Below are 144,179 nucleotides of genomic sequence, written 5' to 3'. Positions count from 1 at the left end.
TGGTCAAGACGTTTGATCATATGGTTATGTTTGTTCACATTGATTATATTTTACCTACAGATGTGGAAGGAGTTGAAAGTTGGAATGATTTGATTATTTCTGATGAGTCAGATAGTCTTGTTACAAGTAGAGTACCAGTAGCAAATCCTACATCAGATGTACTAGAAACAAATTCAAGAGAAAGTCAGAATTGAAGTCTGGGTCCGAGTCAGGCAGACAAACAGTCTGATGTTGTAGAGAATCCAAATGCAGATCAAGGGCATCACTTGGAGAAAAACTCTCCTCAGGCTTGGCCTAGAATGAGTCTAAGTTCGACACCAAGTTTGGAAAGTTCTGTTCAAGAGCGAAGGTATCCTCTTCGAAATAGAAAACCAGTGGTTAAGTTTGATTGTAAATATGACAAAATAAGTCCAAGGGCTAGAGTTTCCTCTCAAATCGCCATTTACTGCCCAGTTACCGCCCAGTTACCGCCCGTTTTCATTGAACATGGAAATTACCACCCATTACCACCGGTGGCGGCAATTTGGGTCGACCATTACTGCCGGCGTTGCTGCAAATCACCCGCCCACTTTGGGGATCCAAAAAAGTTGGAAAATTCCCTCCCAGTGCTAAATTCCACTAAAATCTATTTTTTTAAGGCCGCTACAGCCCATTAACGCTGTGCTGGATCCCGCCCATTTCTGGAGTACTCACCTGACTTGGGCCCAACCTTATCACTCCCTCCATTTTGCTTGTAGCTTCACAGTGGCACAGAAGATGGTGGATAATGAAGAAAAGCCATTTTTCATGCAACTGTAATGATATGTGCTGTACATATTAACAGATTTGTGAGGTTTCAACAACACGGCCACCACTATTGTACTGAAGTGATTCTATTCAGAAAATTTACTTTTGTATCATTTGAATGTGATTGGGATAATTGGGAGAACCTTTTCTTCAGTAGGCTTTGGGCTGACTTATATGCTGAGTTTCTGCTATAAATTGGTTCTGTGATAGCTGATTGACACTTAATGTGCAAACATTGTATTAGGAAGTCTATCAAGGATTGTGACCTGTAAAATAAGAACATAAGAACATAAGAACATAAGAATTAGGAACAGGAGTAGGCCATCTAGCCCCTCGAGCCTGCTCCGCCATTCAACAAGATCATGGCTGATCTGGCCGTGGACTCAGCTCCACTTACCCGCCCGCTCCCCGTAACCCTTAATTCCCTTATTGGTTAAAAATCTTATCTATCTGTGATTTGAATACATTCAATGAGCTAGCCTCAACTGCTTCCTTGGGCAGAGAATTCCACAGATTCACAACCCTCTGGGAGAAGAAATTCCTTCTCAACTCGGTTTTAAATTGGCTCCCCCGTATTTTGAGGCTGAACCCCCTAGTTCTAGTCTCCCCGACCAGTGGAAACAACCTCTCTGCCTCTATCTTGTCTATCCCTTTCATTATTTTAAATGTTTTTTTAAGATCACCCCTCATCCTTCTGAACTCCAATGAGTAAAGACCAAGTCTACTCAATCTATCATCATAAGGTAACCCCCTCATCTCCGGAATCAGCCTAGTGAATTGTCTCTGTACCCCCTCCAAAGCTAGTACATCCTTCCTTAAGTAAGGTGACTAAAACTGCACGCAGTACTCCAGGTGCGGCCTCACCAATACCCTATACAGTTGCAGCAGGACCTCCCTGCTTTTGTACTCCATCCCTCTCGCAATGAAGGCCAACATTCCATTCGCCTTCCTGATTACCTGCTGCACCTGCAAACTAACTTTTTGGGATTCATGCACAAGGACCCCCAGGTCCCTCTGCACCACAGCATGTTGTAATTTCTCCCCATTCAAATAATATTCCCTTTTACTGTTTCTTTTTCCAAGGTGGATGTCCTCACATTTTCCGACAATGTATTCCATCTGCCAAACCTTAGCCCATTCGCTTAACCTATCTAAATCGCTTTGCAGCCTCTCTGTGTCCTCTACACAACCCGCTTTCCCACTAATCTTAGTGTCATCTGCAAATTTTGTTACACTACACTTTGTCCTCTCTTCCAGGTCATCTATGTATATTGTAAACAGTTGTGGTCCCAGCACCGATCCCTGTGGCACACCACTAACCACCGATTTCCAACCCGTTTTTAATTTGATACTCACCTTTATTTCCTTGGTTACCCACGGCTGGTTATCCCTTCTCTTACCGCCCTTCTTTTTCACTGGAATATATTTTTGTTGAGCACTACGAAAGAGCTCCTTAAAAGTCTTCCACTGTTCCTCAATTGTGCCACCGTTTAGTCTGTGTTTCCAGTCTACTTCAGCCAACTCTGCCCTCATCCCACTGTAGTCCCCTTTGTTTAAGCATAGTACGCTCATTTGAGACACTACTTCCTCACCCTCAATCTGTATTACAAATTCAACCATACTGTGATCACTCATTCCGAGAGGATCTTTTACTAGGAGATCGTTTATTATTCCTGTCTCATTACACAGGACCAGATCTAAGATAGCTTGCTCCCTTGTAGGTTCTGTAACATACTGTTCTAAGAAACAATCCCGTATGCATTCTATGAATTCCTCCTCAAGGCTACCCCGTGCGATTTGATTTGACCAATCGATATGTAGGTTAAAATCCCCCATGATAACTGCCGTTCCTTTTTCACATGCCTCCATTATTCCCTTGATTATTGCCCGCCCCACCGTGAAGTTATTATTTGGGGGCCTATAAACTACGTCGACCAGTGACTTTTTCCCCTTACTATCTCTAATCTCCACCCACAATGATTCAACATTTTGTTCATTAGAGCCAATATCGTCTCTCACAACTGCCCTGATATCATCCTTTATTAACTGAGCTACCCCACCTCCTTTCCCTTCTTGTCTATCTTTCCGTATGTTTAATTCCCAGTCTTGGCCACCCTGCAACCACGTTTCTGTAATGGCCACCAAATCATATCCATTTGTAATGATTTGTGCCGTCAACTCATTTACTTTATTTTGAATGCTGCGAGTGTTGAGGTAGAGTGTTTTAATACTAGTTTTTAAACCATGATTTTTAGTTTTGATCCCTCCTGCAGCCCCTTTATATTCATACATATTGTCCCTTTCTATTACCTTGTGGTTTACACTTACCCCAGTGCTACTCTGCTCTGTTGCCTCCTGCCTTTTGCATTCTTTCTTGGGGTCCTGTTCATAAGCACTCCCACCCACTCTAACTAGCTCAGAGCCCTCTTCTGGGTTCCGAATACTCCTTGCATTGAGGCACCGAGCTTTCATACTTGTCTTTTTATTTCACTTTGACCCTTTAGAATTTTTCTGTACAGTGGCCCTTTTTGTTTTTTGCCTTGGGTTTCTCTGCCCTCCACTTTTACTCATCTCCTTTCTGTCTTTTGCTTTTGTCTCCATTTTGTTTCCTTCTGTCTCCCTGCATTGGTTCCCATCCCCCTGCCGTTGGAAATAATTGGATTGGGCATAAAAAAATTATCCTATTTTAACGGGTATTCAAAGAGGCTCATTGTCTCAGACACATACCAGGCCCTGAATTAACTCGGAGTACAGGATTACAGAGAGAAAGTGGCTCACTGTCTTACATGGAGGGGGGAGGGGTTGTGTCCACACAATGGGGCCTTATCCAAGTCATTGTGTGTACATAACGACCTGAGGGGGGTGGGAGGGAGAAGGGAATCAGTCAGTGAGTGTTCAAGGAGACCTGAGGGGGAGAAGGGAGTCAGTCAGTTGGTGTACAAGGAGACCTCAGAGGGGTGGGGAGAAGGGAGTCAGTCTGTGGGTGTGCAAGGAGACCTGAAGGGGAGAAGGGAGTCAGTCAGTGGGTGTACAAGGAGACCTGAGAGGGGTGGGGAGAAGGGAGTCAGTCTGTGGGTGTACGAGGAGACCTGAGGGGGAGTGGGGGGTGAGAAGGGAGTCACTCACTAGGTGTGCATGCAAGTAAACATTGTTCATGTGGCTTGACAGTGTGGTCATGGGGCTATGCAACTGTAGCAGACGTCACAACTGTAATGTATGCGCCTGTGAGAACGCTCACAGGTTGGTAGAGCTGTTGCACTGTGAGTGGCTTACCCAGTTACGTGATGTTCACAAGACTCAAGAAAACCCCAGTCAGTTGTGTCTAGGTCATCTAAGATAAGGTATGAATTTACAAGGGACACCCTCAATCACACATTTAAAGTTGTCTTTCCTAAAAGTTGTCTAATGGGAAGTGAGTAAGACATAGTACAATAAAGGTTTAGTTGAATAAAATTTTATATAAAAGCAGTAATTTTTTAAAATGTTAAAAATGTAATAAAATAACATATTTTTGATGAATAAAAATTTTCACAACAAACATTATAAAGAACAAACAACAACAACAACAACATCAAAACAGTATTAACAGCACTGAAAAGTACCCTGCTCCCTTAATTATTATTACTTATATGATTAATTATATTGTTTTATAATATTATATAATTCTCAAAGTACTGAACAATACTCAAAAAAGCTAACCAAACCCTCACAGTTCCTCTCCCACTAACCTCTGCAACTTTCAACTGATAAGTGCAGTCCTTCTGTTGTCTGTGCATGTGCGGGGTCACCCTTGACCCTGCAAACATGGGAGAATGGCTGCGCATGCGCAGACAACCGTTTCAAGTCCGCGCAGACAACGGTTCAGCTTTCCTTTATACAGGAAAGCTGATCGCCGACTTTGGGCCCGCTTTGGCCGCCCGCTCCACTTCACTCCCGGACTGCTTTGCTGCCGACGACATGGAGTACCCGAAAACCGAGGGAGCGCGCACCAGTGATATTCCGGTGGTTGAAAAAGATGCTAAGGATCAGGCGGGAGTGATTTAAAAGGAAAATCCAGCTGCATAACTTTTGTTGTGTATAACCATGTAAGTTATGTATAATGATTATTTTGTTATGATTACTTCTTCATTAAGGAAGGAGCAGTGTAATGTCGCTCCTGTGGTAATGCAACTCCTGATGTATAACAATAAAAGGGTCATGTGCCAAGTCACATGATGTATTGGAGTCATCTTGCAAAATCTGTGTGTTAGTGATGAATATAATACAATATCTTTGAAGCTCTCCTATGGCTTGCAGAATTGTTTATCCCCCTATTGTGATACTCTCTTTAATTGTCCCTGTCCCTTTAAATTTCACTTGGATGTAATTTCCTGTTCTCACCACTGCTGTGCTCAACTCTTTTAGGGAGTACAAAACAAACATTAGATCGAGTGCCCCCCGATCTGGGGGACACTCCAGACACTTATAACTGCCCTCTTTTTTTTTTTGTGTTTTTGTTTCCTTTTGTGATTTTTTTGGGCATTAAAATCATATAATTTACAAGTGCCCCCCCCCTGCTGTGCTCAATAAGCTCATCCTAACCTGCACCTGAAGCTTAGCTAATAAGCTATCTTAGAGGCAAGCAGCAGTATAAAACCCACCAATAGGCATTTGGGTTTAAGCTATGCCAATAGCACTTATATGTCCATAAATAAGTACATAGAACAATACTCATAGGCTTCACCACTGCCAATGTATTATTTATCATCAGACAAAGCTTGGTCACTTTCATGATAACTATGCAGCTGTAACAGGACAGCAACTCATTAAAACACAGGCTGTTCCCTGAGGCTTGTGTAATAGAGAAGATGTTCTGTTTTTAATTCTCTTCATATTTTGGTTGCAAGATGATATTTCAGGTATGTGATTCAAAGTCTCATACCTAGCATTTACCTCTATTGAAGGCTGTTTCTAGTGTTTAAAAACCGAATTCTAAACTATGGTTTTGTCCTACCTGATTGATCAGGACTTTGAATGGGATGACCTGAAATTTCTATGATGTAAACCTGACACTAAAAGACTGTTTCTTGTTTAATTTAAAAGTTCACTTTTTCAATTTGCATCTGTGTCTCACGGTGTAGGGCATTAGTTGTTGAGACTATTGAGGTTTTCAATGGATTTTCAGCAACAAAACAAACATCACAACTCAAGTCATGATCCTGCCACCCCACTCAGCGCGCCCCCTCTCTTCCCAGTCCCTATCCCCCCTATCCTGTCCCCGTGCATGTTGAATTTAACAAAAGGTGACAAACTTCCTTTAAAGTAATTGTTGAAAAATTCTTCCTTTTTATGATTTTAGTTGATTAGCCCTGTTCTCCGGAGTTAGGGGACCCAGTGCAGCAATGGCCAGTTCCTGCTCCTCCCAGCCACACTCCAACGTACTTTCTGGACTTCTCATCGGCTGGACCGTCAGCTGAAACTGCATGTTTCCGGGAGATCTCAAAACCTCCCCTCCATATTTGGGAAGGGTAGAAAACATCAGCAAAGGTCCGAGTCCTGATTGTTATCTGGCTTGCTGGAAAAATGTGTGTGTGTGCGTGTGTGTGTACACTCATTGCCAAATCTCATCCATGAAGAATGGTGGCTTGGCTGACTTGCCAAAAGGCTGCTGGAACTGCACCTCAGCATATATCAGTACAGGTGCAGCATATATCAGTACAGATTTTGGAACGTCTTTCTGATGTCATGAATTCAGAAACACCCGAGCTCAGAAAGGGGCGGGGGGTGCTTGTCGATGAGGTGTTCGGGTGGGGCCCCGCCACCGTGGAGTTGTTCGCGCGGGCCCCGCCGAAGAGGACCTGATCAGGCAGGTTCTGCCGCCATGGAGGAATTCCTTGTCTGGTCCGAGGTAGGTGGGGTCGGACAGCCAAGGGAGATGGGGAGGGGAGATGGAGGACGGGCAAAGTCGGGCCGCCGAGGTGGTGTTGGTGGGGGGAGTCCGGATATCGGAACATTTTCCGGTTTCCGGACGACCCCGCCATGGATCGGCCCGGGTTCTGGAATATTTTGGATTCCTGAACTCCGGATTTTGTAGGTCGAACCTGAACCTTCATAAAAGGAGACAAGAAAATTGTGGTGGTGGATGGAGAAGAACCAGTTTAAATTGGTTGGTTTTATAATGTTGCAGATCTCTATCTGTTCTGTAAATGTATGTTATTTTCATACTTAACTTATCTCTCTATGCACACACCCTGTAAGTATACATATCAGACACTAGTCCATCTATGCTTTTGTTACCTCCAGACTTGATTATTCCAATACTCTACTGGCTGGTCTCATCTTCCACCCTTCATGTACTTAACTCTGCTACCTGTATCCTGACTCGCACCAAGTCCTGTTCACCCATCTGCTGTGCTTGCTGACTTACATTTACTCCTGGTCCACCAAGGCCTCAAATTTAAAATTCTCATCTTTGTGTTCATGCCCATCCCAATTTCTAACCACCTCCAATCCTGCAACTAAGAACTCTATGTTGCTCCGATTCTGTGAACCTTGCTGTCTTTCCACCTCTCTCTGCTCCTTAAGTTATATCTTTGACCAAGCTTTTGGCCACCTGTCCTAATATCTCCTTTTCTAATGTGATTTAGTGTCTTTTTATTTGATAATGCTCCTGTGAAGCGTCTTCGGGTATTTTACTACATTAAATGTGCTATATAAATGCAAGTTGTTGTAGTATGAGCAAATAACTAAATTTTTTTTCCAGTAAGATAGACAGAATGACAGGTGACAAAGGTACTGTTTCCAAATTGGTCTCAGCATGAAACCCAGCTTAGAGGCAAGGTTTACACGAAGATAGGATCAATTCACGGCTCAGAACTAACAGTTTCTACTTTGTTTTCTCTCCTACGCATGCACACGCACGTGCGCACACACACGTTGTTCTTCTTCTCTCATGAAGGTCCTGATTCTTGGGTGTAATTCCACATGTGTCAGCAGTTTTACAATACCTCCTATAAGTAGCATGCTTCATGCGTATGCTTTGATTGTGAATTTTGGCAGATTATTCAACTGTAAGAGACATCACAGGTGAGCCTGATTGTTTTCCCAGCTGTTGTTCAAACATAAGTGTACTTTCCAGGAGGTGTCATTGGATAATGATCAGGTACGGGAACCCTAAATTATTTTTCCTTTTGCCAACACAGGACCACTGAGGCCAGCATTGACATTCTAACTGCTGACCCAGCTAAGGTTGGCTAACTAACTCAGCAGAAACTGCGGATCAAACCTGGGACCTTCCTAATGTGTGCGATTTGGTGCATTTACTACAAGTTTACTTACCTGCTGAATCAATTGGAGGCACACTGAGATTCTACATTAAAAGGTTGGGAAACTAATTTAGTTTTTTTAATTTATTCATTCACAGGATATGGGCATCGCCGGCAAGGCCAACATTTATTGCCCATCCCTAATTGCACTCGAAGGTGGTGGTGGCCTTGTGCAACTGAGTGGCTTTCTAGGCTATTTCAGAGGGAAGTTAAGAGTCGACCACATTGCTGTAGGTCTGAAGTAACACAGAGGCCAGACTGGGTAAGGATGGCAGATTTCCTTCTCTAAAGGACATTAGTGAACCAGATGTTTTTTTTACAACAATCTGGCAATGTCATGGTCTCCACTACTGACATTGCTTTTTATTCCAAAATTCTTTAATTAATTGAAATTAAATTCCCCAACTGCTGTGGTGGGATTTGAACTCATGTTTCCAAATCATTAGTCCAGGCCTACTGGATTACTCGTCCAGTGACACCAGACATCAGAATAAATAAGGTTGGAGAGAAACTGTGAAAGTAACGCAGTTATATAAATTCTAATATCCCATTCTGAACCTTCAAGCAAGAAAAAAAAAAGTAAAATGGTAAGAATTTATACAAAGATATGCAAACTCTAAAATCACCATATTTTCTGCTACATAAAGGAAGAACTTGCAACTGTAGAGCACCACATCTTCAGGATGTCCCAATGGAGATTTGAAACCAATAGATTACTCAAGTGCAGTCACATTAGTTACAATGGTATATGTAGCAGCCAATTTGCACACAACAAGGTCTCAGAAACAAATGAATGATCACATTATCTATGATCAAGATAAATGTTGGCCAGGCCAATTCCCTGTTCTCCTCCTGAGTAGTGCTATAGGACCTTCAACATCCAATTTATGACTCTCTCTAAACCTTGGGGAATCCTGTCACTCAGCAAAATTGCAGAACTCATTCCTGCCAGTGCCAGTTGTCCATGGGGAATCTGATGAAATTGCAAACTCCAGAGAACAATGTTTATGATTTGCTTAATTTTTCTATATGCTGGTGTTTAGCTTGCATTGCAGATGTCATCACTGATGGCCTGGATTACTTTTTGGTATACAAGTTAAGGGCAATTGTGACTTTAACAGCCTGCAGTGGAAATGAACTTCAGGTCAACTTGATAGATGTCGTATAACTCCGCGACAACTTCCTTTTTTTTTAAGATAGCAAAACGGCCACAGGTGGAAGTGCTTCTTCCAGTATACTTGAGTGCAGGAGTACCTGCAGGTGGGTGCCATGTGATACACCCTGACTAGCCTGGTCTTCCTCTGTTGCTTCTCCTATTCTTCCAAGCACTGAAAGAGAGGAATTCCAAAAGACGATGCTACAGTAACAGCCAAAAAAGCAAAAATACACAATATGCAAAAAAAAAATGGCATGAGGTTTTACGGAACCTGCTCATGTATAAGTTTGTCTTTTTTTTAAATGACTTCTACTTTTCAGGGTAGCACTTAGCAATCATAGAGGCCATGTTTATACTACATGTGAATGAGGCAATAATGATGGAAAATGTGATACCGTGTCATTACCCCTACAGTGAAGCATACAGTAGTAGAAAATGGGGTGGGGGGGGAATGAATGAATGAATGAATCTACACCCTATATTTCTTTACCAACCAAATTTGGTGACTTTGGCAGAAAATCTAGCTGCTGCAGACAGTTCCCCTTCAACAGAACTTTTTCTACTCATGAGTTTGAACTGAACTGGTTGCTTTTACAGTGATAAAGACATCACTGGCTGTACAATAAATGCAGGTTCGTTTCACCATCCTTTTAATTAAATATACTCTACATAATAACTTTCCCATTGTCCTTATTCTCTGCAAGGTCTTCCTAATATCACAACAGTGTGCATGAATGGCTCAACGGTTCATTGAATTTACAATATGCACAACTGTGATCTCAGCAACCCCCCATCATGGCCCGAATACAAGCTTCATCAAAATAGTAAATAAATTGCATATTTCAGTTATTTAAAAAGTTCAGACAAATCAGTACAATTTACAATTAGTCTGATTCATATGGAGAGGGGGTGGATTTCTTCGGATCACCTGCTCGTCCATCCTAACTTAGCCAGTTAAGGTGTCTTTCTAGGGTTTCTTCAGCTCTTCCGTCGAAAATACGCCGAATGATTGGGAGAACCTGCATAGGAAATTCACTCCACAACCTATAACTTAAAAAAAAATCTCTATTAAAAATATATTTGGCTCATTTTTTTTTCCCCTCCAATTTTGTCCCTATTTTTGAGGGAAATAACTTGGTTCTGTGGGCCACTGCCCCATGCCTTGCCCCAGTGGCCTTTCTTCATGTGAACCAGGAGTGTCCACAGAATATTTCCTTTCATTATTTGTCATAGGCAGTCCCTCGAAATCGAGGAAGACTTGCTTCCACTCTAAGTGAGTTTTTAGTTGACTAAATAGTCCAATACGGGAATTACAGTCTCTCTCAAGTGGGACAGTTGTTGAAGGAAAGGGTGGGTGAGGAGTCTGGTTTGCTGCACGCTCCTTCCGTTGCCTGCACTTGATTTCTGCATGCTCTCAGCGACGAGACTCGAGATGCTCAGCGCCCTCTCGGATGCTCTTTCTCCAGCAGTCTTTAGCCAGGCACTACCAGATGTCGGTGGGGATGTCGCATTTTATCAAGGAGGCTTTGAGGGCATCCTTGAAACGTTTCCTCTGCCCACCTGGGGCTCGCTTGCTGTGTAGGAGCTCCGAGTAGCGCGCTTGCTTTGGGGCATCACAGCTGAGCAACCAATGAATACACATACACGTACAGCCGAGTTGCCAAATTGTACTAAAAGTAGGAATGTTGGCTGATTTTTTTTTTTGCTTTTCCCCTCCCTAGACCAGGGACACTAAGGCAATTGCTATCAATCTTATTCCTGGCTCGGCTAACTTTCCTGGACTATAACGCTCTCACGCTCTTTATCTATCTCTCTGGCAATTTCCAAAATGAACTGAACCTCATAACTGGCCTGGGAAAGCTGGTCATATTTCATAATTTTTTTCACCTCTGGCAGCTCCTTTCTTGCAAAAATATTCAGCTTTCCACATGACCACCCCTTGGACAGATTTTCATGAATGTTTTTAAGTCTATAGAATTCTGGGAATGAATAGGGCATCAACATCTGCAGTTCTTGTAAAGAATCTTTGGAGCAAAAAAGCAGTCTGGTACAAAAGAAAAACAAACTTCAAACAAAACTTCCCAGCAGTCAGCGCTTCGTGGCGTCGCATAAGCTTTTCAATGAAAACAATGGGTTGCTGAAGCGGTTTTTAAAGTAAATAGAACGTGACAAGCCAATACAGCTCCCCAACTAAAGCCACAGCACTCATTCCTGTGAACTCAGTCTCTCAGCTTCAGTGCTGTCAGATAAATACAATCATTACAGCAAAATCCTTTCATTATAGTTCTAATGGCCTTGTTTCTTTTTCCACTGGGTGCTAATGTTACTGCCTTATTTCTCAATGAATTTACTTGGCATCTCCCAGATCAGTCTATTTGCACTGAGGCCAAACTGCCAGTAATATCTTCCTGGCCAAGCAGCTGAACTATGTCAATTGAAGATAAGGTGATGGAATTGCTACACACTCCCAATTTTAGTTGTTTAAAAACATATGCACCAATAAGCTTTATTGAAATACTATATTTATTTCTATGACTTTCCTTGTCCATTTTCTCGCGTTTCCTTGTTTTCTGAAGATATTTACTCCTTGGAACTATAAAAGCTTACAGCACAGAAAAAGACCATTCAGCCCATCATATCTGTGCTGACTCTTTGCTCGAGCAATCCAACATGAATCTCTCTTCTTGTAGCCCTGTATCTTCCTTTTGTTTCAAACACTTATCTACCTTGCAATGGTCTCTGCCTCAATTATTCCTTGCAGGGACAGGAAGCTAAATTTTGCAATCCCATCACAGTGAAAGCAGGTCTACTGGTAAATGGTCATTGTTTAGATCAACGTTGCAAACCAAGGACTAGACTTTCAGCATATCATCGCCCATATAAGTGCTGAGGTTCAGGCTATCGCCCATATTTGATGAAAAATAGAAACTAGTGCCCAATTATCACCGAACGCTACTTTCAGTATTTCGCCCATAATTCGCCCAAATGATCGCTCGCCCAAAAAGACGCTCAAGAAAAGCTGCACTCACCTGACCTTAACTCGGCAGCATGGACGCCATTTTGTAACTCATAGGATCTTTAATAAAAGGTTGCTTGAAGTGGTTGAGAGGGGAAGTAATTTGTGAGTGATTTTAAGGGCATTTTTGAATCTTGCCAATCATCTAATCACATTGTGGTTAATTTCCAGTTTATATTGTATTTGTTCAGGACAATTTAAGACCGATTAGGGCATTTATAGTGACAGAGCCTCTAATTTCTCAACCAGTATTGATGACTACTTGCATGCTGCAGATTAGAGATGGGAAAAGGTTCATTGATTGAAGAGCATTATGTGCCCAAAGAGGTGGCAGACTGCTGAGGAGGCGATGTTGCAGCATTACATTTACAGGGATAAGCGATCATACCTGGACTTATTTGATAACACGTGCGTTAGGAGGCTGCGCTTCTGAAAGGAGGTTATCAGTGAGATATGCCAGCTAATTGAGATCTGCAGCTTACCAGCACCATCAGGACCGCACTGCCCGTTGAGGTTAAGATTATTGTGGCACTTTCCTTCTACGCATCAGGCTCCATTCAGACCTCGGCTGGCGATAGTTGCGGTATCTCTCAGCATGCCACACATTGCTGCATTCGACAGGTGACTAAAGTCCTTTACGTACGCAGGATGGACTTTATAAACTTCTCTATGACCAAGGAGGCACAAAGTGAGAGCTTTGGCATTCTTGAATAGCAAACTTCCCCAAGGTGCAGGGAGCAATAGACTGTGTACGCACATCACCCTGCGAGCACCTTTACAGGATGCAGAGGTGTTTCGGAACGAAAAGGGATTCACTCCCTGAATGTGCAGCTCATTGTCGACCACAAGCAAATAATCATGGCAGTAAATGTAAATTTTCCAGGGAGCATCCATTATCACACATCTTGGGTCAGAGCACTGTCTCTGACCCAAGAGTCAGCCACAAGGTCACAATTGGACGCTGGGGGATAATGGATGTGGCCTTGCCAGCTGGCTTATGACGCCCCTGCTTAAGCCCCTGACAGAAGCCGAGAAGCACTACAATGAAAGCCATATAGCCCCACACAATATCGAAAAGACAATTGGAGTTCTGAAGCAGTGCTTCAGATACCTGGACCACTCGGGAGGCAACCTACAATACCACCCTTAGAGGTTGCTGAGTTCGTTGTGGTGTGCTGCATGTTGCACAACCTAGCTATCAGGAGAGGACAAAAATTGCCAGATAGGACTACCGGTCCACCTCCGGAGAGAGGGGAGGTGGAACAGGATGACGAGGACCTTGGGAAGAACAATCAACCTGCCGATGAACCCATGCCCCCACACCACTGGAAAAGCCCCATGATAGTTACGCAGCTGCAAAACTGTTGGGTCAGCAGCTAATAAATGAACGCTTTGTGTGAAGTTGCGTTGGTGACAGTTACAGTTGCGTTACGTTTCATTCTTGCCTGGCCATGGCCATTGTTTGCAAACCTTGGATTGATGTTTTACATAACATAAGAAATAGGAGCAGGAATAGGCCATTTGGCCCCTCGAGCCTACTCTGCCATTCAATAACATCATGGCTGATCTGATCATGGACTCAGCTCCCTGCCCGCTCCTCATAACCCTTCACTCTCTGATCGCTCAAAAATCTCTATCACCGCCTTAAATATATTCAATGACCCAGCCTCCACAGCTCTCTGGGGCAGAGAATTCCATAGATTTACAACCCTCAGAAGAAATTTCTCATCTCAGTTTTAAATGGGTAGCCCCTTATTCTGAGAATATGTCCCCTAGTTTTAGTTTCCCCTATAAGTGGAAATATCCTCTCTGCATCCATCTTGTCGAGCCCCCTCATTATCTTACACATCTCAATAAGATCACCTCTCGTTCTTCTGAACTCCAATGTGCATAGGCTCAACCTATCCTCATAAGTCAACCCCCTTATCTCTGGAATCAACCTAGTGAACCTTCTCTGAACAGCCTCCAATGCAAGTAAATCCTTCCTTTAATACAGAGACCAAAACTGTATGCAGTATTCCAGGTGTGGCCTCACCAATACCCTGTACAGTTGTAGCAGGACTTCTCTGCTTTTATACTCTATCCCCCTTGCAATAAAGGCCAACATTCCATTTGCCTTCCTGATTACTTGCTGTACCGGCATACTAACTTTTTGTGTTTCATACACAAGGACCCCCAGGTCTCTCTGTACTGCAGCACTTTACAATTTTTCTCCATTTAAATTATAATTTGCTTTTCTATTTTTTCTGCCTCATATTTTCCCACATTATACGCCATCTGCCAAATTTTTGCCCACTCACTTAGCCTGTCTATCACTTTGCAGATTTGTTGTGTCCTCCTCACAATTTGCTTTCCCACCCATCTTTGTATCATCAGCAAACCTGACTACATTACACTCGGTCTCTTCATCCAAGTTATTAATATAGATTGTAAATAGTTGAGGACCCAGCACCTATCCCTGCAGCACCCCGCTAGTCATGGTTAGCCAACCAGAAAATGACCCATTTATTCTAACTCTCCGCTTTCTGTTAGTTCGCCAATCCTCTCTCCATGCTAATATATTACCCGCAACCCTGTGAGCTTTTATCTTGTGCAGTAACCTCTTATGTGGCACCTTATCAAATGCCTTCTGGAAATCCAAATACAAGGGGTACCCCGTTATCCACCTTGCTCATTGCATCCTCAAAGAACTCCAGCAAATTGGTCAAACATGATTTCCCTTTCATAAAACCATGCTGATTCTGCTTGATTAATCATGCTTTTCCAAATGTCCCGCTAATGCTTCCTTAATAATGGACTCCAGCATTTTCCCAAAGAAAGATGTTAGGCTAACTGGTCTATAATTTCCTGCTTTATGTCTGCCTCCTTTTTTAAATAAGGGCGTTACATTTGTGGTTTTTCAATCTGCTGGGACCGCCCCAGAATCCAGGGCATTTTTGTAGATTACAACCAATGCATCCACTATCTCTGCAGCCACTTCTTTTAAGACCCTAGGATGTAAGGCATCAGATCCAGGGGACTTGTCCTCCTTTAGTCCCATTATTTTACCGAGTACTACTTCGTTAGTGATAGTGATTGTATAGAGTTCCTCCCTACCTATAGCGCCTTGATTATCCTCTGTTGGAATGTTTTTAGTGTCTTCTACTGTGAAGACAGATACAAAATATTTGTTCAAAGTCTCTGTCATTTCTGTTCCCCATTATTAATTCCCCGGTCCCATCCTCGAAGGCACCAACATTTACTTTAGCCACTCTTTTTTCCTTTTTATGTACCTGTAGAAACTCTTACTATCTGTTTTTATATTTTGTGCTAGTTTACTTTCATAATCTTTCTTCCCTCTCTTAATCATTTTTTTTTAGTCATTCTCTGCTGGCTTTTAAAAATTTCCCAATTCTCTGGCCTCCTACTAGTCTTGGCCACATCGTAAGCCTTTATTTTCAATTTGATATCCTCTCTCATTTCCTTCGCCATGGATGGTTATCCCTTCTCTTAGTCTTTCCTTCTCATTGGTATATATTTTTGTTGTGAGTTATGAAATATCTCCTTAATTGTCTGCCACTGCTCATCAACCGTCCCATTCTTTAGTCTATTTTCCCAATTCACTTTAGCCAACTCTGCCCTCATACTTTATGTTTACCGTACATTATTAGACACTCCACAACAATTATAAAGTTAAATAAATGTTTTAACTAATTTAATAAGTGATTTAAAATATTTTTTAACAAACTATAACACTCTCTCTCCATCCCCAACAGTCAACAATCAAGAATTAAAAATAATAATAATAATATATGCCCCCCCCCCACCCCAACCTGCAGCCATGCTTCCCTCCTTTAACTTTACCCTCCCTCGTCGTGACCCCCATTTTTCCACGTAATCCCTTTAGTAACGGGACCAAGACATCTTGCAGCAGCGCATCTCGAGGGCTGCTGCTGTGTGTGGGGGTGGGGGGGTGGGCCCATGCCCTCCGAGATTCTGGCAGACAGTGTAGCAATGTTGCCGGTCAACCCACCAATCGCCTGGAGGAGTCTTCGATCTATGTCGATGCTCGACCTCGACAGTAACACCATGTCCTTGTTGACATCTGCCCGTCGCAGCGTGTGCCTACCTCGCCAACCCAACCTCCGCGGGGTCGGCGTGGGCCCTGCTGCAAGCTGTTTGGCCCCACTACTTCATCCATTGAGGATGACGTGGCCGCAGGTATCACAGATTAACCTTCAGGCTCAACATCCTCCTCCTAGGTGGTGGTCGTCTTCCGTGGTCAGCACAACCTGCAGCGAGAGGGGTGATGCTCCAGAGTTTTCCCGTTGCACCTGGGGAGCTGGAAAACGAGAAACGTTACATATGATTAGTATGAGAATACAGAAGCTGCATGCATAACATTACATCATTCATATATTGTAATCAAATGGCATTAAATTACTTTAAATTATCACTGGTTTACACATTTCTCACGTGGCGCAACAACGGGATCTGCACCACCACGGGTAGCAGAACGATTATGCGTGCCTACTAAAGCTGTGGCACGCTCCTCCAGATCGCTCATAAGGTGAAGGTCAGCAAGACCTCTCCGGTCTGCTTCCGCTCCGCCTGATGCTTAGATATCTTCCTCTGCAAACGTGACGAGCATGGCATAAGCTAATTTCCTAGGTACTATTATGGAAACACAAGATATTGTAATCCACAGTTGGTCACCCCACATCGCTAATGTTAACATTATATGCTAATACAGTTTGCATGGTCTTTTGTCTACTTTCAGAGAAAATATTTAAGATTGTGTTTCGGAACTAGTGCTTGATACCAACCCTCTCGCATACAATCTCCAGGAAAGGCCCCATCCAAGGGCCGTGCCATTCGACACCTATGGGGAGGGAGGCGGTTTATTGGAATCGATGGAGGTCCCCGAGAGGGAGGAGAGAATCAGGACTACATATGTGGTCCATGTGTGAATTGAGCATTGTGCAGGGAAAATAGTGAAGTGTAGGATATCCAGCAGAGCTGCAGATTTAAAGGGTTGCTGTGCCTTTAAGACTGACCACCAAATAACTTGCCAAACTTTTTTAAAAAGAGAGACTGACAGAAGGAAGTGTAAATGGATAGGACAGAAGCAGGACTGCTTACTTTGTGGAGAGGAAGCTGCAGGAGGTGCAACAAAGAAGGATTGTTGTTTGAACACTCCTTTGCAGTAAGGAAAGCGTATTACGAGCTCACTGAGCAGCTCAATGCAGTATTGCTGGAGAGGAGGATGACCAATCAGATACCTCAAGATCTTTGCCAGTGTGTCCAGCACTTATGGCATGCCTGCATCACTTCACCTCAAGCAGTTATACCTTGACCTTGAATGCACATTTATCAACAATGACTTTCATTTCGCAAAACATTCTAAGGCATAATTAGATAAAAATGAGCACTGAGACAAAGCAGAAAATATTAGGAGTGGAAAATAGGTGTGTTTTAAGGAGGAGGGGGTGTTGCCTGAGATGGAGAGGTTTAATTAGGGAATTAGAAAGTATGGAGTCTGGATGGCAGATGACACAACTGCCAAAGGTGGGATGAAGAGTGGGGACAGCATGGCGGCCCCAACCTGCGAGAGACCACCAGCGGCAGGTCAGGGCAATAAAAGGAGTGGCAAGCAGCGGTCCCTGGATAGCGTGGCAGCGTACCACTTCAAGGTACAGCGCGAGCTAGTGTAGGAGGGCAACAACAGCGAAGAGGGATATCATCAAGGTCCAGGTCAGTGATTGGAACGTGGGCAGGTACAGCAGGAGCAGCAAGGTCGGGACGAAGGAGTGGCGAGAGAATGTAGAAGGATGTGACTGGGGAGAAGCATGTGTTCGGGGCCAGAAGAGGCGAGGGCCCAGGGGCAGCACGGGCCAGCCCACACTGCAATATGTGTGTGCACTAGGCCCGTGCAGCAGAGCAGGTCTTCAGTCGTCTTGGGTAATCCTTGCCACTGGACCAAGACCTAGCTCTGTCAAGCCCGTGTGGTGGCTGGTGTGCAACGGCCATTATACGTTTTTTTTTAAATCCACGCACAGACATCTTCCACCCTTCAAGATGTAGTTTGGGATCTGGAATATTAGGTCCTTCATTAAAACATCTGTGAACTCATCCCTTTTTGGCGTGGAAGCAAATCATCCTCGCTTCGAGGGAATGCCTATGATCAAAGGTGGGGAAAATCCATACGGCCAGAATCTGAGGGGCGGAGTGTTGATGATGTGAAGGTGAATGTAGGCGGTCCTTGTGATGGAGGGTGTTGTGTATGCAATAACTGTTAGACTGAGTACTGTTTAACTCCAAGAGGTATGACCTTGGCTCTGCTTTATTAAGGCCCAAAATGCCTAATATACAAAATGGCTTGCCTTTTATACTCGTGCGTGCAGCCCAATGGCCTCCAACAGTGACTCCATCTAGTGGCTAGTGATCCCAAAAATACATACATGACAATACCCCCCTCTGAGATATTAACACAGTCTTTTACAAATTGAGATGGTCCGGTGTTTTATGCTCCCGGGTTGACAATCTCAGTTCAACTCCAGCCTTGGGTGAGTGTTCAGAGACTGTGGTGGTTGGGTGGCTGACCTGGTGGGAGTGGAAATGGCCATGTCAGGGATTGAAAGTCCATTTTCATTGAACAAGTCAGTGATTGAAAGTCCCAATTCACGGATGACCACTGAGTCCTCTGATGACTGGGGGTAGGTTGGTTGGTCGTCGATTGTCTCTTCCTCCGACTGTTCCGGTTCTTCTGTGTGCCGCAGCTTTGTCTGATCTGCATGTTTGCTCATTTTTGAGCTTGACAATAAATACTCTGCCCTCGGCCATGACAGTACCAGCGATCCACTTGGGACCCTGACCATAATTCAGAACATATACAGGATCATTTACAGAAATATCGCGTGACACAGCTGCGTGATCGTGATACCCTTGCTGACTTTGTCTTCTATGTTCAACATGATTATTCAAGTCGGGGTGTACAAGAGGCAGCTTGGTCTTAAGACCTCTCTTCATCATTAGTTCAACAGGCAAGACCCCAGTAAGCGTGTGTGGTCTTGTCCTGTAACTAAGCAGTATGCATGACAGGTGGGTCTGCAGTGACCCTTGGGTTATTCGCTTCATACTCTGCTTTATGATTTGGACAGCACATTCTGCTTGCCCATTGGATGCAGGTTTGAATGGTGCTGACCTTACATGTTTGATACCATTGAGTTTCATGAACTCTTGAAACTCCTGAGTAGTGAAGCATGATCCGTTGTCACTAACAACGATGTCAGGCAGACCATGTGTCGGGAACATGACACTGAGATTCTCAATGGTAGTTGTGGATGTGCTGGATGACCTGATTATACACTCTATCCACTTCGAATATGCATCCACCACAACTAAAAACATCATCTCCAGGAAGGGACCTGCAAAGTATATGTGGATCCTGGACCATGGTTTGGACGGCCACGACCACCGACTCAGCAGCGATTCCGCTGGTGCTTTGCTGAGCTGCATGCAAGTGTTGCACTGATGCACACATGATTCCAGCTCAATCAATTCCCGGCCACCATACATGAGACCTGGCGATGGCTTTCATCATTACAATGTCAGGATGTGTGCTATGTAGCTCATGTACAAATTTCTCTCTCCCTTTCTTGGGCATAACAACACGATTGCCCCACAGTATACAATCCGACTGAATAGACAGTTCGTCTTTGCGCCGAATGTAAGGTTTGGTCTCCTCGCACATTGGTCTGCCATACCCAAGCAAATCACCTTTTGAGGATGCAACTCTTCACCACCAACTTGTTGAGCCATGACAGGGGTTCCTTCGCTCTCAAAAGCATCCATAACTAACAATAGGTCCACCTCTGGTGTGGGCAATGGCAGATGGCTCAAAGCATTGGCACAATTCTCGGTGCCAGGTCTATGGTGAATGACATCATCATAAGCGGATAATGTCAGCGACCACCTCTGGATGCGGGATGAAGCATTGGCATTGATACCTTTTTTGTTTTCAGAGAACAATGAAATGAACGGCTTGTGATCTGTCTCCAGTTCAAACAGAAGACCAAACAGGTACTCATGCATCTTTTTAACCCCATACACACAGGCTAGTGCCTCTTTCTCTATCATGCTGTGTAGAGTCTTTCCGCTTTAGACAAACTTTTTGAAGCATATGCGACTGGTTGAAGTTTACCCGTCTCATTAGCTTGTTGGAATATGCAACCAATTCCATATGACGAAGCATCACAGACCAATACTAAACCTTTACATGGGTCATAATGTACCAGCAGCTTGTTAGAGCAAAGCAGATTAGTGGCTTTCTCAAAAGCTCTGTCTTGAGACGCACCCCACACCCAGTTGTTGCCTTTTCTTAGCAGCATGTACAGTGGTTCTAATAAGGTGCTCAATTTAGGTAGGAAGTTACCGAAGTAGTTGAGTAGACCCAGGAACGAACGCAGCTCCGTCACATTCTGCGGCTTGGGTGCATTCTTGATGGCCTTGGTTTACGCGTCCGTGGGCCTGGTGCCGTCGGCTGCAATTTTCCTCCCCAGGAATTCGACCTCTGATGCCATGAAGACGCACTTCGAACCCCTCAGTCTGAGTCCCACTTTGTCCAGACAATGTAGAACCTCTTCCAGGTTGTTCAGATGTTCCTCGGAGTCGTGACCTGTGATCAGTATGTCATCTTGGAACACGACAGTTCTGGGAACGGACTTCTCTAGACTCTTCATGTTCCTCTGAAATATTGCTGCAGCTGAGTAAATTCCAAAAGGGCACCTGTGACAAATAAACAGTCCTTTATGCGTGTTAATGCACGTAAGTCTCTTCGACGTCTCGACCAGCTTCTGTGTCATGTAGGCCGACGTCCAGTCCAGTTTGGTAAAAAACTCCCCCCCCGCTCCACAGCTAGCGTTGCAAAGTCATCAGCCTTCGGTAACTGGTACTGATCCTGTTTCAAAACTCTGTTGATCGTAGCCTTGTAGTCTCCACAGATTCTGACTGTGCCATCACTTTTCAGCACAGGAACAATGCAGCTGGCCCATTCATTAAATTCAAACAGTGATATGATCCCTTCACGCTGGAGTCTGTTCAGTTCGATTTCGACCTTCTCCCTCATCATATACAGAACTGCCCGAGCTTTATGATGGATGGGTCTTGCATCCGAGTCCACATGGATCTGCACCTTGGCTCCCGTGAAGTTGCCGATGCCTGGTTCGAACAGCGAGGGGAACTTGCTCAGTACTTGGGCACATGTATCTTTCTCTAACGACAACGCCTTGATGTCGTTCCAATTGCATCTGATTTTTCTTTTCAAGCCAGTTCCTGCCGAACAGCGTTGGGCCATTGCCTCGGACAATCCATAGCGATAACTCGTGAATCGCACCATCATACGACCCTTTAATTCTGGCCCGGCAATCAGCATTATGAGTTCTTTGATGTACATGCGCAACTTGGCGTTGACTGGACTCCGCCTGAGCCTCACAGCCTTAGTATCCCACAGCATGTCGAATGCCCTCTGGCTCATTTTCGATTGACTCACCCCCATATCCAGTTCTATCGATACCGGCACCCCATTAAATTTTGCGTTGATCATAATCGGTTTGCATTAGTTAGGAACGAGTACAGTCCATACACTTCCTCCTCTGGTATCTCGGATTGCGTTTCCGGATCCGCGCTAGTCTGACCATCATCCTCCACATGGTGTATTGCAGCACGCTTGCTCATCTGCGGACACTTGCGCTGGAGATGCCCCACACTCAGACAGCCTTTGCAACTATATTGCTTAAATCAGCACTGCTGGTGCTGGTGATTTTCCCCACAATGCCAACATGGAGAAATCGGATTAATTCCTGCTGGCGGACTTTGCGCAACCAGATTTCGCATACGCAGTCGGGTAGGCCCTGCCATGTGCCACTCTGCCGAATGCCAAATCAATCATATTTACAGTACTTGCCGAGTTTCATTTTTTTTTCTTTTCTTTTTTTCTTCATTGATATTTGCTTTAGACTTCTATCTGTCATACATGACTGAGCGATCATAATGGGCCTGTTCAAGTCCAACATCTCCACCACCAGTAGTTTACGCAGGATCACCCTGTGGTTGATGCCGATTACAAGTCCCGCAGCATGTCTGCCAACACCGCCCCAAACTTACACAGTCTCGCTAGACGTCTCAGGTCGGCAATGAATTCCACTGCATTCTGGCCCCCTGAGCGAATGTGTGTGTAAAATCTGTATCTCGAAATGATGATGCCTTCATCTGGCTTAAGGTGGTCCTGTACCAGTGTACACAATTCTTCATACGTCTTCTCTGTTGGACTCGCAGGCAGGAGTAGATTCTTACAGACCATAAAGTTTTGGACCGCAAACCGTGAGGAACACAGCCCGGCGCCCATCTGCGTCGCCGACCTCCTCCATTTTGTTGGCCACGAAGAACTGGCTCAAACGGCTCACAAAGTCTGCCCAATTTTCTGCAAATCGCTCCAACAATCCAATTGTGCTCATTTTTGCATGCAAAGGTTCTTGTTGCTTCGCCAAATGTTGTGTATGCAATAACTGTTCGAATGAGTACTGTTTAACTCCAAGAGGATGACCTTGGCTCTGCTTTATTAAGGCCCAAAGTGACTCATATACAAAATGGCTTGCCTTTTATACTTGTGCTGTACACACGTGCGTGCATACCAATGGCCTCCAACAGTGACGCCATCTAGTGGCTAGTGATGCCAAAAGTACATACACGATAGTGGGGATATAGGCTTGGAAGCTCAACTCAGGATTAAATAAGACGGCGAGATTGTGAACTTAGTGGAGCGCTTCGGAATCCTTTCCATGGCTTTGATATCTTTCATAAGACACCCACAACTGGACACATTAGGCTAGAAATTGGACCTCAATATGCTCTTTACCAAACCATAATTTCGGGGACCAGTGCCCCATGGACACCTAACAAACATCAAAAAATGGGCAAAGATTAATTTTTCCCTATTATTCTAATTGTGGCCTAATCATTGCTTTTTATAGGTTTAGCTTTACCTCTATTTATAAAACCTGGAATTCCATATGCTTTTCTTTGTAGCTTTTATCAACCTGTCCTATTTTTAAAGATTGTGTATCTGAACCCCTAAAACGTGTCTGTTCCTTGACTCCTTTTGAAAGCTTCACCATTTAGTGTGCATGTTGTCTCATTATTCATTAAACATGTGTGAGCACCTTGCAGCTATTTAATTGGAGGGGCGGGGTGAACATTGCTACTTAACTCGCCTTCCTGATTTCGCCGTTACCAATACAAGCGTGCTCCCAACAGGGCTCACTAGATAATCAGGAAGATGAATCCAAAACAATTTGTCCCTCCTTATTCCAGGTGCATTGAAGCCAACTGTAGCGCTCCTACTGCAACATTGTCTAAACTCGGCTATGTCCACTTGGGCAGGGCATCAGACTGGGATCTTCCTCATTTACAATGGAATACAATGTCGGAAAGTGTGAGGTCATCCGCCTTGGGGGGGGAAAAAACAGTAAAAGGGAATACTATTTGAATGGGGAGAAATTACAACATGCTGAGGTGCAGAGGGGCCTGGGGGTCCTTGTGCATGAATCCCAAAAAGTTAGTTTGCAGGTGCAGCAGGTAATCATAAAGGCGAATGGAATGTTGGCCTTCATTGCGAGAGGGATGGAGTACAAAAGCAGGGAGGTCCTGCTGCAACTGTATAGGGTATTGGTAAGGCCGCACCTGGAGTACTGCGTGCAGTTTTGGTCACCTTACTTAAGGAAGGATATACTGGCTTTGGAGGGGGTACAGAGACAATTCACTAGGCTGATTCCGGAGATGAGGGGGTTACCTTATGATGGTAGATTGGGCCTTTACTCGTTGGAGTTCAGAAGGCTGAGGGGTGATCTTAGAGAAACATTTAAAATCATGAAAGGGATAGACAAGATAGAGGCAGAGAGGTTATTTCCACTGGTAGGGGAGACTAGAACTAGGGGGCACAGCCTCAAAATACGGGGGAGCCAATTTAAAACCGAGTTGAGAAGGAATTTCTTCTCCCAGAGGGTTGTGAATCTGTGGAATTCTCTGCCCAAGGAAGCAGTTGAGGCTAGCTCATTGAATGTATTCAAGTCACAGATAGATAGATTTTTAACCAATAAGGGAATTAAGGGTTACGGGGAGCGGGCGGGTAAGTGGAGCGGAGTCCACGGCCAGATCAGCCATGATCTTATTGAATGGCGGAGCAGGCTCGAGGGGCTAAATGGCCTACTCCTGTTCTTATTCAGCTCTAAAAATTATTTCATTTATAATACTACTTGGGACCAATGTCTTTTTTTTCTCATCTGTTTAATCTGTGTTTTTCCTTTCTAATTGGTTATTTTCAAGTTTTATTTTTCTCCAATCGTATTGCGCAAAAATGTTCTCCCAAATTTCAATTTTCTCCTGCCAAATTCTGTTACACCAAAAAAAAACACGCACCCATGCTCCATTACATTGCAAGGAAAAATACTGCGGTGCACATGCCTGAGCCACTGTCACTGACCCCACTAAAATTCACAGGGGTCAGGACAGGAGGGGGTCCCTGCAATAGCATAGGATTGGAAGGGATACATCTGGGGTAACCCCTCCTTAGAGGACTGGAAATACCCCTGAAAAGAACTTGTATATGCCCCCTGCAAACCCCTTACAGAGGGGTCTCTTTAAAATATTTTTTAAAAACTTGTCCATTTATCTGCAGATGTCTAGGCCACGAGGCCAGTGTGGATCTGATCCAGACTGAGATCCACTGTAGAATGACCAATGGCTAGTTAATCTGTTTTTGGTGGTGATGTTCATTGAGTGGAGCAATGTTGGCCGAACACAATAGAACCACTTCCTGATTTTTTTCAAATATGGGAGCTACAAACATCTGCAGCCTTTCCAGAACACTGAATGGGTGTTTCAGCAGCCGATGAGCTGAGGCAAGGGCGGAGCTAGGCAATATTAGAGGGGAATCAGATGATCTTTGTAATGGAAATGAAATAAGATCAGGTGAAGGTTTGTTTTCACAAGAATGGTCATGAGCACTTCGGTAAAGTGCCACATGATCGGTTAAACAAATTAAGCAATAAAAGTACGACTTAAAGTTTAACTTGAAATGTGAACTTTATTGATGTGCAGGATAGCTCCAATGATATAATTCTTTTGAAAATACAAAACCTTTTTATAGAAATGATCCCATAACATGTGGAATACATTTAGTGTGTGTGTGTGTGTGTATTGTGTGTAAATTGTTGGTAACGGACAATTTTCTTAACTTGGTCAAATATTTACAGACTGAGTTTGCCTCGGGTACATTATTAAACAGATATTTCAAATAGACCCTACCTGTACAGTGCTTTTAGGAAGGGAACTATTTTACATTCTTAATACTTGAATCTTTATTTCTTAATTTGTCCTATTCACTTTAAAATCTTGTCATTGTATTCTAGGAAGCCACCTTTACTCAAAATTTACTGTTTAAACAAAAGTACTGTCAATTTTCATCACTCGACCAGAACAGATTAAATGGCCGTTCATTTCATTGCTGTTTATGGGACCTTGCTGTGTAAAAATTAGCTGCTGTGTTTATCTGCAAAACAACAGTGACTGCACTTCAAAAGTAATTAATTGGCTTTGAAGTGCTTTGAAACATCGTCAGGATGTGAACGGTCCAAGTTATTTCTTTTTAATGATTAGTGTATGAGAAATGTCCAGGCAACAGAAACAACTTGAAGGAGAAATAAAAATGATAAAAGATAGGCAAGAATTATGTCATTTACAAGTTCTGACGATGAAAAGGGGGGATGGCCAGTCCTGCAGTTTATCGTGTAGCTGGGTAATATTATGACACTTGCACTTTGGTTTACAAATTAACAAAAATAATTGCTATCAATATTTTGTAATTCTTTTATCAAAGAAAAGCAGGGGATACTGCCTGGTAATTGTCGACCTCCTTCTCTCTGGTTCTGGCAATGTACTTCAAGTAAGTTGAGTGTATGCAACAGACTTTATTTGTGCAGTCCATACAATACAAAGGTTTCTCTCTCTCTCTCTCTCTCTCTTTTTTCCCCTCTCTCTCTCTTTCTGTTTCTCTCTCTCTCTCTCTCTCTCTCCAACTACCTGACTTAGCCTTGCAACTCCACCCCTTTTTATACACCGGTTGTTTATCGCAAATTTGTTTATTTCATGCGTAGACAGACCAACTTTGAGATTACACTGCTTATGCAAGGACACCCTCAAAGCCTCTTTGATAAAGTGCAACATCCCACCAACACCTGGGAATCCCTGGCCAAAGACCGCCCTGAGTGGAGGAAGAGCATGCAGAAAACAAGCGCAGGCAGCAGAAGGAGCGTGCAGCAAACAAGACTCCCCACCCACCCTTTCCTTCAACAACTGTCTGTCCCACCTGTGATAGAGACTGTAATTCCCGTATTGGACTGCACAGTCACCTGAGAACTCACTTTTTTATAATGGAAGCAAGTCTTCCTTGATTTTGAGGGACTGCCTATGAGATGACACTGTTTGTTTATTTCATAATAGTGCTACATTATTCTATATTAATCATTCATGGTTGATCATTTCTGGCCAGCCCTCTCTTATATTCCAGTTTTAAGTAGGCATCTGGTGTGGAATAGACCCTCTGTATTCATGTTCCCTTGTGCTTCCCAGGCTACCAACTGGTCCACCAACCAATTCTGGTTAATAGTCATTATGGTTACTATAGTTTAGTTTTGATTATTAACCTCCAATTCTTCAACATGTCCAACAAATCCTAATCACCAAGTTAAAAATATTTTTCTCTCCAAAAGCGATAGAAGTACTTCTGAAACCCAAACATCTTTATTTTTACGCTTGTATATTTATGTAAAATGCTGTAAAGAGAATTCAAATCTGATAATTCAGTGGTTTCTGATCTCAAAGTACTGTGATTGAAGTACAATCTTGTAGCTTCTCACACAGCGATTGGTGTGTGTAAATGAATAAGAAGGGTTCAAATTACATCAATAGGACATGAACTGAATCAATGGCAGCAATCCAAATGTGGCAATCACACGCTCTCTCTCTCTCTCTCTCTCTCTCCCCTTTTCTTAAATTCTGTGTAAAGCAGATCTTGCTGGTTTAAACTGTTGCAAGTTGCTCTGACCTGCTTTTCTGAATATGAAGGGAAAGCTCACCAGGGTTAAATTTTTACAACAAAACTAGAATAAAGAAAAACTTTTCATGCTATAAAACAAAGGAGAAGCATTTTTAACAGGCAAAGGAAAAAAAATCCTATTTTGAGAAATGGTGTGCCTAGCAACTAATATAACCCATTAATTGGTTATCCTGATAGTAAATTTAAATAATATTGATCAATATGATGTGGTACTGAGACATACAGATCAGGAACGTCACAATCCAATGTGGAACTCCCTGCCTAAACCTCTCTGCCTCTCTACCTCTTTCCTCCTTTCAAGATGCGCCTTAAAACCTACCTCTTTGACCAAGCTTTTGGTCACCTGCGCTAATTTCTACAAATGCGGCTCGGTGTCAAATTGTTTTATCTCCTAATACTTTTGTGAAGCACCTTGGGACATTTCACTATGTTAAAGGCACTACATAAATACAAGTTGTTGTTGTTGTTGTACTGAGACAAACAGATCAGGAAGGTCATGATCCAAAGGGCTGGGTCTTGTGCACAGCGTCAAATTAACAAAGTGTCAGTTAAAATATTGAATTCAATGCCATCAGGTACAGAAAGCAGAATGGAGAGAGAAAGAAAGATGGGATTAAAAGAGATGAGAAAAGAAAAAGTAAAACCTTTTTTAAAAATCTCCAACAATTTAAAATCTGAAGGAATGAGAATCCACACTTGTAAAAGTTAATTTTCAGTGACCGAGTAATTAAGACTTATCATTAAAAATTTACTTGCACTGAATGAACAAACCCGAACTTTTTCTGGCCAGTCTAGTGTGTGTATGTACCGGTGTGTGTGCGCGCGTGTGTATATTTTTTTATATATCTCGTCTGGAAGAGCAGGGCAACTCGGACAGCAACTTTCTGATTTCTGTATGTAACTGCAGTCGCCAGAAGTTGCTGTCTGATTTATACTTTAACGGTATTAGCCTCAATGTTACTTTTACCACAAAATCCAGCCCAATGTTTTCCCTTCATCCATTCTACTCCACTGCAAAATACAAATGTCAGGTGACGACAGATTTGGACACACCAGCTGAATAGCCTGCTGACACTCGCACAAGAACAGTAGTCATGGCTGCCAGCACAAACTGAAGTGTACCCAAAAAAAGAGTCATCCAAACGAACTTCGCAAGGAGAGAAATATGGAAGAAAAAAAATCATTCACATTAGCTTTTAAACTGTTGCTATTGTAGTTGGGATGGCCGACTGGTGGATGGCAGCAGTAAAACCAGCTCCTGTCCCATTGAGCTGTTTTCAATCCATGCTGCAACAAAATATTATAGCTGTAAAAAGGGTGGAGGGAAGGAATTTAAGCCCCCAAGTTTCCACATGATAGGCTCCTGATTTTTAGGAGCAACTGGTGGAGAACGGAGTACCTTAGAAATCGCAATTCTCCACATTTAAGTTTTCTGCAGATCTAGTCAGGTAGAACAGTTTCACTTTTGAACAGAATTTTTTTTCAAAAGGGGGCGTGTCCGGCCACTGACGCCTGATTTGAAAGTTTCCACATTGAAAACGTATTCCAAACTAACTTAGAATGGAGCAAGTGAAGATTTTTGTAGGCTTGAAAAAACCTTGTCTACACATTAAAAAATCAGGCGCAGGTTACAAATTAGGCGCCGGAACGAGGTGGGGGGGGAAGGGAAGTCATTAAATTCTACAATAAATCCTTAGTTATACTTATACAAATATTATACAAATAAATCCAACCTGAATAAAAATTTATAAGCAAAGAAAAGATTAAATAAACCATGTTCCTATCTGTGTGAAAGTGCTTCAGGTAGGCCTTTCAGGCAGCGGTTTGCCGTCGGGCCCGACAGACGGCAGGGGGAGGGAGAAAGCTGCAAGAAGCCTCAGTGCTGATCATGGAAGGGCAATGTGGTTTTATTAAAAAATGTTAAAAATTGAACAGCTACAAAAAATTTGAATAGTCTCAAACAAGTGCATGTGTCCCGTTTATCACAGTCTATCTTTAATTACAGAATGCACTCCCTCACACACAGAAATATCAAGAAAATTAAAATGCAAGCCTTTGCAAAGGTTCAATAAACAAATTTTCACTTTTTCTGCAGCACTTTTTAAAATGGCCGAGTGCCAATGTTTACTTCAGACTGCGCGTGCGCGAACGCTCCAACGCGCACGGTTGCCGGCACCAAAAAAACTCATTTAAATTGTACCCGCCCCCTCCTACTTACAAAATCGGCGCGAGTGGTAGGCTCCGCCCCCTGTGCGCCGCGCCAAGCAGACATTGAGCTGCAAGGCGCTCGAGAATACCGCGTTTTTTTTCAGGCGCCGTTTTCAGCGCGAAAAACGGGCGCCCAGCTCGGAGGGGCGCCTGTTTTGCCGCGTGTGGAAACTTGGGGCCACAGTATCTGAACCAGATACATAGGTTAAAACGACCATGTCAGCAATCCAACAGTGACACGAGAAATCCATCCCTCCCCACCCCCATCTGGAAATTTTGTAGTTGCTACTTTACCTGAAAATCTCAATTAACAACCTCGGGCGAGAGAGGCTATGATGTCTGGTGTTTTGAGTTATTTTGTATATATCAATTAAATATTGTTTACTGAATACATATTTCATTCCAAGAAGCATGTGTTTCACTTTACAAACATGCAAAGTTTGAAACTTCAAACAAGAAATGTTTTGAATGCCTTTCTAACAAAAATTGAATTTCAAACCGTATTTAAAAAATAAAATTCCCATGGGAGTCAGCAGTGCGCATTAGGTTGTGGGTATACTTATTGTACAGTAGGTCCTTTTACCTTGTTTCATGTCTCGGCTGGATGCTGATCACACCCACTGTCTGAATTCTGTGCTCTGAGCTAGTCCCGGTGTAAAACAACTCAATCCAACTGGATAGTTTAGTGCCAGAACTTGTTAAGTCAGTAGATTTCAAGCCACCATGAAGATCCCGGCTGGCACTTCATCCCCTCTCACTCTCCTGCTAGTGAACATTCATAATACAGCTTCTTATTGACTCAGGAATGTGTACATACCAGGTTCAGAGCATAACCATATTTGTGAAGATACTGTGTAAACCAAAACTGGCAGTGCCTTAACGTCAATCTTTATGTAGAGAACCTTCACTTTATTCAAATTTGGAAACATTTTTCTAAGTTTCTCCCTTTCTCTAAGCATTGGTTTATGCCGTAGTATGGTTCCAGCATCTCCCTCTAGGCCCTGGAGAAGGAGCACTCTGTGTAGGCTTGCGGCCTTCTATGGCCAGTGGGCACTGCAGGGACTGGTGGGCATGGTGGATAGCGCAAGTTTCCTTTTTGTTTAAGTTTTCCATTTCTTGTGCTGCTCTTTTTTTAAGAAGGAGCACTTTTGTTACATGTTTTATTTCCCCGTCTGATGACACTGGGGCAACCTAGTGACTCATTTATAGTTTTAATTTTTAAAAAAAAGGCATCTCCCTCTCGAGACCTAGATGGTGAATGTTAGTCAGCTATTTAACCAAACTTGATCCTGTCTTCAGGACTTGGACTGATGTCCACACTTCCCACCAGATGTCACAGGATAGCAATCAGAAGTGGGAACAATCAGGCAGCTGTTAGCTTTAGCAATATTTAGCAATTTTGTACATTTCCCTAATTTTATTTAATATGTGTAAACATTCAAATGAACACAAGATTTGTGATATACTGTCACAGGGTTAGCCTCCATTCCAACAGCATGGATATCTTCAGTTCCAGTCCCACACCATTATCCTCATTGAAGATTCCAGTGGAAAAACATTTGTTTGAATAAATAAAGAACATTCTGGATTTGGTGAATGTTTGTGTTTTCTGTCCTGTTGTTAATCAGTTCTATGTTTTTTCTTTCCCACAAAGACTCTGAATAGCTAATATAAAATATCCGGCTTAACTAGAATTTCGAATGTTACGTAGTTGAAGTATACCGAGGGTTGCAACATGCTCCAGAGTGTGTTATTGGGTATAACATAAAGAAAGACTTGGATTTATATAGTGCCTTTCATGACCACTGGACATCTCAAACCGTCTTGCAGCCAATTAAGTACTTTTGGAGTGCAGTCACTGTTGTAATGTAGGAAACGCGGCAGCCAATTTGCACGCAAGCAAGTTCCCACAAACAGCAATGTGATAATGACCAGATAATCTGATTTTTTTTTTTGTTGATTGAGGGATAAATATAAGATCTTTTACGTCCACTTAAAACATTCAACCAAGGCCCCATTTGCTGTCTCATCTGAAAGACGGCATCCCTGACTTTGCAGCACTCCCTCAGCACTGCACTGGAGTGTCAGCCTATATCTTTTTGTGCTCAAGTCCCTGGAGTGAGAATTGAACCCACAACCTTCTGACTCCGAGGCGAGAGTGTGTTATATATAGGCGAGAGTATATAGTCTGTTGTATATGCAGACTATAGATATACTCTGTGTAGTCACTGTATAGTTGCATAAGATGGAGACTTGTTACCTGGTGTGTTATATATGTAAACCTGTATATACCTTGTGTAGCCACCAGAGGGTTCATCCCCAGGAGTCCTAAGGGATCCCACAATCCCTTGGGAGCACCTGTACTTAAGGAGGCCTCACAGGCTGGAGAAGCACTCTGGAGACCTGCAATAAAAGACTACGGTCACACTTTACTTTGAGCTCATGTAATCCAGTCAGACTCTTAGTACATCATGTTAAGTATGAATAATCAATAAGGTTTACACTGTATATATACTATGCTGGCACCACTAGAGGGTGCAACTGGTGGAGACTGGGGTTTCCTGCCTCTGTGGCAGAGGCTGTCCACCAGAGGGCACTGCGGTAGGAGACCTGAGGGTCACCTGCATAGGTGTGCAGGGCCCAGTATAAAAAACTGCCCACCATGCTTGTGCCTCACTCTGGAGTTATGAATAAAGGACCAAGGTCACTACAGTTTGAGTACAACACAGTGCTTTGTGGAGTCATTCATAAGTGCATTACAGACACAACACTACCCACTGAGCCACAGCTGACACTGGAACATGTGGAAATATGCTTTTTTCCCAACCTGTTTTTTAAAAAACTATTTTCTGTATTCTTGCTGGTGAGAGTATCATGCAGGCAGCAACTCTTAGTCAGCTCCGGATTGTTTATTGTATGATTAGACCAATAATGGTGCTGTCGCTTCTCAATGCTTTGCTGATAAACTGATCATGTTTGGTAGTAGTGAGCCATAAGAACATCATAAATAGGAGCAGGAGTAAGCTATACGGCCCCTTGAGCATGCTCCGCCATTTAATAAGATCATGACTGATCTGATCATGACTCAGCTCCACTTCCCTGCCCGCTAGGCATAACCCCTTATCCCCTTATCGTTTAAGAAACTGTCTCTTTCTGTCTTAAATTTATTAAATGTCCCAGCTTCCACAGCTCTCTGAGGCAGCAAATTCCACAGATTAACAACCCTCAGAAGAAATTTCTCATCAGTTTTAAATGGGCGGCCCCTTATTCTAAGATCATGCCCTCTAGCTCTAGTCACCCCCATCAGTGGAAACATCCTTTCTGCATCCACCTTGTCAAGCCCCCTCATAATCTTATACGTTTCGATAAGATCATTCTTCTGAATTCCAGTGAGTAGAGGCCCAACCTACTTAACCGTTCCTCATAAGTCAATCCCCTCATCCCCGGAATCAACCTAGTGAACCTTCTCTGAACTACCTCCAAAGCAAGTATATCTTTTCGTAAATATGGAAACCAAAACTGTACGCAGTATTCCAGGTGTGGTCTCACCAATACCTTTTTTATATAGCTATAGCAAGACTTATCTGCTTTTATACTCCATCCCCTTTGCAATGAAGGCCAAGATACCATTGGCCTTCCTGATCACTTGCTGTACCTGCATACTATCCTTCTGTGTTTCATGCACAAGTACCCCCAGGTCCTCCTGTGCTGCAGCACTTTGCAATCTTTCTCCATTTAAATAATAACTTGCTCTTTGATTTTTTTTCTGCCAAAGTGCATGACCGCACACTTTCCAACATTATACTCCATCTGCCAAAATTTTGCCCATTCACTTAGCCTGTCTATGTCCTTTTGCAGATTTTGTGTGTCCTCTTCACACACTGCTTTTCCTCCCATTTTTGTATCATCAGCAAACTTGGTTACGTTGCACTCGGTCCCTTCTTCCAAATTGGTAATATAGATTGTATATAGTTAGGGTCCCAGCACTGATCCAAGTGTGGTCTAACCAAGGCTCGATACAGGTTTAGCATAACTTGCCTACTTTTCAATTCTATACCTCCTAGAACTAAACCCTAATGCCTGGTTTCCTTATTTTTAACGGCCTTGCAATTTGTCGCTACATTTGGTGAGTTGTGTATTTGTACTCCGAGATCGCTTTGTTCCTCTACCCCACCTAGACTCTCACCCTCCAAGTAATAAGTGAACCCCCTATTCTTCCTACCAAAATGTAATACCTCACATTTATGTGTTGAACTTCATTTGGTAATTATATGCCTATTCTGCAAGTTTATTAATGCCCTCCCTGTAATTTGTTGCAGTTCTCCTCAGTATTGACTCTCCTTCCAATTTGGTGTCATCCACAAATTTAGAAATTGTGTTTTTGATTCCAAAGTCTAAATCATTAATTGTGAACAGCAGTGGTCCCAGCACAACCCACCTTCTGCCACTGTGGATAGCTACCTTTTATCCCTACTCTCTGCTTTCTGTCTTGAAGCCAGCTAGCTATCCATTCTGCTACTTGTCCCCTGATTCTGCATTCTCTGACCTTGTTCATCAGACTATTATGTGGTATCTTTATTGAAGGTCTTTTGAAAATCTAGAATAATTACATCTGTTGCATTACCATTGTCTACTCTCTGTTACCGCTTCAAAAATTCAATGAGGTTGGTCAAGCAAGATTTTCCCTTTTGAAATCCATGCTGACTATTCATTATTATATTTTTGGTTTCTAGATGTTCTATTTTCTTCTTTAGCAGGGGTTATGTTATTTTTCCTACCACCGATGTTAAGCTGACTGGTCTAAAATTCCCTGAACATGTTCTATCCCCCTTCTTAAATAGATATTACATTAGCTATCCTCCAGTCCTCTGGCACTACACCTTTTTTCTAATGAATTATTAAATATGTGCAGTAATGCCTCTCCCATCTCTTCCCTAGATTCTTTTAAAATGCATGGATGCAATGCATCTGGACCAGGGGTTTTATCCTTTGAGTTTGATTAGTTTATTTAATATATCGTATTTGCCCTTATCATGCACACCCCTGCTGTCTATGTATGTAACGAAAGAACATTTTCTTAGGTAATGTAAGCCTCTTTCCTTACCTTGTCTTTTGACAAATCCCACACAAGAGATTAGTGTGCAAAATTAAAGCACATGGTATTGGGAGTAATGTATTGACGTGGATAGAGAACTGGTTGGCAGACAGGAAGCAGAGAGTCAGAATAAACGAGTCCTTTTCAGAATGGCAGGCAGTGACTAGTGGGGTGCCGCAGGCTTCAGTGCTGGGACGCCAGCTATTTACAATATACATCAATGATTTAGATGAAGGAATTAAATGTAATCTCTCCAAGTTTGCAGATGACACTAAACTGGGTGGCGGTGTGAGCTGTGAGGAGGATGCTAACAGACTGCAGGGTGACTTGGACAGGTTAGGTGAGTGGGCAAATGCATGCAGATGCAGTATAATGTAGATAAATGTGAGATTATCCACTTTGGTGGCAAAAACAGGAAGACACAATATTATCTGAATGGTGACAGATTAGGAAAAGGGAAGGTGCAACGAGACCTGGGTGTCCTGGTCCATCAGTCATTGAAGTTTGGCATGCAGGTACAGCAGGTGGTGAAGAAGGCAAATGGCATATTGGCCTTCATAGCGAGAGGATTTGAGTATAGGAGCAGGGAGGTCTTACTGCAATTGTACAGAGTCTTAGTGAGGCCACACCTGGAATATTGTGTTCAGTTTTGGTCCTCTAATCTGAGGAAGGACGTTCTTGCTATTGAGGGAGTACAGCGAAGGTTCACCAGATTGATTCCCGGGATGGCAGGACTGACATATGAGGAGAGACTGGATCAACTGGGCATGTATCCACTGGAGTTTAGAAGAATGAGAGGGGATCTCATAGAAACATATAAAATTCTGACAGGATTGGACAGATTAGAGGCAGGAAGAATGTTCCCGTTGCTAGGGAGTTCCAGAACCAGGGGTCACAGTCTAAGAATCAGGGGTAAGCCATTTAGGACCAAGATGAGGAGAAACTTCTTCATCAGAGTGGCCAACCTGTGGAATTCTCTACCGCAGAAAGTTATTGAGGCCAGTTCGTTAGATATATTCAAAAGGGAGTTAGATATGGCCCTTATGGCCAAAGGGAATGGAGACAAAGCAGGAAATGGGTACTGAGGTTGAATGATCAGCCATGATCTTATTGAATGGAGGTGCAGGCTCGAAGGGCCGAATGGCCTGCTCCTGCATCTAATTTCTCTGTCTCTGTTACCCTCAATTGGTCCCTTATGGCTTTATTCATCCATGGAGTCTCATTAGTGTTTAGTTTGTTCTTTCCTTTTAGCGGAATATATTCGTGGCACTCTGTAGAATACAGTTTTAAATGTTTCCCATTGCTATTATACATTCAGATTTCCAATATCTGCAGTATTGTGCTTCTGTTTAGAGTACCTACTACAATGGATGGATTGTTTAAATGTAGCTCCCTGTGTAATTAAGTGTTCACCTTTGAGGGTTCTGATCTATAACTCAATTGCTATTAAATGATTTACATAGGCTGTGTATAGAAAGGGCGATTTCCAGCAGAGGGCGAACAAAGACAAGCGTTCCCTTAAGAATTGAATTACTGCCCCACTGACACTATTTGTCCGGTTCGCTCCGATCTCTAGCACGCAAGTTTGTCGTCTAAACATTCGATAGAAATTGCAAAGGAAACAGATTGAAGCATTTTGTCTTCTGATTTTTAAGACACTTAAGACACACGTAAGATTGTTTTCTAATCTCGAGAAAAGGAATATACATAAGTATTGCTCAATACTAAAGCAGACAAGGCACTACTGTAAATTCCCGACCAGTTTTCGGTTCGATTGAAGTCCTCGAGTTTTAGTTTACCGTAAACTCCTTTTGAAGCCACTGCGGCCTCAGTTCTCTCTCTCACGCAGACACAATAATAAGTGTGAATTGAAGAAAAATACGTGTTGCGCTATTTTAAACTTTTTTCTCATTGATCTCTGCACCGCTCCCAAGAAGAAAACATTGGCGTTCTCCACCCCCGCAGCAAGATTCAGCCTCTGGAATGAGTAAAGTTGAGAGGTGTTTTTTTCTTGATGTACACGCCAAGTTGTATTTTTCCTAAAGAAAGTATTGGTGTCTCGATGAATAATGTATCTACTGTTTGTTTGCCAATGTTTTGGATATGGAACACTCTGAGATTGATGCGCCGGGTATTCTTGTTGTTCGGGCTGGCCTCCTGTCAATCATCCGTTGCTCGCGGCACATCGGGCGGGGCTCGCGATGGCGTCGTCTGGCTCCGCGTTCTCCTGTCAATCACCCGCTGAAATCGCTCTGATTGGACAATACTGGCAGCGTGTCCCCGATCGCCGTCGGCCCTTATGATTGGCAGACAGACGGCGCGTTTCTATTGGTTGATGCCGGCGCGGTGGGCGGGACCATTCCGGGAAAGTTTATTTAAGGGCTCGCGCCCGCGCTTTAGCCACATTTCATCCGGTTCCGGTGGTGAGGGAAGTTTTTGGGTGCACGTGTGCTGGAAGCAACTTCACCTCACTTCATCATCATCTTTACTCACTTTTTTAAACTTTTATTTATAGTCTGATCGCAACCAGCAGGAACAATGGGGAAAGGGGTAAGTAAAGGCGACACTTGCACCTACAGGTGGTACAGCGAGCTGCGGTGGGGTTGGGGGTGAGTGGAGGGCGAGGAGGCCCTAAACAGTCTCCGGTGACGGACTCGGGGCAGCGTGTAACCCGTCAGGATTCTACATGGGAAACTCTGATCTTTGATCTCAAGGCTTGAGGCAGGTGAGTGACTCCTGTAAAAAGTGTGCCAAGTGCATCATGTCACCAAGGTGAGGAAGTTACTAATTCCGGAGCCAGTGCAATCTCAACTAAGAGGGGACTTACTTGCTGGTGAGTGTGTCTTGGTTTTTGAGGGCAGACAACAAGTTGTGCCGGGCGCAGCAGCGTTCTCGGAAGCTTGAATCATCGTCACATTCCCTCAACCAGTCGACAAGTTTAATGTCACTAAGTATGTTGCAAGGAATCTGAGCGAATCGTCATTTATTTCCAGATTGCCATCCCAGATAGAGAAGCACAGTAATATTTTGTGTGCCATGTTTCTGATTTGGTGGTGATTACACGGCAAAGGGTATTGGTGAGAGGCAAGATTGTGTAGGAGTGAATGTTCCAATCAATTCTGTTGTTAACATTGAGATTAAACCACATGGGGCAGGCTGCTGGTAGTAGGTCTCCTGCGTAACTGTTAACCGATAGGTACATTATCTGGTGAGTGTTTGAGATTTGGCCAATTTTATATAGCACCAATTAGGGGATGTAGTTAATACAGAGGAGGACGGTAACAAAATACAGGACGACGTTAATAAGCATGCAGAAGGGCGTATGTGATATAATACATTTTGGTAGGAAGAATAAGATCATCACATACTCCTTGGAAAATCTGTCTAAATGAGAAACAAGTGGATCTGGGGATACAGGGATACTAATCACTAAAAGTTGAGCCGAAGGTTAGGAAGGTCATTTTATTTAAAAAGCAAACAAAGCACGGGTTCATTTCTAAAGGGAAAGAAATGAAATGCAGAGAAGTTATGTTAAACTTGTGTAGAACATTGATTAGACTACACTTGGAGTACAGTGAACAGTTCTTGTCTATATTATAAATGGAATATAGAGGCACTGGAGAAGGTGCAAAATAGATTTACTAGAATTATACCAAAGCTGAGCGGTTATATATCTATTAGGAAAGATTGAACAGGCTGGAGCTCTTTCTTTAGAAAAAAAAAAGGTCTAAGGGAGGTCTTCAAGATTATGAAAGGATTTGATTGAGTATACGTAGAAATGTTTCCACTTATGGCCCTTAGTTCTGGTCTCGCCATAAGTACAAGTTGGTCACTACTAAATTCAATAGGGATTTCAGAAGAAACTTCTTTACCCAGAGTGTTGTTAGAATATGGAAGTCGCTACCACTGGAAGTAGTTAAGGTGAATAGCTTGGATGCATTTAAGGGGAATAAGCACAAGAGGCAGAATGAATAGAAAGATATGTTGATGAGGTTAGATGAACTAAGATGGGAAGAGGCCCATGTGGAGCATAATCACTGGCATGGATCTGTTGGGCCAAATAATCTGTTTCTCTGCTGTTAATACTTGTAACTTTGATTGTTTTGATTGCTATTAAATCATAAGTTTAATTCCAACAAACTAATGCCACTGTGTCTGCTTAGTGTATTCCTGCTCTGCAACTTAAGCCAGAGCGCAGTTTTAAAGCATGCTTGGCTGAAAAATTGAGGTAATTTCCCATATTTGGCAATTGCATCCTTATTTCATGTCTTTTTGGTTCCAAATCAGTTTTGCCACATCAGTGCCATAGTTCAGGTACAGTAATAGCATAATTTCCATGGAGCAAAGGACGTACGCTTTACTTTAGAAAAAAATCAAACTAATTATTACCATATCATTCCGTATTGCTAATCTGTTAGCAATCGTGATATGTCGACTCTTGATTCTAAAAATAAAGTGAATTTTATTCTGGCCAGAAGCTGGTATGTAGTGCTCATTATTGCATTTGAGTGCAAATCATGGATCTCTACAACCCCCCACCACTCCATGATAGCCAGTGGACTGTATAATGGTGGCATTTTTCAGGGGTCCATGTAGGAGGAGTGCGGGCAGAGGGATTGCAGAGAAATTTTGTGTGTTTAAAATGTGTTGATGAGGTGATTGCTGTGTGTAAGACTGAATGGAATTTCAAAGGATTGCTCTAAGTTATGGCTCTAAATTGGAGCAGTCATCTTGCCATTTCTGAAGTTCTGGTGTGGTAATATGATGGTCAATCGCTGAGTCATACTTCTGTGCCTGAGCCTAGGAAATATAAAAAGTTTTTTTTTTCCCCTCCTTTTTTCAGGAGATTGGCTCTAAATTTTAACATTTTACTTTTTCCAGCAATATTCTTTAAACTTTATTATACTGTACTTCTACCAGTCTCTGAATCACATGAGCAAGTATATAATGTGAAGTAAGAAATGCAACTGCCAGCTGAGGAGAAAGTATAGAATCTTAAAATGAATAGTACAGTATTACACTGCAGAATAACAATTGGGATGGTGCAGAATATCATTTACTTCTGCTGTACCTTTAATAAGCCAATAATGTAAAAATAACTTTTGTTTTGCAGTCTCAACCTGACTCCGGAACATAGAAACAGGAGTAGGCCATTCAGCCCCTTGAGCCTGTTTGATCATTGTTGATCTGTGCCTCAACTACATTCATTTGCTTCTGCTCCATATCCCTTGATACTCTTGCCCAAGAGAAATCTATCAATCTCTGTTCTGAAAATTTCAATTGACCCAGCAATCTCAGCATTTTGTGGACATGAAAAAGTGCTTCCTGATTTCATTTCTAGATGGCCTAACTAATTTTAAGATCATACTTCCTCATTCTGGATTCTCACACTTATTTCTCTGTATCCTATTGAATCCCTTTATCATTTTAAACACCTCAATTCAATCAAATCTCAACTGTCTAAAGTCAGGTTTATGCAACCTATCATAATTTAACCCGTTAAATCCTGGTATAATTCTGACTAATCTTTGTTATACCCCTCCATGGCCAATGTATATTTCCTGAAGTTTGATGTCAAAACTGAATGCAGTACTCCAGATGGGGTCTGACCAAGTACAACTGAAGCATTCTGCCCTCTCCTTTGGTTAACAATTGGTAAAATAATGGGACTAAAGGCAGACAAGTCCCCTGGACCTGATGGCTTACATCCTAGGGTCTTAAAAGAAGTGGCTGCAGAGATAGTGGATGCATTGGTTGTGATCTACCAAAATTCTCTGGATTCTGGGGCGGTCCCAACGGATTGGAAAACCGCAAATGTAACATCCCTATTTAGAAAAGGAGGCAGACAAAATGCAGGAAACTATAGACCAGTTAGCCTAGCATCTGTCATTGGGAAAATGCTGGAGTCCATTATTAAGGAAGCAGTAGCGGGATATTTGGAAAAGCATAATTCAATCAAGCAAAGTCAGCATGATTTTATGAAAGGGAAATCATGTTTGACAAATTTGCTGGAGTTCCTTGAGGATGTAACGAGCAGGGTGGATAAGAGGATGTAGTGTATTTGGATTTCCAGAAGGCATTGATAAGGTGCCACATAAGAGGTTACTGCACAAGATAAAAGTTCACGGGATCGGGGTTAATATATTATTAGCATGGATAGAAAATTGGCTAACTAACAGAAAACAGAGAATCGGGATAAATGGGTAATTTACCAGTTGGCAAACAGTAACTAGTGGGGTGCCGCAGAGATAGGTGCTGGGGCCTCAACTATTTACAATCTATATAAATGACTTGGATGAAGGGACCGAGTGTAATGTAGCCAAGTTTGCTGATGATACAAAGCTGGGTGAGACAGCAAATTGTGAGGAGGACACACAAAATCTGCAAAGGAATATAGACAGGCTAATTGAGTGGGCAAACATTTGGCAGATGGAGTATAATGTGGGAAAATATGAGGTTATCCACTTTGGCAGAAAAAATAGAAAAGCAAATTATAATTTAAATGGAGAAAAATTGCAAAGTGCTGCAGTACAGAGGGACTTGGGGGGTCCTTGTGCATAAAACACAAAGTGAGCATGCAGATACAGCAGGTAATTAGGAAGGCAAATGGAATGTTGGCCTTTATTGCAAGGAGGATAGAGTATAAAAGCAGAGAGGTCCTGCTACAACTGTACAGGGTATTGTTGAGGCCACACCTAGAGTACTGCGTACAATTTTGGTCTCCGTATTTAAGGAAGGATATACTTGCATTGGAGGCAATTCAGAGAAGGTTCACTAGATTGATTCCGGAGATGAGGGGGTTGACTTAGGAAGATCGGTTGAGCCTATACTCATTGGAGTTCAAAAGAATGCGAGGTGATCTTATCAAAACATACAAGATAATGAGGGGACTTGACAAGGTGGTTGCAGAGAGGATATTTCCACTTATCGGGAAACTAAAACTAGGGAACATATTCTCAGAATAAGGGGCCACCCATTTAATACTGAGGAAGAATTTCTTTTGACGGTTGTAAATTTGTGAAATTCTCTGCCCCAGAGAGCTGTGGAGGTTGGGTCATTGAATATATTTAAGGCGGAGATGAACAGATGTTTGAATGATAAGGGAATAAAGGGTTATGGGGAGCGGGCAGGGAAGTGGAGCTGAGTTCATGATCAGATCAGCCATGATCTTATTAAATGGCGGAGCAGGCTCGAAGGGCCAAATGGCCTACTCCTGCTCCTATTTCTGATGTTCTTATAATCCCCTTTAAATTAAGGCCAACATCCTTTTGATGATTTGTGCCTATGCATTAGCTTTTAGTGATGTATATGTGAACACCTCAATCCCATTGCTCCTCCACAGCTCCCAGTCTCCCCATTAAGAAAATATGCCAAGTTTTGACATTTGAAGATCCAAAGTGAATGACTTCACACTTTCCCATATTGAACTCTTATCTGCTATAGTTTTCCCACTCACTTAGTCTGTCTGTCTCTTTGTAACTTCCTGTTGTCATCTACACAACTTATTGTACCTCCTAACTTAGTGTCCTCTGTAATATTGGTGTGCAACTTTGTATTCCTTCATCCAAGTTATTAATATACATAGTGAAAAGCTGAGGCCCCCATGTACAGATCCCTGGCGAACACCACTCTGTCACATTCCACCAATTGGTGAGTGGTCCCTTTATCCCTACTCTCTGTCTCCTACATCCCAAATAATTATTGGCCAATTTTTCTTATTCTGCTAGTGACTTTCTTGTTATTTATATTGCAATATTCATAAAATTAATGCATTAATTTATCAACCTGCCTGATCTTTTATTAATGAATAAATATATGGCAGAGTGCAGAATTCCCTGGCTTCTGGGGAGGTCCCAGCAGATTGGAAAACTGCACATATAACGGCCCTATTTAAAAAAAGGAGGCAGACAAAAAGCAGGAAACTATAGACAAGTTAGCCTAACATTTGTGGTTGGGAAAATGTTGGAGTCCATTATTAAAGAAGTAGTAGCAGGACATTTGGAAAAGCAACATTTGGTCAGGCAGAGTAAGCATGGATTTGTGAAAGGGAAGTCATGTTTGACAAATTTGTTGGAGTTCTTTGAGGATGTAACGAACAGAGTGGATAAAGGGGAACCAGTGGATGTGGTGTATTTGGATTTGGGTTACTGCACAAGATAAAAGTTCACTGGTTTGGGGATAATATATTAGCATGGATAGAGGATTGGCTAACTGTTTTCTGTTAGTTTCGGGATAAATGGTTCATTCTCTGGTCAGCAATCAGTAACTAGTGGAGTGCCACAGGGATCAGTGCCGGGACCCCAACTATTTTAATCTATATTAACGACTTGGAAGAAGGGACTGAGTGTAACGTAGCCAAGTTTGCTGACGATACAAAGATGGGAGGAAAAGCAATGTGGAAGGAGGACACCCAAAATCTGAAAAAGGACATAGACAGGCTAAGTGAGTGAGCAAAAATTTGGCAGATGGAGTATAATGTTGGAAAGTGTGCGGTCATGCACTTTGGCAGAAAAAAATCGAAGAGCATGTTATTATTTAAATGGAGAAAGTTTGCAAAGTGCTGCAGTACAGTGGGACCTGGGGGTACTTGTGCATGAAACACAAGGATAGTATTCAGGTACAGCAAGTGATCAGGAAGGCCAATGGAATCTTGGCCTTTATTGCAAAGGGGATGGAGTATAAAAGCAGGGAAGTCTTGCTATACAGCTATACAGGGTATTGGTGAGGCCACACCTGGAATACTGCGTGCAGTTTTGGTTTCCATATTTACAAAAGGATATACTTGCTTTGGAGGCAGTTCAGAGAATGTTCATAAGGTTGATTCCAGAGATGAGGGGGTTAACTTAGGAGGAAAGGTTGAGTACGTTGGGCCTCTACTCATTGGAATTCAGAAGAATGAGGGGTTGATCGTATCGAAATGTGTAAGATTATGAGGGGGCTTGACAAGGTGGATGCAGAGAGAATGTTTCCACTGATAGGGGAGACTAGAACTAGACGGCACGATCTTCGAATAAGGGGCCACCCATTTAAAACTGATGAGAAATTTCTTCTCTGAGCGTTGTAAATCTGTGGAATTCGCTGCCTCAGAGAGCTGTGGAAGCTGGGACATTGAATACATTTAAACCAGAAATAGACAGTTTCTTAAACGATAAGGGGTTATGGGGAGCGGGCAGGGAAGTGGAGCTGAGTCCATGATCAGATCAGCCATAATCTTATTGAATGGCGGAGCAGGCTCAAGGGGTCGTATGGCCTACTCCTGTTCCTATTTCTTATGTTCTTATTAGTATGCAGTGTATTGTGCTACAATTTATTCCATATATGTTCATGGCTGTGATGTCAAGTAAGATGCTGATAAGATACTTGGGTACTTCCTGATACTTCTTTCCAATCTTGATGGACATAACAGCTGGACTATTGTCTTGTGCTTCCCAGTGGTAATTTTGGGAACTGCCTTAGAAGGTGGTCAACATTCCTGGCTGGCCACTGAGAATGGTGCCGAGGTCAAGAACATTACATTTGGGGGAGGGGCTGAAAATTTGTTTTCTTTACTTCTCGAAATGCTGAGGATTGTACTTTCTCTACCATATTGTAATTTGTGCACGTGTTTGGCATGGTAATGTTCAAATGCAAGCTAAGGCTTGACTCATAGAGGGAAAGTGGGAAGCAAATTGGGATTTGTTTTCTGACTAACTTAGGGTTTAGGCCAGAGGCCATACTTGGTTATGAAATCCTGTTGCTGAACATATCTGGAGTGACAGCTTACTGTTTAATTTTAAAATCTGAATTAACTTGTCTTTGGTTTAATCTTTGATTGTAGCCTGGCATCATGGAGTCTGAGGTGTTGAGAAACAGAGTTGTTCATACAAGACTGCCAACTCGTCACTTGTACGTAGTTGATCCAAAGGAGGATTTAGACCTTGAAAAATATGTTTCTGTGACCTGTAAGGGAGTAGTTGCAAGTCATGGTTACTGAAGTTTTTTGGGGGGTATAATAAATCTCTGCACAATGTAGGGAGGGAGAGTCATTGGATTATTCAAGCAACTTTTTGTGTAAGTTAACTTGCTAAAACCCTCTGTTTTTAGGATTGTTGCATGAATTGAGATACTTGCACCCCTCCGTAAAAGTGTTAAGAAAGTTAAAAACATCTGGTCGCTGAGGAATGCTGTTTTAATCTGATGTCCTTCTGTACTTGGCGAACTGAGGACAAAAATAGTACAGGTTAATATCAGTGTTAAATTATATGGCTGGTAGTGAAGGCAGCGTAGAGAAGAGCTCATGCTCAACATAATTATCTGCTCCCAACTGCTTTTTTGTTGACGCTTTTCTAGGTAACTGCTGCTGTTTGTAGTAATTAAAATAGAATGTTCAAATGCTAGCTGTATTGCTGTGAATTTGCTGATGTGACAGGTTAAAGTAATTCTCCCTATCCTGGGAAGGTGAATTAAAACACTGCCACCAATACCCATAATATCCTTTCCAAAACTTGCTCCACTCCTCATCATCATAAGGTAGTGGTTCTGAAACTGGGGTCTGTAGAGACGCTCCAGGGGATCCACGGAATAATGTGAAAGTGCTTACCGAGCAGGAAATTTATCCAAACGGCAATTTTTAATGGGGCTTGTTTGGAGGTTTGGCAGCTTGGATCTCCTGCAGTCGGTCAACAGACTCCTGCAATCAACATTGAGCAAAGATTTCACCCATTCCCACTCTAGTACTAATCCCAGCCTTCCTGAGGATCTAAGCAGTTAGAGATCTGGTCGTACTTTAAACCAGGTGGCTCTGCACAAATATATATTGGGCACTTGGGAATGGTTTGCTGATAGCAGACATTGGACAAAATCAAACTACTTGCTGGGGCTGCTTCAGATGTGTGATTTCAAACTACTTCATGTCATTGGTAATCTGATGTGGACACTTGTACTCAGTGAGAAAATCTCTGACTCCCATGAAGTGCAAGATGAGAAATAACAATCTCTGAAACCTCACCAATTCATTGAAATGTGTAAGATAACAATGATCATGCATCACTTCCAAAGGCATTGAAACAAAGGGCATCAGTTAGTCACCATCTCTTTTCAACATTGATCAACCGTTTATTATGAAATCAAAATGAGTAAGCACACTCCAGAGCCATTATGAAATAAAATACATTTTTGGAAGTTAATTTTACCAAATGTCACTTGTAAAATAGATAACCTTGCAGAGTTAAAGCTTTTAATCTCTCTCTCTTTTCTCTGCTGTTTGTGTTTCTTTCTGCTGCTCATTATACTTAATTGCAGCTCACATTTTCTCCTTTCTTATCCCAGTGCCTCCCCAAACATGACCAAATCTGAGTTAAGGATTGCGTGTCGTTCTAGCCACCCCAATATAGGAAATATATTGGAGCCATAGGAATGCTGTCGCTAAGATTAACTAGCATAATTTTAGTTATGAAGAAAGGCGATTAAGGGGGAGGAGCTAACGGGTTTTCAAAATTGTCATTGTCAAATATCACACCAAGGATAGACAGACACAGCAGAGAGAAGCAGGCATGACATCTCCATCTCCCTGATAATCTAAGTAAATACTCGTTTTCTTAAAAGCATTATTAAAACACTTTCATATTATAGTGTATAATTTAGATTATGGGGCGGGTCTGTGATTACTAATCAATTTGAAATGGGGTCCTTCAACCAAGAACCACTGCATATAATTTTGCTGGAGTATGCATGCAGGTTGTCCTTTGCTCCCTCACTTAAGTGGCCATTTGTTCAAGATGAATTTTGATATGCTGTTTACACCTGATTCTGACCTGTCCATGTTTGCAGGCCCCCCCCCCCCCCCCCCCCACCCGTACAAAGATGCTGAAGGCAGTTATAGTGCTCTTACAACCAGCTAACAAAGCACAGAATGGGGTTTAAAGCTAGCACTTTCTGCTCTGTAAGGCTCATTTCTGTGTTCTCAACACATGTTGAGGGAAACCACAGATCTTGCAACTTTTGAGTAAATCATACTTCACAAATTTGTCAGTAAATGGGGAAATTAATTCATCACTTGACTTCCTAGATTTTGTCAGGAGATTAGATCATTTGATTTTTAGAAACTCCCGATTGGTTGTTTTTCTCTTTGTCCTACTGTGTGAGAACAATATAATTCAGTGTTGTTGGGAGTCTGGTGCTGCTTGTCTGCTTTGAGTTTACAGGGTTATTGCCATCTGCATAACTTTTCAAATGTGTGCAGGCTCAAAGTGGAAATGGATATTGAGTTTGGTTGTTTTACATTTGGAAAAAATTCTGCTAGGCTACAACTCTGTGAATGGCTTATTAACCTGATGTTCGCAACCTTGGTATCATATTTAACCCTGAAATGAGCTTTTGACCACATATCCGCAGCATAACTAAGCTTGGTGTCAAATTCCGTGTCTTATAATACTCCTGTGAAGCGCTTTGGGATGTTTTACTACGTTAAAGGCACTATATAAATACAGTTGTTGTTGAAGTGGATAAAGTCAGCTGGTGAGCTTTGTGACCAAGCACTCAATTTAAAGTGTATGTGTCTGTTACGTCTCTTGTACTTAAAATGGAGAAAAGTGAGATAAAAGTGAAAAACCGTCACATTCTAATTTGTACAAAAAATGTCCAAGACTGAGTTACCAGAGTTACACAACAGAAAAGGCAGAGAAATTTGGAAGCTGCTTACTAACCACAAAATATAAATAACCTATGAATAGAAGGTGTGTATCAGTCCTAACAGGAGACAGTTATTCTGTTGCAAGGGGAAAAAGTACATGTTTAATATCGCCTTGATCAAACTTGGTGTGTACATTGCTAAGCAGGCACTATATACGACTGCTGGCCCGGCCCAGCTAGCACAGCACAGAGCTGACATTTTGCCAAACATTCCTCACGGAGACCGGTTTTATTTTGTTACTGTAAAGCAGGTCAACTCAGACTCTTGCCTATTTTGTGATTTAAGGGGTATAGTAGAGAGATTCTAGTATAAGTAATGGATTTTCTTGGCAAATCGCAGACTTCAGTGCTTTCACTTAATTCCTGTTGCACGTAACAGTTCAGAGTTTGCCTCAAATCTTTTTCACCAGGTAAATTATAATTCCCTTTGTCTCTGTTCAGTTATTTTAAGTCAAGATCAAAAAATAAACTGGAATTCTCTTTGTCTTAATACTATTAAGCACATTCATGATTGAACCAGAAAACCTGAATTTCACTTGACCTCAGCTGTTAGTGGATGGAGTGTGGAGTACAGTGCAAGCTGTTCAAAGGCAGGAAGAGGGTGGGGATTAACATTAATGCTGCTGTTAATCTTATCAAGAAAGCCAGGTATATGAGCTGTTTGTGATATAACTGATACAATAAAGGGACATCTGTAAACTTCGTCACAAGACTGCAAATAGGGGGTGGAGCGAGGTTACAGCACAATCTGTCGCATGATTAGAATTTAGCTAGAGTGGAGTCAAAAACTTGGGTATTGTGGATGTTGCCTCTTTACTGATTGTACATTGAAGTTATTGATCCTAATTATGCACTCTTGTTGAAGCTGAGTTTTTTGTAGTTATCGTCCAATTCACTCTTAAATATCAATATTTGCTACAAAGGCATATTTGCTTTTTCTAAAATAGGCAAATGCCAAATTGCACAAGAAACGGTAACGGTTGAATATTTGCGCAAGACATATCTACTTGCAGTTAACTACGTATGCCTCGTGTCCTGTGTATTTTAAAAAAAAAATTAATTTTAATAACGAGTTGCACTTTTATGTAGTACCTTTAAATTAGTAAAATGTCCAAAGATGCTTCACAGGAGCAAATGAGACAAAGATTGACACAAAGCCAAAGAAGGAGACGTTGGAACAAGTGATCAAACGCTTGATCAAAGAGGTAGGTTTTGAGAGAGCGAGAGCGAGGCAAAGACATTTGGGGAGAGATTTCTAGAGCTTGAGGCCTAGATGGTTGAAGGTATGGTCACGTCGTGAGGCAAAGAAAGTGGCGTATGCACAATAAGTCCCAGTTGGAGGAACATAGAGTTCTGAGGGTGTGCAATGGCCACCCCACGTTAAACGAATCCACGCACAGGCATCTTCCACCCTTCAATATGTAGTTCGGAACCTGGAATGTCAGGTCCCTCGTTGAAACACGAGTGAACTCATCCCTTTTTGGTGTGGAAGCGGGTCATCCTCGATACGAGGGATTACCTAATACTACTATACTACTACTAGGACAGGAGGAGGCTACAGATATAGGAAGGCGCAAGGCCATGGAGGGATTTGATTACAGGATGAGAATTTTAAAATTGAGGCGTTAGTGGAGTGAATGTAGGTTAGCCAGCATAGGGGTGATGGGTGAACGGGACTTGGTGTGGGTTAGGATGCAGGCAGTAGAGTTTTGGATGAGCTCGAGTTTATGGAAGGTGGGAGGTAAGCCAGGAGAGCATTGGAATAGTTGAGTCTGGAGTTAACCAAAGCATGGATGCGAGTTTCAGTAGCAGATGAGCTGAGCGAGTGGCTGATATGGGTGATAACATGAAGGTGCAAGTCAGCGGTCTTTGACGGAGAGGGTGCGGGGTCGGAATCTGCGCTCCGGGTCAAATCGGTCAGAGGTTGGGAACAGTAGGCATCTGCTGATGAAAGGCAACGAGATCTACTTGTAGCCTGTCCATTTCCTAGTTTGATTGTTGTGTATGCTCAACTTTTAGATTGAGGCGATGTAGTCTTCTGTAAGTTGGTCTGGAGAGTGAAGTGCAGTGGCTTCTGCCACTGTTCAATTGCGAAAAACGCAACAATTTAACTAGAATGTGTGGTATCCAATTTTAGGTATTGCACCGTAGGATGGTGTTCAGGCCTTGAAGAGGGTGTAAAAGTGATTTACTAGAATGGTACCAGGGATGAGGGACTTCAGTTATGTGGAGAGATTGGAGAAGCTGGGGTTGGATCTTGACTTAAACAACTGAGCACATAGACAAAGGGAATTATAATTGACCTGGTCAAAAAGATTGAGGCAAATTTTGAACTGTTCAGTGTTTTGACTTGATTGCTGTTGCACTGAAGTCTGGTTTGCCAAGAACAGCATGGGCTACTTGTACTAAAATCTCTATTCTACCACCTTAAAGCAGAGACGGTTAATAGGCAATTTGATAAAGGTGTTCAAAATCATTAAGGCTTTTGACAGAGTAAATGTGAAACTGTTTCCAGAGGCAACAGATTTAACAAAGAACCCGAGGTGATATGAGGAAACATTTGTTTGTACAGCGAGTTGTGATCTGGAATGCACTGCCTGATAGGGTGGTGAAAGCAGATTCAATTGTAACTTTCAAAAAGGAATTGGATAAGCACTTGAAGGGGGAAAACAAATTACAAGGCTATGGGGAAAGAGCAGGGGAGTGGGACTAATTGGACAGCTCTACCAGTGCCAGCACAGGCACGATGAATGGCCTGCTGTGCTGGATCATTCTATAATAACAGTACCACCTCAGGCTTGCACAATCGTGATTGTAAATAGGGGGTGGAGTGGAATTGAAGCATACATACCAGGAAGATCCCAGGTTTGATTGTGTGCTGAATTAGTTAATCTCGGCTATCTATGGTGGTGATGAAGTTGCTGTAATTGGTGGTCTAGGCTAGGGAAACCATACCAGTCAGAGTTCAGTCCTCATTACTGCCCAGTGCTTATGTGAGTGTCGATATCGGATGAGGCCAGGATCAGCCTATGTTGTCAGATGGTCCCTCATTGATACATTAGCCTGACGATGCTGACTGGCGTCTGTCGTAAGATGAGGTACCAGAGGACCGCTTGTACCCATGGTTCCATACTCCAACATAAGTGTGTTTTCTCGACATGGTGCTGAGAATTTAAGGGGGTAGGAAACTTAATGTAAATTGCACAAAAAGGATATGATAGAGTTAGGAAGATTACAAAGATCTAAAATCAACATTGCGCCTGGAATGAAAGAGAGATCTTGCATTTATATATCACTTTTCAATTCTTTAGGACATCTGTAGTGTCACTATTTATGAAGGCACTCCACAACATTGCAATATGCATACAAAAGTGTTTCAGGTAAAAGTGCAGTGTAGCCTGTTCCCTCAGCTCTTTTTTTTTAAGAACACCTTTGGCTGAATTTTATTCTGGGGGCTTTTGGGGGAATGTTTGGAGAGTAACTCTTACTGTATGCACTTCAAACATAAGTAAGAGGGAGATTGCAGCTCAAGGTAATTAGCTAAGCATAACTAACTGAATACCCATAGACAAATCATATTGAATTGCATAACTTGGCAAGACTAAATATCTCTCAATTTTGCATTCTCATGACTCCACGGATGTAAAAAAGACTGAGTTTAAAAAAATTGGCGTGTTCATTGGACATACTGTTCTGGTACTGGTTAGTAGCCATAGTGTAATGAGCAGAACGAAAACAATGTACTGTGTGGCTGCCAATTTTAGCTTTTGATGTGTATCATTTATAGAATGTGTAATTTGTGCCTGTATTGTGATCTGGTGCTTACAGTGCATGCCCACCTAATTTAAACTGGTGGCTTAATTCTGTTTGAAATGCACTGAGGCGGGAGTCGAGAGAGGCAGCGGCCTATAAAAGGCTCAGCAGTCCGGGGAGCGTCGAGAGAGGCGGGAGTCGAGAGAGGCAGCGGCCTATAAAAGGCTCAGCAGTCCGGGGAGCGTCGAGAGAGGTGGGAGTCGAGAGAGGCAGCGGCCTATAAAAGGCTCAGCAGTCCGGGGAGCGTCGAGAGAGGCGGGAGTCGAGAGAGGCAGCGGCCTATAAAAGGCTCAGCAGTCCGGGGAGCGTCGAGAGAGGCAGCGGACTATAAAAGGCTCAGCAGTCCGGGGAGTCGAGAGAGGCGGGAGTCGAGAGAGGCGTACTTGTGCAGCTCCAGCTGAGAGAAGTAAAAAAAGAAGTAGAAAGAAATCAAAAGGTGACGTCACAGCCAACGTGGTAAGTGATTGGCTGGTGAGTAGTTTTTCTTTTTCTTTATTAGTCAGTAACTTTTAACATTGTTGTCGGCAATTTAAGTGTATCTAAGGGTTAAGTCATGGCAGGACAGCTCGGTCACGTGATATGCTCCTCCTGTACCATGTGGGAACACGGGGACAACACCAGTGTCCCTGACGACTACATGTGCGGGAAGTGTGTCCACCTCCAGCTACTGACGGTCCGCGTTGCGGAGTTGGAGCTGAAGGTGAATTCACTCTGGAGCATCCACGATGCTGAGAATGACGTGAGTATCACGTGTAGCGAGTTGGTCTTACCGCAGGAGAAGGGTCCACAGCCAGCGAGGGAATGGAAGACCAGCAGGAAGAGTAGTGCAAGGAAGGTAGTGCAGGGGTCCCCTGTGGTCATCCCACTGCAAAACAGATACACTGCTTTGAGTGCTGTTGAGGGGGATGACTCATCAGGAGCGGGCAGCAGCAGCCAAGTTCATGGCACCGTGGCTGGCTCTTGCACAGGAGGGCAGGAAAAAGAGTGGGCGAGCGATAGTGATAAGGAATTCAATTGTAAGGGGAATAGATAGGCGTTTCTGCGGCCGCAACCGAGACTCCAGGATGGTATGTTGCCTCCCTGGTGCAAGGGTCAAGGATGTCTCGGAGCGGGTGCAGGACATTCTAAAAAGGGAGGGAGAACAGCCAGTTGTCGTGGTGCACGTTGGTACCAATGACATAGGTAAAAAAAAGGGATGAGTTCCTACGAAATGAATTTAAGGAGCTAGGAGCTAAATTAAAAAGTAGGACCTCAAAAGTAGTAATCTCGGGATTGCTACCAGTGCCACGTGCTAGTCAGAGTAGGAATCGCAGGGTAGCTCAGATGAATACGTGGCTTGAGCAATGGTGCAGCAGGGAGGGATTCAAATTCCTGGGGCATTGGAACCGGTTCTGGGGGAGGTGGGACCAGTACAATCCGGACGGTCTGCACCTGGGCAGAATCGGAACCAATGTCCTCGGGGGAGTGTTTGCTAGTGCTGTTGGGGAGGAGTTAAACTAATATGGCAGGGGGATGGGAACCAATGCAGGGAGATAGAGGGAAACAAAAAGGAGGCAAAAACAAAAGACAGAAAGGAGATGAGGAAAAGTGGAGGGCAGAGAAACCCAAGGCAAAGAACAAAAAGGGCCATTGTACAGCAAAATTCTAAAAGGACAGAGGGTGTTAAAAAAACAAGCCTAAAGGCTTTGTGTCTTAATGCAAGGAGTATCCGCAATAAGGTGGATGAATTAACTGTGCAAATAGATGTTAACAAATATGATGTGATTGGGATTACGGAGACGTGGCTCCAGGATGATCAGGGCTGGGAACTCAACATCCAGGGGTATTCAACATTCAGGAAGGATAGAATAAAAGGAAAAGGAGTTGGGGTAGCATTGCTGGTTAAGGAGGAGATTAAGGCAATAGTTAGGAAGGACATTAGCTTGGATGATGTGGAATCTATATGGGTAGAGCTGCAGAACACCAAAGGGCAAAAAATGTTAGTGGGAGTTGTGTACAGACCTCCAAACAATAGTAGTGATGTTGGGGAGGGCATCAAACATGAAATTAGGGGTGCGTGCAATAAAGGTGCAGCAGTTATAATGGGTGACTTTAATATGCACATAGATTGGGCTAACCAAACTGGAAGCAATACGGTGGAGGAGGATTTCCTGGAGTGCATAAGGGATGGTTTTTTAGACCAATATGTCGAGGAACCAACTAGGGGGGAGGCCATCTTAGACTGGGTGTTATGTAATGAGAGAGGATTAATTAGCAATCTCGTTGTGCGAGGCCCCTTGGGGAAGAGTGACCATAATATGGTGGAATTCTGCATTGGGATGGAGAATGAAACAGTTAATTCAGAGACCATGGTCCAGAACTTAAAGAAGGCTAACTTTGAAGGTATGAGGCGTGAATTGGCTGGGATGGATTGGCGAATGATACTTAAGGGGTTGACTGTGGATGGGCAATGGCAGACATTTAGAGACCGCATGGATGAAGTACAACAATTGTACATTCCTGTCTGGCATAAAAATAAAAAAGGGAAGGTGGCTCAACCGTGGCTATCAAGGGAAATCAGGGATAGTATTAAAGCCAAGGAAGTGGCATACAAATTGGCCAGAAATAGCAGCGAACCAGGGGACTGGGAGAAATTTAGAACTCAGCAGAGGAGGACAAAGGGTTTGATTAGGGCAGGGAAAATGGAGTATGAGAAGAAGCTTGCAGGGAACATTAAGACGGATTGCAAAAGTTTCTATAGATATGTAAAGAGAAAAAGGTTAGTAAAGACAAACGTAGGTCCCCTGCAGTCAGAATCAGGGGAAGTCATAACGGGGAACAAAGAAATGGCGGACCAATTGAACAAATACTTTGGTTCGGTATTCACGAAGGAGGACACGAACAACCTTCCGGTTATAAAAGGGGTCGGGGGGTCTAGTAAGGAGGAGGAACTGAGGGAAATCCTTATTAGCCGGGAAATTGTGTTGGGGAAATTGATGGGATTGAAGGCCGATAAATCCCCAGGGCCTGATGGACTGCATCCCAGAGTACTTAAGGAGGTGGCCTTGGAAATAGTGGATGCGTTGACAGTCATTTTCCAACATTCCATTGACTCTGGATCAGTTCCTATGGAGTGGAGGGTAGCCAATGTAACCCCACTTTTTAAAAAAGGAGGGAGAGAGAAAACAGGGAATTATAGACCGGTCAGCCTGACATCGGTAGTGGGTAAAATGATGGAATCAATTATTAAGGATGTCATAGCAGTGCATTTGGAAAGAGGTGACATGATAGGTCCAAGTCAGCATGGATTTGTGAAAGGGAAATCATGCTTGACAAATCTTCTGGAATTTTTTGAGGATGTTTCCAGTAGGGAACATTAAGATAAGGGAGAACCAGTTGATGTGGTATATTTGGACTTTCAGAAGGCGTTCGACAAGGTCCCACACAAGAGATTGATGTGCAAAGTTAGAGCACATGGGATTGGGGGTAGTGTACTGACATGGATTGAGAACTGGTTGTCAGACAGGAAGCAAAGAGTAGGAGTAAATGGGTACTTTTCAGAATGGCAGGCAGTGACTAGTGGGGTACCGCAAGGTTCTGTGCTGGGGCCCCAGCTGTTTACACTGTACATTAATGATTTAGATGAGGGGATTAAATGTAGTATCTCCAAATTTGCGGATGACACTAAGTTGGGTGGCAGTGTGAGCTGCGAGGAGGATGCTGTGAGGCTGCAGAGCGACTTGGATAGGTTAGGTGAGTGGGCAAATGCATGGCAGATGAAGTATAATGTGGATAAATGTGAGGTTATCCACTTTGGTGGTAAAAACAGAGAGACAGACTATTATCTGAATGGTGACAGATTAGGAAAAGGGGAGGTGCAAAGAGACCTGGGTGTCTTGGTACATCAGTCATTGAAGGTTGGCATGCAGGTGCAGCAGGCGGTTAAGAAAGCAAATGGCATGTTGGCCTTCATAGCAAGGGGATTTGAGTACAGGGGCAGGGAGGTGTTGCTACAGTTGTACAGGGCATTGGTGAGGCCACACCTGGAGTATTGTTTACAGTTTTGGTCTCCTAACCTGAGGAAGGACATTCTTGCTATTGAGGGAGTGCAGCGAAGGTTCACCAGACTGATTCCCGGGATGGCGGGACTGACCTATCAAGAAAGACTGGATCAACTGGGCTTGTATTCACGAGTTCAGAAGAATGAGAGGGGACCTCATAGAAACATTTAAAATTCTGACGGGGTTAGACAGGTTAGATGTAGGAAGAATGTTCCCAATGTTGGGGAAGTCCAGAACCAGAGGTCACAGTCTAAGGATAAGGGGTAAGCCATTTAGGACCGAGATGCGGAGGAACTTCTTCACCCAGAGAGTGGTGAACCTGTGGAATTCTCTACCACAGAAAGTTGTTGAGGCCAATTCACTAAATATATTCAAAAAGGAGTTAGATGAGGTCCTTACTACTAAGGGGATCAAGGGGTATGGCGAGAAAGCAGGAATGGGGTACTGAAGTTGAATGTTCAGCCATGAACTCATTGAATGGCGGTGCAGGCTAGAAGGGCCGAATGGCCTACTCTTGCACCTATTTTCTATGTTTCTATGACTCTAAATCAAACTGGAATCAATTGTGTATGTTTAGGGTCTGCCACAATACAGAAGATTTGGACATCTGTGCAGTTGGCTATACGTTTCCCACCTTTCAATAATAAAAACTTTACTCTATTGGACTATGTATTCGAATGGTGTGGTTTGAGCTGATTAGAGAGATTACTCAAATCGGCCTGGATTTGCGGTCAGAGGCTTCCTATGGGGAAATGCCTCCAATCCGCAAAGAAAATATCTGGGTACCTGGTGGTCCGGGAGTTATGGAGATTCGCTGTCCTGGGCCTCTCCGGTACTCGCTGGTAGAGACCCACGTATCACCGGGGCGAACGCGATTCGCAAGTGCCCCATGTATCACGATGGCCGGCCCAACCAATAAGAGGGGAATCCCCATTCATGCTTATGGAGATTCCGGATGTACGGATGCCCCATAAGCATGAATGGGAATGCCCACAAAAATCCATCTACACATCAAATAAATAAATAAACATTAAATATTTAAAATGAATTAAAATTTGATTTAAGTATTGAAAAATAAATGTAAATGTTTTAAAGGGGCTCAAAATAAACTAACATTGTATGGATTTTTAATATATAAATGATTTCTTGTGTTTTTTTAAAACACTTAACGCTGGTAAAAGCAGGCATATGGCATTAGTTGGGCAAATAGCCCTACTCTCTGCCCGCGGATGCCCTTTTCCCAGGGATGCGGATGATGTCAAGAAAATTCTTGACCGATCGCAGGGAACTTGCACAGCCCTTGCGGGTGCACCTTGTATGTGCTCACGGGGCTGCAAATTACGGCCTAATGGCTGCCTTTAAGTTGACCCAAATTTCAGTTCTCCGAATCTGATCCCCAAAGGGGTCGTTTTCAGTGCTCACTGTTCTTTTAGTAATTTTACAGAGCTATAGGTCTGGGTGGTGTGGGGTAAATTACTGAACTCCTTCACCTCTTCTTAGGCAGTCCCTCGAATGGGAGAGGAGATCATTACTTTTCTTCACCCAATGTGGGAACTAGATCACTGAATTCCTTTGCCCAATTTTTAAGTCAGAATTTGCTTGACTATTTCCTGATGAATAAAATTTTTTTTTCTCCTGATGCCTTTAAGGTCTACGCTGGAATGTAAAGATTACATTTTTCAAAACATTTAGCTATTATCTACAATAATTGGCTGAGAATAATTCCCATGTTTAGACTGAGGCGGTGAAAAAACATCATTCATGAATAAAATGATAATTATAACTCGTGCAGTCTAGCCAGAGATTAAAATTTCTCAGTGTCTTATGACATTGAGAGCAGTTTATGTCTTAATCAGCTGGAGTTTCTTTCTTCTCTAAAAACCAATTTCAGCAGAAAAGTTGCTTGAACAGTCTTTGCCTTTCTGAGGTGACTAGAATTTTGGTTGGCATTTCCTCCAATAAATCAAAAATTCAGTCATTGAGTGATAAACCATTATGAAACTTGACCATTTTAAAATTTGGTACAGTGCATTAGATTTTCTTGTAGGCTGAAGTGTCATGCTCTAGTTTTACCTCATAATTTTGCAGTCCTTATTGAGAGATATTCCAAGTATTGATGAATCATGTTGGCTGTATGGTGTGAGATTGACTATACGGTAAGTGTATCCAGGGGTATGGAGTAAAGGCGAGGAAATGAAGTTGAGGTACAGATTGATTTAAATGAATGGCAAAACAGGCTGGAGGGGCTGAATGGCCACCTCTGTTCCTATAATGGAACTTTTGATATTGGATAACTTACTCGCCGATGCCAGTTTAGATTCCGCCAGGACCACTCTGTTCCAGACCTCATTAAAGCTTTGGTCCAAACATGGAAAAAGAGCTGAATTCCATTTGACCGAGTGTGGCATTAAAGTGCCCGAGTAAAATTGATGCCAGTGGGAATCGGGGAAAAAACTCCACTGGCTGGAATCATACCTAGCACAAAAGAAGATGGTTGTGGTTGCTGGAGGTCAATTATCTCAGCCCCAGGACATCGCTGCAGGAGCTCCTCAGGTCAGTGCCCTAGAACCAACCATCTTCAGCTGCTTCATTCATGTTCTTCCCTCCATCATAAGGTCAGAAGTGGGGATGTTCACTGATTGCACAGTGATCAGTTCCATTCGCAACTCCTCAGATAGTGAAGCAGCCCATGCCCGCATGCAGCAAGACCTGGACAACATTCAGGCTTGGGCTGATAAGTGGCGAGTGACATTTGCACCACACAAGTGCCAGGCAATGACCATTTATAAACAAGAGAGAGTCTAACCACCTTCTCTTGATATTCAACCGTATTACCATCACTGAATCGCCCACCATCAACATCCTGGGGGGGGTCACCATTGACTAGAAACTTAACTGGAGCAGCCACATAAATACTGTTGCAACGAGCGGGTCAGAGGCTGGGTATTCTGCAGCAAATGTCTCACCTCCTGACTCCCCAAAGCCTTTCCACCATCTACAATGCACAAGTCAGGAGTGTGATGGAATATTCTCCACTTGCCTGGATGAGTGCAGCTCCAACAACACAAGAAACTCGACACCATCCAGGACAAAGCAGCCCGCTTGATTGGCACCCTATCTACCACCTTCAACGTTCACTCCCTCCACCACCAGCACACCGTGGCTGCAGTGTGTAGCATGTATAAGATGCGCTGCAGCAACTCGCTACGGCTTCGTCGGCAGTACCTCCCAAACCCGTGGCCTCCACCACCTAGATGGCCAAGGGCAGCAAGCGCATGGGACACCATCACCTGCAAATTCTCCTCCAAGTTACACACCATCCTGACTTGGAAATATATCGCTTTCCTTCATCGTCATTACGTCATAATCCTGGAGCTCCCTCCCTAACAGCACTGTGGGAGTACCTTCACCACAAGGACTGCAGCGGTTCAAGAAGGCAGCTCACCACCATCTTTTTGAGGGCAATTGGGAACGGGCAATAAATGCTGGCCTTGCCAGCAATGCCCACATCCCGGAACAATTTTTTTTTAAAGCTACTTGATCCAAATGCAAAGGGTTTTTTTTTCTAACTGTCACGATTTATAGTTCACGATTCCCACAAGAACCCACCCCTGTAGCTGTTAAGAACTGTGCTAAAATTGTAAAACAATGATGATGGTTATTATGTATTCAGCTGCACTTTCCCCTCATTTTGTTTCTGCAGTTTTTCACATTTTTCTTGCTATCTCAATTTTTGCTTGTACTTTGATAAACAAACTAGTTGTACTAACTTGTAGTCAACCGTCTCTACGCCAAGCTAAGTACTTTTGTCTTGTACATTTAGAACAGAGGTTTCAAAACTTTTCTGTGTTGGGAAAACCGCATTTCAAATACTGATGCTCCTGGGGTCTTCTGACCTAATTCCCCAATAATAATGTTGGTTACCATTGCAGAAAACCTTTGTGTGTATGACTACATCAACAGAAATTACATGTGAATATAATATGTACAGCAACAGCTTGCATTTTATATAGCATTTTTAATACAGAAAAATGTCCCACTGTGCTCTAGAAGTGGGAGGAAAATTGGACACTCAGCCAAAGTGCAGATTAGCGGGGGGGTGAACAAAAGCTTGGTCGAAAAGATGGGTTTTATAGAGCGCCATAAAGGCAGAAAGTGAGCTGGAGGGGCTTAGCGAGAAATTTTAGAACGTGGGACTAAGTGACTGAAGGCGCAACCACCAAAAGTGGGGGCGATAGAATGGGAGAATACACGAGGCCAAGGCCAGGAATGGAGAGTTTGTGGAGGAGGTTACAGATAAGGAGATTTAAGTACAAGGATGAGAATTTCAAATGTGAAGCTCTGGGAGCCAGTGTAAATCAGCTGCGATGGATGAGTGGGACTTGATGTAGGATAAGATATGGTTGACTGTTTTGGATGAGTTGAAGTTAAGAGCAGGCAGGTTGGGGTGCAGTGTCTGAAAGTGACAATTGCATGTATGACGGTTTGAACAGCAGCTAAAGTATTGAATGTGGGCGTGGTTACAGGGATGGGAGTAGATGGACTGTAATGGGGAAGATATAGGACCAAGAGCTTAACTTGGGGTCAAATAGGACAACGATGTTGTGAGCAGTCCGGTTCAGGCTGAGACAGTGATCAGGGAGGTGCTGGTTTTGTGTATACAGCAAGTGCAATAAGCTGATAGTAAGTCAACAAAGAAAAAAAAATCTAGAATTTGGAAATCGTGTCGCTCTGTTCGCAGCTTGTAGAGTGTTTAGCTGCCGATGGACCCCAAATGGATACTTGTGGGGAGTATCTGGGAGGTACTTGGGACATTTTGCCTTTAAACTTGAAATTATCCTGTCTACTTGTCAGGTTCTTTATAGATGCCACCTTTCAGCATCACTCATATTAGGTAACTGTCAAGAGGTGCTTTTAGTATAATGTGTTCTCAGGAGCAGAAATTCCTGTCCTTAGGGGGGTGGGTCCTGATTTAGACTGTTTTTCTCCAGTGTGGGTGGAATAGGCTGCTCATTACTAGCATTTGATTATACTTTATATCTCTGATAAACGGCACTGGCTAGCTTTAAACCCTGAGATTGCCAGCATGCAAGGGATGGGTAGAGGTCTAGCTTTTGAATAAGAGCTCCATGTAGTCCAGATATAAAACTGCTGCAAATTGTAAGTCTGGTTTAGGTTCTGAGTAACCTTGCTTACTGAAGTCTCTCCAGTGAATGAGACTGTTGTTTAATGGTAATTAAATCCAGTGGTGCTACTGTTCCCACTATGGGTGCGTGCTGCTAAATGAAAAGAGGGGGAAAAATAGGAGCGAGATTGAGGGATGAAAAATGGAAACCCTTTGTATCCCATTGGAAATGTTCTTTCAGTGCCTATGTCAAATAATGATCCATGTTGTAGTGCAAATGGTAGGTAATGATTTTAAACTAATGGTCCATATCAGGAGTTTTTTTTAGCATGTTAAGTTAAGGGTAGGGTCCAAAACATTTTGGAGCTGTTAAGTGACCGTTTTAATCTTTGACACTCATGGCAGGAGTGGCTCTTCTGATCCAAATGCTCCAGACTCTGACTTGGATTAAACATGAAGCAGTACAGTTGTTGTATTGTCCTTTTTTACTTTTTACCTATTGCCTGCTTTTCCATCAAAAGTTTAATCCATAACTACGTATAGTTGCACAAGTCAGCATTAAACTCCACAGTCTAGTTGATACCGTGTTCATAAAATCTCCCAATACTTGACTATACCTGTAACCAGAATGGTAACAGAATGCCATTTTTAAGATTTATCAGCAACTTAATAATAGTCACTTTGTTTCTGTACTGATTTTTGGCCGTTGCTATGATAATGGCTTGAGCTGGTAAAACAAGTTAAACAGTCTTGAGGAAAAAATAAAAATAGAATGAGTGAAAGTCAGACCTGAAATGTGAAAATGCAGATGGTGGGAAAAGTACGAAAAGCTGGCTGTGATCTCCTATTTTGCTGGTTAAAGCCCCTCAGTTGTTGGCTGCAATGAGTGGCTGTATTTCCAAAAACAAACTTATTTATTATGCCATTTTGTCTCTCTCTTGCCTTTACCTCAATTTTCTATTCAGAGTTCGAGAACAAGAAACAAGACAGTAAAACTTAAGGAAGATCTATATTTTTCAATATCATACCAACAATCTAATGTGAAACTGTATCTTTGATTGCTATTTTATCTCCGTTAGTGGAGTAAAGGAAAATAGCTGCTCTGGCTGGCAGCCTATAGAGTGAGATAGACTAAAAGATCACTCAGCTGTGCTTTTAAATAACTGGTGATTCTAGTAATTGTTTTGGATCAAGCTATAAGAACATGATACGAGCAGGAGTAGGCCATTTGGCCCCTCGAGTCTGCTCCACCATTCAATATCATGGCTGACCTGATCTTGGCCTTGACTCCACTTCCCTGCCCGCTCCCCATAACTCTTGACCCCCTCATTCACATTCTACTGGATAGAGTTTCCGTTATGGGCGCAATCGGGAATCCAGGTGTCAAATTGCGCTGGTTTTCCAAATGGTTCACGTTTCTGCCAAAACTTATTTGCATAATCATAAACGCCAAATCTTCAGTGAAGCAATTGGGCAGCGATTTCGAACGCTATTGTTCAATTTTTGCTCCTTGCATTATAAAGTATTCCCCAATGTATTTAGGAGTGGTAACCAACGTTTCCTCGGCCGTGCTGCTGCCTGCCGGTTCTGCGCAGCCCGAGACCGACTTTTCAGACGTTAAATTTCACGCATGTATGAGACTTGGAAAGGGCCACGCAGCCAGTTAAAGGGGCCCTGCGCCCACATTTAAAAGCAGGTGGAAATATTGGTGGTAACCTGGTGCAGTGTTGTTAATACAGCCAAAAATGGGTTTATCACAAAAAATAATTCTTTTTAATAAGAGTGTCTAGTCCTCCACTTGGGAGTCACCTGAGTTTAAATCACTGAAAATGACTTTAAAAGACAAACTATACTGACCCATTTAACAGTTTCATTGATGTACAGTTGTCAATTTCTTAGTACATCAAATGTGTTTTAATATGTAAAGAGGTTTAAAACATGCCTGTGCCTAAATAAACAGCTCAATTTGAAGAGGCTCCTCAAACAGGTACAATTGGCAGGAACACGCCAGGCTCATTATTTTGATTTGTGGGCGGGGGTGGCTCCCTGCGCAATGTATTTTAAGATCAGTGTTAAGGATTGCGGAAACTCAATTTACGCTCCACGTAACCTGCGCTTAAAATTCCTTGCTCTTTTATGCTGGTTTGGCTGATTTCCGGTGGAGCTAGCAGAAATTCTAGACCACTGTACCTTAAATATTACCCTTTCATCTCAGTCACACCCAATCTTACCTTATCACACGATCGGTGTGACTTGATCACCATCTGGGACTCTTAAGATGTCACCCGCACATAGTTGGGGCTCTCCGGTACATCCGGATGCTCTACAGCCCTCGATACCAACACCATGACATATCATTAATGTTCACTTGATCATTTTAATGTGTGCTCTACTGTTGAGCTGTGCAGAATCTGGAAAACGTGACTGCAAAAGTCGTTTAAAAAAATTAGCAGAAGCATGAAGAAAATTATTTTTAAAGCAGGATGTTTACAGTCTGAACAGTGGAGGGGCAGCAAGCAGCACAACTGGCAGGAACTTGTGTTGATTCTCTTCCCATTAGAAGGCAGATGCCTTACAATAGCTACGCTTGAACTCTGGCTAAACTGGCAAACACTCGAGTGTGCAAAGTCTGCATTTCATTAAGTAGAATGAATATACTGATCTAACTGAACTGCAATTTTAAGTTGCTACCTTCAGCAGTGCTGGGGGCAGGGCTGAAGATGTTGATACCAAATATCAATTGATGGAGCTCTGAAACTGGAATGTAATTCTAAAAATAATTATAATCTCTAAGGCACAATTTCAAGTTTCGCAAAATGTTAGATGTTAAATGATAACTTGTCTTTCAAACGTCCAAGTATCTCTGGGGTTGGGGACAGCACTTGCAAGGTGCTCAGACTTCTGTGGCATTAATGTAACCGTTTAGTAATTGGCTGGAGTAACTGGAAATGTTTTCTGTACATAAGTATCTGTATAATATATTTCAATTATTTTCTCCAGACTGCAAGTGACAAGTATGAGCCTGCGGCAACATCAGAGAATGCTACCAAGTCTAAGAAGAAAGGCAAGAAAGACAAGAAAGCTCAAAAAGTGGATCTGGATGAACTTAAGAAAGAAGTATCAATGGTATGGAACAATTTTTCTCCTTTTATTTTGTCTTGAGAGTGGGGCATATTCATTTTATTTGGTGTTTCTACTGTCTCTGATCCATGTGAAAAATGTTTGAGGTTATCTAATGCTCAACTTTCCTGTTCTAGGATGATCATAAACTCACACTGGATGAACTTCATAACAAATATGGTACAGACCTGACTCGGGTAGGTAATGGTCATTAGTGGTTATTTATTCAGTATTTATATTTTCTACAAAATGCCGTGTTTAATCGGAACACTTGTAAACTTAGGATAATGTGATTCTGCCCAGAAGAAAAATGTGTGCAATTTTAACATTACTATTTCCTCTCCATTCTTCATGTGTACAGTCCCAACACTCAGCTCTACCTCTCCATCATCTCTCTCAACCCTTCCATTGTCTCTGCGCTGTCAGATTGCTTATCCTGTCTTGAGGATGAGCCGCAATTTCCTTCAGTTAAACATTGGGACACCGAAGCCATCGTTTTCAGCCCCAGCACAAACGCCATGCTCTTCCCCAATCTCTGTCTCTGGTTGAACCAGACTGTTCGCAAGTTTGGCATCCTATTCGACACTGAGCTCAGCTTACAACTCCTAATCTGCTCCATCAAAGGTATCCTATCACTCATGTCGCACTCGCCCATCGCCTTGGTTGTTGCTGCGCAGCATTGGCTCCCAAACACCTCCAATTTAAAATTCCCACCCCTTCATGGCCTTGCTCCTCCAAATCTCTGTAACCTTCTCCAGCCCTAAACCTCCCCCCTCCCAGAATTCTGCTTTAGTTGGTTCTTGTGCATTAAATCTCCCCTCCTCCTTACTTTGCCCCAACATTAGCGGTTGTACCTTCATGTGGGTTGGCATTAATGTTTTTTTAAAGGATGAAATATATGGTCCTCTTTTGAAAGGGCCAAGCATGGATGCATAGCTGCTGTTTATATTAAGTTCATGTTTAAAATAGTGCCCCTGGAGGGTTGCACGAGTCTGCTAATTAAATATACAATGATTTATGTGATTCTACTTTACAAAGACCAACTGTTCTTTTAACTTTCTGAAAGCCATTTGAGATCCGGATTCTATAAGTTTTTAACAACGAAGGGTTTGATTTGGGGGCTAGGGGGGAGCAGCAGGTGGAACACTCAATTGCATCTCCCTTTGTCCCCCTCATATATATTTTCCACTCCTGCAAGAGGTGACTCCTATTGAGGTACTGTTCCACCGCCATTGGCGTCCTTCTGATATCTTCCTCAAGTGACCTTTGCAAATATGAATCTGTTTCACTGTGAGGAGCCATCACAGTTGGGCATTACCTTGTCCTTGCCCAATGTTTACATATGCTCTTCTCCAGCAGGGTCTTGTGCTCTGGAGGAGGAACTACAGCATTTTCTAGTGTCCAATGCTACCCAAGTTGGTGTTGCGTATCTTACACTAATCAAAGATTGATCGTAATCTGTTTGGGGTGGTGAGCTTACCCACTCAACATTTTGAGAATAGATAATGTAAGCGTGTGACTTTGGTACTGTATTTCAATTAGAAGATGGTAATAGAGGCAGGTTTCTAACTTAGTGTCACTAAAATAGATGTTTAAAATCAAACCACAGGCATTGGTTGTTGGCTGAATACAGTGATGCTCATGTGATGGGTGTGCTGCAAAATGCTCCATCCTTTGTTGACTCTAAATTGAGACATATTGCACTGTGCTGGTTATGCCAGCCTAATCTCAAAGGAATTTTCCTAACCGCAAGGATTATCACAAATCTTGTCAAACACTAAGCTATTTTTTTTTCCTCCTGAAAACTGCTATGTAGTACTATTTATACAGTGATCAGAGTTTGGGAGTTCATGGTCATTGTGTCGTCTTCCCTGAAGAATCACATGGGCAACGAAGGCTGTCAGCAGTTTCAGTAATGAATAAGACTGCCTGGTCTAGTGATTTGAAATTTCTAAATCTGTTATATTGCAGATCACTTCCTCCTTAGCCCTACAGATTATCCATTGCAAAAGAGTTTAAATCCCTCTAATCCCTTTTTGAGAACGTTTAAGCTAGTGGTTATTTCCACATATTACCCTCTACTTCTTGCTTGATTATCCAGTTAAAGGGAAAATGCTTTTAAAGTTAGAGTTTCTTGACATGGAGTCTTGCAGATCACTTTGCAGTGTATTGTTAGTTGTTTTATGTCAGATATTAATTGTAACTTAAAGAATAGTATTAGATCCCACCCTTATCTAATTTGTTTCCTAGTCGCTCTCCCCGATGGTTTAATGTGGCACCTTTTTGTATTTTATCATAAAAACTGTGCTTTGATTTACGATCTTGGGAAGCTAATCTCCTCACAGGTTAAACTATTCTATTTAGTTAACAGTTGAGACTGATTGACTATCCTAACTCTTCAGGATCTAGGTGGGCAGATTTTTTAGTCTCTTTTCCCACAGTAAAGTTACAGTTACTAAAAATAACCTTCCTAACCTTCAACAAACTGGGAACAAATATTTCTGCAGCCAGTGGTATTGATTATTGGTCTCCGTGAAGTTCTACACACGGTTTGACCATCAAAGAAAATTCATGTTCCTCTGAGTTTGCTGCAAAGGGGAGGAGGAAGTGCAGCCGTGTGTTTCCTTTGTCCTGGCTTATTTTGTCCAAACAAAATGTGGTTTCTATTATTTGCCATTGGACTAGTAGGGCCTGGGGAGAACTGGAGCAGTTCTCATGCAGTTGGTAAATTTAGCTGTAATGGCTCATCTGGTAAATTTATTGCCCATTGTGGAAAATAGTCATATAACAGACATGGAAAGTCCCAAATTTAATCCCCAGTCTATTGGTTTATTCTCAGCTGGGATTGTGATGAGGCACCACAGTGAACATGGGGACTGGAGTAGGCCCTTTAGCCCCTTGAGCCTGCTCCTGGGCTAAGACAGAGGGTAAAATTGTCAACGGTTTCCAATCTTGATTCTTATCCTGTGATTGATGCTTCAAAGTGCTTGTGTTGATGTGAGTGAGAATTGGGTTTGGCTGTGAAGTCTTAATGGTTGAATAAACAACAACAACTTGTATTTATATAGCGCCTTTTAACGTAGTGAAATGTCCCAAGGTGCTTCACAGGAGCATTGAGATAAAAAATTTGACATCGAGCTGCGTAAGTAGAAATTAACACAGGGTCAGAGAGGTATGTTTTAAGGAGTGTCTTGAAGGAGGAAAGAGAGGAGGAGAGATGTAGGCAGGGAATTCCAGAGTTTGGGGCCGAGGCACAGAGCCGGCCAATAGCATGGTGACATTTAACTGTCTGGGTTTACGCATGAAGAATGACCACTTTGGGTGAGCAGCCGAGGCATCTTGTGCCTTTGGAACTCTTCAAGTAAGGTGGCACTACCATTAGAAATGGGGAGAAAAAAAATTGAAGATTAAAAATCTGAAAGGATGGCTGTTTCAGTGGTGCTTATTCAAAATTTGTCTTTTTAGGGTCTCACCGTTGCTCGTGCCAAAGAGATTCTTGCTCGTGATGGCCCTAATTCACTAACCCCTCCACCCACCACTCCCGAGTGGGTAAAGTTCTGTCGGCAGCTCTTTGGTGGCTTCTCAATTTTGCTGTGGATTGGTGCAATCCTTTGCTTTCTAGCATATGGTATTCAGGCTGCAACTGAGGATGAGCCAGCAAATGATAATGTGAGTAAAACCATTTTTCTGCCATGTTGTTGAAATTCTGCTTTCATTTAGGTGAACAATGCCTCATTGACTGCCACTCTGATTTTGTTGTATTTCTTCTTATGTGTATCTTGTGATTCTGCAGTTATACCTGGGAGTTGTATTGTCTACTGTGGTCATAGTAACTGGCTGTTTCTCATACTACCAAGAAGCTAAGAGCTCAAGGATCATGGATTCTTTTAAGAACATGGTACCTCAGGTATGTAGTGTCTGCGATCCAACTAAGTAAGGGATATAGATGTAAAATGTGTAACTGTTACATGACTGCAGTGACATTTTGATTTCCACTCTAGCAAGCCCTGGTTATCCGAGATGGGGAGAAGAGTACCATCAATGCTGAGTTTGTGGTTGCTGGAGATCTGGTGGAGGTAAAAGGTGGTGACCGTATCCCTGCAGATTTGCGAATCATCTCTGCACATGGTTGCAAGGTGTGTATGACTAATGCGATGAGGATAGGAAAAGGGTTCCCTATCTCGCGCCGCCCCCCCCCCCGGCCCCTCGCATAGGAAGCATTTAAAGTAAAAAAGTGCCCACAAGAAGCCAGTCTGGCTACAAACTCTAATGAGCTTGATTTGCGGTGTGCTTTAGAATGGAGGAACCATCATTGGAGCAAGCGCCAAACTGACTCAATTCAAATTGAAAAGCGCCACCTCTAGGGTAGGCCTCACATTACAACAAATTAAGAGGTCGGTCTAAACAGCCAGTGTATTCCCTATGTTTAGTTGTGCATCTGATCACAATAATTATTATGTTAAGCAACTATATATGTTCTTGATTGAGTTACATGCAAAAAGAAAGGGCTATGGATTTGTCCTGCAAAGAGCAGTATATATAAATGTGGCCTTGGACTGAATTTAGAATTCCAATTCACAATCCAAGTGTATAAAACTGATATGACCCTATCCAAAAACAAATGCATTTTTGTGTTTTCATTTAGGTGGACAATTCCTCATTGACTGGAGAATCTGAGCCTCAGACTAGGTCACCTGAACTTTCCAGTGAAAACCCCCTGGAGACACGAAACATTGCTTTCTTCTCCACCAACTGTGTTGAAGGTATGACTAAATTTCATTTGTTAGTGGTGAATGATTTTCAATTTTGGTGTCCGACTTGGCTCAGTGGTAGCACTCTTGCCTCGGAGTTAGAAGATCATGGGTTCAAGCCACTCTTGAGACATGAGCACATAATCTGGCTGACACTTCAGTGCTGTACTGCGGGAGTACTGTATGTTCTTTTGGTAGACCAAAGAGCCCATGGCATTTTTCGAAGAAGAGCTGGGAGGTCTCCAAGGTGTCTCGCTAACTTTATCCTTCAACCAACTCCCTCAAAAATGACCTGATGATTTATCTCACTGCTGATAGTGGTGTGAAAATTGGCTGCCGTATTTCACTGCATTACAGTAATGACTGCACTTCAAGAGCATTTAATTGAATGCATGGTGTTTTGGGACACGACCTGGGGTCTTGCAGGCGCTATATAATTGGAAATATTTATTTTTCTTAAGAGTGATGTCAAACTTCTTGTTCTTGTAGGCACTGCTCGAGGTATTGTCATCAGTACGGGTGACCGCACTGTCATGGGGCGGATTGCCAGTCTAGCATCTGGACTGGAGGTGGGACGAACTCCAATTGCTATTGAGATCGAACATTTCATCCACATCATCACTGGAGTGGCAGTCTTCCTAGGTGTTTCCTTCTTCATTCTTTCCCTCATCCTGGGATACAGCTGGCTTGAAGCAGTCATCTTCTTGATTGGAATCATTGTTGCCAATGTGCCAGAGGGATTACTCGCTACTGTCACGGTACGAGATGGCATGGCATGCAATGGGGTCATTTCATCCTCATCAAGGCAGTGGTTATAGAGATAGTGGATGCATTGGTTGTCATTTTCTAAAATTCCATAGATTCTAGAAAGGTTTCCACAAATTGGAAGGTAGCAAATGTAACCCCGCCAATTGAGAAAGGAGGGAGAGAGAAAACTGAGAACTACAGATCAGTTATCCTGACATCAGTAGTAAGGAAAATGCTAGACCATTAAGGACGTGGTAACAGGGCACTTAGAAAATAATAATAGGATTGGGCAGAGTCAACACTGATTTATGAAAGGGAAATCATGTTTGACAAATTGAGTTTTTTGAGATTGTAACTAGCAGAGTAGATAAGGGGGAACCAGTGGATGTGTATTTGGATTTTTAGAAGGCATTCGATAAGGTGCCACTCAAGAGGTTATTAAATAAAATTAGGGCTCATGGAATTGGGGTAATACACTAGCATGGATTGAGGATTGGTTAATGGACAGAAAACAGAGAAGGAATAAGCAGGTTATTTTCGGGTTGGCAGACTGTAACTAGTGGGGTACCGCAAGGATCAGTGCTTGGGCCTCAGCTATTCACAATCTGTAACAATGATTTGAAAGCGGGGACCAAATGTAATATATCCAAGTTTGCTGATGATACAAAGCTAGGTGGGAATGTAAGTTGTGATGAAGACGCAAAGAGGCTTCAAGGGGATATAGACCAGCTAAGTGTGTGGGCAAGAATATGGCAAATGGAATATAGGGCCCAAGTTTCCACATGATTTGCGCCTGATTTTTAGGAGCAACTGGTGGAGAACGGACTATCTTAGAAATCGCAATTCTCCACATTTTTTTTTCTGCAGTTCTAGTCAGGTCGAACAGTTCTAGTTTGGAACAGAATTTTTTCTTCAAAAGGGGGCGTGTCCGGCCACTGACGCCTGATTTCAAAGTTTCCACAGTGAAAACGTACTCCAAACTAAGTTGGAATGGAGCAAGTGAAGATTTTTGTAGAACTGAAAAAACCTGTTCGACACATTAAAAAATCAGGGGCAGGTTATAAATTAGGCGTCCAGAACGAGGGGGGGGAAGGGAAGTCATTAAATTCTACAATAAATCCTTATTTATACTTATACAAATATTATACAAATAAATCCAACCTGAATAAACATTTATAAGCAAAGAAAAGATTAAATAAACCATCTTCCTACCTGTGTGAAAGTGCTTCAGGCAGGGAGAATGCTGCAGTCAGCCTGAGGCGCCCGTTCTTCCCGGGGGGCGGGAGGAGGAGGCGGCGCCCGTTCTTTCCCGCGGGGGGGGGAGGAGGCGCCCGTTCTTTCCCGCGGGGGGGGGGAGGAGGCGCCCGTTCTTCCCGCGGGGAGGAGGAGGCGCCCGTTCTTCCCGCGGGGGGGGGGGGGGGGGGGGGGCGCCCGTTCTTTCCCACGGGGGGGGGGGAGGAGGCGTCCGTTCTTCCCGTGGGGGGGGGGGGGCGGGGGCGGGCGGGTGAGTGAGTGAGGAGACAGTGAGAAGGCTGCAAGTTCTGATGTGCTGATGGTAATGTGCTTTTATTTTTAAAAATGTTCAAAAATTAAACAGCTACAAAGAACTACAAAAATGGTCGAGTGCCAATGTTTTTTTCACACTGAGCATGCGCCAACGCGCACGCGCAGCGTTGCCGGCAGGAAAAAACTAATTTAAATAGTACCCGCCCCCTCCCACTTACAAAATCGCCGCGAGTGTAGGCTCCGCCCCCCTGGGCGCCGCGCCAGGTAGACAAGGAGCTGCAGAACGCTCCAGAATTGGGAGGTTTTTTTTAGGCGCCATTTTGGCGTGGAAACCTGGGCCCATAATGTGGAGAAATGTGAATGTATGCACTTTGGTAGGAAAAATAGAAAAACAGATTATTTTTTGAACAGTAAGAAATTGGGAAATGTTAATGTTCAGAAGGATCTGAATGTCCCTGTACACACATCACTGAAAGTTAACATGCAGGTACAGCAAGCAATTAAGAGTGCAAATGGTATATTGGCCTTTATTACAAGAGGATTTTGACTATAAGAGTAAAGATGTCTTACTGCAATTATATAGAGCCCTGGTGAGACCACACCTGGAGTATTGTGTGCAGTTTTGGTCTCATTACCTGAGGAAGATATACTTGCCATAGAGGGAGTGCAATGAAGGTTCACCAGACTGATTCCTGGGGAGGGGGGATTGTTCTGTGAGGAGAGATTGACTAGACTAGGCCTATATTCTCTGGAGCGTAGAAGAATGAGAGGTGATCTCATTGAAACATACAAAATTCTTACAGGACTTGACCAGGTAGATGCAGGGAGGATGTTTTTCCTGGCTGGGGAGTCTAGAACTAGAGTTCACAGTCTCTGAATAAGGGGTCGGCCACTTAGGACTGAGATGAGAAATTTCTTCACTCCGAGGGTGGTGAATTTTTGGAATTTTCTACCCCAGAGGGCTGTGGATGCTCAGTCATTAAGTATATTCAAGACAGAGGTAGATAGCTTTTTGAATATTAAGGAATATGGGGATTGTGCAGGAAAGTGGAGTTGAAGTAGAAGTTCAGCCATGATCTTGTTGAATATCGGAGCAGAGGCCAAATGGCCTACTCCTGCTCCTAATTCTTATGTTATGTAATCTGGTGGAGTGGATTGCCCACCCATTGTAGAACTTGGCCAGTTTTCATTCCATTGACCATAAAGCGCAAGTGGGCTTTGTTAAGAGAGATGGAGAGAAAATGATCAGAGTGGCCAGGCAAACAAGATAGACAGAGTCCCTTGTCTAGTGAAGTAAGCAGTCTTGTAGATTTTTGGAGACTTCCTTAGGGGTTTTTAATAAAAGGAGGATAAGGAAGATTTGACAGTTATCCCAAGGGGGAGGTAATAAGTGAAATTAATTCACTAGTGGGCACATTAATTGATATGTTGTGACACTGGCAGTCTGAAGCAGTTACCCAAATGATTGCTTCTGTCTCCTCTCCAGGTGTGTCTAACCCTGACTGCAAAACGTATGGCAAAAAAAAACTGCCTGGTGAAGAATCTTGAAGCTGTGGAGACGCTAGGATCCACCTCCACTATCTGTTCTGACAAGACTGGAACACTAACACAGAATCGAATGACAGTCGCTCACATGTGGTTTGACAACCAGATCCACGAAGCAGATACTACTGAAAACCAGTCAGGTTAGGGGAATAGATTTTTATTTTGGGGTGCAAAGTGCAGTATCTTTCAAAGCACAAACCTCACTGGCTATATTTCTTTAGACAAGGAGACCTGTTCTCATCTCTCAGGTTGTGGCTGTCCTTGTTTAAATCTCCATGGGACAAGTTGGTGCACATATTTAGTTGGTGAGAAATCATCATAACTTCCAGTAATCCTAGGTGGCTGTGTGTCTTTTGCCAAGTACTGTCTAAGTGAATTCTTGCCAGCTTCCAAATTTTCACTTGTAATTTATTGCAAAGTTAACATCATTCTTGGTAATGGGGTACGAAAGAGGGAAGGAAGCAAGTCCACAGATTAAGGCTATTGCCTTAAGCATTCTGAGATGTTGACATGGAGGGATTATTTAATGCATGGGAAGCTTACAAGCTTTCAGCACTCGGGATCGCTGAGTTAACTGTATTTCCTTTTTCACCAGACTATTCTCTGCTACTTGTATATAACCGTGAACTAACTGCACAGGCAGGTGCAGCTAACTAGCCTACAGACTGCTTCATACTGGCTTATCCCTTAACAAACTCACAGTTGAACACACTCCCTACAGATAAAAGATTAAAAGATGCAGAAGATAAAATGGCACCAATCTTACTTGCTGTAAAATTGTAAAAATTTAAACACTTAAGAATTGTGGAATCATAGAAACTCAACTATCTATGCTTGGCTTTTATAGGTACTTCTTTTGATAAGTCTTCTGCCACTTGGTCAGCGCTGTCCCGTGTTGCTGCGTTGTGTAACCGGGCAGTTTTCCAGGCAGGACAAGATAATCTGCCCATCCTGAAGGTGAGTTTAATTTTGTGACATGAATTTCAATAGTTTCAGACCTGTGCTCAAGGGTAGAAATTCCATGGTTACAACACAGTGCAGCTCAAACTTGAGGACTGGCAAGTTCCATCCACAGGTTCTGGTTAAGTATCTCAGAAGCATAATGGTGCTGACTGCAAGGAGGATCTGCAAAGTTGGTTGTTTCTTTTAAATTATTCTAAACAGTAAAATTGTGGTGATGGGAGATTTTATAAGATTGGGCGTGTTGGGAGATTTTATAAGAAATGGCCTCCAGAAAGTGATTCCAAAAATAAATCTTTTGATTTGGATTTTACAGACTGTTTTAAATCAGATTCCTGCAGTGTGACAGCTGTAACCTGCTCCCTTTTTAAACTGCTAAATACCACTCCCTTATCTCATTTGCAGACTTTCAGATAGTTAGTGAATGTGCCACTGGGATAAGAGAGACCGATTTAGCAGCATGAATGCCAGGATCAGAATTAAGTGGTGCTGATTTAAAAGCAGCTTTAGGCTCTGCATTTTATTATTCCCATTTGTCTACTGTTGGTGTAATGTTGCACATGTTTGTGTGCTATATGTCAGGTAATAGCTTGTGGGGGTGGATATTTAAATATGAAAACCCCATAAATTCATGACCATGTCATGAAACCATCTTGATGTACTACCACATTTCAGTTTGTGTAATGAGGATATATTGAGAGAAAACACTTGAGGGTTTTGCTTTTGCCCCTTGAGTGCAGATATTTATTGTCAGGATAAATCGTCCACCAATAATTGTACTTTCTGTTTCCATGTAGCGAAGTGTTGCTGGAGATGCCTCTGAATCTGCCCTCCTGAAGTGTATTGAACTGTGTTGTGGATCGGTTCAGCAAATGAGGGACCGCAACCCGAAAATTGTGGAAATTCCATTCAACTCCACCAATAAGTATCAGGTACGGAGGAAATTCAACAGAGTTGAGCACTAGTTTTGGGGAGGCCCAGGAAACAAGTAGAATGCTAAGTGGAGGGCATCAAATAAAGGTTTTTGAGGGTGGGACTGTGTAGCAGTCGTTGCTAATTATTGAGGAGAGGAGACTGAAGATTCAAGATCAGGTACTTCTTCCAACAACGTCAAATAGTATCTGGTGGTGGAGGCGAGGATCTCTTGGCCAAAGTTAACAATCCGGTACAAATTAATTTTAGTGTCTGGATTGGGGTAAAGCGATCCTTTTTATAATCTGGGATATTCAGTTGTGTTTAAATCTATACAGATAACTGAGATGGCCTTGTGGGTAAAAATAACAAAACCGTTCTGTTTTTTAAAAATGCAATTTTCCTTCTCAACATTATTCAGGTAAGTAATCCTTTTCAGGATTGCAATGTGTCTGAACCACATTCCTGTTTAAGAATTAACAGATTTTTATTTCAAGTAGACTTGTTCTATTTTGTCGGTTATTTGTTCAGTTTCTCAGTTTCAAAAACTTTGTGCTGTAAGAATTTAATTGTGTCTGGTGAGGTTAATTGAATTCTCATCTGAGGAACTGGTTATTGAGATTTTCTGTTTAACAATTCTTAGCAGATGCATTTCAGAAACTTTTCTGACTGTTCTGAGTTTCAACAATTTTGCCCTCAGCTATCTATCCATGAGAATGAAAAGTCCAGTGAGAGTCGCTATCTGTTGGTAATGAAGGGAGCACCAGAACGAATCCTAGACCGTTGCTCCACTATCCTTCTGAATGGTGTGGAGGAGCCATTGAATGAGGAGATGAAGGAGGCATTCCAGAATGCTTACTTGGAGCTGGGTGGCTTGGGAGAGCGAGTGCTAGGTAAGGGATGAGACTTGGGTCTGAGAGGTGGGGTTGGGTTGGGCGGTGGGAGTGCTGAAGGTGGCACAGATATGGAGAGTATTTGAGCACTATGTCGCACTACAGTCAGACATTGAATCTTAAACATAGGAAAATTATGTTTCGTTTTTTAAAATGTTCTTAAAGTGAAATAATTTACAGCTGATTACTCTAATTGCTCAGTTGGTTAAGGCAGTGAATAACAGCCGCACAAAGTTGCAGATTTAATTCCTAGTCTTTGTCGCATTATCTGATCTGAGATGGGATGGGAGTTGTCACATTTGACCTCGGCAATCAGGCCAGAGAGGAAAATCAGCCAGCATTTTGGGGAAATTGGTCAGTTTTTAAAACGTGTATTTTAATACTTTTAATAAGAACTTTTAGATTAAGACATCGCAAAGCGTTGAAATATTCCAAATTGGGAGTAGTTATGTACTGTGATTTTGTATGTACTTGCTGGGGGCTATGTCTAGACTACCTAAATTGAATGTATATAGGATCTGATATCTGGCAAAGAAGACTTCAGTCCTGTATGAAGTGGACTCCAATCCACATCTCTGAGAAGAACATAGGCCAGCCAACTTACTGTACTACATTAGCTTTCCAGGTACCTTTGCCTTCTAAATAAGATGATCTTCAGAGAAGATAAATTAAGCTGATCTGAAGGTGTTTGGTTTGTCTTGTATCGATTATGCAGAAATTAAGTGCCGTTTTCCCTGCTGACCTCCCATTATTCTCTTGTAGGATTCTGCCATTACGCGCTGCCTGACAACAAGTTTGGAGCAGGATATTCGTTTGATGCAGATGAACCCAATTTCCCCACAAATGATCTGTGCTTTGTTGGGCTGATGGCTATGATCGATCCACCCCGTGCTGCTGTGCCAGATGCTGTTGGCAAGTGCAGAAGTGCTGGGATCAAGGTAAAATGACTCATTTGAGTTGCACCAAAGCATTGGAAACTAATTTAAGATGAGCATTGCAACTTTGCTTTACATATTGCTCAGCTAGAGGCTAGCCACGTGATAATTGCACAGAAATGAAGAACCTCCGATATTGGGGTCAGTTTTCGCACATTACAAAATGTAATGGGATTTTGTTAAAACTCCAAGCTAATTCAGAGAATAAAACATCTGGGAAGTTAATCTCAGACCACTGAAGGCGATCAAAACGAGTTCCATGAGTCACATCGACCAGTGCCTCACCTATATTTTGTACGCTGTGATATCAGCCACAGCCAGAAGCTGGAGGAGATCTGCTCCCTTTTGAACATTCACACTGAATCCACACTTGCTAAACGAGCCGCTAACTTATTCCAAAGGTCAATGATCCTGTGGAAAAAGAAATATTTGACATCTAACCTAACTCTATGCTTATGTAACTTGTCCCCTATTTCTCCCGAACCTACTTATTCAGATAGTTATAATGCATGGACATATTCCAATCCCTTTCATTATTTTAAAGACCTCAATCATATTTCCCTAACGATTACACTTTTCTGAAGAAAAAGAGCCAATTCTCTAAGCTGACCATGTTGACTAAGGGGCTTGAATCTAGCAGTCCTCCTGAACCGTTTCTAGGGCCTGTATCTTCTTCAGCCGCGACCGGGAGTTCTGAAGGTTGTGTTGCCTGTCCTGTGCCAGGGTTAAAGACATCTCTCGCCTGGCGAAGAACTTGGAGTGGGATGGGGAGGATCCAGTTGTCATGGTCCAAGTAGGTAGAACTAGGGTTGAGATTTTGCTGAAAGAGTTTGAGGGATTAGGGTCCAAATTAAAAAGCAGGACCTCAAAGGCGGTAATCTGTGGATTGTTACCTGAGCCACACGCCAGTTGGTATAGGGACAAGCAGATTAGAAAGTTAAATGCATGGCTGAAAGAGTGGTGTGGGAGGCAGGGGCATTGGTACCAGTACTGGAGAGAAAGGAGCGGTTCCGTTGGGATGGGCTCCACTTGAACCGGGCTGGAACCAGTGTCCTGGTAAATTGAATAACTAGGGCAGTAGACAGGGCTTTAAACTAATGAGGTGGGATGATTCAGGAAAGAGTAAATTTAAAAGCAGCAAGAGAAATGTGAAGCCTCTAGAGCAGAGTTCTGGGTAAAAATAAGCAGAGTGGGTCAGGAAGGGACAGAGAGAGTAACAAAGGTAATAGGGCATCAGAGACTAAGCTGACATCAGGGAAAAATAGAAAAAAGTCAAAGCTAAAGACGCTATATCTGAATGCGTGAATTCGCAACAAAATAGATGAATTAATAGCGCAGATAGAAATTAATAGGTTTGATCTAATAGCCATTACGGAGATGTGGTTGCAAAGTGACCAAGGTTGGGAACTAAATATTCCAGGATACTTAACTTTTAGAAGAGATAGGCAAAATGAAAAAGGAGGAGGGGTAGCCCTGATAAGGAATGGGATAAAGACAGTAGCGAGAAAAGAACTTGGCTCCAAAAATCAAGACGCAGAATCAGTTTGGGTGGAGCTAAGAAACAGCAAGGGGCAGAAAACATTGGTGGGAGTTGTTTATAGGCCCCCCAAACAGAAGTGGTAATTTGCGGCACAGTAAAAATCAGGAAATTGGAGGTGCATGTAACATGGGTAATACAGTAATCATGGGGCATTTAATCTACATATAGACTGAGCAAACCAAATATGCAGTAATAGTGTAGAGGATGAATTCATGGAATGTATACAAGATGGTTTTCTAGATCAGTATGTTGAGGAACCAACTAGGGAACAGGCTATTTTAGATGTAGTATTGTGCAATGAGAAATGGTTAATTAATAACTTTGCAGGAAAGGGACCTTTAGGGAAGAGTGACCATAACATGATAGAATTTTATATTGAGTTTGAAAGTGATTTAGTTAAATCCGAAACTAGGGTCTTAAATCAAAACAAAGCAAGCTATGTAAGCATGAGGGACTACGGTAGATTAGGAAACTACATTAAAAGGCATGACAGTAGACCAGGGATGGCTAGCATTTAAAGAATTAATACATAATTTACAACAAACATTCCTTTAAGGCATTAAAAACCCCACAGGAAAAATGGTCCAACCGTGGCTAACAAGAGAAGTTACAGATAGTATTGGATCAAAGGAAGAGGCTTATAATGTTGCCAAAAAGAGCAGTAAGCCCGAGGATAGGGAGGATTTTAGAATTCAGCAAAGGAGGACCAAGAAATTGATCAAGAAAGGGAAAATAGAATATGAGAGTAAACCAGCGAGAGACATAAAAACAGATGGCAAAAGCTACTATAGGCAAGTTTAAAAAGGAAAATATTAAGTAAATGTGGGTCCCTTACAGGCTGAGACAAGAGAAATTATGAGGCATAAGGAAATGACAGAAATTAAACACATACTTTGTGTCTGTCTTCACGGAAGAAGACACAAAAAATCTCCCGGAAATAGTGGAGAACCAAGGGTCTAGCGAGAATGAAAAATTGAAAGAAATTAAAAAATTAGTTTAAAAAAAAATAGTACTGGAGAAATTAATGGGACCGAAAGCCAATTAAATCCCCTGGACCTGATGGCCTACATGCTCGGGTTTTGAAAGAGGTGGCTATAGAGATAATGGATGCATTGGTTGCCATCCTCCAAAATTCCATAGATTCTAGAACGGTTCCCGCGGATTGGAAGGAAGGAAATGTAACCCCGCTATTTAAGAAGCGGGGGGAGAGAGAAAATGGGCAACTGCAGACTAGTTAGCCTGACTAGTAGGGAACATGCTAGAATCTATTATTAAGGACGTGGTAACAGGGCACTTAGAAAATAATAATAAGATTGGGCAGAGTCAACACGGATTTATGAAAGGGAAATCATGTTTGACAAATTTGTTAGTTTTGAGGTTGTAACTAGTACAATAGATCAGGGGGGGGAAACCAGTGGATATGGTGTATTTGGATTTTCAGAAGGCATTCGAAAAGGTGCCACACGAGTGTTATTAAACAAAATTAGGGCTCATGGGATTGGGGGTAATATAACATGGATTGGTTAACGGACAGAGAATAGGAATAAACGGGTCATTCTCTGGTTGACAGGCTGTAACTAGTGGGGTGCCGCAAGGATCGGTGCTTGGGGCCCCAGCTATTCACAATCTATCAATGATCTGGATGAAATGACCAAATGTAATATATCTAAGCAAAGCTAGTATCTAAGTTGTGAGGAGGATGCAAAGAGGCTTCAAGGGGATAAAGACAGGCTAAGTGAATGGGCAAGAACATGGCAAATCAAATATAATGTGGAGAAATGTGAAGTTATCCACTTTGGTAGAAAAAATAGAAAAGCAAAATATTTTTAAATGGTGAGAAATTGGGAAATGTTGGTGTTCAGAGACACCTGGGTATCCTTGTACACAAATCACTGAAAGTTAACATGCAGGTCCAGCAAGCAATTCAGAAAGCAAATGGTATGTTGGCCTTTACTACCAAAGGATTTGAGTATAAGAGTAAAGACGTCTTACTGCAATTATATAGGGCCCTGGTGAGACCGCACCTGGAGTATTCTGTACAGTTTTGGTCTCCTTACCTAAGGAAGCATATATTTGACATAGGTGCAACAAAGGTTCACCAGACTGATTCCTGGGATGGGGGGATTGTCCTATGAGGCGAGATTGAGCAGACTAGGCCTATATTCTCTAGAGTTTCGAAGACTGAGAGATTATCTCATTGAAACATACAAAATTCTTACAGGGCTTGAGAGGGTAGATGCAGGAGGATGTTTCCTCTTGCTGGGGAGTCTAGAGCCAGGGAGTCACAGTCTCAGAATAAGGGGTCGGCCATTTAGGACTGCGATGAGGAGAAACCTCTTCACTCAGAGGGTGGTGAATCTTTGGATTATAAGGGAATCAAGGGATATGGGGACAGTGCAGGAAAGGAGCTGAGGTAGAAGATCAGCCATGATATTGAATGGCGGAGCAGGCTCGAGGGGCCGAATGCCCTACTCCTGCTCTTAATCCCTATGTTCTTGTGTATCACCCATCATGTGAAAGGACAAAAACTGGACACAATGTTGTATATAAAGCCTAAGCAAGGTCCCAGACAAAGGACAATATGGCGCTTTTTGCTTTATGTTGGATTGTCCTGACAATGCATCCAAATACTCTTGGCTTCTGCTATAGCCTCACACTTCTGTTCGTGAACCTTTTGAGATTTAAGTGCTGTAACACTTGGATCACTTTCCTGCTCAGTAGACCTTAGTTTTGAGCCCTACAAGTTACATACATGGTTGACATTAGCCCAACTGACATTCATTACACCACATTTATCTATATTAAATGACATTCATCAGACAAGTGCCCATTTTCACCATCACAGCTAGATCTAATCTTAATTATTTCTTCTCCCAAGGTTCTAAAGTCTTTGTAACATTGGGAACTTGCGGCCATTTCTCCAAAAGCCGTCACCCAGATTACTAACAAATGGGCCCAAGTTTCCGGTTTTGGCAAAGACGGCGCACCTCCGAGACTTTCGTAACCTGACTGGGCTCGAAGGTGCGCTGGAATCTTCTTGAGTAATTCTCCGGTCCTCCTGGAGCGTGGCGTGGGGCAGAGTAGTCTCCCTGGGGCAGAGCAAGCCTATCGCAGTCTGCAGGGGGGCAGGACTAAGCCCCGGCGTGTCTTTTACAGCCGGCTTCCTTGCGCGTGCGCATTGCAACCTGCGCAAAGGCTCAGCAGGGCATTTTTCCCCAGTCTGTTTCAGAATGGTGTGGGTACCGGAGAGGGATGGCGGAGCGTCGAAAGGGGCACTGGGGAGGTGATCGGTGGGGGAGAAACCTGGGGAGGTGATCGGTGGGGGAGAAACATGGCAAGGGATGGAGGAGCGAGGCAAGGGACGGAGGAGCATGGGTTGGGGGGCACTCAATCATCGCAGGGCCAGAGGAGTCCAGTCTCCCCCCCCCAGCATTCAGCCCCACACGCGCCTACCCCGCGTTCAGCCGCACCCCCCCCACCCCCCCCGGCCTTCAACCACACACACACACACACACACACACACACACACACACCCGCGCCTTCAGCCACACACACACAAGCCCCCTCCACGTTCAGCCCCACACGCCCCCCCCCCCCCCCCCCCCAGCTGTGCTGTTGATGTGTCCTTTGCGTTTAATGCTTCCCGCCCCCCCATCTCAGGCTGTGCCTGCACTAAACTTAACTCTAGGTAAGGTATTTCAGAACTTACAAAAGTGGATACTTACTCCATCCTAAGTTAGTTTGTAGTAAGTTTTCACTGCCGTAACTTGCAAAACAGGCCTGAGTGGCTGGACACACCCCCTTTTGGAAAAATAAATACCTTACCTAAAGCCAACATAAACTAACTCACTAGAACTGGAGCAAACTAATATCCGAGAATTACAATTTCTAACATACTCCAAACTAAACTAGTTGCTCCAAAGAACTAGGAGCAACTCCACCTGAAACTTGGGCCCAAGATTGTGAAGAATAACTGTTAAAACATCAATCCCTGCAGGGCACTATTGGTAACCGGTCTCCACTCACAATCGCTACCATTGATAACCTGCCTGCAAGAATGCAATCAGTTCCTTAATCGACCAAGATCTGTCCTCCAATCCCACAGGGCTCTATCTTTATAAAGTAGCCTATTGTGTGGCATCTTGTCAGAAGCTTTTTGAGATGCCTGTAGACTGCTGCAGTTATCTCTATGGAGAGGGTATGTGGAGGCAGGATCCTTTGAGATAAATGCTTTCTTTTTATTTTGTTTCCTGATTCATGTTTTGAATTTGTACTTTATAGGTTATAATGGTAACTGGTGACCATCCAATCACTGCTAAAGCCATTGCTAAGGGTGTGGGTATCATCTCAGAAGGAAATGAGACGATAGAAGACATTGCTGCTCGTCTGAACATTCCCATTAATCAGGTTAATCCCAGGTAAGCAATCCATCAGAATAGTTCAATGTTGCTGAGGCTAATTGTAATCCCCCTGGCTGAGATTGATAACTCGGCACTGGATGGGCATAGAACCTGGGTTCTTCTGCTCTATAGGGTAAAGTTTCTCTCTTTCCCGAGAGCCACTGGAGGAGAGAGCTCCATGTGTTCTATCATTTGAAACTCGCTGTAACTCCTCCAATGACTTGATTAATAAAGGCACAAGCAACTGGGCACAAGAGATCATAAGGTACCAGATTCAATCCCTGACCTACACTGAGTTAGCTGATCTCTGGGTAGCAGCACTGAAGTTAAAATTAGACTCTGCCCTAAAGCTAGATTGTACGGGGGAGGAGTGGGGGGTAATTAGCCAGGATGCTTGAAAGGGAAAAAATATATAGTGCATTTCACGACCACCGGACATTTCAAAGTACTTTACAGCCAATGAAGTACTTTTGGAGTGTAGCACTGTTTTAATGTGGGAAACGCAGCAGCCAATTTGCACATAGCAAGCTCCCACAAACAGCAATGTGATTATGTCCAGATAATCAGTTTTGTTATGTTGATTGAGGGATAAATATTGGCCAGGACATGGAGGATAACTCCGCTGCTCTTCGAAATAGTGCCATGGGATCTTTTACGCCCACCTCGCCAAGCAGACGGGGCCTCGGTTTAACGTCTCATCCAAAAGACAGCACCTCCAACAGTGCAGCACTTCCTCAATACTGCACTGGAGTGTCAGCCTAGATTGATGTGCTCAAGTCCCTGGAGTGGGACTTGAACCCACAACCTTCTGGCTCTGTTCCTAATGCTATCCAATGACTGGGAAGTGCGCATATATGGATGTTGGCTGAGGACAAAGTCCAGCTCATCGGCAGCTCTTTCTACGGTTGGATAGCCCAATAATCACAACCTAGGTTCTCACATCAGTGATGCTCATCAGAAGATTCTGAAAATACTGCTTATCTTACTAAGCCTCGTGTTGCACTTTTTGTGACTCAGGGATGCCAAAGCTTGCGTTGTCCATGGCTCAGATCTCAAAGATTTGGCCTCAGAACAATTGGATGACATCTTACACCATCATACAGAGATAGTCTTTGCTCGAACTTCTCCACAACAGAAACTGATTATTGTGGAGGGCTGTCAACGACAGGTAGGAAACTGTTACACTTGGGAATGCGATGCAGTTCATTTTCCCTCCCCATACCAAATGACTTGCACAGAATTTGATCATATTACAACCTACCCCACTTAACTATCGGATGGGGGGGGGGTTAAAGGCAAATGTAATTGACCTTGTATTTTGAACATTAATTTGTACAATGCAGTTTTATCGGATGTAAAAGTCATACTCTAAATTTACCATAGATACTAAATCCTAGATTTTGTGCTTGGGCTAAATCTTGGGTGTTGCAGGACTTACGCCTTCCACATAAATTACGCATTTTCCATCCTGAGTCATTTACATCACTTTGGTGGGATCCCCAACCTTTGCTGAAGAGCCAAGCCTCCAAGAGGGACTGAGAATGGTTCCAGTATGCTCCCAAACCTTGCTGTAGTGCAGCTTGACCAACAGCTAGGCTGCTGGTAAAACTTAGGATGTAAAAAAAATTGAATTTGGCTCCCCAGAACTGAGGTCAACTGCACAGGCTTTCTAGATTTAAAAAAAATCCCTCCTCCACCTAGCAGTGCTAAATGCCATGGATGAACTGGTGCCGCTCTTGTTTGGTCTTGCTGTAATGAAAATGTTGAGAAATACATTAAATGATTTTTCCTCATTAACATATGCTTATAAGTCCTGTCGATCCCTGCATGCAGGAAATTGGGTGGAGGGGTGTAGATGGTGTCCTGGGCACGTTTGCCACTCACTCCAGTTCTGTCAAAAAGTTGGAGGGAGGGCAGGAAATCCTGGCCAAAACCTTGTGCTACAGTATTCTTTATAGAGAAGTACTTCAAGGATGGTGGTGGGCTGTAAATTTGTACACTTATTAGGAGTGTGTAGTTCATAGAGTTGATGACCTCAGCAGCAAGTTTGAAATCATCAGGGGGAGGATTGAAGTTGGAGTTTTCCCCTTAAAATGGGAGTAATTCTGAAAGATTGAGTTTGTAAAGATTGAAACTGATTATTAGGATAACGGGTATAAAGCTGTAAAAAAAAACAACCCAGGAAGGTGGCAGATTTTTTTAAATATTTGATAATATTTTGATGTTTCTGCAGGGTGCCATTGTAGCTGTGACCGGTGATGGAGTGAATGACTCTCCTGCTCTGAAGAAGGCTGATATTGGTGTTGCTATGGGTATTGCTGGCTCTGATGTGTCCAAGCAAGCTGCTGACATGATCCTACTAGATGATAACTTTGCCTCTATTGTCACTGGTGTAGAAGAAGGTGAGGGAAATATTTCAAATTGATGACACAGTTTTGGTGTTTGGGATCTCTCCACTTCTAACATAAAAATGAAAAATGCTAGAAGTGCACAACAGGTCCATCAGCATTTGAAAAGAGCTATTTAATTCCAGCACTTTCCATTTTTATTTCAAATTTGCAGCAATTGTAGTTTTTATTGTTAGTCCACTGCTAACACATACATTCTAGTTGTACTACTCAAGTAGAAAATACTTAACAGAAAGCACAAAATTCAACTCCTTGTCTGTTAGCTGATTGAAACTTGGGTTGTGGTGGGGTATTAGTGCTGTTCTAGGCTTCAGTAAGGAGAGGTAGAAGTCAATCAGTAGAGTTGCTGCTCCTGCTCTGAGTGTAGTAACTGCTAAAAGTGCATATGTGCCGATTTAATGAGAATGATATTGACTCAGCTGTGATGCTTTGATCAAATAACTTGTTGATAGTCAGCTATCCAAGCTCGTGAAAAATGGCCTCTTGGTGAGGTACTGAAGGGCTGCTGCCAGCTGTGGGCATGTACCACAGCATGACTTGCCACCAGAAAGTTGAAAGAGAACAGAAATAAGAATCTTGTTTTGATAGTGCAATAGTCTGTCTAGGCATGCTTTTTAATATTTAAACTTTTGGAACACTTAGTCTTGTTCATTGAGCTGAATAATTGTCTGCGCATTTCTTAAGATTTGGAATTCAGTGGCCTAGCTTGCCGTGGTGTTTCATGTAACTGCCTGTTCTCTTCAAATATTTTTGGAATGCCTTGCAAAATCCAGAGCCCAGTTTGTACAGATGAGGTGTTTTTTTTAATTGCTTCTCTAAATTATGATGTGATCGTTTCACAGGTCGCCTGATTTTTGATAACCTGAAGAAATCCATTGCTTACACCTTAACCAGTAATATCCCTGAAATCACACCTTTTCTGGTGTTCATCATTGCCAACGTCCCACTGCCACTCGGAACAGTCACCATCCTCTGCATTGACCTGGGTACTGACATGGTGAGTTTACAGTCCATTCTTTTTGTAGTTGTTTCATTGAGGTGGATATTTAAAGCACTGTGATTGTGTTGCTACTTTCTCCTTCCTTCTACCACCAATGGATGTCCTCCTGTCTGGTTCTTGTACTACTTTAAGCCAGTAATAGGAGAATTATCCACTTACTATTTCCCCTCTCCGCAGTATTCTCTACCACCCATCCAAGTACCATAAAAATGTTCTCACCATGACATCTTCACTGGTTTCCTCTCTCAGCCTCTGCACCGAGCGACTTATCAGTGATTTCAACCTCCATTTCAATTCATCATGCGCGCTCGCTCGCTCGCTCTCTCTCTCTCTCTCTCTCTCTCTCTCTCTCTCTCTCTCTCTCTCTCTCATATATTTGAGTTCATTGCCGTCTTGCATGGCCTTGCTACTCCCATCGTGTCAATCACTTTACCCACACCATCATTCTTCAACCCCTCTACACCATCATCCAGTTAGGTGGGACAGCATTCACCTGGTTCCATTCTTATCTATCCAGTCGTAGCCAGAGAATCACCTGCAACGACTTCTCTTCCTGCTTCGTGACCTGGTGTCCCTCCTAGGCTCCTTCCTATTTCTCATCCACACGATGCCCCTTGTCAACATCATCCAAAAACATAGTGCCAGTTTCCACATGTACATTGATGACATCCAATTCAACCTCACCACCACCACCTCTCTCGACAACTCCACTGTCTCTAAATTGTCAGACTGCTTGTCCAACATCCAATACTGGATGAGCAGAAATTTTCTCCAACTAAATATTGGAAAGACCATAGCCATTGGCCCGTAATTTGTGTTAGCTGCTATTACTCCTTTGAAACTGACCTCAACCTCAGGATGTAGCAGGCGCATCTAAACTTGGAAATCCTGAAGTTGCAGTCAGTCATTCACTGCTCCAACATTGGCTGAGCCGGTAATCAGTGAAACTGACAAACTTGGCAATATTTTCCGTGGTAATATCGCTGTTAAATACCCCATTAAACGTTGGATCTTGTTGGATTAGGTGTAACTGGGGCTTGAACAGCATATTGACTGCTAAACAAATATTATGGCCCTGAAAGCTACTTTTAATTTTGTGGAGTGTTAAATTTCTCCATAATGAAAATTATGTTTTTTTTTAAAGTTTGTCCATTTTTATTTCAGGTTTACCTTTTTCCCACCTGAGAGCCCTAATCTTTGTAATGCTCTCCGTAACATTCTTTTCAAAAAAAAGATGAATAAACGCAACTTTACTTCCTGGCTCCCTGTCTCTGGAGAATTCTGCATTATGATTGACTGCTTAGACAGCTTGTTGACATCCCAGCAGTTTGCACTCAGGATTCCCCGCTAATTTACTAGACTTATATGTCGAGAAAGGCAAACTTATCGCCACAGAGATCGCAAAATCCTTGTTGGCCGTTGTCATTGGGGCCAGCAACAAAAGACTTTGTTCCCTTGCCACCGACTCCATCTTCTCCCTGGCAACTATCTGAGGCTGAACCAGATTGTTGCAACCTTGGTGTTATATTTGACTGAGATGAGCCTCCAACCACATATTTCCACCATCACCAAGACCGCCTGTTTCCACCTCTGAAACATAACATTGCTCCTGCTTCACCTCATCTGCTGCAGCCTTTGTTACCTCTAGACTTGACTGTTCCAATGTACTCCTGGCCAGCCTACAACATTCTACCCTCCTTAAACTTGAGGTCATCCAAAACTCTACTGCCCGTGTCCAAAATCCCACCGGGCCCCGTTCACCCATCACCCCTGTGCTCCCTGACCTACATTGGCTCCTGGTTGAGCAACGCCTCAATTTTAAAATTCTCATCCTTGTTTTCAAATCCCTCCGTGGTCTCGCCCCTCCCTATCTCTGTAATCTCCAGTCTGACAATGCGCTGATATATCTGCGCTCCTCCAATTCTGGCCTCTTGAGCATCCTCAATTTTAATCGCTCCATTGGCAGTCGTGCCTTCAGCTGCCAAGGCCCTAAGCTCTGGATAATCCCTCCCTAAACCCCTCTACCTCTCATTTCTCCCTTAAGATGCTCCTTAAAACCTACCTCTTTGATCAAGCCTTGGATCATCTGCCCTAATATCTCCTTATGTGGCTTGATGTCAAATTTTGTTTTAGTGCTCCTGTGAAGTGCCTTGGGATGTTTTACGATGTTAATGGCGCTATAAAATACAAGTTGTTCTTCTACTTCTACTCAAACTACTGCATGGCATCTGCATATTGCTGTTCTACTGCCCTGACAATTAAATGCACTACAGCAGAAATGTTGAAGCTAGTTGCATGTAAACTAATTAGTGTTGCTATTCTAGTGGGAGGTGGTTATTATTCTGCTTTAACAATGATTGCTGTCCCTTGCAGGTCCCTGCCATCTCCCTTGCTTATGAACAGGCTGAAAGTGATATAATGAAGAGACAGCCACGTAACCCCAAGACAGACAAACTGGTGAACGAGAGATTGATCAGTATGGCCTATGGACAGATTGGTGAGTTATGGTTTAGTTGCCCATTCTAATTTTTTTTTCTCCACTATATTGGAGAGTATATAAATAGTGCACATAAAAATTCTAAACTATTAGCATGTTCCACATAGCCTCCAACATTCAGCATGGAATAACTCACTGAAGCTCTATATAGTACAGGGATGTACAGATCAGCAATGTCTGTTTCAATCTCCAGTCTGGGATGAATCCAGCCAGGCTTACAGTGGTGCTACATTTGACTTGAATGTCCCCAAGCTTTGGGGTGTGATGTAGGCCAAGGTACTCACTCTTGGACTGCAATCCAGTGACCCTGAGAGTGACTGTCACTTGAGGACTGAATTGAACTTCTACACTCTAATATGCTGCTCCTGCTCACTGTCTAGCACCATGCATAAAAAGTAGACATTTAAATGAGGTACTTGGAAGGTGGGCAACAATGCCGCTGCAGCAAATTGCAGTTGTACAGAGCTAATCATATTAAAGTACAACATGGCAAGAGTCCGTGCTTGAGGGTGGCAGGGGAGACAATGCATGTAAACAGTAATCCAGAGAAGGGGACAAATGGCATAATTTGTTGTTGATGAACTGAGAAACAGCATGATTATTGCAGTCAGCGATTTGGTATTGGTCAGATCCACACTAAATCAGCCTTTCCATGGCTTTTTGGCCTATTTATACAAAATTGTGATACTTGCACAACACATTACATTACACTCTAACACCGTGCTAATACCAAATAATTTCCCCCACTTATGACTGATGTGCACTTAATTGATTTTGAGTAACTGCTTTATGTTTGGATGTCGTTTCACCAGGTGGTTTGATTGGTATTTGTGTGCAGATTGGTTGATTGTACTCCTTTTGATACAGTTAAGTAATTATGTAATGTTTCTGACTGCCCTATATAAATAATTACATTTGCTATGTGTTGGCTGTATTTTTTTTAATTCTAGAAGTTAGTTCATTCCATCTCTCTTAAAATGGTACTGTAGTATAGAGTAACTGTTAGATCTCTTAATTTCCAATGAAATACGAACTCCGATGGTAGTTTTAACTTTTTAATCTTGGCAGAGAGCAACAAACTTCTTGGCTTCAAGCCAGGTCTTTGTTCTTACTGAGACACATGGTCAAAATGGCTGTATTTATGCCTGGATCAATTTACAGAAAAGAACTCGCCTTTGACCTTATTAGCTCAATTGAAAGTCTTTTAACGTTTTATTGGCTCGCTACCCAAGGTCTGAAAATGTCAAGTTGATTGAGTTAATGCAATGTGGCTGAAATGCATGTAGCATCTCTGACTTGTCTGAATTTTCACAGCCTGTCTAAATGAGCCTGTTTGAATACTCTATCAATCCCCCCTTTGATTCTTTCACAAACTGAATCATAAAACTTCAGGTATCACTGGTTAAACATTCTACAAAATAATTTCACACATGTTAATAGAGTTTCCTTCTAAAATTTGTTGATGTGTTTCGCCACATGTCCGGACTAATAGCTTCCACACAAATTTAAACCAACCCGAGTTCCATCGTGGCCACAATGGAAGTCTGGTTTTAGGAGGTTAATTAACCTTATTCCAATTTAATCCAAATCAATATCTTAATTCAACCAGTAAACCACCTTTCCTTAAGCATAACATACCCCTGTGCCACGTACAGACGGTCTGCTGGGACCTGCAAGGTGTCTCACCTGCGGGACAGCAGCTACAGCCGCCTGGTCGCAACAACATTTAATCAACATAAACAAACAATATAAAAGTAAAAGGTAATTTACATGTAATTCCCTTGGTACTCTACTATTTCCCTTTGGTGCAGGGGGTCGGCTAGTAAGAAGCAGGCTTATGCCTATAATACCTACAATCAATACTACAGTAAATTTATACATTTTCGCAAAAAGTAATTGTCCTTATTAGATTTCAGCTTCAGCTACGGGTGCTCGTTTAACGTGTGAAGCGTGGATCCAGGCTTTCTTTCCTTGGACTTTAACAGCTGCCTGGGTGGTCAATAACACTTGATAAGGTCCCTCCCACTTGGCACCCAAAGGTTTTTTATGCAACTTTTTCACATACACCCAGACTCCCAGGATGATGTCGTGTCCTCCTTCGGGTGGATTACCCCAAGTTGCCGATACCTGTCGGGAAACAGAACTAATAGCATTGGTTAAGTTCTGACAGTATGATAACAAAGTGTCACTCATTAAGTGAACATCAGCTTTCCGTAAATCGATAGTTCCTGGCAGCGACATGGGTCTTCCTGTTATAATTTCAAATGGGCTTAGACCTGTAGTTCTGTTCGGGGTTGCCCTAATGCTACATAGCACTATTGGTAGTGCCTGGGGCCATGGTGTTCCTTCTTGGTGATATTTGGCAAGCCGTTGTTTCAGAGTCCCTGATCTGAGTCAATGCTACTTGGGACTCCCCATCGGGGAATGTAATCCTTACACAAGACCTTTGCAGTGTGATTGGCTGTGGCTCTTTTAGTTGGGACAGCTTCTACCCATCTAGAGAATCTGTCGACCATGACAAGAATGTAAGTGTATCCTTGGCATGATGGAAGAGATATATAATCAACCTGCAGGTGCTGGAATGGTCCGACAGGGGCAGGGGGTTTCAGTTGGGGCATTACCGTGATGGGTCCAGAATTATTTTTCTGGCAGACCACACAGCGGTCTGTTACCAGCTGGGCATGTTTTTTAAATCCCCGACCCCACCAGCTTTTCTGAAACCGTGCCGTCATCTGTTGTGAGGCCAAGTGTCCCCACGAGTGGATCTGTTGGGCTAAAAAAAAGGCATAAGCGCTTGTGGCGCGACTGGCTTGTCGGTAACTCTTTGTCTCCAGACACCATCTTCGCATAGCTTAATTCCTGCCTCAATCCATTTCCATTTTTCCTCTCGGGAGCACTCGCCTTGCATTGTTTGAAGGTCTCGTGTCAGAGTCCTGAGTGCTTTCAATCTGCACATCTGTGTTCTTCTGGAGGAACACCCTGTGAGGCGGCATCTTTAGCTGCCTGGTCGGCTAGGGCATTTCCCTGTGCTTCTGTGGTATTTTCCTTGGTATGGGCCTTACACTTCAGGATGGACACTTCCTGAGGTAATTGTATGGCCTCCAGTAAGTCTCGGACTTCTTTTCCATTTCGGATAGGTGTACCAGCAGCAGTGAGGAATCCTCTTTTCCGCCATAACATACCAAAGTCGTGAGCGACTCCAAAAGCATAACGCGAATCTGTGTAGACATTAGCTGTCTGTCCTTCTGCTATTCGACATGCTTCTGACAGGGCCCATAACTCGGCCTGTTGTGCTGACGTTCCTGAGGGTAAACATCCTTTTGCCACTACCTCATATAAGGTTGTAACTGCCCATCCTGCTTTTCTGGTACCATTGTCAACAAAGGAGGAACCATCTATAAACAGGATGAGGTCTGGGTTGTGCAGAGGCTCCTCTGCTGCTAAGGCTGCTTCTTCTGTTTCTTTTAAAATCTCCACGCAGTCATGCTCTTCACATTCTCCCCCCTCTTGCTCCCTCGATTCTGACATCGGGAGCATAGTTGCGGGATTAACCGGGCTGGCCCGGACGATATGGAGCTTAGGAGCTTCCAAAACTGCTGTCCAGCGGATCCATCTTGCTACTGTCACCTGAGACATTCTATTCATAGACAGCAAAGCGTGTACGGTGTGGGGACACTTGACAATCAGCTTTTGGTCGAGGACTAGACCCGCAGTGATCATTACCGCTCGACATGTAGCTTCCATGGCCCTTAGGCAACTTCCCCATCCGAGGACTACCGCATCCAGTTTTGCCGAATAATAGCCAATCAGTCTTTGCCGATCCCCATGTTCTTGTGTCAGTATAGCTGTCATATATCCTTCTTTCTCATGAACAAACAGGGTAAATGGCTTACCACTGTCGGGGATTCCCAGAGCCGGTGCTGAACACAAAACCTTTTTCAAACTCAGGAAGGCCTCTTGCTGTTCTTTAGTGAGGGTGATGGCTTCTTTAGAGGCATGTTTCCCCTTTAAAATATCATTCAGTGACTGAGCAAGCTGTGTGAAGGAGTCAATCCAATTTCTGTTAAAGTTACACAATCCCAAAAAAGACCTTAGTTCCTGAATAGTGGTGGGTTTTTTAGCAGCCCGAATGGCTACAGTTCTATCCTGGGTAAGTTCTCTCTTTCCTTGTGAAATCTTTTGTCCCAGGTATACAACCTCTTCTTGGGATATTTGTGCTTTGTCGATGCTGGCTTTATGTCCTTTCAGCCAAAGGTGGCCCAGCAAAGCTCGTAAATCTTGTTCATGGTGTTCTTCCGTGTTTGAAGCTAGCAGGATATCGTCTACATATTGGATGACTGTGGATGACAGGGGAGGTAATTCTCGCAAATGGCTTTGTAAAGCCATGTGGAATACCGTAGGGCTGTTGTGGAAACCCTGTGGTAACCGGGTCCAAGTATACTGTTGTCCTTGGACAGTGAAAGCAAACCACTGTCGAACCTCCGGTGCCAGAGGCACCGACCAAAATCCGTTGGCTATCTATAACCGAGAAATATTTATGTTCCGGTTTGAGGGCATTAAAAATGGTGGAGGGATCTGCGACCAAAGGAGCTTTTTGATCAATACACTGGTTAGCTTTCCTATAATCGACAGTCAAGTCTCATTAGATTTCTGTACCAGCCACACGGGGCTATTGGAAGAACTATGCGTTTTAATAAGCACCCCTTGTTTCTCCAATTGCTGAATAACCGGTAAGATTCCCGCGATGGCAGTTGGACTGATGGGATACTGTTTAGTGCATGGAGGCTTGGCCCCGGTAAATGACGCAGGCTCCATCTGGAGTAGGCCACAATCGTTCTTATCTTTAGCCCATATCGGGTGTTCCTTCAATTCTTCTTTCTTCAAAGTTCTAATTGACCATGTCACCTGACCATCCTCGAAATGCAACGATGAATCTATTTGGATTAGAACGTCCATTCCCAAAAGGGGTTGATCTACTGGGCCTATCCAGACCGGCGTGGTTAGTTCATGTGGACCCAGCCCTATAAGTACCAGTGTTGTCCTTTTAATTTCCATTTTATGGCCCCCAACTCCATAGGCTGTACGTGTGCCCTACCATCCAACGGCAAAAAGTCTCCATATTGTAGGGGTAAGCATGTTAATTCTACCCCTGTGTCTAAAAGACAGTCCACATCCTTATCGCCCACCCTCACAGTTATATATAGCCCATCTCCCCTTTGTTGTATTAGTGCGAGGAGGGGGGCCAGGGTGGGCTCTAATCGTTTTTTGCTATCCCAAGTAACTCCTTCTGTTGTTGTATTGTCAGTCGCTTTAATGCTTCTATGAGGTCGTTATCTTGTGACAAGCCTGGCTTGTTGGCTGAATTGTATCCCTGGCTGCGTCCTCTTCCCCAGCCACGACCTTTCTGTTTTGCACTGCACGTCTTGGCCCAGTGACCTTCTTTCCCACAATAATGACATTTTCCGGGTAATTTTTCTAATGAATGTTTATCGGAATCCTGGGATTTCCATCCCATAGCCTGTACAGCTCGGACTTTAGCTCCCATATCCCAGTCTAATTGGTTACATCGATCCACCAATGCTGCAAAGGTAGTTCCTCTACCTTCCCAGTCCGGTAACACTACCTTCAGCATTTTGGACAGTTCTGGCTTTAGACCTGCCACGAAAACTGCTTTCAGGGGTCCAAACACTTGTTCATCCACTTCCTCATCCGTATTATTCATACCCGAATGTTCTAGCCACGTGCATCTAAACCGCTCGTCATACTCCAGGACCTCCTCTGTTCCTTTCTGTTGGCAGGCTGCAATCTTTCCCCAGTCTGTCTTAGCTGGACTGAAGGCTTGCAGCCAGTGTTTAATCGCCTCCCATCCTGTGTCTAATTCTTGCTCATTCTGCCCCAAAGCTTCATCAACCTTGTCGTGCAATTTTCTTTCCTGTGTTTTTGGCACCATTATGGTCAAAATTTGCACTCTGTCCCAGGGATGAAGTTGATATATTTCTTAAGCGGTCCAATTGGTCCCACGTTTTTACTCCCCCTTTCTTTGGATTGGGCAATTCTTTGGACCATTTATCAGTTTTTTATGGGTCTGCCGGATCATGAACTAAGTATTCTGCATACACCCTTCTCTTTGTTTTTTTGGTTCCGCCCTCATCCGCAGTCTCTTCTGATTTGACTACAACTCGTCTTTTTTTAAACGGGGCAAAGCGCACCCCTAATTCTTCATCATCCTCCGACACTGTATTGTCGGAGGCTTCAGAAACCGTATCTATTCCTCGGTCGTGTCTTTGGGTTTGCGCTTTTAATTTATCCAAACATGGGTACCCTGGGAATTGATCAATACATTTTCCTTTTCCTATTACTGTCTCTTGACCTAATGATTTTTTCCATTCTTTAATTTCACCTTTAAGATCTTTAACTTCCGCTTCCAGCTTTTCAAGTTCAAGCTTTTTCTGTCGCAGTTGTGCACAAACTGCTTGCAATTGATCCTTTGTACTGGTCAGTTCTCGATCATGTTGGGAACGCATTATAATTTCATTCCGGTTTCGGATCTGGCCCATAACCGCTAGGGACCATCTAGTTCGCTCTTTATTTTTCATAGGGGTCGTTTTTCCCCAGACCCTTTTAATCTCGTCCAAGGACCATTGTCCTTTGGAGGTTCCGTACTTTTGTTCGATCTTAATACAGGTTTTAGATAATTTGAATTGTTGCTCTATGTATTCTTTCAACTGTTGGAGAATTAAATCTAGCGAAACTTTAGGTGGTGCCTGCCCACCTTTAACAGTTGTAGGCAATTCTTTGCTCTTATCTCCTTCCGCCATTTCTTTACTGAGTTCTTTACTGGGGTCTCGAGTCGTAGGCTTTCTAGCCGATCAATAGGTCGGTGATTAATTAACTAACACACCGCCGAAGTTTAGACATCTATGGGACCTCGAGCCGACTACCAACCGGAGGGTTCGCAAACCGGAGGCTTTCGGAATCGCGTAGAAGGAGAGGCGAATTTAGACTTTTGACCGAGGACTTTTTGTAAAAAGAGGAGTCCTTACCTCAGTATGTAGGTCTGATGTCCAAAATTCAGTTTCTTTCCTCAGCGATCCTGTTCGTAGCGCCAAAATTGTTAGATCTCTTAATTTCCAATGAAATACGAACTCCGATGGTAGTTTTAACTTTTTAACCTTGGCAGAGAGCAACAAACTTCTTGGCTTCAAGCCAGGTCTTTGTTCTTACTGAGACACATGGTCAAAATGGCTGTATTTATGCCTGGATCAATTTACAGAAAAGAACTCGCCTTCTTTGAACTTATTGGCTCAATTGAAAGTCTTTTAACGTTTTATTGGCTCGCTACCCAAGGTCCGAAAATGTCAAGTTGATTGATGAGTTAATGCAATGTGGCTGAAATGCATGTAGCATCTCTGACTTGTCTGTGAATTTTCACAGCCTGTCGAAATGAGCCTGTTTGAATACTCTATCAGTAACCGATGAGGGGTTATGGGGAGCAGGCAGGGAAGTGGAGCTGAGTCCATGATCGTATTAAATGGCGGAGCAGGCTCGAGGGGCCAAATGGCATACTCCTGCTCCCATTTCTTATGTTCTTATAGAGTGAAACTTAGGCTATCTTGAAAGTACCTGAATTACCTTTTTTTAAATGTTGCTGTATTGCAGCTAGATGTGCCAATCTGTTACGCCTCCTGTTGACTTGCCAGGCTTATCATGGTGGCCATGTTTTGAGTTGGACAAGATGACCCCCTCTCTTTCCTTCCCCCTCCGCCCCCCCCCCCCCCCACCTCAATACCTCTACTTCAACCCCAGCTACCTGCCTTTGAGCCCTATCTCTTTATGCCTTTACTCAACAAAAATTGTACTGACCTCAGTCTTGAAAGTTTTAATTGATCCAGCACCATAGCCTTTTGGGGCAGGATTTTCCAGCTTTCTATTGCCCATTGTGTGAAGAAGTGCTTCCTGATTTCATTCCTGAATGGCCTGGCTCTAATTTTAAGATTATGTACTCTTGTTCTGGATTCCCCCACCAGAGGTAGTAGTTTATCCATATCTACCTTTTTGAAACATTTTATTGTTTTAAATGCTGAATAGATCAGCTTCAATCTTCTCTACTCAAGGGAAATCAAGTCAAGTTTATGCAACCTGTCCTTATAATTTATCCCTCTAAGCGCTGGTATTATTCTGGTGACTCTGAGCTGCACCCTATCAAAGGCCAATATATCCTTCCTGAGGTGTGATATTCCAGATGGGGTCTGACCAAGGCTCTATACAACTGAAGAACGTCCTTCCCTTTGTATTCCAGTCCCATTGAGGTAAAGTCTAACATTCTTTTGATTTTTTTTTATGCCTGTCTACTAGCTTTTAATTTGTGTAGATGGACACCCAAAACTCTTCCTCCACAGTTGCTAGTTTCTCACCATTTAGAATATATTCTGATTTGTCTTTCTTGGATCCAAAGTGGATGACCTCACACTTCCTCACATGTGAGACAATTTTGCCCACTTACTTAATTTGTCTGTTCATTTGTAACTTCATGCTCCTATCTGCACTACATATTGTGCCTCTTAACTTAATGCTGACTCTCTCTGATCAGTTCAGTCATTGTCCCTAATGACCATAACTTCCCTGTAACTGACATTGGACTGACCGGTTTGTAGTTAACTGGTTTCTCTCTCCTACCCTTCTTGAACATTGGAGGGACATTTTCAATTTTCCAATTCAATGGCACAATTCCCAATTCAAGAGAGCTTTGGAAGATAATGACTAACCCCTCTAAAATGTCTTCACCTACCTTTAATACACTGGGGCAGAAGCCATCAGGTTCTGAAGATTTGTCTCTGTTAAGTTTCTCTCTCTCTTTTTATTTTTCCTTGTACCGCTGGTATTTTGTCCTCTTCCTCTACCATGAAGACAGATACAAGGTACTCGTTTAACAAGCTGCTGTTTTTCCTTATCGTCAACGACAGTATTACTTCCGTCTGTCTTTACTGGACCCATATTTCCCTTAGTCAGCCACTACAGATCTGTAACCACTCGTGGGTCAGAAGGTTGTGGGTTCGAGTCCCTTGAGACTTGAGAACAAACTCTAGGCTGATGCTCATAGTGTACTACTGAGGGAGTGCTGCACTGTGGGAGATGCCGTCTTTTGGGTGAGATGTTAAACCGAGGCCCCTGTCTGCTCTCTCAGGTTGAAGTAAAAGATCCCATGGCACTATTTTGAACAAGAGCAAGGGAGATATACCCGCTGCCTTGGCCAATATTTATCTCTCAATCAGCGCCTAAAACAGATTACCTGGTCATTATCACATTGCTGTTTGTGGGAGCTTGCTGTGTGCAAATTGGCTGTAAAGTGCTTTGGGCCATCCTGAGGTTGTGAAATATGCACTATACAAGTCTAAGTCTTTCTCTTTTCTTAATTGCTCTAGCTCTATATTTATTAAACTTTGTCTGTTAGTCTTTATATCCTTTGCAAGTTTGTTTCATAGTCCTTTTTGCAGTTCCTAATACTTGCATTGTTGCTTTTTATCTATCTGCTGGATTTTCACACTACTTTGATTTGTGTAAGCTTCTTTTAGTTTTATACATATCTTACCTCATTTGTTGACCATAATTTGCCTATCTACTCAAGTGGAGCTTTTGCCTTCATAGGAGTATGTATTGTAACAAATACTCCTTTTGAATACCTCCCACAATTCCTCACTTTACTATGACAGTTGAGCTGTGGTCAGTTTATGTCTCAGCCCTTCGAAGTTGATCTTAACTTGGTATGTGACTCCTCTCCCTCAAACTTAACATTAAATTTGATCATGCTTGCAAGATGTTCCCTTACTGTCAGATTGTTAACAAATTCTGGTTCGTTACATATCACTAAATCTAGTATGGCTTGTTCCCTTGGTACTAAAACATTGTTGCAGAAAACTATCCCAAATACACTAGAAATGTGTTGCCTTTACGACTTGTGTTCTGCTTCGCCCATGTGAAAATTAAAATCTCCCATTATAACCAATTTGCTTTTGCTGCAGCTCTGATTTCTGTATTTATGCATCCTGCACTATAACACTACTGACAGGTGGTCTGTAGACAACTTGCCTGAGTCTTGAATCCTTTGCTGTTTGTTAATTCTACCCTTAGTGCCTGCTCACCCTTGTTGATATCCTTTCTTTCAACTGCTGTAATAGTGTCTTTTGCTACTACAGGTTGAACCTCCCTTACCCAGAACTCCCTTATCCGGAACCGCCCCTCGCCCAGAACCATTCCCGGCCATTGGGTGGCGCATGCGCACAACTCTGACATGAACAAATTGAAGTCCTTCCTCGCCGACTCCCGCAATCCACTGGACCCCCCCCCCCCCCATGATCTCTCTGCCGCACTCCCAGCCCTAAGCCAGCCAGCCCCAATATCCCCTTGCTCAGTACCTGTACCATCCAATTTAACATGACCACCCCTCGTCCGGAAAAATCTCTTACCAAAACAGGCCAGGTCCCGAGGGTTCCGGATAAGGGGAGGTTCAACCTGTACTCCTTTCTTAGTTTTCATTATCAGTTTTTTTTAAGCATTTAAGAAGATGCATTGTTGCAATTTTTTTGAGTAGCAGCAAGAATTGAAACACAAATGTAATTGCTTTTTTACAGGAATGATCCAGGCCTTGGGTGGTTTTTTCGCATATTTTGTGATCTTAGCTGAGAATGGATTCCTCCCAATGGATCTAATTGGAAAGCGTGTGTTTTGGGATGACCGGTGGATAAATGACGTAGAAGACAGCTATGGCCAACAATGGGTGCGTATAAGCCTCCTTAATGCTATGTATTGGTGAGAACCAAGGTCTGGTTTCCTGTAACGTAGTTGATTTAGACTTTGGGGGACACATAATCCATCAATAATGGTTACAATAGTTCAGCACTTGGCAGAGAATTCAAACTTTCCAACAAACATTTTAAAGCATCAACTAGAGCAACTTATTAAAAGGAACGGTATTCCCCCTTTTACAGTGGAATCTGGTTTATCTACATAAGCTTTTGTGCGGTTTGAGCCTAATTTACAAAAAAATACAATCAAATACTTTTAATTAATTTGAAACAGACTCTTGATCTTGATCCTTCAGTATGAGTGGTTATTTCGATGTCCTGGTAAAGTTCACTTTCGGTGCAGTTCTCCTATTGTGCCTTGGATTTACAAGACGAGTAGGAATGGGGCTGCCAGTAATTACATTTTTAATGATTTTCTAAGATGGAAGAATTTGGGTCACTGGGCACATGATTGCATAATAATCGTAGAAACCTAGAAATTAACAGCGCAGAAGGAGCCATTTCAGCCCATCGTGTCCGCGCGGCCGACAAAGAGCCATGCGGTCCTTGGTCAGCAGTCCTAAAGGTTACATATAAACCCATGAACAATGATGGAAAGGCAAAGAGCAACCGGAGCCTCCTGGGAGAGGCAAAAACCAGATTTAAAAACCCAGGCCAATTTAGGGAGAAAAAAATTTGGGAAAATTCCCCTCCGACCCATCCAGGCGATCGACACTAGTCCAGGAGATCACGCTGGCCATATTCTATTCCCTGCAGTACTTACCATTATATCTGCGCTGTCCAACAAAAGGTCATCTAGTCTAATCCCAATTACCAGCTCTAGGTCTGTAACCCTGCAGGTTACTCCACTTTAAGTGCCCATCCAACCATCTCTTAAAAGTGGTGAGGGTTTCTGCATCCACCACTCTTCCAGGCAGCGAGTTCCAGATCCCCACAACCCTCTACGTAAAGAAGTGCCGCCTCAAATCTCCTCTAAACTTTCCACCAACCACTTTAAAATGATGCCCCCTCGTAATAGACCCCTCCGCCAATGGAATAGACCCGTCCTATCCACTATGTCCAGGTCCCTCAATATTTTGTACACCTTGATGAGGTCTCCTCTCAACCTCCTCTGTTCCATTGAGAACAAACCCAGTCTATCCAATCTGTTCTCAAAACTAAGATTCTCCATTCCAGGCAGCATCCTAGTAAATCTCCTTTGCACCCTCTCTAGTGCAATCACGTCCTTCCTATAATATGGGGACAGAACTGCACGCAGTACTCCTGCTGTGGCCTAACCAAAGTATTAGACAATTTAAGCATAACCTTCCTGCTCTTATATTCTGTGCCTCGCCCAATAAAGGCAATCATTCCGTATGCCTTCTTAACCACCTTATCCACCTGGCCTGCTATTTTCAGGGATCTGTGGACAAGCACTCCAAGGTCCCTTTGTTCATCTACACTATTAAGTGGCCTACTGCTTAATGTGTGTCCCTTTCCTTATTAGCCCTCCCAAAGTGCATTACCTCACATTTCTCTGAATTAAATTCCATTTGCCACTGCTCTGCCCACCTGACCAATAGATTGATATCCTCCTGCAACCCATGACTTTCCTCTTTATTATCAACCACACAGCCAAGTTTAGTGTCATCTGCAAACTTCTTAATCATACTCCCTATATTCAAATCTAAATCGTTGATATATATCACAGAAAGCAAGGGACCCAGTATTGAGCCCTGCGGAACCCCACTGGAAACATCCTTCCAGTCACAAAAACATCCATCAATCATTGCCCTTTGCTTCCTACCTCCAAGCCAATTTTGGATCCAACTTGCCACTTTGTCCTGTATCCCATGGGCTTTAACCTTCATGACCAGTCTCCCATGTGGGACCTTATCAAAAGCCGTGCAAAAGGCTATATATACTATCGTATGCACTACTCTCATCGATCCTCTTAGTTACCTCCTGAAAAAAATCAATCCGGTTAGTCAAATATGATCTTCCCTTAACAAATCCGTGCTGACTGTCCCTAATTAATCCTTGCCTTTCCAAATGCAGATTTATTCTGTCTTTCAGGATTTTTTTCCAATAATTTTCCCACCACTGAGGTTAGGCTGACAGGCCTGTCATTACTCGGCCTATCCCTTTTTCCCTTCTTAAACAAGGGTACTACATTAGCAGTCCTCCAATCCCCCGGCACCATGCCCAGATCCAAAGAGGATTGGAAAATGATGGTCAAGGCCGCTGCTATTTCCTCTTTTACTTCGCTCAACAAGCTGGGGTGCATTTCATCTGGGCCTGGGGACTTACCTACTTTCAAAGCTGCTAAACCCCTTAATATTTCCTCTCTCTATTTTTATTTCATCCAGAATATCACACTCCTCCTCGATAGCAGTATCTGCATTACCCCTTTCCTTTGTGAAAACAGATGCAAAGTATTCATTAAGAACCCTACCATCATCTTCCGCCTCCACACAAAGATTACCCTCATGATCTCTAATAGGCCCTACCCTTTCTTTAGTTACCCTCTTACTCTTAATATATTTATAAAACATCTTAGGGTTTTCCTTAATTTTCCTGGCCAAGAATTTCTCGTGCTCTCTTAGCATTCCTAATATACTTTTAATTTTGCCTCTTAACTTTCTATATTCCTCAAGATTATAAAGTATTTAGCCATTGCTATATGACATAAGCGTCCATTTTTTTCTTAATCCTCCCCTGTAAGTCCCTAGAAATCTAGGTGGGGCCCCGGAATTATTTTTCCCAGCCTTTTTCTTTTAAGGGCACATGTTTGGCCAGAGCCTCCTGGATCTCCTCCTTGAATGCCTCCCACTGAACCGACACTGATATACCCACACGTAGCTGTTTCCAGTCCACTATAGCCAAATCACTCCTTAACTTCGCAAAATTAGCTTTTCCCTAATTTGGAACTTTTATTCCAGGCCTATTCTTGTCCTTATTCATAACCAACTTGAATCTGACAGAATTATGGTCACTGGCACGCAAGCACTCCCCCACTAATACCCCTTCAACCTGCCCAGCTTCATTCCCAAAACTAAATCCAAGACTGCCCCCTCTTGTGTTGGGCTTGCTACATACTGATTAAAAAAGTTCTCCTGAATGCATTTCAAGAATTTCGCACCCTCTATACCCTTCACACTAAATTTGTCCCAATCAATATTTGGATAGTTAAAATCTCCTACTATTGGTTTTTAGACTTCACAGCAATTTGCCTACATGTTTGCTCCTCAGAAACTAAAATTTAACTGGTTAGCGGGAGGGTCCCTCTACTACAGTGAATAATCAAGGTTTCACTGTTATTTAAAGAAGGTTTATGAATGAAAGTGAAAGGAGGAGCTACAATAAGTTCATTCAGAGAGAGAGAGGTCCAAGACAAAGGAAACATGTAATTACAGATGTAAATGTCCTTTAGGGAACGAAATCTGTCTTCCTTACCTAGTGTGGCCTATAAGTGACTCCAGACCCACAGCAATATGGTTGACTCTTAACAGCCCTCGTTGAGTTGTACCAAACTGCTACAAACAAGCATCACCACGGCTGTAGTGGTTCAAGAAAGCGGTTCACCCATCTTCTCAAGGGCAAGTAGGGATGGCCTTGCCAGCGGCGCCCACTTCCCGTGAACGAATAGGTCGAACTGCAGTCTTGACTTGTAAGAGCTGGAAAGTTGCATTCTGTTTTTCTGATGAGTGGAAATTTTCATTGCTGGGTAGGAGTTCACTTATAGTATTACTCATTACGAAAGTAATACTTCCTTTAAGATCTTATCGCACTTTTTTTTAAACATACCAAGTTTGAGTTCCCTCACTGATCACATTTAAAAGTTAAACCAACTTATCCTGCACCCCTAATTCAATGTTTCTGTCCTTTTTCAGACTTATCAACAGCGGAAAATTGTGGAGTTCACATGTCACACTGCATTCTTTGTCAGCATTGTGGTAGTGCAGTGGGCTGACTTAATTATCTGTAAGACCAGAAGGAATTCCATCTTCCAACAGGGAATGAAGTAAATATTTCACCAATATGTTTGGGAGCGGGGAAGTTGCACCAATCAATTACATAATATGTGATAATCACAGTTGGGATCTTTGACTAAAGAATTTCAGAAGTAAATCTTCTCTTTCCATTTCAATCCCTATGCCCTTGGGTGATGGGATGCTAATGGGATACAAGTGAGACTGTTACTGGGTACAATCTGATATGGATGAAAGTATAAACTTGCTAAAATGTCAAATAAAGTGACCCAATTATTTTGTAGGTGAAAGTGCTGTGGTATGGTGTGGAAAACTGGTCATAATTTCAATCTGTGGCCTGTGCTGTTATCTGACACATGTTGCTATATTATAATTGGCTTCTGCACTTTGGAATAGGGAGAGTTGTAATCAGCCAGATTTTCTGCAACTGGTCGCTTTCAATTGGTTTTATTACCCCCCCCTCCCCCCTTCCTGGGAAAGTGAACATTGTGTGACGATATCATCAAAGTTGTGTGTAGTGCCACCGTGATTGAATAGCCTGATGCTACCTAGGCTCATAAATGGGTAATTGTCAGGTGGGCTTGTTACTAGAAGCTGCCAGCACCAGTGAAACGGCCCCAGTATGAGTTGCTGTTTTCAGGAGTGGGAATCATAGAAGTATATTGGGTGATGTGTGCTTTCTTGTTGATTTGCAGTTCTATGTCTTCTCAATAACAAGTTTTCTTGTTTCACAGGAACAAAATTCTCATCTTTGGTTTGTTTGAAGAGACAGCACTTGCTGCTTTCCTTTCATACTGCCCTGGAACTGATGTAGCGCTCAGGATGTACCCACTCAAGTAAGTAGTTCTCGTTTTCCTGTCTTTGGTTCCGACGGTAGTGGTTGTTTTTAGTTCCAAATAACAAGCCCCTTTTTAGCGCTCAGATTTTCTGTGCTGTGGATTTTCCATTTTTGGTTGACATCTTTCTTGTTCGGTCTTTAATCCAGTTCATTTTCTTCCTTTCAGACCTACTTGGTGGCTCTGTGCCTTTCCATACAGTCTTATCATATTTCTTTATGATGAAATGCGAAGGTTCATCATCCGTAGGAGCCCTGGAGGTAATCTAATACTGGTTGTAACATTGTCTCTGAAAGTGGTTTATGTAGATTTGAATCCAAATAATCTACTCCAGGTTCACGTGCAATCTGTCATTTTAAAGGGTAATATCCCTGACTGGCCTAGGCTTTGATGTGTTTGGGTGTTATATTTGTCTTGAGCATTCAGAATCATAACGAAACAGCCCATGCCTGCATGCAGCAAGACCTGGACAACATTCAGGCATGGGCTGCTAAGTGGCAAGTAACATGCACACCTCAAGTGTCAGGCAATGACCATCTCAACAAGAGAGAGTCTAGCCACGTCCCGTGACATCTGAAATTACCATCGGACCAACTTAATCGGACCAACCGTATAAATACTGTGGCTACAAGAGCAGGTCAGAGGCTGGGCATTTTGCGGCAAGTGACCCCGCAAAGCCTTTCCACCATCTACAAGGCATAAGTCAGGAGTGTGATGGAATACTCTCTTGCCTGGATGAGTGCCGCTCCAACAACACTCGAAGCTCCACACCATGACACCATGCAGGACAAAACAGCCGCTTGATTGGCACCACATCCACCACTGGCGCTCCGTGTCTGCAGTGTGTACCATCTACAAGGTACACTGCAGCAACTTGCCAAAGCTTCTTTGGCAGCAACTCCCAAACTCGCAACCTCTGCCACCTACAAGGACAAGAGCAGCAGGTGCATGGAGACATCACATGCAAGTTGCACACCATCCTGACTTGGAAATCTATTGCCATTCCTTCATTGTCGCTGGGTCAAAATCTTGGAACTCCCTCACAGCACTGAGGGAGAACTTTTACCACACAGGACTGAAGAGGTTCAAGAAGGCAGCTCACCACCGCCTTCTCGAGGGTAATTAGGGATGGACAATAAATGCTGGCCTTGCCAGCGATGCCCACATCTTGCTGTGATGATGGAATGATGCTCAGTAGTTTGATTACTTTTACTCTTGTGTTTTTTGGGTTTAAGTTCCTGCTGGCCATAGTGGGAAATTGCATTCCCCACATTGTGGTATGGGTTATACAAATCAAATGTTCTGTTCTGTGCTGAACAAGCTGATCTTGACCTGATTGTCTCATTGCTTCCTTGGGCCAGGTTTATTGGCAGAGGGGCCAGGATATCGGCTAAGGTGCCGGTCCCAATTGCTGTCCAGCGAAGCCTGCTTGGACATGCGTGGATGTTGGGTGAAGACATTATCAGCTCAGCTGTGAAACTCCTCCACCGTCTAATAGCCTGCCGATATCACTGTCTCGGCTTAGGCATGAAAAACAGCCACATGGGTGGAGCACTGGGGGACATCTAGTGCCTTTTAGGATCACCATACTAGGTTACTCTCTTTAGGAGAGGAAGGGAGAAAACTGGATAGCAAGGACAATAAACCTCTATCAAAACAAAAATGACAGTCGAGACCCTAGATTGCTTCAGAGTTTTGTATGGCTTGTCCTTTACACTTTGAAAATACATTGCCTAACTTTTCTTCTTCTTTTGTTACTAGGTTGGGTGGAGCAGGAAACCTATTATTAGAAGAACAAATACTAATACATTTCATCAGTTTGTTTGTCTGCCTTAACTATTAAACAATTACTAAAGTGCTAATAGTGGTGAGTAGAGATGGACTGTTTTGTAAGAAACAAAACTGAAGAAGTCAGTGGTTTTATATAAACTTTTTACAAGTATAATTTAAATAAATTGGATTATGTCAGTCTCTGTGTACTATGTTTTTATATTTTACTTAATTACACAATCACTTCATAGTCACCCTCTGCATTAGGTATTAAAACCATTTAAGGGATTTGCCTTGCATTGATTTTTTTTCCAGCACTAATTACCAATCTTGACTGAAATAGACCTGTTGGGTATTTTATGCATCTTAGACTGAACAGTATTGCTTCAATGAAAAGTTATTGCATGTTCTGCTGCATCAGGAAGTGATTTCAACTGGCAATAGAACCTATTTCTGATTGCAAAACATAGGCTGTAGCCGGCACACACTTGATTTTCCATGGGCATTGGTTTGGCACATTGCTGGGCTTTAAGTGTGACCCTCAAGATGCTGTGTTGTGAAGAATGCAAAAATTTGACCATATCAGGAATGCACGGAATGCTATATTTATTGTTGGTCTATGTGCTCTCATGAATAACATACAGGAATGTCAAAAGCTGCATTGACTGCAGCTTTTGGACCCTCAGATGTTCATTGACACATTCCAGGGATGAGGGACTAGAGGTGTTCAAAATCATGAGGGGTCTGGACAGAGTAAATCAAAAGAAACTGTTCCCATTGGCAGAAGGGTCAAGAACCAGAGGACAAGATTTAAGCTGATTGGCAAAAGAACCAAAGGCGACATAAGAAAAAACTTCTTACACAGTGAGTGGGTGGTTATGATGTGGAATGCACTGCCCGATAGGATAGTGGAGGCAGACTCAATCACTGCTTTCAAAAGGGAGTTGGATAAGTACCTGAAAGAAAACAAATGACAGGGCTGTGGGGAATGAGTGGGGGAGTGGGATTAGCTGGGATGTTCTTGCAGCAAGCTGGCACAGGCTCGATGAGCCAAATGGCCTTCCGTGCTGTAACAATTCTATGACACTCACTTCTGAAATTCTTGGACCTTTATATAATCATGAAATCAACAGACATTGAAATGCACCTGATCCAATGTTGTGGTGTATGTTTATCCAGCCTTATTGTGTAGCTTTACACCATCTACCTCTTCAGAGGGTGTAAAAATGATACTCCCTTCAATAAATGTTAACTTATTTCCTCTCCATTGTTAGCCATTTCTAACAGTCTCCTGCAATTGAATTTACTAAACTACCTTCAGACTTCCATGCATTCAGGCCAAATCTGAGCCATCTTTCTAATACTTCATTTTTTGAGATATCAGACTGCTGTCTGAAGAGTTTTAAGGTGTACTTCAATGTACATATCAATTTATAGGCCCATTAGCTTGACGTCAGTTGTAGGTAATTCGCTAGAAGTGATCATTAGGGGTTCCCTATTGTAACCACCTTGACAGAGAAGCGGTTATTAGGTTTTGGGTGGGGTGGAGTATATATTGTGATACACAAGGTATCTCAATTGTGTGGGACAAGCTCGATGGACCAGAGGGTATTTACATGTCTCACACAACTTGGCTTTTGAAAAAGATCACTGGCTGATTCCTGAGATGAAGGGGTTGTCTTATGAAGGAAAGTAGAGCAGGTTGGGCCAATGCTCATTGGAGTTTAGAAGAATTAGAGCTGATCTTATTGAAACGTATAAGATTCTGAGAGGGCTTAACAGGGTAGATGCAGGAAGGATGTTTCCCCTTGTCGGGGAGTCTAGAACTGGGGGGGCATAGTTTCAGAATAAGGGGTCGCCCATTTAAAATGGGATGAGGAGGAATTTCTTCTGAGGGTCATGAATCTTTGGAATTCTCTACCCCAGAGAGCTGTGGAGGCTGGGTCATTGAATATATTTTAAGGTGGCGATAGACCCATTTTTGGGCTACAGGGGAGTCGAGGGTTATGGAGAGTGGGTGGGGAAGTGGAGTTGAGGCTGTAATGTCTGTAAGCTTGTAATGTTTCTAGCTCCACACTGGATGTGGACGTATTGTGTACTGCAACTGCAGATTTAATAATAAACAGAACCAGGCAGATTCCGGAAGCCTTCGAGAAAGCTGCCTGCCATGTTAGGAAGCAGTGTGTGCTTGTGCTCTGTGAATATATCACATTTGGCGATGAGATGGGATTTTTCGGATGATTTAAAGCTTAAATTTTGTTGAAGGATTCAGCCAGCCGACAGACTTTGAAAGTTTCTGTCTTTGGAAAAAGCTGCAAAAATTCGAGGTAAAATACAGCAAACGGTGTGAACAGCTAGAGATTAAAATGGCAGGTGTAATCGGACATTTGGGGGAATATAGATACGACCGGGAACGTTTTAAAGTGTATGTGGATCGGCTAGAAATGTATTTCACTGCAAATAACAATCAAAGTTCCAGACAATGCAGTCCAGAACCGGGCAGTGTTGGAACGTAAGAAAGCGGTCGTCTTATCGGAGGCGGGTCCGGCATTGTACGAAACCCTGTAAATCTGCTTGTGCCTGACGAGCCAAAGGACACAACACTTAGAGATTTTAACGAAGCTGGAGCAGCACGATAACCCCAAACTGTTAGAAATTGCTGAAAGCTATCGTATCGGGATTCGGAATCAAAAGGCTGATGAAGGTATCAGTGATTACATCGTAGCATTAAAAAAGTTATTGATGCACTGTAATTTTGGAAACTTTCAAAACTGAGCATTAAGGGATCGTTTTGTTTGTGGGGTGAAAAATGATGCGATCAGAAGGAAGTTATTGACGACGGATGACTTGACTTTTGAGATTGCTTGTCAGACAGCGAGGTCGATGGGCATGGCCGAACAATATTCCTGAAAATTAAATAATGATTACGGTTGTCAGTAAATCACCTGCAGGTTCAAAGTAAAAGACTGTGGGGGCCCAAAGTTTCAGAAACTGGAAATTCTAACAGAGCGTAGAAGTCGTGCTATAGGTGCCTGGGACAACAAATTGCTCAAAGTTGTCCATACGTGAAGGCAGAGTGTTTCTTCTGCAGAAAGGCTGGGCTTCTTGTGAAAGCATGCCGACTGAAGGGTGAACCAGCTTTTAAAGCTATGAGTCAAGCGTTCAAAGCTATGAGTAGAAATCCCAAGAGACTACATAGCATGGAAGAACAAAACAGGACGAGGAGATGTTAGAGTTACTTGTCATCAGGAGCACAAGGTTAACAGACAGCGATTCGGAAAGCATCAAAATCCACATAGATGTTGCGGGATTCAAGATACCAATGGAAATTGACAAGGGTGCATCCGTGAGTGTAGTACCGGAGTCACTGTACCGCGACAAATTGCGTGATTTCCAACTGGAGAAATCCAAAATAGAGCTGCGAGGCTACTCGGGAGAGAAAATTCCTGTGGTAGGTCGTATCACCGTACCGGTAAAATATAAAGATCAATTTCAGAATTTGCCTCTAATGGTAGTGAAAGGCGACAAGTCTGCCTTACTAGGAAGAAATTGGTTGAGCTCACTGAAGCTGGATTGAAGTGAGATTTTCTGTGTGGAAGCGAGATCTTCATTAACGGATGAGGTTATCAAGAAGTATCCGAAGGTGTTCTGCGAAACAGTCAGTCCGATCCAAGGCTTCAAGGCGAGTGTCAGGGTACAGAAGGACGCTAGATCGGTTTACTACAAGCCACGATCCGTACCAGATGCACTTGAGAAAGTTGAGCAAGAACTCAAAAGACTAGAGACAGAACATTATTTGTAAGATAGATCGATGTAATTGGGCTACACCCATTGTTGTTGTACCTAAGTCCGATGGTAAGGTAAGATTGTGTGGTGATTATAAAGTAACCGTAAACCAGGTTCTAGAGGGTAATGTCCCCAATACATTGCCGAATATAGAAGATTTGTTCACAACACTGACGGGCGGTCAGATCTTCTCAAAACTGAATCTTACGAGTGTCTACTTACAGCTTGAACTAGATGGGGAGTCCAAGTCATGTTTGACTATAAATACTCATCTAGGCCTATATCAATTTACTAGGCTACCGTTTGGAGTGTCTTCCGCCCCTGCCATATTCCAAGGGGTGATGAACCAGATTTTGCAAGGTATTGAAGGGGTAGTATATTTGGATGACATACTAATTTCAGCACCAAATAGGCAAATTCATAATAACATGTTAAATGAAGTCCTCAAACAGCTAGAGAAGCACAGTACGAGTGTCTGCTCGTAAGTGTGAGTTATTTAAAAACTCAGTGGAGTACTTAGGATACAGAGTAGACAAAGATGGTTTACATCCAACCATGTAAAAATTGGGTGCAATTAGAAATGCACCCACTCCCAGGAATGTCACTGAACTTCGTTCATTCTTGGGTCTTTTGAACTATTATGGTAAGTTCCTACCAAATGTGGCTACAGTATTACATCCACTGAATTAACTTTTGAAAAAAACAGGTCCATTGGAAGTGGTCAAAAGAATGCGATACAGCATTCAAGGAGTGTAAAAACGAATTGGTAGAGAGCACCATGTTAGTTCACTGACATATCTAAGGAGATTAAGCTAGCGTGATGTCTCTCCGTATGGAGTTGGGGCAGTGATCTCTCATGTATCACGTAGTAGGGAGGAGAGACCAATTGCTTTTGCTTCACGCACTCTGTGCCAGTGAGAGTAATTATGCACAAATTGAAAGGGAAGCTTTGGCATTAATTTTTGGGGTCAAGAAGTTTCACAAATACTTGTATGGCCATAAGTTTACCATTGTTACAGACCATATTCCTCTAACAGCAATCCTCCATCCAAAGTCCCCAGTTCCAACATTAGCTGCAGCCCGAATGCAGAGATAGGCTTTGATTTTGTCAGCATATACATATGATACTGAATACAGATGATCAGCTGATCACTGTAATGCTGATGCAATGTCTAGATTACCTTCCCCATCACAAGTTACACCCGCTAGGGAAGAAGTATTTTATTGTTCATTGATGAACTGCCAGTCGCAGCTGAAGAGATTGGTAGAGCAACCAAATGTGACCGTGATGTCAAAAGTGTATGAGTATATTGCAAATGGATGGCCAAACCAGGTAACAGACAAAGATACACATCCATTCTTCATTCGTAGGAATGAATTATCATCGCTTCTCGGCCTTTTGGCTAAGATCATGCGTAACTGACCTGACGGGAGTAACCATGACCCCAAAGTGGTTCTCCCTGGATCAGGAAGGTGGTTCTCCTATGCTTTTTGGAAATAGGAGGTGGGTGGGGTGGCTTGACCCATCCACCTCCACGAAGGTGTGTGGGGGGCCTAACCCATCCACCTCCATGGCACGAACCTGGTATTGCAGTACTTCCAGGAACGGTGCAGTGGCTCTTGGCCTTTTGGCTAAGAGCATTGGCGCAGAGTGATCCTTGATGTGTGCAAGGTGACTTCTGGCGTTTGTGATTTGACAAAGAATTGGAAAGATTGGCTACGAATTAAAAAAAAAAAAATCAGTTGATACAGATTGTATCATGTGGGGTGCAAGAGTGGTTATACCAAATAAATTCAGGTCCAAATTATTAGGAGAACTTCATGACCAGCACCTGGGAATGTGCTTGACCAAGAGTTTTGCAGGCAGTTAATTATGGTGGCCAGGTCTTGATAAAGATAGAGTGCATCGTGAGTCAGTGTACGACCTGTCAATCGGTAAGCAAGCAACCATCACCAGTACCATTACACCTATGGAAATGGCCTCCCAGTGTGAGGTAAAGGCTAGAAACATAGAAAATATGTTGCAGGAGTAGGCCATTTGCCCCTTCAAGCCTGCACTGCCATTCAATGAGTTCATAGCTGAACATGCAACTTCAGTACTCCATTTCTGCTTTCTCACCATACCCCTTGATCCCCTAGTAGTAAGGACTACATCTAACTCCTTTTTGAATATATTTAGTGAATTGGCTTTAACAACTTCCTGAGGTACAGAATTCCACAGGTTCACCACTCTGGGTGAAGAAGTTTCTCCTCATCTCGGTCCTAAATGGCTTACCCCTTATCCTTAGACTGTGATTCCTGGTTCTGGACTTCCCCAACATTGGGAACATTCTTCCTGCATCTAACCTGTCCAAACCCGTCAGAATTTTAAACGTTTCTATGAGATCCCCTCTCATTCATCTGAACTCCAGTGAATACAAGCCCAGTTGATCCAGTCTTGATATGTCAGTCCCACCATCCCAGGAATCAGTCTGGTGAACCTTCGCTGCACTCCCTCAATAGCAAGAATGTCCTCAAGTTAGGAGACCAAAACTGTACACAATACTCCAGGTGTGGCCTCACCAAGGCGCTGTACAACTAGCAACACCTCCCTGCCTCTGTACTCAAATCCCCTTGCTATGAAGGCCAACATGCCATTTGCTTTCTTAACTGCCTGCTGTACCTGCATACCAACCTTCAATGACTGATGTACCATGACACCCAGATCTCGTTGCACCTCCTTTTCCTAATCTGTCACCATTCAGATAATAGTCTGTCTCTCTGTTTTTACCACCAAAATGGATAACCTCACATTTATCCACATTATATTTCATCTGCCATGCATTTGCCCACTCACCTAACCTATCCAAGTCACTCTGCACCCTCATAGCATCCTCCTCACAGCTCACACTGCCACCCAACTTAGTGTCATCTGCAAATTTGGGGATACTACATTTAATCCCCTGGTCTAAATCATTGTACATTAATGCAAACAGCTGGGGCCCCAGCACTGAACCTTGCGGTACCCCACTAGTCACTGCCTGCCATTCTGAAAAGTAACCATTTACTCCTACTCTTTGCTTCCTGTCTGCCAACCACGGCAGACAGGAAGCAATCCATGGCAGCACACTACCCCCAATCCCATGTGCTTTAACTTTGCACATTAATCTCTTGTGTGGGACCTTGTCGAAAGCCTTCGGAAAGTCCAAATACACCACATCAACTGGTTCTCCCTTGTCCACTCTACTGGAAACATCTTCAACAAATTCCAGAAGATTTGTCAAGCATGATTTCCCTTTCCATGCTGACTTGGACCTATCATGTCACCTCTTTCCAAATCCGCTACTATGACATCCTTAATAATTGATTTCATCATCTTCCCCACCACCAATGTCAGGCTGACCGGTCTATAATTCCCTGTTTTCTCTCTCCCTTTTTTAAAAAGTGGGGTTACGTTGGCTACCCTCCACTCCATAAGAACTGATCCAGAGTCTATGGAATGTTGGAAGATGTCAATGCATCCGCTATTTCCAAGGCCGCCTCCTTAAGTACTCTGGGATGCAGACCATCAGGCCCTGGGGATTTATCGGTCTTCAATCCCTTCAATTTCCCCAACATAATTTCCTGACTAATAAGGATTTCCCTCAGTTCCTCCTTCTTACTAGACCCTCTGACCCCTTTTATATCCGGAAGGTTGTTTGTGTCCTCCTTAGTGAATACCGAACCAAAGTACTTGTTCAATTGGTCTGCCATTTCTTTGTTCCCCGTTATGACTTCCCCTGATTCTGACTGCAGGCGACCTATGTTTGTCTTTACTAACTTACATATTGATTTTGCTGAGTTAGAAGGACAACAATTGTTCATTGTGATTGATAGCCATTTGAAGTGGGTTGAAGTGTTTCCAATGTGGAAAATAACATGTAAAACATTGGACATTTTGCAAAAATCCTTTTCTTCATTTGGCCTCCCTGAAGAAATTGTTTCGGATAATGGACCACAATTTCGTTCAGAAGAATTTGCACAATTCACGAGCAAAAATGATGTGAAACATACCAAGATTTCACCATACCATCCTGCTTGAATGGTGTAGCAGATCGCACTGTACAAATTGTAAAACGTGCCCTCATAAAACAAATGTTCGATCCAAATCCAAGGAAACGACAGTTGTCATTGGATCACAGGTTGGCTAATTTTTTGATTACATATCGAAATACTCCTCATACAACTACTGGTAGAACACCAGCAGAGTTGTTTCTCAAACGACAGCCATGATCCAGATTCTCGTTGTTAAAACCAAATTTGGCACAGTCCGTAGAAGAGTCACAATTAAGACAGAAAGAGAATCATGATAGAGGTAGAGTAAAAGAGAGAAGTGTGAAATTAAACCAGAAGATGAGAGTGAAGAACCATCACCATAAATAGTTAAAGTGGTTACCAGGAAGAGTGGTGAAGATATGTGGTCCTCGCACATATTTGGTAAAGATGTTTGATAATGGACAGGTTAGGTTTGTTCATATTGATCATATTTTACTTACAGACATGGAAGGAGTTGAAGGTGGGAATGATGCAATTATTTCTGACTCATCAGATAGTTTTGATACACTAGTAGCAAATCCTAAATCCAATGTACTGGAAACAAATCCAGGAGAGAATCAGAATGAAAGTCTGAGTCCGAGTCAGGAAAACAAGGAGCCTGAAGTTAGTGAGTTCAAATGAAAATCAAGGAAATTCCGCGGAGGAAAACGTTCCTCAAGATGAACCTCGAATGAGTTTAGATTCAACACCATGTTTGGAAGGTTCTGTTCGAGAGAGAAGGTATCCTCTTCGAAACAGAAAACAAATGGTTAAGTTAAATTTGTAAATATAGAAAAAAAAAAGTATATCCTGTGTTATGTATAAAAATGAAAGTTATGTATCATGTTTGTTATAATAACTTCTTCATTACGGAGGGAGAAGTGTAATGTCTGTAAGCTTGTACTGTGGATGTGGATGTGGATGTATTGTGTACTGCAACTGCAGAGTTAATAATAAACAGAACCAGGCAGATTCCAGAGGCTTCCAAGAGAGCTGCCTGCCATGTAGGAAGCTGTGTGTGCTGTGCTCTGCGAATATATCACAGAGGCGAAGATCAGATCAGCCATTATCTTATTGAATGGCAGAGCAGGCTCGAGGAGCCATATGGCCTACTCCTGCTTTTATATCTTATGTTCTTATCAACCTGGTTGAATTCAGAAGTTACCAGATTGATGGATGAAGCGACATGGCTGGAAATTTGTGACCAGCCCAAAGCGGGGGGTGGGTGCAGGAACCCGGATGTTTGGATTTCCCCGCACACTGGCATTTTAGCTCCACAGCGTGCATATGACGTCACCCAACAGGTTGCCCTGCCCGGAAGCCAGTCTGTTTCCTCATCAAAAAAACATTATCAAGTTGGTTAAACACTATTTGACTTTAACAAATCTGTGCTGGCTTTCCTTAATTAATCTACACTTGTCCAAGTGACTATTATTTTGTCCCTGATTATTGCTTCTAAAAGCTTCCCCACTACCAAGATTAAGCTGACTGGCCTGTAGTTGCTGGGTTTATCTTTGCACCCTTTTTTGAACAAGGGTATAATACTTTCAATTCTCCAGTCCTCTGGCACCATCTCCGTATCCAAGGAGGATTGGAAGATTATGGCCAGTATCTATGCAAGTCACAAGACCTTTCATTGGCCCCATCTAGAATACAGTGTACAGTTCAAAGTCCTACAAATGGTTCAGAGGAGGGCCACTAGATTAATAACTTGTCTAAAAATCCTTAGCTATCACAATAGACTCCGCTGCTGGGTCTCGTCAATCTAGAAAAGTATAGACTGCAGCAGACTCAATTTGAAGTATTTAAAATGACGAAGGGACTAGATTATGTGGATACATTATTTGAATTCGATGTTGAAGAGAATGAGGACATGTGTAAAAGCTATGTAAACTCAATCTTCGGGCATACTGGCGTACTCATTCAATGTTTTGGCTGCGGGCTGTGTGAAACAAAGCCTTGCATTTATATAGTGCCTTTCATGACCACCGGACTTCCAAAGCACTTTACAGCCAATGAGATCCTTTTTGAAGTGCAGTCACTGCTGTGTTGTGGGAATTGCAGCAGTCTATTTGCGCACAGCAAGCTCCCACAAACTGCAATGTGATAATGATCTGTTTTAGTGTTGCTGATTGAGGGATAAATATTGGCCTGGACACTGGGGATAACTCTCCTGTGCTGCTTCGAAACAGTTCTGTGGGATCTTTTACTTCCACCTGAGAGAGCAGACGGGGCCTCGGTTTAACGTCTCGTCTGAAAGATGGCATCTCTGACAGTGCAACACTCTCTCAAAACTGCACTGGAGTGTCGGCCTAGATTTTTGTGCTCAAGTCTGGAGTGGGACTTGAACCCACAACCTTCTGACTCCGAGGTGAGGGTGCTACTCACTGAACCATGGCTCACATGTGTGCACGGGACTGGCAGACCATGCAACTTACAGAAAACATTGCTCACATAACTTTGGCAGGAATATATTGAAAAAGCAGGAAACTAGGCTGGAGAATCTGTGCTAACCTGTTTGGGACAGATCTTCTGCCTACCCCAAATGTGGTCATAATGCTAGGGGGGAGGGTGGGGAATGGTTAAAGGACTCCCAAAGTCAGAGGTTCATGCGCCCCAAGTCTTCACTGGGATCCAATGTAGTAAGCCACTGTTAAACATTTTTTTAGGGGACAGAACAGACTAATTTATACAAAGTTTAAAAATAACTGTACATGCTGGATATCTAAAACAAAGAGAAATCAATGTAAATACCCAGTAGAACATGCAGATCAGTTAATCTTTAGGGTGCGGAAACCTCATCAAAAATTATCATCTATTACAAATGTACTACATTTGAAAAGGAACGAGAGGGAAAAACACAGGCATGTACGCGCATAAAAAGGACTAGAATGACCTAAGTAATATTTGTATGAGATAATAAGACTTGCCTGAGGGTCCATGACAGATTGGAAGCTGACACTCCTCAAGAGGTATGCAATTTGCGGTCCTTTACAAAAGGTGTAATCCTCAACTTGTCTCTTGGCGCGGGGGGGGGGGGGGGTGGCACGCACCATTGGTATGATCGTTAAAGGATTACACCCACTGACCCTTCTGACTTTGGTGGGGTCAGCAGCTGAGATCACAGGCTGAGATGCTTCTCCTCCCCCGTGGATTGCAAGGCTCCAGGTGGGTTCTGGAGCTATATTCTATATGAAAACAAGCTGGCCCATTTTCTGTAAATGAATCTGTTTTTTAAACTGTAATGTACTGCCAGGAAAAAAAAACACTAACTTGATGCATCATAGATAAAAATGTTTAATTTTTCTCATGGGAAGAATGCTTATAAGCTACATTCAAGAATAATGGGATTGTCTGCTTTCAGTGCTGTTTACCAGCAGATGGTGAACAGCTCTGATCACGCTTGAATTTACGTTTGAATTTAACATTTTGAACATTGTTTTACTTCATTAATTTTTTATTATACCTTCAGTGGATTTTAATTAAGTGAGATTTGTCTTTTTTGTGGAAAGCATTTGAATGGTGTACTGGCAGTTTAAAGTAGCGCATCAGGAAATTAAATAGCTGATCGTTAAACAGCGAGTTTGAGCCTACATAGAAACATAGAAAATAGATGCAGGAGTAGGCCATTCGGCCCTTCGAACCGGCACCGCCATTCAATAAGATCATGGCTGATCATTCCCTCAGTACCCCATTCCTGCTTTCTCTCCATACCCCTTGATCCCTTTAGCTCTAAGGGCCACATCTAACTCCCTTTTGAATATATCTAACGAACTTGCCTCAACAACTTTCTGTGGTAGAGAATTCCCCAAGCTCACAACTTTCTGAGTTACGTCAGGTCAAATGTGTAGTATAATTACAATGGAATTCAGTTCTAATCATTTTAGCACATCCCGGAAGATCATTACATCCGAAGGTGAAAGCTGAGTGGTTTGAATGGCTATTGCACTGCTGATATTGCAGGTACATATCCATACTGTTTTCCTGGAAAAGATCAACATTGTTAAATTAAAAGGATAATATTAATGAAGAAGTGAAAATGCCTAAAATTTAAATTTGAATGTAGCGGGATTGCCAGCTCTCAGCGTTGCTCATCTGTTAAAAGTGTTGATGCCTGCTTCATGCTGCTCATTCACCAGTTGGTTGCGATATTGGTGGGTAACATATGTTTCTGGAATAACATCCCAGGGAAGAGAAAAAAATTAGGAGAAAAATCGGAAATCATTAACCAGACCACATTGCTATTAAATTTTCAATGAAATATACTTTCCTCCAACAATGGTGTGAATAAAGTGGCAACCAAAATGTCTATCATACCCTGTGCCTTTCTGCATCACCATGTTAGAAATGTTGAATTGGTGGGGTGTAATTCCAACACGCCACAGTGGATGCATGCAGGTTGGAGCCCACCATGCTACTTGATGATTTTTCTGATGTTTGTTATCACAGAGGCCAGGATCTCTTCCACAAGAAATATTAGGAAGGCCTTTCATCCCAGGCTGTGCTCAAACAGTATCTGGTTTATATAGACCTTGGATCATAGAAACATAGAAAATAGATGCAGGAGTAGGCCATTCGGCCCTTCAAGCCTGCACCACCATTCAATAAGATCATGGCTGATCATTCACCTCAGTACCCCTTTCCTGTTATCTCTCCATACCCCTTGATCCCTTTAGCCGTAAGGGCAATATCTAACTCCCTCTTGAATATATCTAACGAACAGGCAACAACAGCTCTCTGCGGAAGAGAATTCCACAGGCTAATAACTCTCTGAATGAAGAAGTTTCTCCTTATCTCGGTCCTAAATGGCTTACCCCTTATCCTTAGACTGTGACCCCTGGTTCTGGACTTCCCCAACATCGGGAACATTCTTCCCGCATCCAACCTGTCCAGTCCCGTCAGAATTTTATATGTTTCTATGAGACCCCCTCATTCTTCTAAACTCTAGTGAATATAGGCCCAGTCGATCCAGTCTCTCCTCATATGTCAGTCCTGCCATCCCGGGAATCAGTCTGGTGAACCTTCGCTGCACTCCCTCAATAGCAAGAACGTCCTTCCTCAGATTAGGAGACCAAAACTAACACGATATTCCAGGTGAGGCCTCACCAAGGCCCTGTACAACTGCAGTAAGACCTCCCTGCTCCTATACTCAAATCCCCTAACTATGAAGGCCAACATGCCATTTGCCTTCTTCACCGCCTGCTGCGCCTGCATGTCAACCTTCAATGACTGATGTACCATGACACCCAGGTCTCTTTGCACCACCCCTTTTCCTAATCTGTTGCCATTCAGATAATACTCTGCCTTCATGTTTTTGCCACCAAAGTGGATAACCTCACAATTATTCACATTATACTGCATCTGCCATGCATTTGCCCACTCACCTAACCTGTCCAAGTCAACCTGCAGCCTCTTAGCATCCTCCTCACAGCTCACACTGTCATCTGCAAACTTGGAGATATTACACTTAATTCCTTCATCTAAATCATTGATATATATTGTAAATAGTTGGGGTCCCAGCACTCAGCTCTGCGGCACCCCACTAGTCACTGCCTGCCATTCTGAAAAGGACCCGTTTATCCCGACTCTCTGCTTCCTGTCTGCTAACCAGTTCTCTATCCACGTCAATTCATTACCCCCAATACCATGTGCTTTGATTTTGCACACAAATCTCTTGTGTGGGATCTTGTCAAAAGCCTGTTGAAAGTCCAAATACACCACATCCACTGGTTCTCCCTTGTCCACTCTACTAGTTGCATCCTCAAAAAAATTCTAGAAGATTTGTCAAGCATGATTTCGCTTTCATAAATCCATGCTGACTTGCACCGATCCTGCCACTGCTTTCCAAATGCGCTGCTGTTTCATCTTTAATAATTGATTCCAACGTTTTCCCCACTACTGATATCAGACTAACCGGTCTATAATTCCCTGGTTTCTCTCTTTTTTAAAAAGTGGTGTTACATTAGCTACCCTCCAGTCCATAGGAACTGATCAGTGTGTACTTGGCCAGGAGGATGTGCAGGAGAGTAGATATTGGGGTCTGGGCAGTCAGGCATACATTCTAAAAAGCACACATGTGTTTCCTCTTTTAATACAATACAACTCTTAAATGTTTCTGGGATAAATTGCTTTGTATTGTAAAAATATCCCTTTAAAACCACTCCCATTTTACAATATACAACTTTATTGTAGTGTACACAAAATATAAACATTAAAACTACAGCTATAAAATACAATAAATCTGTTCTGTGTATCATTATCTAACTACAACATTAATTCTTTCATTCCATTGTTTCCAAAACTAGAATTGCATTTTTTCTTTATACATTACAGTTCAATATATACTTCGCATTTGTTCCATTATTCCATAGTCAGGGCTTGAACTTTTAAGTATTAGTTGCTTTTGAAATAAATCATCTCTTCAAAGCTTCACATACCACATTTACTACTTTCCACATTTTATTCCACACCCTACTGTGGTATGTACCCAATCTTTTCCTTTGTTTAAAGACTGTTCCCTTCTATCTTGCCCTGTTGAATACCGTTAATTGAAAACCATAATTATAATGGAATGTGTTAATTGGCACCCTATAACATGGCACAGATTGGTGCCTTCTATTTCATCCCCTTACAAATTTCTCCCACGTCTGGACAGTGTCTCCTTGATGGGTAGTTCCAGGAGTTCCTAAAGCACTTTACAGCCAATGAAGTACTCTCAAAGCTGCTGGCATGTAGAACTCCTGCAATACCTTCGCATTGTCACCCCCACCTCTCTTTCAAAAACCTGTGGATCCTTCTGTTTAACCAAGATTTTGTCCCCTAACCCCTACCACTCCTGATCAGTGTCCACTCCTCTGTTCACACTATGTAAAGCCCACTGAGATGTCTTTTTCTATGTGAGGAGTTCTATGGAAATGCAAGTTGTTAGCTACCATACTTCCCTGGGTTAAACAAAATACTTCTGTTTTTCTATTAAGAGTACGCAAACTCAGTATAAACACAGAACAGCTGAACTTGTTTAAAAATGCTTTCAATCTGAGCAGTAAAACAAACAAAATGGGTACTGGAAGTATTATGTTTGTTCAAATTGTCCTGTAACATTGAGTTTAATGTACAGTTCCTTTTTACAAGAACATATGGCCGGTAAAATTAATAGTGCCTAACCTAAGATGTCTCAAGTTGACTGCAGCAAAGCTGTTTGTTATCTACTGGGATGAGATGTGTTTTAAGTCTTTCTGTTTTTGAACTCTGTTATGATCTGGAATTATGTGCGACCTAGATCTGTAGAAACTGGGTCCAACTGCGGCAGATCTTGATCTTCATGACAGCCTATAAGGGAACAGAAAACATAGCAACAGTTTTGGCGAGACCTAGGTGTCATGGTTCATCAGTCACTGAAAGTGGGCATGCAGGTATAGCAGGCGGTGAAGAAGGCAAATGGTATGTTGGCCTTCATAGCTAGGGGATTTGAGTATAGGAGCAGGGAGGTCTTACTGCAGTTGTACAGGGCCTTGGTGAGGCCTCACCTGGAATATTGTGTTCAGTTTTGGTCTCCTAATCTGAGGAAGGACGTTCTTGCTATTGAGGGAGTGCAGCGAAGGTTCACCAGACTGATTCCTGGGATGGCTGGACTGTCATATGAGGAGAGACTGGATCAACTGGGCCTTTATTCACTGGAGTTTAGAAGGATGAGAGGGGATTCATAGAAACGTATAAGATTCTGACGGGACTGGATAGGTTAGATGCGGGAAGAATGTTCCCGATGTTGGGGAAGTCCAGAACCAGGGGACATAGTCTTAGGATAAGGGGTAGGCCATTTAGGACTGAGATGAGGAGAAACTTCTTCACTCAGAGAGTTGTTAACCTGTGGAATTCCCTGCCGCAGCAGTTGTTGATGCCATTCATTGGATATATTCAAGAGGGAGTTACATATGGCCCTTACGGCTAAGGGGATCAAGGGGTATGGCGAGAAAGCAGGAAAGGGGTACTGAGGGAATGATCAGCCATGATCTTATTGAATGGCGGTGCAGGCTCGAAGGGCCGAATGTCCTACTCCTGCACCTATTTTCTATGTTTCTATGTTTCTAAGACGATTGGGTCGATTTCCATTTAAAGCTCCATGTGCACAAGTTCCTGGGACCTAACAGCACAGAAAAAAAAGTAATGACCTTTAAGGATGGGTCCATGTCCCTTTTATGTTTGATGTGCGTTTCCCATGGGCCATGTGCTGGAAGCTCAAGCAGGTGTAATAATGTAATTGTGCCTTCTGAAGCATTTTCTGGCTATCAGGCTGGGCCAGAGCTTGGGGAAGCCCCATTAATAATGGCTGCCCATTGTTGCTAGGTGCTGAGTTGTATATGGCAGTAATTTTAAAGGGCCAAGTTAAAAAAAGTACATTTGACAGTTTTAAGGCTGTCACCATTTTCATTGTTTTTTTTCTTGCTGGCACTTGGGCTTTCATGACTTTGTGTCAATTAGTATAATTTTTCTTTGTTCCCAGCAGCATTACTGGCAGCAGTGGGTCTCCCAATGGTGATTTGCCCTGTCAGGTGTTTGGAAGAAAAGGCTCAATAGAAGGATGCCATAATCTTTTCATCCACTGTAGTTTAACACTCTTGTTTTGTACTTGTTTCTGGGATAAATTATCACTGTATTGTAAAATAACCCCTATCCTTGCTTTTTAGTTAAAGGTGTCCTATAATAATTCCAGTTTCCCAAGCGTTATCAAAAAGATAATTTATCTAAGCTATCTATATATTTTTGAAGGTCCACTTTTAAGTGTCGATCCTTGTCCGACAATGAACGTATTATCTATGAGTCTGACACAGGAATTCTGGCAAAACATTTAGTAGAGTAAACATTGGGAGCTGAGTCAATTACATTTGGCTCTGGGAATCCAAATTAAGAACCACTTCCTACCCCCATTAGTTCTGTTAAAGAAAAAATTGTTCTATCTCCATGACATCTCCACAGCTTTCAAAACACTAATCCATATGTTTAAAGTTCAGTATTGACCACTCTAATGTCCTTCCAGTCAGCCACAACACTTTGCAAAATGCAAGTCATTCAAAATGCTGCAGAAAGTAAGCACACCCACACAAAAGCCTGCACTCCCATCATTCTTGTCCTTGCCAAGCACTTCCCTCCCCCATCCTCACAGAAATATTGCATTAAGATCCTCGGATTTAAATAATTCCAGTCTTGCTCCATCCTACTTGAGTGACCTCTTCCAGTTGTAATACAAATAAGGACATAAACCAGAGGTGGGGGGGCAGAGCTGGAACAAAGATTTGATGCACCAAGAAAACAAAATGCCAGGGGGGAAAGTACTGGAAACTAAGAGGTAAATTGAGGTTGTTTGCAAGTTAAAAGTCCCTTTTATTTTCTAGTTGACTGGAGCTGGAACATAAATATTCCAGGCTTGTTGAGTTAAATTTTTCAGCCTTTCATAAGCAGCTTGATCACATTCTGACCTTCCTTCTCCTTCCAGTACAAACATAGAGAATGTTGATGACGGGTTCTATATTCAAGAGTATTAAATTACTTTCATCAATATGAACAAATATTAAGTTGATAAACTTTGGTTCCATGTTTAATTTGTTGTGACAGATTTTTCACCAGCTCTTCATTAACTATCGGGACCTATTTAAAACTTGTATTTCCAGTGTAAACTGTTGATTGAGATATAGGTGGAAGTAGTGTTTGGTTTCGAGATTCAAACTTTCTCCTGCCATCTCTGGTTAAAAGAATGTAAAGTATGAAACAAGCAAATATCCATCAAACCCATTTCCCTTGTATGGACTCAATTTTATTTTCTCTATTTGGTTCTTTCTATTTCATCAAAGTGAAGGAAAAAGAGCCCATAATTAGACATAAACAGTTTGTAAAGATTGATGGTCTATTTGCATTTATGATCCTAAATAACCATGCTACCACCAGACCTCTGTACCAGTGCACCACAGTCATCAGTGCGTACACCCCAACACTCGATGCAACTGATGAGGCCAAAGAGGGTTTTTACACCAACCTCTCAAAATCCCTGTCCTGCGTCCCTGCGGGCGACAAACTGATCCTCCTCGGTGACTTCAACGCCAGGGTTGGCAAGGACACAGACCTCTGGGGGTGTGTGATTGGCAGAGAGGGGGTAGGGAAAGCCAACTCCAGTGATACTCTACTCCTGACAAAATGTTTAGAGCACGAACTTGTCATCACCAATACGTTGTTCCGTCAGAGAGACAAATACAAGGCATCGTGGCGACACCCTCGCTCCAAGCACTGGCACCTGCTCGACTATGTCATCGTCCAAGCCAGAGATCGCAAGGATGTACGCATCACCCACGCCATGACAGGAGCTGACGACTGCTGGACGGACCACCAGCTAATCCGATCCATCATCGACATCAACATAGCTCCAAAGTGGAGGGGGCAGCAGAAGCAGTGCCGCAAAAAAGTCAATGCAGGAGCAGTTAAGGACCCAGCTAAGAGAGCCCTATATAGCCAGCGCCTCACAGCTAACCTGGCGTGCCTTGATGACCCCGAGATGCAGAATGCCCACAGCGCTTGGTCTGCCCTCCAGGCCTCCATAACCAGTGCCTGCAAAGAGACACTCGGTTACTCAACCAGGAAACACCAGGACTGGTTTGATGAGAATGATCAGGAGATCGCAAGCGCAGGGCATTTCTGAGCCTTAAACAACAACCCAACGCAGGAGCAGCAAAGCTGCATTATAGACGGCTCAAGGCTGAGGTCCAACAAAAAGGCTGGGACCTAAAGAACAGGAGATACAACAACTGGTCGACATGATGTGCGAGGATGCTTCATTACATCGAGGCCACCTACGGGCCAAACACCCAAGGCCCCACCCCACTGCTGGCCAAGAACAGGGCAACACTCATCAAGGACACCGAGGCAGTATGGGCCCACTGGAAGGAGCACTTGGAAGATCTCCTCAACCGAGATTCGGCCTTTGACTCGAGTGTTCTCGACTCCATCCCGCAGCATGCTACCCGCCACCACCTCAGTGAGACCCCAACACTGCACGAGGTAGAAAAAGCCATAAGACAGCTTAAGAACAACAAGGCTATTAGTGCGGATGGCATCCCTGTTGAGGCATTGAAGTATGGCGGAGAGGCACTGCTGGCTCAAATACACAACCTCATCTCTCTCATCTGGAGGGAGGAGAGCATGCCGAGGGATCTCAGAGATGCAGTATTCGTGACCATCTTTAAAAAAGGGGACAAATCTGACTGCGGCAACTACAGAGGAATCTCCCTGCTACCAACCACTGGGAAAGTCGTCGCTAGATTCCTCCTCAACCATCATCTTCCTGTGTCCGAGGAGCTTCTCCCGGAGTCGCAGTGCGGATTTCGTCCCCTACGGGCACAACGGACATGATGTTTGTAGCATAACAGCTACAGGAAAAATGCAGGGAACTGTGCCAGCCCTTATACAAAGCCTCCTTCGACCTTACAAAGGTCTTTGACACTGTCAAGCACGAGGGTCTATGGAGCGTCCTCCTCCATTTCGGATGCCCCCAATAGTTCATCACCAACCTCCGCCTGCTCCACGACGACATGCAGGCCATGATCCTTACCAATGGATCCATCACAGACTCAATCCACGTCCGGACCAGGGTCAAACAGGGCTGCGTCGTCGCCCAAACCCTCTTCTCAATCTTTCTCGCCGCCATGCTCCACCTCACAGTCAACAAGCTCCCCGCTGGAGTGGAACTAAACTACAGAACCAACAGGAACCTGTTCAACCTGGGTCGTCTCCCAGCCAGATCCAAGACCGCCCCAACCTCTGTCGTCAAATTACAGTACGTGGACGACGCCTTGGTCTGCACACATACGGAGACTGCACTCCAGGACATAGTCGACGTATTTACTGAGGCATACGAAAGCATAGGCCTTACGCTAAACATCCGTAAGTCAAAGGTCCTCCACCAGCCTGTCCTCACTGCACAGCACTGCCCCCAGTCATCAAGATCCACGGCGTGGCCCTGGACACCGTGGACCACTTGCCATTTCTCGGGAGCCTCCTATCAACAAGAGCAGGCATCGACGACGAGATCCAACACTGCCTCCAGTGCACCAGTGCAGCCTTCGGCCGCCTGAGGAAAAGAGTGTTTGAAGATCAGGCCCTCAAAACTGCCACCAAGCTCATGGTCTACAAGGCTGTAGTAAAACCTGCCCTCCTGTATGGCTCAGAGACATGGACCATGTACAGTAGACACCTCAAGTTGCTGGAGAAATATCGCCAACAATATCTCCGCAAGATCCTACAAATCCCCTGGGAGGACAGGCGCACCAACATCAGCGTCCTCATTCAGGCTAACATCCCCAGCATTGAAGCACTGACCACACTCGGTCAGCTCCATTGGGCAGGCCACATAGTTCACAAACCAGACACGAGACTCTCAAAGCAAGTGCTCTACTCTGAGCTCCTTCATGGCAAACGAGCCAAAGGTGGGCAGCGGAAACACTGCAAGGACACCCTCAAAACCTCCCTGATAAAGTGCGACATCCCCACTGACACCTGGGAGTCCCTGGCCCAAGACCGCCCTAAGTGGAGGAAGTGCATCCGAGAGGGCGCTGAGGACCTCGAGTCTCAACGCCGAGAGCATGCAGAAATCAAGCGCAGACAGCGGAAAGAGCGTGCGGCAAACCAGTCCCACCCACCCCTTCCCTCAATGACTATCTGTCCCACCTGTGACAGAAACTGTGGCTCTCGTAATTCAGCCACCAAAGAACCCACTTCAAGAGTGGAAGCAAGTCTTCCTCGATTCCGAGCGACTGCCTATGATGATGATCCCTACATCATGTTAGCAAGTCTGTTCCCATCAAAAGACTTCATAGAGGAGATCTGTAAATGGGGATATGTGTAAAATGAAAGCCCCTAATATTCTAATAGTCTGGTAGTGCATAAACTTAGTGGATCTATCGGGGGTGGGGGGAGGGATTCGAATATGGGGAGGACAAATCATTTACCATTTTTTCACACCATGTAACTTCTGCCATAAATTCTGCCAGAGGTGAGTGAGATTGTAAGCTGCGCCCAGCCTAATTAAGATGCAGCTGTGCAAACAATAGGTTTAAGCCAAAATGATATCTGTCCTAAATTTGGTCTTTTATGTCCCAGGATCTGTCTATCTAACTTAACCACAATAAAACAGGGAGGACTTAGAACAGCTGATAAGCTTAGAGATGAATTGCTGTATTTCATTGTGCTGTTTGGTAGAGACACTATTTTGGATAGGACTTTTGTCAACAAAAAAAAATCCTCTTTATTTTGGGGGCTCTTAATTTCTTTTGAAAGTCTCCCATGAGACTTTTGTTTGGAAATGTTCCCTAAAATTTCCATAACAATGCTCATATCTGCCCCTGCCTCAGCTCATCTGCTGCTGAAACCCTCATTCATGCCTTTGTTACCAATAGACATCACTTCCAATACTCTCCTGACTGGTCTCTCATCTTTCAGCGCCCCACCCCCACCAAGAATTCAGCCAAAACTCTGCTTCCTGTATCTAACTCGCACCAAATCCCATGCTTGCTGACCTACATTGGCTCCCGGTCCGGCAACTCCTCGATTTTTGAAAGTTCTCATCCTTTTTTACAAATCCCTCCATGGCCTTACCCTCTCTATCTCTGTTACCTTCTCCAGCCCAAAACCCTCCGAGATCTCTGCGCTCCGCCAATTATGGCCTCATATGCATCCCCGATTTTTTAAGTGCTCTACCATTGGCAGCCTTGTCTTCAGATGCTCTGGAATTCCCTCCTTAAGTCTCTGCACCTCTTTACCTCTCTCTCCTTTAAGACGCCCCTACCTCTTTAGCCAAGTTTTTGGTTACCTATCCTAATATCACCTTATGTGGCTCTGTGTCAAATTTTGTTTGCAATGCCCCTGTGAAGAGCCTTGGAATGTTTTACTATATTGAAGGTGCCATATAAATGCAAATTGTTGTTACTGTAAAAGTAATTGGTGCAGTATGGGATTCCCAATGGGGATCCCCTCTGTGATACATATATATTGAAGGACGCACAGTAGCAAAGCCAGGCAGTCAGGTTCATAGAGCAATACTACAGAAGGCCCAGATCACTCAGCCACCAGAGATATAGATCCAGAAGATCTTCTTTTAATATCTTCCTGGAGTTATGTGTAAGGATGCTGTGGTTCACCCCTGGAAGAACTTTGTACCATACTACAGGAAGATTTACAAACTTTCTCAAAAAGCAGAACAGCTTAAAATATCGATGAATGGTAGCATGATGTAATCGCACTTTGCAGACCTTGAGGTCATTAAATCTTTTGCTGCATGGAAAGAGTCTTGAGGGTGGGGGCGGAAGTTGACACCTACTTTGTGTGCCACCTCCTACTACATTGGAACTTCTCCTAACACTATATTCTGTACAGACTACTACACAAAGTGCTGCTTTTACTCTCTCGGTTATCAAAGGTGATACATAAGTACCATTAATCTAGGATTTAAAGTTAATGTAATAAATGTGGAATTCAATATACCTGATTGACTGAGAATTCATGAATGCTGAATGTGAAATCTGAGAAAATAAAGCTTCTTTTATGAAGTTCCCAGTACTGCACTGAGAACAATGTTGTAACATTAAGCGCAGAGCCATTGTGTCAACATGTCTAAGCATTCCTTTGTAACAGGAGCCATTGTTCTAATGCAGTCTACTTGTCACATATGTTTGTCAAAATACTACAACCGTGTACATTTCCCAGACATACACTATAAACAATATTCCGGCCATGCTCTTCCCTCTCTGCCTCTTTGAATTGCTTCTTTGTAAAGGTTGTGCCGTATTACTTCCTGTCTCCTGATGCACATGCCACAATGAAACATTTCATACATAGGAATATGAAACAGTAAAGTGGTGGGTTTGTACTCACATTGTGATTTGGACTCAACATAATGCATCCACTGTCATTTCTAATCTTGTGGTTGGCTTTTTGTTCTGCTGAAACAAGAATGTAAGCATATGGAGGAACTTGCATTAATAGAAATATAGCCACTGAGAGCTAAATATATTTGCCTTTATCCAATTGTTTCATTAAGCAAAACTACTAGAAGTCTACATTCCAATTGGCTTCAATCCCCTTGGGCTAAGGCAGGGAAAATTCAGCCATTGTGTCCGCTCCTTGATCACTAGGGATCCTTGTTGGAAATTGGAACTATGAACTTCGGATGAAGAAGGGATGAGCTCAGCTGCGATGCACCTTCCAATGCTCAAATAAGCTCAATACTCACTGATCAGGGTAACACATGAAGAAACGTTTCCTGGATAAAAGAATCAGAATAGGTAGGCCATTCAGCCCGTCGAAGCCATGCTGGTTCTCTGCAAGAGTGCTTCAGCTAGTCCCACTTCCCCGCCCTTTCTCCGTAGCCCTGCAAATTTCTTTCCTTCGGGTCCTTATTCCCTTTTGAAAGCCACGATTGAATCTGCCTCCACCATCCTTTCAGGCAGTGCATTCCAGATCCTAACCATTCGCTGAGCTAAAAACGTTTTTCCTCCTGTCACCTTTGGTTCTTCTGCCAATCACCTTAAATCTGTGTTCTCTGGTTCTCGACCGTTCTGCCAATGGGAACACTTTCTATCTACCCTGTCTACACCCTCATGATTTTGAATACCTCTATCAAATCTCCTCTCAACCTTCTCTGCTCTAAGGAGAGAAACCATAGCTTCTCCAGTCTATCAACGTAACTGAAGTCCCACATGCCTGGTACCATTCTTGTAAATCTTTTCTGCGCCCTCTCTAAGGCCTTCGCATCCTTCCTAAAGTGCGGTGCCCAGAATTGGACACAATATTCCAGTTGAGGCCGAACCAGTGTTTTATAAAGGTTCATCATAACTTCCTTGCTTTTGTACTCTATACCTCTTTTTATGATGCCCAGGATCCCGTATGCTTTTTTAACCACTTTCTCAGCCTGCCCTGCCGCCTTAAATGATTTGTGCACATATACCCTCAGGTCTCTGTTCCTGCACCCCCTTTAGAATTGTACTCTTTAGTTTATATTGCTTCTCCTCATTCATCCTACAAAAATGTATTATTTTGCACTTTTCTGCGTTAAATTTCATCTGCCACATGTCCGCCCATTCCACCAGCCTGTCCTCTTGAAGTCTATCACAATCCTCCTCGCTGTTCACTATACTTCCAAGTGTTGTGTCATCTGAAAGGCTGCTGGTATATATGGAACTGGAACTGTATGACCCAAGGAGAAAATGGAAGAAAATTATTGGAAATAAAGGGGGATATTTTAACCCTCCACAACGGGTTGGGACAAGGTTATATTTCCAAAATCTGAAACTTTTGACCCCAACCTGCCTCGAACATGCCCTCTTCCAGTTTTAATGGATGCGGGTAGGGGGCGGGTGACTAACCATCTCTCAAGAGGCAGGTCACATACTTAAATGTGCTAATGAGGCAGCATACCTTAAATATTACGACGTGATTATTTGCACAGCATTTTTTGGCTCCCTGTGCGTTAGCGCCAGTTTGGTATTGCGTGTGCACATTTGATCCTGTTGCACATGCGCAGTACAATATATGAGGAAGCTACAAGTGGGGCCGAACCATAGAAACATAGAAACATAGAAAATAGGTGCAGGAGTAGGCCATTCGGCCCTTCATGCCTGCACCGCCATTCAATGAGTTCATGGCTGAACATGCAACTTCAGTACCCCATTCCTGCTTTCTCACCATACCCCTTGATCCTCCTAGTAGTAAGGACTACATCTAACTCCTTTTTGAATATATTTAGTGAATTGGCCTCAACAACTTTCTGTGGTAGAGAATTCCACAGGTTCACCACTCTCTGGGTGAAGAAGTTTCTCCTCATCTCGGTACTAAATGACTTAGCCCTTATCCTTAGACTGTGACCCCTGGTTCTGGACTTCCCCAACATTGGGAACATTCTTCCTGCATCTAACCTGTCTAAACCCGTCAGCTGCACTCCCTCAATAGCAAGAACGTCCTTCCTCAGATTAAGAGACCAAAACTGAACACAATATTCCAGGTGAGGCCTCACCAAGGCCCTGTACAACTGCAGTAAGACTGCCATGCTCCTATGCTCAAATCCCCTAGCTATGAAGGCCAACATACCATTTGCCTTCTTCACCGCTTGCTGTACCTGCATGCAAACTTTCAATGACTGATGAACCATGACACCCAGGTCTCGCTGCACCTCCCCTTTTCCAAATCTGCCGCCATTCAGATACTATTCTGCCATCGTGTTTTTACCCCCAAAGTGGATAACCTCACATTTATCCACATTATACTGTATCTGCCATGCATTTGCCCACTCGCCTAATCTGTCCAAGTCGCCCTGCAGCCTCTTAGCATCCTCCTCACAGCTCACACCGCCACCCAGTTTAGTGTGATCTGCAAACTTGGAGATATTACACTCAATTCCATCCTCTAGATCATTAATATATATTGTAAAGAGCTGGGGTCCCAGCACTGAACCCTGCGCCACTCCACTAGTTAATGCCTACCATTCTGAAAAAGAACCGTTTATCCCGACTCTCTGCTTCCTGTCTGCCAACCAGTTCTCTATCCACGTCAGTACATTACCCCCAATACCATGTGCTTTGATTTTGCACACCAATCCCTTGTGTGGGACCTTGTCAAAAGCCTTTTGAATGTCCAAATACACCACATCCACTAGTTCTCCCTTGCCCACTCTACTAGTTCCATCCTCAAAAAATTCCAGAAGATTTGTCAAGCATGATTTCCCTTTCATAAATCCATGCTGACTTGGACCGATCCTGTCACTGTTTTCCAAATGCGCTGCTATTTCATCCTTAATGATTGATTCCAACATTTTCCCCATTACTGATGTCAGGCTAACCGGTCTATAATTACCCGTTTTCTCTCTCCCTCCTTTTTTAAAAAGTGGTGTTACATTAGCTGCCCTCCAGTCCATAGGAACTGATCCAGAGTCGATAGACTGTTGGAAAATGATCACCAATGCATCCATTATTTCTATGGCCACTTCCTTAAGTACTCTGGGATGTAGACTATCAGGCCCCAGGGATTTATCGGCCTTCAATCCCATCAATTTCCCTAACACAGTTTCCCGCCTAATAAGGATATCCTTCAGTTCCTCTTTCTCACTAGACCCTCGGTCTCCTAGTACATCTGGAAGGTTATTTGTGTCTTCCTTCGTGAAGACAGAACCAAAGCATTTGTTCAATTGGTCTGCCATTTCTTTGTTCCCCATTATAAATTCACCTGAATCCGACTGCAAGGGATCTACGTTTGTCTTCACTAATCTTTTTCTCTTCACATATCTATAGAAGCTTTTGCAGTCAGTTTTTATGTTCCCGGCAAGCTTTCTCTCGTAATCTATATTCGCCCTCTTAATTAAACCCTTTGTCCTGCTCTGCTGAATTCTAAATTTCTCCCAGTCATCAGGTTTGCTGCATTTTCTGGCTAATTTATATGCCTCTTCCTGGGATTTAACACTATCCTTAATTTCCCTTGTTAGCCATGGTTGAGCCACCTTTTCCGTTTTATTTTTACTCCAGACGGGGATGTACAATTGTTGAAGTTCATCCATATGATCTTTAAAGGTTTGCCATTGCCTATCCACCCTCAACCCTTTAAGTATCATTTGCCAGTCTAATCTAGCCAATTTGAACCTCATACCATCAAAGTTATCTTTCCTTAAGTTCTGGACCATAGTTTCTGAATTAACTTTGTCACTCTCCATCTTAATAAAGAATTCTACCATATTATGGTCACTCTTTCCCAAGGGGCCTCGCACAACAAGATTGCTCATTAGTCCCTTCTCATTACATATCACCCAGTCTAGGATGGCCAGCTCTCTGGTTGGTTCCTCGACATGTTGGTCTAGAAAATCATCCCTAATACACTCCAGGAAATCCTCCTCCACTGCATTGCTACCAGTTAGGTTAGCCCAATCAATATGTAGATTAAAGTCACCCATGATAACTGCTGTACCTTTATTGCACACATCCCTTATTTCTTGTTTGAAGCTGTCCCCAACCTCACTACTACTATTTGGAGGCCTGTACACAACTCCCACTAGCGTTTTCTGCCCTTTGGTATTCCGTAGCTCCACCCATACCGATTCCACATCATCCAAGCTAATGTCCTTCCTTACAATTGCATTAATTTCCTCTTTAACCAGCAACGCCACCCTGCCTCCTTTTCTTTTCTGTCGATCCTTCCTAAATGTTGGATACCCCGGATGTTGAGTTCCCAGTCTTGGTCACCCTGGAGCTATATCTCCGTGATGCCAATCACATCATAACCGTTAACTGCTATCTGCGCAGTTAATTCATCCACATTATTCTGAATACTCCTCGCATTGAGGCATAGAGCCTTCAGGCATCTCTTTTTAACACCCTTTGCCCCTTTAGAATTTTGCTGTAATGTGGCCCTTTTTGTTTTTTGCCTTGAGTTTCTCTGCCCTCCACTTTTACTATTCTCCTTTCTATCTTTTGCTTCTGACTCCATTTTATTTCCCTCCTTCTCCCTGCATTGGTTCCCATCCCCCTGCCATATTAGTTTAACTCCTCCCCAACAGCACTAGCAAACACTCCCCCGAGGACATTGGTTCCGGTCCTGCCCAGGTGCAGACCGTCCGGTTTGTACTGGTCCCACCTCCCCCAGAACCGGTTCCAATGTCCCAGGAATTTGAATCCCTCCCTTCTGCACCACTGCTCAAGCCACGTATTCATCTGAGCTACTCTGCGATTCCTACTCTGACTAGCATGTGGCACTGGTAGCAATCTCGAGATTACTACTTTTGAGGTCCTACTTTTTAATTTAACTCCTAGCTCCCTAAATTCAGCATGTAGGACCTCATCCCGTTTTTAACCTATATCGTTGTTACCTATATGCACCACGATAACTGGCTGTTCACCCTCCCTTTTCAGAATGTCCTGCACCCGCTCCGAGACATCCTTGACTCTTGCACCAGGGAGGCAACATACCATCCTGGAATCTCAGTTGCGGGCGCAGAAACGCCTATTTATTCCCCTTAGAATTGAATCCCCTATCACTATCACTCTCCCAATCCTTTTCCTGCCCTCCTGTGCAGCAGAGCCAGCCATGGTGCCATGAACTTGGCTGCTGCTGCCCTCCCCTGATGAGTCATCCCCGTCAACAGTACTCAAAGCGGTGTATCTGTTTTGCAGGGGGTTGACCACAGGGGACCTCTGCACTACCGTCCTTGCACTGTTCTTCCTGTTGGTCTTCCATTCCATATCTGTCTGTGTCCCCTTTACCTGTGGTAAGACCAACTCACTAAATATGCTATTCACGTCATTCTCAGCATCGTAGATGCTCCAGAGTGAATCCACCCGCAGCTCCAGTGCCGCAATGCGGTCTGTCAGGATCTGCAGGCGGATACACTTCCCGCACACGTAGTCGTCAGGGACACTGGAAGCGTCCCTGAGTTCCCACATAGTACATAAGGAGCATAACATGTGTCCGAGCTCTCCTGCCATGACTTAACCCTTAGATTAACCGAACTGGGCTACAACAATGATAAAGTTTACTTACTGATAAAGAAAAGAAAAACTACTCACCAATCACCAGCCAATCACTTACCTCCTTGGCTGTGACGTTAACTTTCGATTTCTTTCTACTTTTTTTTTGTCTTTTCTCCCTGCTGCAGCTACACCAACTAGCTGCTCTACTCGGGGCCATTTGTAGTGGCGCTGCTGCTCCGACCCCGGAACTCCCACCTCTCCTCGACTCTCCGATGCTGCTCGACTCTGGGCCTTTTGTAGGGCGCTGCCACTCCGACCCCGGAACTCCCACCTCTCCTCGACTCTCCGACGCTGTTCGACTCTGGGCCTTTTGTAGGCCGCTGCTGCTCCGACCCCGGAACTCCCACCTCTCCTCGACTCTCCAACACTGCTCGACTCTGGGCCTTTTGTAGGCCGCTGCTGCTCCAACCCCGGAATTCCTGCCTCTCCTCGACTCTCGATACAGGTTTAGCATAAGTTCCCTACATGGACTAGCAACTCATCGTGTCTCTGTCCTTCATTTGTTTGACCCACATACATTACAGTTTGGCGACAAGGTTGGGATCCCAATGCCATTTTTAGGGATCATGGAAGGACACAATATACAACCTTCAAATGGACAAGTTTAACGTGAATTTGTGACACCTTAACTGAATTTTTGCGATGTTTTACCATTAATGCGCATGCAGAATTGTCTGTGCTTCGCCTTCACCTGTATGTATACACAGCAACAGCAGCATTGATTTGCACAGGTACACAGGTAGTGTGCAGAGTCACTGTTCGATGGGATCGGGACAATTATGGCCCCAACATGGGCTTCATCGCAAGCCTCGACATGTATGACCGAGCTCGCTACCCATTCAGTTCTTACATTGAGCAGATGAATATTGGCAAACCTACTCACACCAGGGAAAGAGAAGGATGCCTTGTTTGAAGACATTGTTGAGAAACCCAACAACCATTTTGATCCAAAGTCATTGGAAAAAGCAGAGAGCTATAAGTTTGGTACCAGAAACCAAAAACAAAGTGAAAACATAATTGTAGCTCTTAAGAACCTGTCTTTGCATTGTAACTTTGGCACATTTTTGGATCGTAAATTGCAAGATAAGTTTGCGTGTGGACTGGTGGATGAGCGCACACAGTCCAAGTTACTGAACACTCCAAACCTAACATTTGACATCGGGCTAATGCCCTATCTATGGAGATGGCATCTCAGAAAGCTAGGGAGCTCCATCCAACTCAAGTGACTAGTGCAGCTGAGGTCACAAAGCCACCACCAAACCTAAAGCTGTGAGACCGAGTCAAAAGAATGTCAGTGAGAACAGTTCAGTGAATTGTTATCGATGCAATGGAAATCGCTCAACACAATCTTGCCAATACAGAAATGCGAAATGTTTTCTTTGCCAGATCAAGGCCATATTTCAACAGCTTGCAGAGTTAGATCTAAAGCAGGTAGTAAGAACCATTCTAGTGGCAATGCAAAGCATTGACAACAAAAGGGAGGAGTTCACAATATTGAAGTGAACACACCTGATGTTGAAGAACTAGCTAGGTAGAAATCCGAGAAACATATAGAAGCATAGAAAATAGGGACAGTAGTAGGCCATTCTGCCCTTCGAGTCTGCACTGCCATTCAATATGATCATGGCTGATCCTCTATCTCAACACCATATTTATGCTTTGTCCCCACACTCCTTGATGCCTTTTGTTTCTAGAAATCTATCTATCTCCCTCTTAAACATGTGGACAAATGGAATGTACAGTTTAACACAATGGGCAGTGAGCTACAACAACAGGCCAACTATCATGGGCAAAGACTGGTTGAGAAAGTTAAAACTCGACTGGAAAAACGTCTTCAGTGTAGATGCTTCAAAGAAGTGACTCAACACAATGCTGAACAAGTACGAAAGAACGGTCACACAGTTATGAGGGCATCACAGGGTATGACACGCATATCCGCATCAAGTCCAACGTTCCCTATGTGTTGAAAAAGCAGATGGAGGAAGAGCTAGCGAAGCTCAGAGTAAACCAAGCGCTAGTAAAAACTGACAGAAGTCAATGGGCTACCCCGATTGTGCCAAAAGCAGAAAAAACTGTAGACTTGTGCAGTGACTACAAAGTTACTTTCAACCAAGCAGCTGACGATGAGCAGTACCCGTTCCCTGTCACATGTTTATGCTCAGCTGAATGTTGACAAAGTGATTCAACACAATCTCACCATCAACACACACAAGGGACTCTACTCATACACCAAACTGCTGTATGGTGTAAAGTCCTCCTGCAACTTATTCCAGGCTGCGATGGATACGATCTTGCAAGGAGTTCCAAATTGCTTATGCAAACAAGACGTTGGGCTAGACTGTCCTTGTTTTTTGTATGCTTAACGCCCACTTAATGTCCATTTTACCGCTGAAATGACTTATAACGCCCATATATCATCCATTTAACCACAAAATGGAAACTGAAAGGCATTTTTCGGAAACTTATCGCCGAGCGTTACTTACCCCATGTGCGTAATGGCACGAAAAAATATTACCGCCCACCCATTTTTTTGGGGCGGAATCATCAGAATGAGCGAAATCAACGCCCATAATATCGCCCAGCGTTACTTTCCGCACGGAATTGCCAAGATTCAATAATACCAGCCGCCCATTTTTTGTTTGTCGTAAAGAGCACATTTGGCGAAACTAACGCCCAGGAGATTGCTCACTGTCACTTTCACCACCTCACACACATATCGCCCACAATATCGCTCCCCCAAAAAACCGCCCGGAAAAAATGGAACTGTTCTGAACTAAAGCCAGCGGTGTGGCTGCCATTTTTAAAATCGCAGGTCGCTTCATTCAAAAGGCTGCTTCAACTTCAGGGGAGTTTGGATTGACTCTGGAGTTCTTCTCAGGTGAAGTGACCATCTCAACAGACATATTTTCAGACTCTGGACTATTGGGGGTTTACTCTAGGTGTATGTTAGTGAGGAAATTATTGCTTCTGATCAATCACTATTATACTTTCATTGCAATGGGGTCAGCCATTTCTCAGCCTGCATCGATTAATACGCAGATGCTGCAGAGTGCAGATGGCTCAATGTGTGATGCACATCATTATGTCCCCAATTTAAGACGTGCAAGAATGAGGAGGAGGGCCAGACTATACGCACCAGGCACATACAGGGAGTAAAGGTCTTACCTCGACATGTCCGACCACACCTGCCTTCAGAGACTGTGCTTCCACAAGGTGGTGATCAATGAAATATGTGAGCTCATCAGACCACATATGCAGCCTGCCATCAGGACATCAGTGTCAGTCGAGGTCAAGGTCACCATGGCATTGTCTTTCTATGCATCCGGTTCCTTTCAGACCTCCGCGGTCGAGATTTGCCCTCTGTCTCACCATGCCACCCATCGCTGCATTAGACAGGTCACGGAGGCCCTGTATGCGAGAAGGATGGACTTTATCAGCTTCCCCATGACCACGGAGGCTCAGACTGACAGGGCTGGAGCAGTCTATCACATTGCTAAGTTCCCCAGGGTGCAGGGAGCAATACAGTGCGCTCACATCACCATGCGGCCACCTTCTCAGGACCCGGAGCGTTTTCGTAACAGAAAAGGATTTCACTCTCTGAAGGTCCAACTAATTATCAACCACAACCAGATCATAATGGCAGTGAATGCCAAATGTCTGGGCAGCTTCGATGAGGCTCACATCCTGCGTGAGAGCGCTGTCTTTGACATCTTTAAGAGTCAATGCTGGATTCTTGGTGATAACCGATATGGCCTAGCCAACTGGCTGATGACCCCCCTGTGTGACACCCACGCTGAGGCCGAGAAGCGATACAACCAGTGTCATGTATGTAACCACAATGTAACACCACTGTATTACTGCATACACACAACCTAGATGCACACCTTGACCACAAGGGGTGAACTTGTGGGAAACACTCCTTACCTGATCACCCAGGTATATAAAGGGAGGTCCCACGCAGGGTCATCACTTGTGGAGTGCTGTGGATAAAGAGTTGAGGTCACGAAGTGACTTTGTCCCCAGAATGTGCCTTGTGTGGTTTCATGCTGTAGAGTAAGGACTTACATTGGTGACGAGAAACGGGAATTTATTCCCCACGAGAATGGCCACCGGTAGCACAGAGGAATGGTACTGTGTTGGGGAAGACTGGGATGATTTTGTTGAGAGGTTTCAGCAAAGCTTCGTTACGAAAGAATGGCTGGGGGATGCAGCGGCCGACAAGCGAAGGGCTCATCTTTTGACCAGCTGCGGACCAAAGACTTATGCGCTCATGAAGGACTTAGTACCACCCAAAAAGCCGTCGAACAAAATCTTTGAAGAACTTAGCAAACTAATCGGGGAGCACCTCAAACCAGCAAGTAGCATACATATGGCCCGACAGATTCTACACCCACCAACGTTGTGAAGGACAGAGCATACCGGACTTTGTAGCGAACCTCCGGCATTTGGCCAACCTCTGTAAGTTCACAGACGCCTGCAGGGGGGAGATGCTAAGGGACTTCTTTATTGAGGGCATCGGTCATGCGGGAATTTTCTGCAAATTAATTGAGACCAAGGATTTGACCTTGGAAGCGACAGCGTTGTTAGCTCAAACTTTCTTGGCGGGAGAGGAAGAGATGAAAATAATATACACGCGCAATTCTGCCTCTAACGCGGCGATGGATCAGGGAGTCAATATCATCAATGTGACTCAGAGCTCCGCAGGCTGGCAGGGGCAGTCCGACATACCCCAGGCAGCAATAGACCCCAGAGTAGGACTCCGACAGAGAAAATGGCAGGCTGAACGGATGTTCACACCATCACAGCGGACAATGCGGCCCGGGATGGGGCCATTGACACCCACTGATAGGGTAGTTAAGAGCAGTCAAAGGGACAGTCAGCGTGGAATGCCTGGCCATAGTCCCTTTGTTCCCAACAATGGAAACTTTAACTCATGCTGGAGGTGTGGGGGAAAAGACTCAGCCAAATCTTGCAGATTTCAACAGTTTGTCTGCAGAAACTGCAATCTCAGTGGCCATTTAGCTCAAATGTGCAGGAAGCCTGCAACCAGACTAATATATGAGGTGGAGGGACCAGAAGAGGGTCCTTTGAGGCAGGATGACTTTTGGGGCAAATCGATGGATGCGGCGAACAGTTCATACACCAAAACGCCACCAATGGTGATGAGGGTTTTATTAAATGGCATCCCAGTACGCATGGAGCTAGATACTGGGGCCAGCCAGTCACTCATGGGCGTTCAGCAATTTGAGAAGCTATGGCCACTTAAAGCCAGTAGACCTAAATTAGCACATATTGAGACACAATTACGGATTTACACTAAATAAATCATTCCGGTGCTAGGTAGTGCAATGTTGGCTGTCACACACAATGGGTTAGTGAATCGGCTGCCGCTCTGGATTGTCCTGCACTGTTGGGGAGGAGCTGGTTAGCCAAGATGAACTGGAAATGGGGATATGTTCACGCAATGTCATCTGTGGAGCGAAGTTTGTGCTCACAAGTCCTACAACAATTCGATTCACTATTCCAATCTGGCGTCATGACTTTCAAAGGCACCAAAGTATAATACACATCACCTCGGACGCCAGGCCAGTGCACCACAAAGCCAGAGCAGTGTCGTATGTGATGCGGGAAAAAAAATCGAGAACGAATTGGACCGGCTGTTGAGAGAGGGCATCATCTCGCCTGCTGAATTCAGCGACTGGGCGAACCCCATCATTCCCGTCCTAAAAGTGGATGGCTCTGCCAGGATCTGTGGCAACTACAAGGCCACCATCAATCGGGTGTCCCTACAAGATCAATACCCACTCCTGAGAGCGGAGGACCTTTTCGCCATGCTGGCAAGGTGTTCACCAAGTTGGAACTCACTTCAGCCTATATGACCCAGGCACTGGCCGACGAATCTAAACTACAGACCACCATCACCACGCACAAGGGACTGTTCGCTTACAACAGGTGCTTGTTTGGCATTCAATCAGCGGCCACGATTTTTCAATGAAACATGGAAAGCCTGCTTAAATCCATTCCTGGAACGATCGTATTCCAGGACGACATCCTCATCACGGGTTGAGACACCGAGGAACACCTCCATAACCTGGGGGAGGTGCTACGTCGACTGGACCAGGTAGGCCTGCGACTCAAGAAGTCTAAATGTGTGTTTTTAGCTCCTGAGGTTGAGTTTCTGGGCAAGAGTGTTGCTGCAGATGGGATTCGGCCTACCGAATCCAAAACAGAGGCGATTCGACGAGCACCCAGGCCCTGCAACACATCGGACTTGCGTTCATTTCTGGGACTGTTGAACTATTTCGGGAACTTTCTGCCGAACTTGAGCACGTTGTTGGAGCCACTACACGTGCTCCTGCATAAGGGTTGCGATTGGTTTTGGGGGGACTGTCAGGAACGGGCTTTTGATTGGACGCGAAACCGACTTTGTGCAAACAAGTTGTTGACCCTGTACAACCCCTGTAAAAAATTGGTTCTGACATGTGATGCATCGTCCTATGGGGTTGGGTGCATGTTGCAGCAGGGCAATGCTGAGGGTCAACTACAACCTGTGACTTATGCCTCCAGGCTGCTCTCTCAAGCAGAACAGGGATATGGGATGGTTGAGAAAGAGTGCTCGCATGTGTCTATGGTGTAAGAAAAATGCATCAGTACCTCTTTGGTAGGAAGTTTGAATTAGAGATGGACCACAAGCCATTAACATCCCTGTTGTCAGACAGCAAGGCTGTCAATGCCAACGCATTAGCTCGCACGCAGCGATGGGCTCTCACGCTGGCTGCGTATGACTACTCCATCCGGCACTGGCCCGGCACTGAAAATTGCGCTGACGCGCTCAGCAGGCTTCCATTGGCCACCACTGAGGGGGCAGCGGAGCAAAGCGCTGAGATGGTCATGGCTGTCAATGCTTTTGACAACGCAGGCTCTCCCATTACAGCCCGCCAGATCAAAATCTGGACAAACAGAGATCCCCTCCTATCCCTGATTAAGAAATGTGTCCTGACTGGGGATTGGGCGCCCGCACACGGAGCATGCCCTGAGGAGGTCAGACCGTTCCACAGACGGATGGATGAGCTCTCCATCCAAGCTGACTGCCTACTCTGGGGCAGCTGGGTAGTTATGCCCCAGAAGGCATTCATCAGGGAACTCCACAGCGAGCACCCAGGCATTGTGCTGATGAAGGCCCGGTCACACGTTTGGTGGCCTGGAATTGATTCAGACCTGGAACACTGTGTTCGCAGGTGCACGACGTGTGCCCAGCTGGGTAATGCCCCCAGGGAGGCCCCGCTCAGCCTGTGGCCCTGGCCCACCAGGCCATGGTCATGCATTCATGGACAGCGACACTTTACGGCAGAAGATCAGCGAGATTTCATGCTACCGCCCATTTCATATCGCTCGCGGTAACGCCCAATTTCAAAAATGGAGACTAGGTGCTTTGAGAATGGGCGAGAAGCCGGCAATGTGAAAACCCATTTTTCCGCCCATGCCGGAAATAATGCCCATTTTTGGGCGATATGCACAAAAGTGTACAATCTAGCCTGATGTACTGATCGGAACAAGCACCGACGAAGAAAATCTTGAAGTGTTAGATTTAGTGCTTCAAAGGTTGAATGCCCACAATGTCAAATTGAAAAGGAGTAAATGTGCTTTTTGCAGTCCGAGGTTGTGTACCTTATTCTGAAAGTTGTTGCAATGGCTTACAACCAGTGAGGGAAATGGTTGATGCTGTCATCAAAGCTCCAAAGTCACAGAACGTGTCTGTTATGTCTGTAATGCACTTATGAATGACTCCACGAGGCAATGTGTTGTACTCAAACTGTAATGACCTTGGTCTTTTATTCGTAAACCCAAAAAAGGGGCACTTGAAAAATGTTTGGGGCGTCCCCTCCTTTAATAAGGGGGCACTTGATTTAACTGTTTATTTATTGGTTTGCAACAAAAGAGTTGTAACCAAGATGTCGTCCTGGAAGACCACGGTGCGCGGGACCGACTTCAGCAAGCTTTCCATGTTCCTCTGGAATATCGCCACGACCGATCGAATCCCAAACGGGCATCTGTTGTAAACGAAAATAACTTTGTGCGTGTTAATGCAGGTGAGGCCTTTCGAAGATTCCTCTAGCTCCTGTGTCATGTAGGCCGAGGTCAAGTTCAGCTTTGTGAACGCTTTCCCTCCCGCCAGCGTCGCAAATAGGTCATCTGTCTTTGATCCTGCAGCAAGAAACGATTGATAGTTGCTTTTGTAACCACCACAGATTCTGACGGTGCCGTCTCCCTTGAGGACTGGAACAATCGTCTGGCCCACTCATTGAATTCGATCGGCGAAATGATGCCCTCCCGTTGCAGCCTGTCCAGCTCGATCTCCACCCTCTCTCTCATCATGTAAGGTACCGCTCTCGCTTTGCGATGGATGGGTCGTGCCCCCGGAATCAAATGGATCTGCACTTTTGCTCCTTGGAACTTCCCGATGCCTGGTTCGAACAGCGAGGGGAACTTGCTTAGGACCTGAGCACATGAGGTGTCGTCGACGGACGAAAGCGCTTGAACGTCGTCCCAGTTCCAGTGTATCTTTCCCAGCCAGCTCCTGCCGAACAGCGTGGGGCCATCGCCTGGTACCAACCAGAGTGGTAAATCATGCACCACTCCATCATAGGAGTCCTTTACGGTAGCACTGCCAATTAAGGGAATCAGTTCCTTTGTGTACGTTCTAAGTTTGGTACGAATGGGAGTCAGGACTGGCTTTGAAGCCTTGTTGCACCACAACTTATCGAAAGTCGTTTTACTCATTATGGACTGGCTTGCGCCCGTATCCACTCCATGGACACCAGGAATCCATTTAATTCAACCTTCAGCATTATCGGGGGACACTTTGTGGTAAATGTGTGCACCCTATATACATCTGCCTCCTCGGTCTGAGGCTCTGGTTCCTCATGATCCACCGTGGATCTGTCCTCCTCTGCTACATGGTGGTTTGCAGGATTAGCAGGATTTGCAGCTCACCTACACATGCGTTGGAGGTGTCCCATTGCTCCACAGCCCTTGCAAACATATTCTTTGAAACGGCATGAATGGAATCGATGATCACCCTCGCAGCGCCAACAAGGTGTTAATTGCCTTGTATTCACCACACTTGATGGCGGACTCTGAGTCATCTAAGGACGTGCAGCTGCAGGCGTGTAAGTCCTGCCATGTACATTTCGATTCGAAAACAACGTTACTTTGTTCACAGTATTTGCAGCAGCACTAGTGTGCTGGGAAATTTGTTTGGTATTGTCACTGGTGGAGATAAACGCCTGGGCTATCGCTATGGCTTTACTCAAGGTTGGGGTCTCTACAATCAAAAGTTTGCGAAGTATCACTTCATGGCCGATGCCAAGTACAAAGAAGTCCCTGAGCATATGCTCCACGTGTCCTTCAAATTTGCAATGTCCTGCAAGACGCCTTAGTTTGGCGACGTAGCTCGCCACTTCCTGGCCTTCAAACCTCTTGTACGTGTAGAACCGATACCTCGCCATCAGAACGCTTTCCTTCGGGTTTAGATGCTTCCGGATCAGTGTGCACAAATCATCTTCTGACTTGTCTGTGGGATTTGCTGGAGCAAGCAGGTTTTTCATGAGGCCATACATTGATGCCCCGCAACGGTGAGGAGGATCGCCCTACGTTTGACATCATTCACTTCTCCTTCCAGCTCATTGGCCACGAAGTATTGGTCAAGTCACTCCACGAAGGTTTCCCAATCATCTCCCTCTGAAAATTTTTCCAGCATGCCCACAGTTCTCTGCATTGTTGCGTTGGAGTTCGTTATCTGTATCTCGTCACCAGTTGTTATGTCTCAGATAATAGAGTCAGTCTAGATATTGCATGCTCAAAGTAAGTGTGACCATAGTGCTTGATTGCAGATCTCAGAGTGCCTCTCCAGCCTGTGAGGCCTCCTTATGTATAGGTGCTCCCAAGGGATTGTGGGATCCCTTGGGACTCCAGGGGATAAGTCCTCTGGTGGTTAGACATGGTAATTACAGGTTTACATACATAACAGTTACAAGTTTGGATGCTTCGATGATGCAGTGGAGTTTCCGGTGGGTTCTGGGTGTGATCCATGTGTGTGTCCATGGCTACATATATCCATTCCATGCCACCCCCCCCACCCCCCCGCCCCGCCCCTCACAGCAAGATCATGCAGCAGGCCTGTTACATTAACATACAGGATCAGACACAGTGAAAGTACAAAGAAAGAAAGTTATAGTTTGTATTGTGACACCTTGGTTCAGTGAGTTACATTCGTTACGTTTTGCGGTTGTGCGCCAGGATTGGGTAGATTGCATTCATGGTTCAGTCATGGTAAGTACTGAAGGAGCAGTACAGGTATGCGAGGACACAGGTTCCAGGGCAACCGGATGGGGTCCTAGTCATCTGATAGTGGGGCTGCGCCCCCCTGCTAGCGTGTGGGCTTGGTTCGCTCACCTAGCCAGGACTCAGGGCCATTGCCGTTGCCTAGTGGTGGGCAGAGCCACAGATGAGTGTGGCCTCCCTGTCCTCCTTTGAGGGCTGCAGAATCTTCTGCCTGCTCTCTAACGGTGTTGGGAACCTGGCTGTTCCACGTCCCGTTTGGGGAACTCGCTGGTTCTGACCTTTCGCTCCCGGACATGGCTGAGGCAGCGACTGAGTCTGGGGCCTGCACCGTCTCCACCCGGGTGGTGGGCAACAGTGGCCGACTGCGCGTATTGGCGCCGTTTTCGTTTCTACATACATAGAAACATAGAAACATAGAAACATAGAAATTAGGTGCAGGAGTAGGCCATTCGGCCCTTCGAACCTGCACCACCATTCAATAAGATCATGGCTGATCA

At 43.5% G+C, this 144,179-nt stretch overlaps 1 protein-coding gene and 1 pseudogene across 1 annotated transcript; both read left to right on the top strand.

Moving 5' to 3' along the window:
• Positions 1–37,127: 37,127 nt before the first annotated feature.
• Positions 37,128–105,154, top strand: LOC139276060 (sodium/potassium-transporting ATPase subunit alpha). Its single transcript, XM_070893482.1, has 23 exons — positions 37,128–37,266; positions 63,364–63,489; positions 63,621–63,680; positions 66,949–67,152; positions 67,277–67,390; positions 67,485–67,619; positions 68,129–68,246; positions 68,724–68,992; positions 71,974–72,172; positions 72,880–72,989; positions 73,790–73,924; positions 74,605–74,797; positions 75,560–75,735; positions 81,554–81,690; positions 82,690–82,840; positions 83,906–84,074; positions 84,923–85,077; positions 87,454–87,577; positions 98,206–98,351; positions 102,252–102,382; positions 103,085–103,186; positions 103,355–103,446; positions 104,948–105,154. The coding sequence occupies exons 1-23, from the start codon at positions 37,255–37,257 to the stop codon at positions 104,974–104,976; spliced, it is 3,087 nt and encodes a 1,028-aa protein (XP_070749583.1). The 5' UTR covers positions 37,128–37,254; the 3' UTR covers positions 104,977–105,154.
• Positions 105,155–110,125: 4,971 nt separating this feature from the next.
• On the top strand, positions 110,126–110,361 carry LOC139276530 (U2 spliceosomal RNA; annotated as a pseudogene).
• The last annotated feature ends 33,818 nt before the right edge of the window (positions 110,362–144,179 follow it).

The sequence above is a fragment of the Pristiophorus japonicus genome, chromosome 11 (genome assembly GCF_044704955.1).
Source record: "Pristiophorus japonicus isolate sPriJap1 chromosome 11, sPriJap1.hap1, whole genome shotgun sequence".
NCBI lineage: Eukaryota > Metazoa > Chordata > Chondrichthyes > Pristiophoridae > Pristiophorus > Pristiophorus japonicus.
This window is presented reverse-complemented; position numbering and strand designations above follow the sequence as displayed.

Bases quoted from the DNA above. Each gene is read 5' to 3' on its own strand.
- LOC139276060 (XM_070893482.1), top strand. The intron at 63,681-66,948 runs GTAGGTAATGGT...TTGTCTTTTTAG, and splicing joins ATGGTACAGACCTGACTCGG to GGTCTCACCGTTGCTCGTGC. The intron at 84,075-84,922 runs GTGAGGGAAATA...ATCGTTTCACAG, and splicing joins TGTCACTGGTGTAGAAGAAG to GTCGCCTGATTTTTGATAAC.